This window comes from Phacochoerus africanus, chromosome 6 (genome assembly GCF_016906955.1).
Source record: "Phacochoerus africanus isolate WHEZ1 chromosome 6, ROS_Pafr_v1, whole genome shotgun sequence".
NCBI classification, from domain to species: Eukaryota; Metazoa; Chordata; class Mammalia; order Artiodactyla; family Suidae; genus Phacochoerus; species Phacochoerus africanus.
In genome coordinates, this window is record NC_062549.1 from 78,324,803 (window position 1) to 78,468,981 (window position 144,179).

A 144,179-nucleotide genomic window follows, 5' to 3' on the forward strand; every position below is an offset into this window, starting at 1 on the left:
CTAAAAAGCACATAAATAAATAAATAAATAAATAAATAAATAAATAAATAAATAAAACTAAAAATAAACAGAAAGGAGATTCTGACACATGCTACCGAATGGGTAAACCTTGAGAATATTATTATTATTTTTTTTTTGTCTTTTTGCCATTTCTTGGGCCGTTCCCGCGGCATATGGAGGTTCCCAGGCTAGGGGTCTAATCGGAACTGTAGCCACCAGTCTACACCAGAGCCACAGCAACGCGGGATCTGAGCCACGTCTGCAACCTATACCACAGCTCACAGCAACGCCGGATCCTTAACCCACTGAGCAAGGCCAGGGATTGAACCTGCAACCTCATGGTTCCTAGTCAGATTTGTTAACCACTGCGCCACAACGGGAACTCCGAGGATATTATTCTAAGTGAAACAGGTTAGTCACAAAAGGACAAATATCATGTGACTCCACTTATATGACGTACATAGAATAGTCAGATTTTTAGAGACAGAAAGTAGAATGTGGGGACCAGAGGCTGGATGAGGGAGGATGGGGAGTCAGTGTTTCGTGGGTCCAGAGGTTCAATTTAAGAAGATGAAACAGTTTGGGAGATGGATGGAAGGGACGGTTACACACAATGTGAATGTTGGTGCTTTGGAGCTATGCACTTAAACGTGGTTAAAATGGTTAATTTTATGCCATGTATATTGTACCACAATTAAAAAGTCATATGAAGGATTTCCCATTGTGGCTCAGCAGCTTAAGAACCTGACTAGCAGAGCTCTGGCTGTAGCGCAATGGGATTGGTGGTGTCTTGGAAGTGCTGGGACTTGGTTTCGATCCTGGCCCCACACAGCGGGTTAAGGATCTGGTGTTGCTGCAGCTTCAGCTTAGGTTGAGACCGTGGCTTGGATGTGACCCCTGGCCCAGGAGCTACATATGCTGCAGGTCGGCCAAAAAAGAACAGGAAAAAAAAAGAAAGAATCTGACTAGCATCCATGAGGATTCGGGTTCAATCTCAGGCCTTCCTTGGGAGGTTAAGGGTCTGGTGTTGCCACAGCTGTGCTACAGGTCACCACTCCAGCTCAGATTCAGTCCTTGGCCTGGGAACTTCCATATACCAAGTGTATGGCCATAAAAAAAAAAAAAAAAAAGAATAGTAGAGTTTTGATTTTTTTTTTTTTTTTTTGCTTTTTAGGACCATACCCGAGGCATATGGATGTTTCCAGGCTAGGGGTCTGATTGGAGCTATAGCCACCGGCCTACACCAGAGCCACAGCAACACGGGATCCGAGCCAAGTCTGCGATCTACACCACAGCTCACGGCAACACCGGGTCCTTAACCCAATGATCGAGGCCAGGGATCGGACCCGCAACCTCATAGTTCCTAGTTGGATTCATTTCTGCCGCGCTACTACGGGAACTCCTTGACATTTAAAATATACATATTTTTATGTTTTCCTTTTGCAATACTCAATTGAAAAGTATATCTTTTTTTTTCTTTTTTTTTTTTTTGTCTTTTTAGGGCCCCCCTCAGCATATGGAAGTCCCCAGACTAGGGGTCAAATTAGAGCTGCAACTGACAGCCTATACCACAGCCACGGTAATGTGGGGGATCCGAGCCAGGTCTGAGACCTACACCACAGCTCACGGCAATGCTGGATCCTTAACCCACTGAGCAAGGCCAGGGGTTGGACCCACATCCTCATGGATGTTAGTCGAGTTTGTTGCTGCTGAGCCACAACAGAACTCCCTGTAAAGTATATCTAATAAAAGGAATTAATACCTTTGCAAATAAAATAAACTAGAATGATGAGTTCCCTGGTGGCCTAATGGTTAAGGATCCAGCATTGTCCACTTCTGTGGCTTAGGATCAGTCCCTGGCCCTGGGACTTTCACATGCCACAGGTGCGGGTAACTGCCCCACCCCCACAGGCACAAGACAAAAAACTACAGTGATAAATACAGTACTTCTAGGATACAGTTTCCTTCTGGTTAAATATTTGCATAAGCCAGAAACTAAAGTAAACATTCAATGCAAAACTGGAGCTCAAGCTTTTTCTGTTCTTATCTATTTCCTCATTCCCCCAAAGAGTGACCTGGTACAAAAATTTGCAAAAAGGAAAAAAACGTGATGACATCAGTACACTTTACAGGTAACTGCATACTCTGATTGGTGAATGAAAATATGAGACACTTCATAAATAATGTCTTTCAGCAAGGAGATCATTCTGTTAATTCGTGAATTACCAGCATCCATTTTTCTAAATGTAAATCATTCTTTTCACCATCTTTAAAAATTGATAAAAATTGGAGTTCCCTTTGTGGCTCAGTGGAAACGAATCTGACTGGCATCCATGAGGACACAGGTTGAATCCCTGGCCTCGCTCAGCGGGTTAAGGATCCGGCGTTGCCTTGAGTCTGGTGTAGGTTGCAGATGCAGCTCAGGTTTGGTGTTGCTGTGGCTGTGGTGTAGGCCTGAAGCTGTAGCTCTGACTCTATCCCTAGCCTGATGTTGAGGGTGCAGAGCTAAAAAGACCCCCCCCCAAAAAAAAGCCTGATAAAAATTCATTTAAGAAGGTAGAACTAATTAGGCGAAGTGCGAACACCAAGGACAGGTGAACAGCCTCGCTGCCTCCTGCCTCTGTATGTGTGCAGGGAGCCTGCATGGTCAAAGTTCGCCTAGAAGTGAGATTTGAAAGGAACCTCAGGCACAGCAGACAGACAGAGGCAAAGACTCACTGGGGACAGGGCCCAGCCACCTCCCAGCCTTGTTACCTTGGGTATCAGCTGTGCTGCCTGGTGCTACATAGTTAAGAAAAGCCAGTTATTCTTTTTTTTTTTTCTTTTATAAATTTTATTGGAGTATAGTTGGCTTAGAGAGTTGTGTTAGTTTCAGGTGTGCAGCAAAATGAGTCAATTATACATACACATCTACCCATACCTTTTCAGATTCTTTCCCATGGGGGTTATCACACAGTATCCAGTGGATTTCCCTGAGCTATACAGTAGGTCCTTGTTACCTACCTATCTATCTATCTATCTACCATCTATTTATCTATTTAGGTATTTATTTATTTTTGTCATTTCTAGGGCTGCACACGTATGGCATATAGAGGTTCCCAGGCTAGGGGTCCAATCGGAGCTGCAGCTGCTGGCCTACGCCACAGCCGCAGCAACACAGGATGGGAGCTGTGTCTGCGACCTACACCACAGCTCACGGCATCGCCAGATCCTCAACCCACTGAGCAAGGCCAAGGATCGAACCCACAACTTCATGGTTCCTAGTTGGATGCGTTAACCACTTCGCCAGGATGGGAACTCTTACCCATCTATTTATGGTCACCAAAGGGGAAATGTGGGGGAATGGAGGCAGGGATAAATTAGAGGACTGGGACTGACCTTTGCCACAGTTATTCTTATTACACATGGGCTAAAGGGGTGAGAGAAACCACAGAGTTAACTGAGAGTGACTGGATTTTAATCTGCCATTCATTTGGCTCCAGGTAGGGGAAGCAGAATGCCCAGTCAAATCAGCTGTTCCACACCCCCCACCCCAACTCAGCTCGCTGGGATTTCTGTGATCCTGGGCTCACCTCGCTGCTGAGGACCCCACCATCTGTCCTGGGCGCCTCTGGCCCCCCCCCCCCCCCCGCCCCGCCCCAGCCCAGGGCTCCTCCTACCATGGGCTAAGCCATTTCTCCCTCAGGACATCTGTGCAGCTGTTTCCTTGGCTCAGAAGGTGCCCCCAGATGCTAACCCCACCCTGCTCAGGTCTCTGCTCAAATCCCTGCTCACTCAGGCCGCCCCCTCCAGCACAGGTAGCCCCAGCCTGCTCCCTTCACTAGGGCTCTTGCCTGTCCTGCCTGAGGCATCACAGGTTCTGACCTACTGCGAGTCCCCTTCCAGGGTAAAAGCTCCAGGGAACAGGGACTTGGTTTTGTCCCTGCTGTGTCCTCTGGATCATAGAAGATGATCAGCACACGTCTGTCGGGGGAATAAGGATGTCACTCCTGTGGGGACAGACGTCTCAGAAGAGAGTGACCACGTGGGAGCAGGAGCCCAAGCCCTTGCGAAGAAGGATCCCAGGACCCATGAGGCGTGAGGGGGCGGAGGTGGGAGGCAGGTGCGCGCAGAAAGGAGCCTGTGCTGCGGAGGCGAAGGAAATCACAACGCCGCTTGGTTCACAGAGAGGCGTTTGGTGGCGCCTAATGGGACCTGTTTATGCTCCTGTGTCCTCAAGTGGGGACATTCCAGCGCCCAGAGCAGCGGCTCCTGCTTCCCCAGAGGGCAGGCTCCCGCTCAGGCTGGGGACCTGGAGGGATGTCAGCGGACCGTTCGCGAGGGGGCACCGCGGCTTAAAGACACCAAAATGGTGACTGCCCCCCCCCCCCCCGCCCCGGGGACACTTAGCAGGTCCTAAGCCTGAACCCGGAGGGTGACCGGGCCGCTGGGGAGAGGCCTGTGTGGACTCAAAGCCCGCCCCTCACCTCTGAGCCTCAACTGACGAATCTGACCCTAGCCTAAGGTGGGCACCTGTGCCACGAGGTCCCCAGGCTCCTTGGGCCACAGAGCTGGACAGAGAGAAGACTGAGGCTCATTGAGAAGTAGGCAGCACAGGGAAACTCCCTTTGGAGGAAATGCTTCCATGAATACCTTGAGATGGACGGTGACACCCAAATTATGCCCAAGTGGCCCCCAATGCCAGCCGTTAAATACGGCCCTGGCTGCCGTGGGGGCCGGGAAGGAGCTGGAAGGAGGGCTGGGAGCCAGGCGGGCAGGGTGGGACCTCTATTGCAGTGTCCTTACCCAGGACCACAGACCTCCAGCCCCTCTGCACCTCGGGTTTGTCCGAATGGGTTTTCATGATTACTTGTGGGTCTCACCCCTGTGACACTGTGGAGTCACCCAGAGACAGTGCTCCTAGAAACAGGTGTAGAGCAGCACAGGCCCTGAAATTCCCATAAATGTTTCAGGGCTATTTGTTTTCACAGGCCACAAAATGGCCAAAGTTTGCCCAGTTCTACCTGGACCTTTCGGCTCCAAAGACTTGTAAGTTAAAATGATGAAGAAGGGAAGAATCTTTTTTTTTTCCAAGCAACATGGTTACCACATGGAGGCGTTTGTGGAGGGGCTGTCACAGAGGCCACGTGGCAGCTGGTGGGAAGAGCTTAGGCAAGGAAAACAGCGCCCTCACCCACAAGGAGGTCGAGGGGGATGCTTGAGAATCTTCTTCAGAATTTGCCTCCTACAGTCAGGCCAGGAGCACTGTCCCTCACAAAACCAGCCACCTGTCTCAGTTCTCAGGCTGTTTCGCTGAACCTGGCCTGACCCATCACTTCCTCTGTACACTTGCTGAGGTTTTTCTGTCTCCCCTCAGATTATTTTATTAATTAATTTATTTTTTTGTCTTTCTGCCTTTTCTAGGGCCGCACCCACAGCATATGAAGGTTCCCAGGCTAGGGGTCTATTTGGAGCTGCTGCTGCCGGCCTATGCCACAGCCACAGCAACATGGGATCCGAGCCGCGTCTTCGACCTACGCCACAGCTCATGGCAACGCCGGATCCTTAACCCACTGAGCAAGGCCAGGGATCGAACCCACAACCTTACGATTCCTGGTCAGATTTGTTAACCACTGCGCCACGACGGGAACTCCCCCTCAGATTATTTTAAATAAGGGTGGTAATAAGTTCTCTTTTCTTTCCCACGCAGTGTGACACTGTAGTTCCCTCTGAGCCCTCTCCTTCATCTACAAGCCTCACCATCTGTTATTTTCATGAATTAATCATTCTAACCAGGGGGAGTGGTTTCACCTCGCAAGTACAGAAGAAAATTTAAAGGCTTGGTTATGTCTCTTTGGAAAACAGATGATTTTTTTTTTTCCTTTTAACTAAAAGCATTTCTTTTCTTTAGGGAAAAAAAAATTTCAGGAAATGTTGATTTTTTTTTCATGAGTATATTCCTTCTTATTTTCAACTAAGAGAGAGCAAGGGTGCTGGGCTACAGCATGGTAGCTGTGAGCGTTTTGAAAAGGCCAGCGCATTTCACGATACTGTCAACAGAACCCAAAGTCCTTGTGTACAACCTCCTGCTGCCTCCCTGGCTTATCTGCAGAGGCACTACTTAAAAGGAATGTCGCAATTTAAAAGACCATTGTCATTAGTAGAGACAACAGCTTCCTGCAATTCAACAGTCTTGTTTCCTGTCATTTTCATCTTTGGGAAAATCATGATTCTGTGAGACGTGAAGTGTATTTATGGCACTATTTTTTTTAAGAGACTAATAATATGAGCCTTTTTTTTTTTTTGGCCTTTTCTAGGGCTGCTCCTGTGGCATGTGGAGGTTCCCAGGCTAGAGGTCGAATTGGAGTTGTAGCTGCCAGCCTACAACAGCCACAGCAAGTTGGGATCTGAGCTGGGTCTGGGACATACACCACAGGTCACAGCAATGCCGGAAGCTTAACCCACTGAGTGAGGCCATGGCTCCTAGTCAGATTTGTTAACCACTGAGCCACGGGAACTCCTAATATGAGCCATTTTTTAAATACATGAGGACAAAGTTAGAAGTTGAGCCTCCTATATATTTACCCACAAACACTTCAGCATTTATCAACTCAAAAACAAAAACAAGGAGTTCCCATTGTGGCTCAGTGGGTTACGAACCCATCTAGTATCCATGAGAACAACGCAAGTTTGATTCCTGGCCTTGATCAGTGGGGTTGGGGATCCAGCATTGCGGTGAACTGTGGTGTAGTTCGCAGATGAGGCTCAGATCTGGCGTTGCTGTGGCTGTGGTGTAGGCTGGCAGCTGTAGCTCCGATTAGACCCCTAGCCTGGGAACCTCCATGTGCCACAGGTGCAGCCCTAAAAAGAAAAAAAAAAAAAGGAAATTTAATAAGGGACTAGACTTCTGTTTCTCAAAAATGTGATCCTGGGCTAAAGGGGAAGATGGATTTGAGATGGACAAAGTGGACCTGGTCACTCAAACACCTTCTGACTGAGTACACGTGTCTCACGTGTCTTGGTAGAGGAGATTGCTATATGCCATGCTCCTTGGGAGGAGATTTCGTAAAAGTGGTAAATAGTTAAATAGTAAAACAAAACAACGAAGTCTCTCCCTTCTGGGATAGAGCATACATGACATGGGGCTTTGGAGTAAAATCTGGGGTGACCTTGAGCAGCCTGCATAACTTTGTTGTTTCTGTGGCTATAAATGAAAAAATAGTTGTTCAGTCGTTCATTCAACAAATATTTATTGGCGCTTCTGCTGTGGTGAAATTGGATCGGCGGTGTCTTGGGAGTGCTGGGTCGCTGGTTCCATCCCCAGCCCAGTGCAGTGGTTTGGGGATCCTGCATTGCGCAGCAGCTTGAATCTGATCCCTGGCCCAGGAACTCCATATGCCCTGGGGTGGCCAAAGAAACAAACAAAATATTTATTAAGCACCAACTTTGTAGGGTAAAAGGAGAAGCTACCGTAAAGAGTCCTGATAATGCACCAACTTCCAAAATAATGTGTTTTGTTTTTTTGTTCTCTTTTCCTTCTATGGCTGCACCCGCAGCGTGTGGAGATTCCCAGGCTAGGGGTTGAATGGGAGCTGCAGCTCCTGGCCTACACCACAGCCACAGCAACGCCAGGTCCGTGCTTCATCCTACCTACACCACAGCTTTCTGCTGCGATGGATCCTTTAACCCACTGTGCGAGGCCAGGGATGGAACCTGCATCCTCATCGATATCAGTCAGGTTCTTAACCCACTGAGCCACAGGGGGAACTCCTAGAATAGAGCATGTTTGCTTCTCTTCACCCAATCCTTACCTGGGAGCTGTGTGGGTGGGGAAGCTCAGCTCCATGTGTTCTTCTTACTCAGGGACAGAGCCTTTCAGCAGAGCCGCACTTTCTCCTGGGCATCCCCGCCGGGCAGCAGCAGGATCCTCCCGGGCAGGGAAATAATGCTCACTGTGTGCGCTGTGCACACACGCTGGCTGTGCTGCGACAGAAGGGCCCGTGTCCCCAGGCCCAGAGCACCTGGATCAACAGGAGGGCACCCGCCAAGCTCTGGTGTGGAGGCTGCAGGAAAACATAACTTGTCCTGAGTCAGGTGGTGGAGAGCCCACTGCACTGAACAGCCAGCAGCCTTCCCTGCACCAGGCCCTGCTGTGTGCGCCTGCGCGCACACGCCTGGGACATGGCAGAACAGAGCCGGGAGGAAAAGGGCCTGCCTGCGGGGCGCTCACCTTCCCGCCAGACTCATAAACACATCAACCGCACCATTCCCATGGGGATGAGAGCCCTGAAGGAAATATAGCAAGGGTGAGGAGGAGTAGGGAGTGACAGGGGCAGGGAGCAGGGGGAACACTGCCCTGAGAAACTGACATTTCAGATGAGAAGCAAGAGACAGCAGAGGGGACAGTAAAATGTAGACTGCACAGCATGTGCTATGCTATTTGTCCACAAGAGCTGTGGTTCTGAAGACTGGGGAGAGTGGGTACACTTAACTAGTAAAGAAAGTTTTGTAAGTTCCTTAAAACCCAAAGCAAGTGGTTTGCCCACCTTCCTGTGGAAGCAAGACATTCTTAGAGGTCCAGTGGAACTTATTAATAGCAATTGAAATTCCTCCAAATTTCAGCTGGAGCGGCAGACTGGCAGAACTGCCTGAGTTACCCTTGGAGGCTGGGCCTCATGGGAGTGGAGGGCATTTCATGCAAAATAAAAACCAGGAAGCAGGTCCATCGGACCCACAGAACCAGAGAAGGAAATCCTGCAACAGATCCATCTAGCTGGCTAAAGCCTCCACCAGTTCTAAATGAAAAAATATTCAAAGCTAATTTAGGAGAGCCACTTTAAGCACATTAATGTAATGTTATGCAAAATTTGTTGCATAAAATTACGTGTGCTTGAACTAGAAACTACACAATCCTTATTCTCCAGGCATCCTCCTCATTAAATCCTTTTTAGGGTCTATATTTATAAAGTCCCAGGTTGAAGAAGCCTTCTAATTTCATTTTAATTTTATTACAAATAATAAAAATGATAATGACCTTGAGGGGTCACAGAGACTGGAGGCTGGGAAAGGGAGAGGTGAAGAGACAGTGGGAGGGGGTGGCATGGCATACAGCGTGGAGCCAGGAACAGCAAACGGGGGCGCACAGATGGTTCTAAAGAGAGAAGCGATGAATGAATTCAAAGGAGTCATCGTCTGCAAGCAGTGGCAGCGAAGTCAGGGCACCATTTCCATGTCGGTTTTTGGAAGACGACGGTAATGCATACATGTGATAATAAATGAACAGCACTTTACATGTAATTTTATTTTATTTTTTTGATCTTTCTGTCTTTTTAGGGCCACACGCGCAGCATAAGGAGGTTCCTAGGCTAGGGGTTCGACTGGAGATGTAGCTGACGGCCTACACCACAGCTCATGGTAATGCCCAATCCTTAACCCACTGAGCAAGGCCAGGGATCAAACCTGCAACCTCATGGTTCCTAGTCAGATTCGTTAACCACTGAGCCACAACGGGAACTCCTGTTTTTCTTGTTTTTCTTTTTTGGCTGCCCCATGGCACATGGAGTTCCTGGACCAAGGATCAAATCTGAGCCACTTTGTCAACATATGCCGCAGTCAGATGCTTTAACCCACTATGCCGGGGCTGGGGAATCAAACCTGTGTCCTGGCACTGCAGAGACATCACTGATTCTATTGCCCCACAGCGAGAACTTCCAAATATTAGTTCTTTGAAAAGATCAACATTATTGACAAATGTTTAGCCACACTGACCATGGGTAAAAAAAAGAGAAAGATGCAAATAGCTGAAATCTGAAATAAAAAATAGAAATAGAAAAAAGATTCTAAGAGATTATGAACAATTATATACCAAGAAATAGATAATCTAGATGAAATGGACCATTCCTAGTAGTACACAAGTTACCAAAACCGATTCAAGAAGAAAAATCTGAAGAGACCTATAACTAGGAAAGAGATTGAATCTGTAATAAAATATCTCCCAACACAGAAAAGCACAAGACTAAATGTCTTCACTGCTGAATTCTACCAAATGTTTAAAGAAGAATTAACATGAATTCTCAACCTCTTGCAAAAAATAGAAGAGCAGGGAATTTTTGTAACTCATTTTATTATTATTATATTTTTGTCAAGGTGAAATTAATGACATAATGGAGTTCCCACTGTGGCACAGTGGATAAAAGATGATCCAGCTTATCCCTGTGGCATTGCTGGTTTGATCCCTGGCCCAGGAACTTCTGTATGCCAAGGGTGTGGCTGAAAAAGAAAAAAAAATATGGACATAAAATTACAGGAGGCTGACTCAGCAGGTTGACATGAAGCGAGACCAAGAGGAGAGGGCTCCCAAGAATTGACACTGCAGATAGATGTGGGCGGCCTTCGAAGAGGCAGCCTCAGAAGGCACTCTGGTTGCAAAAGATTAGAGAAGATTCTTTCCCCCACTTCTCCTGCTAAGTACAACTAAAAATCCATGAACTTACATATAAAATAGACATAAGAATCTGAAAGTTGGAGAGAAGCCGGGCAGATTAGGGACCTTGGGACCTAAGGAAGGTCCCAGTGGTGAGTTCCCCGGGTTTCTTGTTGTCACTACCCAGACTGGGTGCCGACAAAGTGCCAACCTCAGCCTGCTATTTCTTGTCAAAGACAGGAAAGGGACAGCATGGCATTATACAACACTTTTAGACAATGATTGCTCCACCACCAAAGTCAGCTAGGCCTCATGAATCTAGAAAAGGCCAGGGGGCAAGGGATTCTCCCAGAAAGCCCCCGGAAACAACGTCCTAATGATGCATTGATTTTAGCTCAATAAACCTCGTTTTCAGTCTTCTGACATGCAGAAATGTAAGATAACGAATGTGTTGTTTCAAGCTATTAAGATGGTACTAACATTTTAATAGCATCAATAGGAAGCTAATTATAGATTTTGGTACCAAGAGTGGGGAGCAGCTATAAAAAAATATCTGAAAGTGTGGAAGTGGCTTTCCATTTGGCTAAATCATAGAGGCTGGAAGAGTTCTGAGGAGGAGAGGAGGAAAACCTTAGGTTGTTTGAACAGACAGTTAGTTGAATGTGGTTGTTAGTAACTCTGCTGGCCTGGACTCAGGGCAGCGAGAAGCACAGCAGAGAAACAATATTGTCTTGGAGAATATGTAAATCACCAGGAACAGACTGTTCATAAAAACGAAGACATTGATACTCCCTCATACTGGTCAGATTGGCCATCATTGAAAAGTCTACAGATAACAAATGCTGGAGAGGGTGTGGAAAAAATGGAACCCTTCTACACTGGTGGTGGGAATGAAAGTTAGTGCACCCACTGTGGAGAAAAGTATGGAGGTGCCTTAAATGCCTCAAAAAAGAAATACCACATGGTGCAGCAATCCCACTCATGGGCATAATCTCAGACAAAATAATAATTTAAAAGGATTCATGCACCCCTATGTTCATGGCAGCATTATTCACAGTAGTCAAGACTCGACTAAATGTCCATCAACAGATGAGTGGATAAAGAAGTATGTTACTTATATACTATGGAATATTACTCAGCCATAAAAATGAAATAATTCCATTTGCAGCCATATGGATGCAACCAGACATATTATCATACCAAGTTAAGTAAGTCAGAAAGAGAAAAGACAAATATCGCATAATATCACTTATATGCAGAATCTAAAATATGGCAAAATGAACCTGTCTACAAAAGAGAAACAGAATCACAGACATAGAGAACAGAAATGTGGTTGCCAAGGGGAAAGGGGGAAGGAGTGGGATTAACTGGGAGTTTGGGGTTGGTAGATGCAAACTGATTACATTTAGAATGGATAAGCAGTGAGGTCCTGCTGTGCAGCGCAGGAGGGAATGTCCAATTTCCTTGGATAGAGCATGATAGAAAGGAATATTAAAAAGAATGTACGATGTGTATAACTAAGTCATTTTGCTGTACAACAGAAATTAGCACATTGTAAATTAACTGTACTTGAAAGGAAGAAAGAAAGAAAGAAAAAAGAGATCAAAGGCTCTGCTATGAGGGCCCTGAAAGAAATGAGGAAAACGTTACTGGAAATTGGAGGAAGGGATACTTGTTACCTTCTGGCAGTTTCCTATTTTTGTGTGGAAAGTAGAACTTGTAAGTGATGAACGTGGACATTGTTGTTGTTGGTTTTTTTTTTTTGTCTTTTTCGAGCCACATCCGTGGCATATGGAGGTTCCCAGGGTAGGGGTTGAATTGGAGCTGTTGCCACTGGCCTACACCACAGCCACAGCCACACCAGATCCGAGCCGTGTCTGTGACCTACACCACAGCTCACGGCAACACAAGATCCTTAACCCACTGAGTGAGGCCAGGGATCGAACCTGCAACCTCATGGTTCCTAGTCTGATCATTTCCACTGCGCCATGATAGGAACTCCTGAACATGGACATTGTTAAAGTCAAGTCTTCATGGCCCTTTCTGAAGATGGTAAGGCTGACTGCATCAAGGGAGCACCACGAGGGTTTGTAGTTGGCAATTGCAGCTCAACTCCAGGCACAAGCACAAGTATGGCCCAGGAGCAGCTAGGGTCAGTGAATGGAAACTTACTAAGAGGAGACATCAGGGGTAGGGGGATTCTGGCTAAAGTGGCCTGACAGGAATTTTGCTGAAGGCAGGTGCCCAAGGCTGAGGATGAGGAATCTGATCAGGGTGGGGATTTTCACTAAAGGGAGTCAGCAGGATTCTTACTAAAATTGAATTCAATAAGCCAAGGCTGGATCCCAAGAGCAAAACCTAGTGAGAACAACGGCTCAGTGGAGCCTGAGTTTGGTCCCAGAGAGTCCTTGTCACTAGGAAGCTGAGGAGATTTTTAAGGAATGTTGAACGAAGGGGATGTCTGCTTTCTTCTTGGAACTCCTAAGTAAAATGTGAGGGAAGAGTTACACTGAAGGAAGAACTGCTAAGCAGAAAGGAATCAGGGCTTGATGATTTGGGAAACTCTCATCCTACTCAGGTTGCAAATGATGCTAAAATTAGGAGATCCCTGTCAGAACTTTCCCTGAGAGCAAGCCAGGAGAGTGGCTGGACACTACTCATCATGCATCAGGGTCTTCAAGCACACGGAGGGCTTTTTTTTTGCCTTTTCTAGGGCCACTCCTGAGGCATATGGAGGTTCCCAGGCTAGGGGTCTAATCGGAGCTATAGCCACTGGCCTTTGCCACAGCCACAGCAACACCAGATCCGAGCCGCATCTGCGACCTACACTACAGCTCATGGCAATGCCGGATACTTAACCCACTGAGTGAGGCCAGGGATTGAACCCGCAACCTCATGGGTCCTGGTCAGATTTGTTAACCGCTGGCCCATGATGGGAACTCCCACGGAGGGCTCTTTGACAAGACAGGTACATGTTTGTGGACTTCCTCAGCCTTCTAAGCATAAACAAGGAATAGATGCGGGAGTGGGCAGAAAAGCTTTGTAGAGAAGTCTTTTGCCTAGTGAGTGAATCCCTAAGACACGCATGGGAGACCCACAAGTTTCTCGGAGAAACACTGAACTGAACTGGACACGACGGAACCAAAGGAGGATGCCAAGCTGTCAGACCGCCCCTCAAATTCTACAGGCAGGAAGCAGGCTGATAAAGCTACTCAACTATAAACCTGCTACCTTTCAGGAAAAAATGAAAGATGACTTTTAACGGTGGAGCCAGGAACCCAGAGGGCAGATTCAGGAATTCAGAGGGTGAATCTGTGAGCCCAGGTGGTTAGAGTCCCAGGCCCTCAGACCACATGGAGTTTGCCCACTTGGATTTCTAAGCTGCTTGTGACTAGTAACTCCATTCCCTCTTCCATTTTCTCCCTTTTGCAATGGGAATATCAATAATGGGTATCGCATATCTGTCCTGCCATTATATTTTGGGTGCAGATAATGTTTTCTAGCTTCACAAGTCCATCAGTGGATAGAAATTTTACCCCAGAATGGATTATACAAATTTAAAAGAAATTATACAGAATAGGTTCTTTGAGTATAAAGGAATCAAACTGGAAATCAATAACAAGAAAGAGGAAAAACCTCCAAACTTTGAAACTAAAAATATCTTTAAAAAAGTGCATAAACTAAGAAGGAAATCTCAAGAGCAATAAAAAATACATTAAACTGAATTAAAATAAAAACGAAATTTGTCAAAATTTGTAGGACACAGCTAAAGAAGCACTAGATGAAAATTCATGGCCCTAAAATGCTTATATTAGAAAAGAAGAAAGTTCCAAATAAATAGTCTAAGTCATCACCTCTAAGTATGAGAAAAAGAGCAAAATAAATCTGAAAGAAGCAGAAGTGTTTTTTGTTTTTTGACTTTTGTCTTTTTAGGGCCACACCCGTGGCATATGGAGGTTCCCGCGCTAGGGGTCCAATCAAAGCTGTACCTGCAGGCCTACACCACAGCCACAGCAATGAGGGATCCGAGCTGCACCTACAACCTACACCACGGCTCATGACGGCAATGCTGGGTCCTTAATCCACTGAGCGAGGCCAGGAATCGAACCTGCATCCTCATGGATGCTAGTGGGGTTTGTTGACTGCTGAGCCATGGGACAGGAAGTCCAAGAAGGTATTAATAAAGATAAAAGCATAAACGAATTAAATCAAAGACAAAAAATAGAGAAAAGGAATGAAACAAAAATTGATTTTTTTTTTTTTTGTAAAAATGAATAAAACTGATGGACCTCTAGCAAGACTGACAAAGAAAAAGAGAGGGAAGACACAAATTGCTAATATCAGGAATGAGACAGGGGACCTTAATACAGATCCTGGGTTCATCAAAATGATAATAAAGGGATATAAAGAAGACTACACACATAAGTTTGACAACTTAAATGAAATCACAACTGGCTTAATATGAAATAGATGAGTAGTGCTCTAATCATTATAAAAACTAGAAATAAAGTGTGTCCCTCAGAAGATGATGACTAGTTCGATTAACGGTGGCATATCTATGCCAGGGACTGAGGTATGGGGTTGTGATCTCCTGACCATGGCCATCAGACCCCTAGGCCTTTTCCCAAGATCACACTGAGGGGAGAAAAACAATAGGACCCAATGTGAAGAACTGAAAACTTGGTAAAGATGGACAAAATGTGCAAAACAGAAACATCCAGTCCAATTTACAGGTAGGTGACAAAACTATGTAGGTTATAAAGAGGTGAAAAATAGCTCAAAGACAATGAACAGGACTAGAATCTGATAACCCAAAAAGGTGTGTTGTGGTTTTCTATTGAAACATCAAATTTCTCTCTACAGTCAAAAGAAATTGCTAATTTTCTCAACAGATAATGCTAATGAAGTATTAATGTATTTGCATGAAATAATTTTTTTTCCCTCCTGATTATCAGTTAAGTTAGGGGGCTATGCATAAAGACATACACATTTATGAAGTGTGCATTTCTGTTTTACGACTTTTTTTTATTGTTAATGTTCTCAGACTAAAAGTATCTTAAATCATATCTGCGATTTTTTTCTTGTCTGCTGTTGATTCTCTTACTTGTTTAGTGATAAACAAAACTTTAAACTTTATTATCTTCTTTTTTTTTATGGCCAAACCCACAGCATAGGGAAGTTCCCAGGCTAGTGGTCCAATCGGAGCTGCAGCTGCTGGCCTATACCACAGCCACAGAACTCAGGATTGGAGCCATGTCTGTGACCTACACCACAGCTCAAGGTAACGCCAGATCTTTAACCCACTGAGTGAGGCCAGGGATGGAACTTGTGTCCTCATGGATGCTAGCTGGATTCATTTCCATTGAGCCATGAAGAGAACTCCCCCAGGGCCAGGGACTGAATCCAAGCTGCAGATGCAACCTGTACCACATGTGCAGCAGTGCTGGATTCTTAACCTGTTGCCACACAGTGGGAACTCCTAAGCCCTCTTATCTAGACTCTAAGAACTGGGACTAAGGTCTTCAGAGAGTCACTGTCACTGGAATCCTGGCTAGGTACCAAGGACGTGACAAGGAATGTAGCTGCCCACTGGAGAGTACATTTTTCAGCTTTGAAACACAACAACAAATAGCCCCCCGGCTTCTCGTTTGAATATCTAGCAGTGAGACTTCTCACGCTCATATTCTGTTCTTTTCTTCTCAGAAAATGGGAAAACTATACCCCCGCACCTTGCCAGTAGATTGAGTTCTGACCCATAAGCTGGATCATTTATTTGCTGGCTTAAGATACAAAAGAGCTCTCTTTTCCTGCCATAACAGTGGTGAAAAGCACGTTAGGACGGTGGGGTCTGGAACGCTGGGCCAATCCGTGGCAGACAGCTGCCCAGAATTCACCTGATAAGCGTGTGTAGTGGGAAAAGCCACAGCAATTTTGTCTTTTAGGGCAGCATAATCTAGCCTACACAGAGGGACAGGAGTTAACAGAGTTTTATATCAGGGAGCCCTACAGTTTATCATCCAAACCTGAACATGTGACAGTGAAAGGCACTAATTATTAATCATTATGACAGGGAGTTCCTATGGGGAAACAGGTTTTTGTTGTTTTGCTGCTCACCAGACCCAGGGCATCTGCCTGGGGAAGCCTTGGGGTTTAAATGTTGTAACAACAGCAACAAAGTCAGCAAGCAAAGTCAGCTTTCTGTCTTGCCAACAACCTCACCTCTTCAACAAGGCAAGGGACCATGTGACTTGGCTACCTGCTTAAACAGATCAAGATGAAAGGGAAGGAGGTAGAATACAAATATAAACTAGCACTGGAGAGGAATTTCATCTTTTGGCTGTTGGCCGTTTAATTAGACACCAAAGGAAGCTAAGACAACCAAAAGCCCTCCTTCTGTAACATTCAGAGGGAGTTTACTGTGGAGGCCAAATTCTCAATGATTAGAACATTGTTAGTTAATTCCCTTAAAGAATTCTTGATTTTTAAAAGAGTTGTCTGGAGTTCCCTTTGTGGCTCAGTGATAACCAATCTGACTGGTATCCATAAGGACACGGGTTCAATCCCTAGCCTCGCTCAGTGGGTTAAGGTTCTGGCATTGTCTTGGGCTGTGGTGTGGGTCACAGACCTGGTTCATATCCTGCATTGCTGTGGCTGTGGTGTCAGCTGGCAGCTCCAGCTCCAATCGACCCCTAGGCTAGGAAACTCCATGTGCTGTGGGCGTGGCCCTAGAAAGATAAACAAATAAACAAACAAACAAAATAAAGAATTGTCTAAGTAAAAATATTCCTGGAAGGAAACCTAGTTGACTCTGCATGCGAGGCACGGTGGTGTGAATCCTTGGCTCTTTCCAGCAGGTGCAGGTTCTGGGTCACTGGGATACATGGCGGAGAAGCGGAGGAAATTCAAGGTCATCAGAGCGGGTGTGTGTGTGTGTGTGTGTGTGTGTGTGTGACCACAGAGAGGCCCCTGCACAGCCTCAGGCAGCATGAGGACACCTGACACAGGAGGAGAGCTGAGGTATTGCTCCTGTCACCTGCTGATTTACAGCTGGTCCTGGCTGTGAAGGAGCGACAGGATCCAAACACCTGTGCTTTTACACTGCCTGGATCACTTAACCATGACCTTCAATTGGGCTACACTGAAGACTCTTCCAGCGTATTTGGTATGGACCAGACTCTGTAAATAGCTCCTTGAAAAAGCAAAGAATTAAATCACATTCTGATGTATCTAGCATTTTTGCAAAAAGGAATGGTGTTGACAATTATTTAGGCCAAGGCTTTGTGTTGGGATTTTTTTCATTTAAATTCTGTTCTGCCCTGAGAATGGATTTGTTGACACAACTCCTAATTTTAGTATTATTTTTAGCAAACTTTCAATTTAGTGGGATTTTTAAAAAAACACTCTATTTGAAGACCAATTGGATCTAGTCAATTCCTCCTAATTACTGTTTTAAATTATCAACCTATTTAGAGCAGGAAGAATCTATAAATCTATAAATACTAGTTATCACTTCAGTGCCCGGACTCATTATGTGATTCAGTTATCTCATCAATAAAGACAGGCTTATCGACCAGACAATTTATCATCATTTCAGAATTCAAACGCCACAGCTCAAGCACACACACAAACTGCACTTACACCATGGCTCACTGAGGCAGATGCTCAGATGGTTTGAGCTCACAGCAGTAGTTCTGTTCAGTGTAATTTTTGGTTCTGATATAAGGCAGGAGAGTCTGTAGCACATAAATAAGGCGAATGTGGCTCCTCATTGCTGCACAGCCGGTTTATCTGCCAGACCCTTTGCACTCTAAATTCTAGATAAGTGAGATTAATCTCTGCTCTTGGAAAACACATCATGAGTGGTCCATTTCAGTGTTACTCTTTACACTATTCCCTTTCCTAAATGACCATTCTCATCATCTTTGCAATGAAAAATTTGGTCTAAATTTTGGGTCTTGATTCAAGTTTGACTTCTGTCATGGAGCACTTCTGTGATGCAACACCAACTTAATTTTACACTTTTTACTATGTCATTATTACATTAGCAACTTAAAATATATAAACCTATGACGTATAGTTTTTATTAGGGCAATTTCTTCCCTAAACTGTTATTCTAATGAAAAAGAAAACTACATAATCATATTTGAGTTTTAGAAAGCAGCATGTTTTGCAAAATTTGAAACTAAGCTACAGTGTAAATATCTGTCTTGGGGAAATGATCTGAAATTCTTATACTTTTAATCTATTGAACAGGGAGGTGAAATCTGATGTGTGGAGGGAAGGCAGGTTCCAGGGCAAGAGAAAAAGTAAGCAAAGATAACCATCAAATTATTAAGCAATGATATCAGTTGTTTAAGATGAAGCAGTTAGTTATTGATCACTTCAAAAGGGTTATTGATTAAAAGATATATAGCAATACATTATCACATTCATAAACTCCTTAGACTGGTGACATAAAAACATTTAAGTACAGCATATTATACCATCATGTGCCTCAATTTTTTTTTGTCTTTTGTCCTTTTAGGGCTGCACCCGCGGCATATGGAGGTATTTAATCATGATAGAATTTTTATTACAAAGCACACCTACCCTGTTCATTAATGAGACTCACCTATGGTGTGAAGGGCTGTTGGGGGTGGAGAGGAGTAGGAGAGGCAGTGTGTTCCCCAAATTCAGTTGAGGTATAAGTTCTTTTTTTATTTTTTTTTATTTTTAGGGCTGCACCTGCAGCATATGGAAGATGCCGGGCTACGGGTCCAATTGGAGCTATAGCCACTGGTCTACACTGCAGCCACTGCAACGTGTTATCTGAGCTGTGTCTTTGACCTACATCACAGCTCATGGCAATGCCAGATCCTCAACCCACTGAGCAAGGCCAGGGATCATACCTGCAAATGGAGAAAGCTTCAGACCCTGCATTCCAGAGAAGTGATATTTATATAATTTACAAATCAAGGAAATATAAAGCTGTCTCAGAGCTGACAGAGAGAAGGGGCAACTTTTAACTTCAGGACAAACTTTGTTTGCAGCCATTAGCTATAACTAATGAACCAGATTTTGTTTAAATTTGTGGTTCTCAAAACGTGGTCTGGGACCAGAGCCATCAAACAATAAGGGAACTTACTAGAAGTGCAAATTCAAGGGGCCCCACCCCAATTTAACAAGTCCTGAGTGAGGCCAGGGATCAAACTCACAACCTCATGGTTCCTAGTCGGATTCGTTTCTGCTGTGCCACAATGGGAACTCCCTATTTTCTGAAACTTCTTAATGTATTAAAAAAAAAAAAAAAACTACGACAAAGTCTGTATAAAGTTATTTTATAATAAGAATTTTAAAAAACCAACCTGGGGGAGTTCCCATCGTGGTGCAGTGGTTAACGAATCTGACTAGGAACCATGAGACTGCAGGTTTGATCCCTGGCCTTGCTCAGTGGGTTAAGGATCTGGCACTGCCGAGAGCTGTGGTGTAGGTGGCAGACGTGGCTCGGATCCTGCTTTGCTGTGGCTCTGGCGTAGGTGAGCTGTGGTGTAGGTTGCAGACTCAGCTCCAATCTGATGTTGCTGTGGCTGTGGTGTAGGCTGGCGACTACAGCTCCGATTGGAGCCCTAGCCTGGGAACCTCCATATGCCGCAGGAGCGGCCCTAGAAAAGGCAAAAAGACCAAAAAAAACCCCAAAACGAAACAAAACAAAAAAACATAAATTTCTATTTCTTAAAATCCGTAAGGAAATGCCGATGTGTTGTTCTTGTTTTTCAAACATAGAGAAATAAGTATAGTAAAGCTAACTTTCTTTAGAGAGGAACTATTTATTTTTATTGTTTCTTTTGCCGGGAGCAGGAGGTGGTAGACTTGTAACTGTACTGAAAACAGCACAAGGAAAAACAATAGCAGAACAAAGCAGTTCCTTATTTGGTGGATTTTCCCCAGACACTGCAGGTCAAATGAAAGATATGAGGAAATTCTTTCAGGCCTCAGACCAGAATTGGCACTTCTCACATAACCAAGGCCCATAACACCACAGAGTTGACTGCAAATAACTAGATGATTTAAGGTTAATCTGGGCAATAAATGAAGATCTTCAATCATAAGGCTGAAGAAAACATGCAACAACTCTCGCCAAGACTTTGGAAAATGTCAACTCCTAGGATGGTGACAGTAGTTGTATTCTAAATTTAGCTCGACAAGCATCTGTTGAATGCTTTATGTGTGGAAATTACAACGTTCCTCTCTGCAAAGCATTCTGTAGTCACAAAGTATTCACTCCGGCTATTTTTTTGCTTAATATTAAAATCGCAGCAAGTTGGTATGAATAATAAAGTTATCAGAGCAAGTATTACTTTCCTGTTGCCAGGACCAGACTTGCTGCAACAATGCACCAAGAACTCTAGGTATAAACTATCTTGTAGGCATCTAAATTAGTCTAAATAAGTCTCTAAATAATTCCAGATGATGGAATAATTTAAAATTATCCATGAAAGGTGCTAAATGGAGGAACAATGAGAAAAGGGCTGAAGGAGGAAAACCCCAGGAAGATGCTGGGTTGCGGCTGCTTTCCTGTTGAACTACTCGCCCACAGCACTTGGTCCTGTTTATTAACCTAGTACTTACTAGCAGTCTTACTAAAAAATGACCTGTGGTCAACTTTCATGCAGTTGTGAGAAAAAATGTCTCAAGCTCTGAAAAATTCCTATAGCAGGATGGAGAGAGTAAAGAAAATACAAGAAACGAAGAGGAATAAAGAGGATAAAGAGTGCAGCAGTTGTTTAATGATTTTAGCTACTTTTCTACCCTGGCCATTTTTTCTTATTTAGCTTATGGTAAGGTTTTCATGTGCTCAAATCTCTGCCTGGGATGGCAGAAAGCGAACCCCTTATGACTGTTACTTGACTCCACCGGTTAGGGTGCCCTGAGACCACGCTGGGGGGTGGCCAAGGAACCCAAGGACCAAGGGCGACGGCCCATGGAGAAATTCTGCAGCTCAGAGTTGAACGTCCACCTGATTTGCATTCATATTCCATTTGGTGCAAATAAAATCGCTGACCTGGACCGCAGACAACCTTAGCAGTTTTGCTCTGGTTTGCAAGCTCTTCCCTGGCGATGTCAGCCCTGACCCTGCTTGCAGGTTCTTCGTGAAGAGCATGTGATTTAACCACTTCTGCACACAGTCAGCCTTGGTGGGAAACAGCGCCCCGGGCTTTCTAGCCAACGCGTTCACCGGAGGCAGCTCGCCAGCTAGGCCGCCTCACTTGAGCTCGTCTGCAAACCGCAGCCCAAGAAACCACAGGCCCAACGCTCGGACGTGCACCCGGCGCCGCAACCCAGGGCTCGGCTCCCGGGCCCGCCGCCGGTCGAGGAATGAGTGGCCCGCGCTGACCGACAGACAGGCGCCCACACGCCGGTAGAGCCGCTCAAGGCCGGGGACAGGCCTCGGCTCCGTGGCGAACGCGAACACAACAAACCACGAAGCCTATTCGATCATCCACACCCGCGGATGCGGGAGCGGCGAGCCTGCTCTCGCGGAGTCTCTCGCGGCCTCAGGACCCCGGGCCGCGTCAAGACCTCGCGTTGTTTGGGCCTGGGGGCGGGGCGCCCCGAGGGGCGGAGCCGGATGGGGCGGCCCCTGGCCTTGTTGACTTCGGCGTCCTAGCGCGCGACCCACGCACCCGCCGCCGTCCGCGCATGCCCGGTCTCCGACGGCTCCGAGGCCGCGGCGCTCGGGCTTCCTCAGCCCGCGTCCGGGCCCCGCCCCTCCCCCCGGCGGTGGCGGTGGCGGTGGCGGCGGCGGCGGCGGCGGCGGCGGCGGAGGAGGAGGACGTGTTGTTGTGGCGGCGGCGGCGCCGGCTGCGGCGGAGCCCGCCAAGTCCCAGCGCCTCACCTGCGCCCGCCGCGGAGGGCCGGCAGACCGCCTCGCCGCAGGTAACGCCGCCGCCCGCGGGTTGGGGCAGGGGCCGGGCCGAGAGGTCGGGGTCCCAGGGGCCGGAGAGGGTCGCGGGGGTCGCGGGGCTGGGGGGCCCAGAGGTCGGGCTGGACGGCTGAGGGGGTGGGGATCTGGGGGGTCCAAGGTGTCGGAGGGATCCGGGCCCGGTGTCTGAGGGGGGTTGAGGGGGCCAGAGGTCGAGGGGACTGGGGGCGTCTGGGCCTGGCGGCTGGGGGCGGGTGTCGAGGGGGTCGGGGGGAGTCTGGGAGCCGGGGGGCGGGCTCCAAGGGGTCGAGGGGACGGGGGGTTTGGGCCTGGCGGCTGGGGGGCCGGAGTCGAGGGAGTCTGGGGGCGAGGGCGTCTAAGGGGTCGAGGGGCTGGGGGTCTGGGCCAGCGGTCCAGGGGGGTAGAGGGGGCTGGGGGGTCAGGAGAACCGGGGGTCTGGAGGAAGTCGGGTCTTGGGCTGCTGGGGGTAGAGGGGCGGCGCTGGGGCTCTGGCCTGCCCTCGCCCTGTGACTTTGTTGTTGTTTGCGGCTGGAGGAGGAGCCCGGCCCACGTCGGCCCGGGAGCCTCGGCGCGGCGCCTGGCGGGGTTTCAGGGGCTGGCGCGGCGCTGGCGTTTGCTCACTTTCGGTGTTTCTGTCGGAGCGTTTCCTGCTGTTTAAGGGCGGGCGGGTCTTCTTGGGGCTTCAAACGCCGGCGTAGACAGGACCCAGGGGTGATTTTGCTAATATGAGGCTTCCCCGCCTCCGTCCAGTGCTGTGTTTTCGCCTGTTCTCTTTTTAAAATTGAGAGGTCCTGAGTATATCTTTGAAATTACATACTAGAAAAATTGGGGTATAGAGGAGAAAGTACGGTTTTACCAACAGTTTTTTTTTCCTCCCAGTTTATTTTTTATTTTTGCACAAAGTATTACATGGCTCTTTAAGAAAAAACTAAGCAGCAGCCCAGCAATGCAGTTTGCTCCCCCTCTCTCCCCGCCCCATTTCATCCCATCTTACTACCCTGGCTAACCAGTATTAAAGTGTGGTGTTAGGCCATGAAGGATATTTCTGTGCATGTTATAAGTATATTTTAAAAGCAAAATTGGGATCATGTATAGCATATAGTTTTTATTGGCCAACAATACTCACGGATTTTTGTCCGTTTTATTACGTCTCATTCTTTTTAAAAACCGCAGAGCTATATTTTATTGCTGAACATCGTCTTCAATATTTCTATGATCTTTTGACTTTTAAATAGCATTTATCTATTTATTTGTCTTTTTAGAGCCGCACCCATGGCATATGGAAGTTCCAGGCTAGGGGTAGAATCAGAGCCTCAGCTGCGCCTACCTCCACTGCCACATCCACGCTGCTTCTGGGACTACACCACAGCTCACAGTGACTCCAGATTCTTAACACACTGAACGAAGCCAGGGGTCAAACCCGTGTCCTCATGGATGGTTCCTTACCATGAGCCACAGTGGGAACTCCCTTAAATAGCTTTTAATAGGGTCTACAAACTAACATGGAAACATAACATTGGTAAAATGTTCAGAATGTCTAAGGCCAGTTGGGGATACTTACATATTAGGAAGTTGAGTAATATGTTTACACAGAGCTTCATGGTAGCTTACATGAGGCTTGGATGACTTTGTAAAGCAGATTGCTAAAATAGTTTATTATTTGTTTTTTTAAGTGCATTTTTCAGAGTAAACTTAAATTCCATATGGTCAGCTGAAAACAGATCAAGTCCCTCAAATGTGAGATGGCCTGTGCATGAAGAAGAGTTAAAGTTGAAAACAGTAGCCCACAGAATTTGTATTTCAGACAGGTAAAAAGTATTTTGATAGTAAACCATAGGAAATGAGCCATTAAGTGGTAAGATGATGCTAACTGCTTATTATCCAATAGGACAAAGCTAGGAAATCTCTGTTACATTTGATATTTTTGAGTGCAGAAGAGCTGGAGGCCTTGCTAATTTAATCATTGACTTATATTTATTAAAAATGTGCTGTGTGTTCATGTTGGTGCTAGCTTCCAGGGAAGACAGCTGAGTGAGGTAATCACAAACAATGCGGAACCTGAAATCTCAGGCCCAGTTGTGTGGCATTTTATTATTTGGGGAACTGTGTTGAGAAGAAGTCAAAAACATCCATGGCATTTTAGTTGTCGCCACTGGTAACAATGCTTTTTCTTAGGTGTTCCTCACAACATAGGTGACATGGGTTTTTAAATGGAGATTCATACCTTTTTGCATTTTTGGTGGGGGTTACCTTAGACTCAGGTGTGCTTAATCCAAGAGCCTGCTTTGTGCTCTGCCATGCTGCCCCTCGTTAATGTAAATTACTCTACAAAATTAGTAATCTTAGAATTCCCTTCTTATGAACCCGGTTATACTATTGAAAACCAAACTGATGAGAAGAATACAAAGAGGACCCTAAGAAGATTAAAAATTGCATGTTTATTTTGGTCTCCTAAAAACGCATCATGACAGATAATTTAATAGAGTATATGTCATAATATTATGGTATATTAATCCATTTTGATTTTCCAACAGATGTGACAACTGTGTGGTTTAAAGAAATACGGCAGATACTGGAATTAAAGTATGATCAATTGTAGTATGTGTTTGATAGGAATCCATGTATAGAAAAACATTTGAACTTTTATTCTTTTTTTTTTTTTGGTCTTTTTGCCTTTTCTTGGGCCGTTCCTGCGGCATATGGAGGTTCCCAGGCTAGGGGTCGAATTGGAGCTATAGCCACTGGTCTATGCCACAGCCATAGCAACACCAGATCCAAGCTGAGACTTTGACCTACACCACAGCTCATGGCAATGCCAGATCCTTAACCCCACTGATCGAAGCCAGGGATCGAACCCGCAACTTCATGGTTCCTAGTCGGATTTGTTAACCACTGCACCACAATGGGAACTCCCCCTGAACTTTTTTTCTTGGCAGTTGTTAAGGATGGTAATTAGAGTCACTTTTTTTTTTTTAATTTGCTTTTTAGGGTTGCACTCTCGGCATATGGAGGTTCCCAGGTTAGGGGTCTAATCGGAGCTACAGCTGATGGCCTACACCACAGCCACAGCAACACCAGATCCAAGCTGAGACTTTGACCTACACCACAGCTCACAGCAATGCCGGATCCTTAACCCTCTGAGCAAGGCCAGGGATTGAACCTGCCACCTCATGGTTCCTTGTTGGATTTGTTTCTGCTATGCCACAACAGGAGCTCTCATTAGATTCACATTTAAATGGCAGTATTTGTCATCATTTATCTCTTGGACAGATTAGCCTGGATACGGGTGGGTTTTATAGTTGTGGGACACAAAAAAATTCAGCACTAGAAAGATGTCTTTAGAATGTATTAAAACTTTCAGCTGTTGGAGGACAAGGTATCCAGTGCCTAGTGAGCAAATTCTCAAAAATTAGTAAGAGATGTTATGGCTGATGAGAAGGAATACAGAGTTTATTATCCAGTTAAGCCTGAAAATCCTTTTGGAGGGCATCTGTTCATGAGTAGCCAGAAACTGGTAAATATTTAGATCCTTCGAATGATAACAAAAGTATTAAGTATGATCTAGGTTTAAAATCCAGTTGGGATTTAAAAGCTAAGTATAGAACAACTTACACTTGGGCACAACTTGGGCAATTGTGGAATTGCCCAAAGGACCTGTTTCTAGGGAGAAACTAGTTAAGATGAAAGAGAAGCCAAAATGGACAATACCTGAGAGTTGGCTGTCAAGAGTGGACAGGTGAAGGGGGTCCTCAGAGTCACATATATGCATAGAGGTCAAGGAAGATGAGAATTTAAAAGATAGGGTTCCTTGAGCTTTGTGATACTGAAAAAAAAATCTAATTATAATTATTATCCTGTGTTAGCTGTGTCCTGCTGGGGGTTGAATTGGAATAATTAACACTTCAGTAATGTGCAGCCTCTCATAAACCTCTAATAACACATTATCATAAGTCAGTTCAGTTTATAATCTAAAGTACAGTGAGCATCTGAAGAGCTGTGAGGTCTTTGTCTTCTCTGTTACTCCTACAGGCCAGCACCTCAGACTCCTCACCCTGTGGCCTTTATTTTCTCATCTCACCTCTTAAAGTACAAGTATTTCCCAAGATTGAGTTCTCATCTCCCTTCCTAGAACTGACTTTTCTCCTTCCAGGTCCCCACAGGCCCCTGGTTCCTATTGTTCATTCCCTCTTTGCTGAGGCTCCAGTTCTGCATCACCTTCATTTTCTTTCTACATCTTCAGACTTCCCTTTTGTTGTTTTCCTTGATAGATTTTTTAAGTGGCTGTCATTTTTGTTATCGTCAATCAAATAGATTTAGAATTGAACTGTTTTCTTTGCAAATTTAATTCTTCTTATTTTACTTGTTTATATATTAATGACTCCAACATATTCTTAGTCGTCTAGGCTCAAAATCAAAGAAGCCTTTGATTCTTCACTCTTCCTTTTCTCAGAAATAGTTTGTCGCTTTACTGTGTGAGGTTCCTGATTCCCCTGTGTCTTCATTTTCTCAGCAGTGAGTACTTTTAATCTCTTTGCTGCAATTGCCATCAGTGGAGACATCCCTCATCTCTCCATTTTGCCATCCATCATGTATGCTGCTATCAGATTAATAAGTCCTAAATGCAGCCCTGATCATGACTTTTCCCTGCCTGCAGAAGCAAACAAAACAGAAAAGCCCCAAACTTAGTGTTTCTTCTGTCAGCCCCTGTGCTGTGTGCTTTGTCTCATCTAGTCTCTGTAATAGATTTATGTTGTAAACACTACTTTACAGATGAAGAAAGCAAGGCTTCAGGAGCCTGAAGGAGTTGCTAGTTGGTAGAAGAACTGGAGTTTGAATCCCAAGCTTGTTTTCCAGGTCTGTGTTCCTGACCTTTGTAGGTCCGCTGAGTGCTCCTGATCGACTCTGGAATAAATCCCTGGTCCTCAGTGCTACCTATCAACACTGCATTACATGGCACCGGCACCCCTTCTCAGATTTGTTTTTTGTTTATTCAGACATTTGGATTTGTATGCATTTCTGTTTTGAATTTCTTCCTTTCCCACCTCTGCCTTCTGAAGATTTGCATGTGGAACGCCAGCTGATGTGCTATATTTCCTTAGGGCCCCTCTGGCCTAGCTGGTGGTGAGGCTCCTCTCATTCATACAGGTTTTCACCCTCTTTCTTCCCTGCTTGGAGTTTGTTTCTGATACTCTCAACAGTTGTAATTGGATTATAAAGCGCTTGAAAGCAGAAACCAGGTCTTACCCCTTGAATCTCCCAATAGATGCTTAGGAAATGCTGTGAACAAATATGAAAATAATCTCTGGTGACCTTCCTTCTTAATGACAATTTAAGTAGTAAATGATTTTAGTTGGTAGAAGACATAAAATAGTTTATTGAAGTTTTTAGTTGTGTGTATGTAATAAAACCATATTCTTGTTGTAGGCTATCAAATGATTTCAGTTTTCATATTGATTGCTAGGTAATTATAAGTTTATTTTTTAAAATTTGGTTTTTGTCTGTTTCTTTCTTCTTCTTTTTTTTTGCTTTTTTGGCCAGCTGTGGTGTATGGAAGTTCTCAGGCTAGGGGTCGAAACCGAGCTATGGCTGCTGGCCTATACCACAGCCACAGCAGCTCAGGATTCCAGCTGTGTGTGCAGCCCACGCCACAGCACATGGCAATGCTGGATCCTTAACCCACTGAGTGAGGCCAGGGATCCAACCCATATCCTCATGGATACTAGTGTGATTTGTTTCCGATGAACCAAAACCGGGAACTCTGAGTTCTGTTTTTCTATATGCATATGTCTGAGTTATTGACAGATATGAACATATCTGTGTATTCTTAAGATCAACGGTTGGATCCTTTTCCATGCTTTTGACTTAGACATGTTTTCAGATACACTACAGTGTTGTTCTAAGCTCTCTGGCCTCACAGCTTTCTCTGTGCTTCTTGGCTTGGCAAGGATAAAGGTGTACCTATACTGCAGTGTTGCTTTATTCCTTTTGGTGATACCAGGAAGCTCTAACATTTTGGTCGAATGAACTGCCCTCATATAGATTATACATAACTTTTTTTTTATTTTTTTGTCTTTTTGTCTTTTTAGGGCCACACCCTCATCATATGGAGGTTCCAGGCTAAGGTTCTAATCAGAGCTGTAGCTGCCAGCCTACACCACAGCTGTAGTAACGCCAGATCCGAGCCCTCTGCAACCTACACCACAGCTCATGGCAATGCCGGATCCTTGAGCGAGGCCAGGGATTGAAACCGAAACTTCATGGTTCCTAGTTGGATTCATTTCTGCTGCACCATGATGGGAACTCCGATGATACATAACTTTTTGCTTCCTTTTTTAAATTTTATTTTTATTTTTTGTCTTTTTGTCTTTTTAGGGCTGCACCTATGGCATATGGAGGTTTCCAGGCTAGGGTTGTATAGCTTGGAGCTGCAGCTGCTGGCCTATACCACAGCCACAGCAACGTGGGATCTGAGCCATATCTGTGACCTACGCCACAGCTCATGGCAATGCTGGATCCCTAACCCACCAAATGAGGCCAGGGATCGAACCCGAAACCTCATGGTTCCTAGTCAGATTTGTTTCTGTTGCACCACAACCGGAATTTCACTTTTTGCTTCCTAAAGAATTCTTGTGAGATTTCATACTATTTCACATCTCTCAAGGTTAATGGTTACCACGCAGAGGTAAGATACAGTTTGGCTACTTAGTAGTTAATTTTTTCTTTATTAAATAAAAATACTTTCTATTAGGAGTGAGAATGGAGGCTATCTTGTGATGGTGATGGGGGAGACATTTGGGGTTTCATTTTTTGGAACAGTAAATGCATGACTCTAAAGGAGTGAGATCGATTCTCACACTAATCAATTTGTCAGTCTACTTGAAGGTATTAAAGTAGTCAGAAATAGTTCTCTGATGATAAAAGCAAGTTTTCATTTATTAAACAAATTTAAAATAATTGATTTTGAAAATAGGTACTATAGTCACATAGTTCAAAGTTTAAGTGGTATAAAAAGTTTTATAGACTGGAAATGACTCCCTGATCCTCCCGTTCTCCCCACAGAGGTAGCTAGTCATCTCTGAAATGATAGAAAAGAAACAGTTTATTTGTATACAAGTAAATTTGACTCCTTTTCTTTCCTTTTTTTTTTTTTTGGCTTTTTAGGGCTGTACCTGTGGCATGTGAAAGTTCCACGGCTAGAGGTTGAGTCAGAGCCACAGCAACAGCGGGGTCTGAGCCATGTCTGTGACCTACATTACAGCTCAGCGCAACACCATATCCTCGACCCACTGAGTGAGGCCAGGGATTGAACCTGCATCTTCATGGATCCTAGTCAGATTGGTTTCCTCTGAGCCACAACAGGAACTCTGACCACCCGTTTTTTTTTCCAGTTATGTAATGACGAGGTATATTGTAAACAGTTTCACTCAGTTTTCTTTTTTTAGGGCTGCATCTGAGGCATATGGAAGTTCCCAGGCTAGGGGTCGAATAGGAGCTGCCACTGCCGGCATACACTACAGCCACAGCAACATGGGATCCAATCCACATCTGCGACCTACACCACAGCTCATGGCAACGCTGGATCCTTAACCCATTGAGCAAGGCCAGGGATTGAACCTGCATCCTCATGGATACTAGCCAGATTCGTTTCCACTGCACCACAATGGGAACTCCTCACTTGGAGTTTTCACTCGCTGTATGTGTAATAATTCCATATTAGTAGATAAAGAGTTTCTTCATTATTTTTTTTTATTTATTTTTTTGTCTTTTTGGCATTTCTTGGGCTGCTCCCGCAGCATATAGAGGTTCCCAGGCTAGGGGTCGAATCAGAGCTGTAGCCACCAGCCTAGACCAGAGCCACAGCAACACGGGATCCGAGCCGAGTCTGCAACCTACACCACAGCTCACGGCAACGCTGGATCCTTAACCCACTGAGCAAGGCTGGGGATCGAACTTGCAACCTCATGGTTCCTAGTTGGATTTGTTAATTGCTGAGCCACGATGGGAATTTCGCGAGTTTCTTCATTCTTTAAAAAAATTTTTTTGCAGTCTCAAATTATCTGCTATATATTGCTGCATATATAGATTGTATATCATGTATTTAAGCACATCCCCTGCTGATTGATATTTAGATTGTTTCCATTTTTTTTTCTGTTAAAGCCATTGAGATAACTGAAGGGAGAGAAATAGATAGAAGATAAAAAGAATAAAAAGAAATAAGATCCTTCTCTTTAGGGAAAAATAAAGTTTGAAAGCTGAAGAGGGTATTTCCTGGTGGGGAATGCAGTGGGTTCCTTTTTCGGCTCGATGGTAATGGTGAGTGAGGGGAGGGAAGGATGGGATCACGGAAGGTGCTTCCTGGAGTCCGTGGCTGGCAGTCCACTGGCACGCATGGGGATGGTGCTGGTGGCTGGCAGCAGCTCCCGAGACCAGTGTCTGCTCTGGGGGCTCTCTGTGCGTTTGGGAGTTCTGTGCTTAGAAGTCATTCTTGATGTCTGAAAACTTGTCTCTCAGACGGTGGCCTCTAATAGTATGTTTAATGTAGGAATTCTTTTCAGGGAATGAATGAGAAGGAAATGTCATGGCCATCAATACAGTATATTTTATGAGGTTGTTAATGCTTTAAATTGTAGTAGTATTCGGAGTTCCCTTTGTGGCTCAGCGGTAACAAACCCTACTAGGATTCATGAGGACGTGGGTTCGATCCCTGGCCTTGCTCAGTGGGTTGAGGATCCAGTATTGCCATGAGCTGTAGTGCAGGATGGCAGCTGTAGCTCTGATTCTGCCCCTACCCTGGGAACCTCCATATGCCGAGGGTCTGGCCCTAAAAAGACCCCCCCCCCAAAAAAAATTGTAGTAGTATTGTATTTTCAGAGATAAGATTTAAACTACTGAAATAAATGAGGTTAAAAATTCCTCCTTCAGGAGTTCCTCTTGTGGCTCAGTGGTAACGAACCCGACTACTATCCGTGAGAATTCGGATTCGATCCCTGGCCTCGATCAGTGGGTTAAGTATCCTGAGTTGCTGTGAGCTATGGTGTAGGTCACAGACATGACTTGGATCCCGTGTTGGTGTGGTGTGTTGCTGTGGCATAGGCTGGCAGCTGCACCCCTATTCAACCACTAGCCTGTGAACTTGTGGCCCTAAAAACCAAAACAAAAAGCAAACAAAATCCTCCTTCAGCAAACCTCCCCCATCCACATCTGTTCCTCGTGGGTTGATTGGGTAAATAATAGTGGCTTTTTAACAGTGTGGTATGAATCCTTTCAGATTTTATGTATAAACAGCAATAACATTCATGCATCTTAAAAGTGTGAGTCAGAATCCTATTGAATAGCAAGTAAACAGTAAGAATAATGATAGTCAGAATTGTGTGGAATAGCAAGTGAATAAGACAATGATGGGATACAAGGTAAATGCTCTTTGACTCCTTTAGACCATTGTGCTATAAATACAGGCTATTATTGTGTAAAGTGTAACAAACAGTTGCTAAGGTTCTGTAGCTTGTCTATCTGGTTACTCTAACAAGTCAATTAAGGTTTCCCAAGCAGTGTTTTTGTTTGTTTTTTAATATAAACATAGTAGATATGGCTTAGTGAATAGTGATGAATAGTGAATTGTTATATTTCCACTCATTCTATTCTAAATACAGGATTTGAGTGTTTTTCTGATGGCATCAAATACTTAAGTCTTTAGGTGTTTGATAGATACGTCATTTCTTTTTATGCTGGAACTGTACATGCTGCCTAGGTCCACACAGTTTGTGTTTTTGGTTCATTGTGGTTCATTTGCACTGACTCTTTCCGAACACTTCTGATTCTCTTTTGGTCACCTGCACACATTTTGCTGGCCATTATAGAAATAAAAAGTAAAAAGTTTTTTGTTCATCCCAGACCCTGCCACATATAAAAGCAGTAAGAATTCATTGTAGAAAGACTAGAAAATATGGATTAAAAAGAAGCAGATATCAGAACTGTATCCTCTGTTTAATTCTGAGAGATTTCTGTATTAATGAGAACACCAACAAGGAGAGTCCAGCTTTATAAATCTGGCTGCCATATAAGGCCTATATTTGGTGATAGAAGCCTGGAAAATATGAGAGCTTGTAGTTTCTCAGATCTGGATGCTTTGCCAGGTGACCAGGGCTGTGGCAGGGCCTCGACTTAACATGCATGTTAAGTAGTTTGTGTACATGCATGGCCAGGTGTGTCAGTGATGGATGGGCTAGTATCCACCTCTACTGCTGCTCCTGAATTAATGGTCAGAACTTCTTTTCTGACTATGTGTCATTGTATTTTTGTATTCCTTCTTGAAAATACTGGATCTTAGCCATCACAAAATGACTTTTACACTGTTTAGAACCGTAGCATGTTTTCTCCCTGTGACTTCTCTACTAAGTCCTACACTCTCAGTCTCATGTTGTCATTGTAGTCTCTTGATGAGTAGATTTTTAAGTTCTTGGTCACCTTGATACTCTCAAATGTTAGATCAAATTTTGGAACACATTAAGGTAGTTACCACAATTTTAGTTTTAAGAAAAAGCCTGGCAGTGGTCTATAGTGATTTAACATGTATTGTAAATTCCATTGTGAAAGAATTACTTCAGATACTTCTAAACCATTTAATGGTTTAATGGACTTTTCCCCCTTCAAATAGTGATTTGAACCGTAATTTTTTTATGAATCAGAGAAATTAGAAATGGGAAAAAGATTGTCTTTCTACAGTGATTTATATAAATATCTGTATTGTAACTTTATGAAATTGGTTTGGTCGGGGAGGGAAATCACTGGTCTCACAGTAGTTGAGCAGCCTTATTTATTTATTGCAAGAAGGCTTTCTGTTAGCTTTTTTTTGTTAAGGACTTGTTCAGTTGTCACTGTTTATTTTAATAATTTCTGGTTTTATTGTGCCTAGCTAGTGTGTTTTATACATATATGGGTACACACCTGCATATGCACATACAGTGGATATCTGCGCAGCTCTAGGAGGTCCTGTTCACATAGAATACAGTATGATTGCCATTCCCTGTGCTGCCTCAGAAAGACACACTGCTTGTGGGAGAGATGCTTTCTGGAAGTGTACAGTATGAGACGCTAAGATCTTGGTGGTTTAACATTTTCACACTTTGGTAAATGTAATTCATCTTTACAGCAGTCTTGTGAAAGAGTATCTTGTCTGGTGAGTATCATTCGTCCCACTGTGAGGTGCCTGAACCAAGACTCAGCGTGACTGAATCTGTGCTTCTGTGAGATGATCTGCAGTCTTTCAGGACAGAGGGCTTGGTAGGAGATAGACCTAGAAGTCAAGCCTCCTAAGTAAGTTAGGAATCCTCTTCCTTGGAAGTAATACTATTTCACAGAGTTTTGTTAAGATAAAGTGAGTTTGAGTAGAAATGCCAAAGCTTTTTTTTTTTTTTTGCCCTTTTTTAGGGCTGCACCTGTAGCATTATGAAGGTTCCCAGGCTGCGGGTCCAGTCAGAGATACAGCTGCTGGCCTACACCACAGCTGCAGCAATGCCAGATCCCAGCCATGTCTGTGACCCATGCCACAGCTCACAGCAACATGGGACCTTTAACTGAGTGAGGCCAGGAATTGAACCCTCAACCTTATGGTTCCTAGTTGGATTTGTTTCTGCTGTGCCACAGTGGGAACTCTGAAATGCCAAAGCTTTTTATATGTGGTAAGTGTTCAACTAAAGACAGTTGCACTAATAATAGTAACATAGATAGTAATATTTTATGAGTCAGACACTACTTTTGAAAGATGCTGAGATCAGCCATCACTTGGTAGAGGAAGGGACTCAACAGCAGTGTGTCCATTGAAACTAGAGACCAAGAGTTCCCATTATTGCTCAGTGGAAACGAATCTGACTGGTTTCCGTGAGGACTCTGGGTTCAATCCCTGGCCTCCCTTAGTGGGTTAAGGATCTGGTGTTGCATGAGCTCTGGTATAGGTCACAGAAACAGCTCGCATCCCGCGTTGCTGTGGCTGAGGCATACGCTGGCGGCTGCAGCTCTGATTCAACCCCTAGCCTTGGGAACTTCCATAGGACTTGGATGTGGCCCTAAAAAGCAAAAAAAAAAAAAAAAAAAGGAAGCTGTAGACCATACTTGGAGAAGTTTAGCCATCAGGACTTTGTGTGTGGAGTCAGGAGTAAAAGGGAAAAAGCTTTGGAGTTGCCAGGTAGCCAGGACAGCAGTCAGATCCCACAGAATTGCATGTAAAACAAAGCATATGTGAGTCACCTCGTCAACAATAAGAAATTTAAAAAAATAAGAAATGAGGAATTAATGCAGTGGAAGGGGAAGACAGAACTCCTAAGTTATGGAGTGTTTGTACTGTACCCCTTGGCCCCTGAGGTGTTCCTGATATACCATTATCACCAGTGTTTTTCATAATGATATGGAACCATCAAGAGATGTTGAATTATACTAAGACTGTGGAACTACCACAACTGTAGGAAGACTTTCGTTAATTTATTTTAATCTTTGAAATTTAGAGATCTTTTAGTTATTTTTTAACATTCTTTGGGAGTTCCCCTGGTGGCGCAGCGGTAACAAACCCGACTAGTATCCATGAGGCTGCGGGTTTGACCCCTGGCCTTGTTCATTGGGTTAAGGATCTGGTGTTGCTGTGAGCTGTGGTGTAGGTTGAAGTTGGCTGTGGCTTTGTTGTAGGCTGACAGCTACAACTTTGATTCGACCCCTGGCCTGGAGACTTCCGTATGTCGTGGGTGTGATCTTAAAAAAAACATTCTTTTTTTTTTTTTTTATTTTAAACCCTCAGTGGTGCCAGATAAAACCAATTTTTCTAAATTTGACTGTGTACACTATTTTATCTGATTCTTAAAACTGAGGTGTAATTGATAGGTTAATGGCCAGTTGTAAGGTAAAGGCTTGGAGTTCAGACCTTCATAAATATCTTTGTTTCTAGGGCCTTTTTTCCCCGCTGTTAGCCTGAAGCTTATTTATAAAAGTCAGTGTCTGCTTGCTTCCTTTTATGTCTGTTAGTGGTTTCTGTTGTCTGGAGCATTATTAAAATCAAGTCCTGCTCCTATTGTCTTAACATTCTTTTGGTTAATGTGTCTTTCCATTTATTTTTTCTTCCTTTGGCTGCAGTGGCAGCATATGGAAGTTTCCGGGCTAGGGATGGAATCTGAGCCACAGCTGCAACCTAGGCCACAGCTGGGATCTGAGCCACAGCTGGGATCTGAGCCACAGCTGGAAGGGATCTTGATTCTAGGTCAAAACTGAAATGCAGAAAGTGCCACCTGCTGGCCAGTTTGTATTTGAAAGGATGCTCCGTCTTGAGGCCAACCTGGGATCACATACTAACATTTGGATAATTTGGCAAATATTCAGACAATTACTGGTGACTGAGAAAAGATTCTACCTCTCACGTATAGGGTCTTACTCATGCTGAACTGAATCTTTGTGAGCACTCAGGACGAATCCCTTTAGTGGCTTCCCACTGTTCTAAAAGTAAGGTCAGAAATTAAGCAGATTTGAGCCCTAAGTAGTTTTAAGCTTAGGTACAATTTCCCCCAATGGTGTAATGATTAGGAATGCTAAAGGTTTTTTGTGATACTGTTCAATGGTTAGGACTGGGCATACTCTTTTTTTTTTTTGTCTTTTCAGGGCTGCACCCGCAGCATATGAAAGTTCCCAGCCTAGGAGTCGAATTGGAGCTACAGCTGCCAGTCTACACCACAGCCACAGCAACGCAGGATCTGAGCTGCATCTGACTTACACCGCAGCTCACGGCAACGCCGGATCCTTAACCCACTAAGCAGGGTCAAGGATCAAACCCATGTCCCATGGATCCTAGTTGGGTTTGTTACTGCTGAGCTACAATGGGAACTCCCTGGGTATGCATTTTCTTTTATAAGAAAAGAATGATCACATCCCTTAAAAATAACCAAACCAAAACATTCATGGTTTTATTTGTTGCAGTGTTTCCAGATAGTACTTCAAATTGAGTTTCAGGGTCTTTAAAGTCCTTTAAAGTCTGTGGTATACTTCTTAATGTTTCAGAGGACTTTGGGTTGACTTAATGTGACCATGCATTATACACAAGAGAAAATGAATTCCATCAAATGTTTTCTGGTGGTCTTGTCTTCTTTCAATTTGGAATGTCGTTAACAAGAAAAAATAACCTTGGAGTTACCCTCATGGCTCGGTGGTTAACGAATCCGACTAGGAACCATGAGGTTTTGGGGTTTGATCCCTGGCCTCACTCAGTGGGTTGAGGATCTGGTGTTGCCATGAGCTGTGGTGTAGGTCGCAGATGCGGCTTGGATCTGACATTGCTGTGGCTGTGGTGTAGGCCGGTGGCAACAGCTCTGATTCGACCCCTAGCCTGGGAACCTCCATATGCCACTGGTGTGGCCCTGAAAAAAACAGGAAAAAAAAAAAAAAAAAGTAGCCTTTGCTTATCTCTAGCATATGTTTCAAGAATTTGGCCTTACTGTGTCCCTGTTCATTTCTTTGTGGATCTCTATTTTTAGCTGGCCTACATGAACTTTAATGAGCTTTTCATTGGTTTTATTTTGTCCTTTTCCAGGTGTGCTAATAATAATTACAAGCTGAACAGGAGAAAGAAGGGTACCAGAAAGAGGTTTCACTTCAGTTAACAAACTCAAGCTAAGCTGACGCCTAGTAGATGAGGCCACCAGGCATTCTTCTGCCTTGAAAGTTTGACTCAGTGGAAGATCTCCTGAGTAGGAACTTTAAGATGGCAAAATTGACAGCTGTCGTCCTAACAGTTGGTCATCTAACTTTCCTCTGTGATCAGGATGGAAGGCTCTCATAGCACAGAAAAGATGGTGACATGTGTTTTTGCCAAGAAACTAGGATAAAATGCATTCAGATACTTAGAAGTTTTAAAGAAAAGGGAGTGGGGGATGGTTGCGGTGGTGGGGCAGTGTTGTAGGGTATAGCAGTTTAAGTCAGATCCATGGGAGTGGATGTTTTGGCTGGCACAGTATCAGCTATTCTCAGTTCATTTTATTGGCTCTAGGTCCTTCACTCCTGGATTATCTGAATGTAGTCTTCCTGGTTTTCAGGTTTGTATCAAATAGGAAAGATAGGCAAGAAATAAGGAAAGATACAAAGGAAAGTTTGGTCTAACAGGAAAGAGAACCCACACAGTAATTTGAACAGGGAACGTTTAGTGTGAAGACTTATTAGCTCTAACAGGGTGAACTAGTGAGTAAGGAGAGCTCAAGAGGATATAGAAATGGTGGGGAGAGCAGCTACTACCCCAGGGTTATGATTGAGCTCTCAAGGGAAAGGCCTGCCCCTGGCTGAGATCCAAGCCCTGTGGAGAGGATGGGTGGCTCATTGGATGGCAGAGACGTTGCTGTGGTGCTCTCTTGATTGAATTTGCCAGAAAGCTGCTCTGGAGTAGTGGGGAAAGATGTTCACAGAGGTGTTTCACAGAGGAGCCTGGTGCTAGAGAATGGAGAACCCTCTTGCTCTGTGGCAGCCTGCTGGTAGATTCTTGGGCCATCCAAGGTCAGGAGTTTGCAAGAGGAGTGAGGCAGAAAGTTAGGATGAGTTGAGAGGAACTGGAGTCGGTGAGTGAAACCTTCCCACATGGACCTATTTGGAAAGAGAGTGGTACTGGTAGTGTCAGCAAATTAAGGCCCATGGGTTAACCCTGACCTGTGTAGCCTACAGACTAAGAACAATGTTTACATTTTCAAGTGGTTGGGGGGAAAAAAACCTAGAAGAGTAGTATTTTATGATGGGAGAATTATGTATAATTCAAGTTTCAGTGGCCATGAATAAAACTTCTGGAACACAGCCACTCTGATTTACACATTGTTCGCGCTGCTCTTGCTTTGCAAGCGCAGAGTTGAGAACTTGTGGTGGGAACTATGGTCTCCAGATCCTAAACTAACTTTCTCTCTGGCCTTTCACAGAAAAAGTTAGCTGGAGGACTGGGCGTGCTGAAGATCAAGCGTAGTAGAAGAGGGATGAGCAAATTAGATGTAAGACTTGCTCGTAGAATAAAACAAGGACCCAGAGGGGCAGTGGGTGGTGATGGTGAGGACTGGCAGCAGAGATGCCAGAGTCCCCACTGGCTATGGGGGAGTGGACGTGTTGTGTCCTGAGTGTGGGTGGGGAGACCATTGTTCATAGACAGGAGAGCAGTGAGAAATAGAAATGCACATCTGCACCTTTTCCAGTAAGAATGAAAACAGTCCTTATCAGTCTTCTCGGCCTTCAGAAACCAGGAGAAGTGTGTATGTATATTGTATATGTGTTTTCCATAGCTTGTCATTGATAAAAAATTAATCATTTGAACTTAAGGAGAGCCTCCTAGCACAGAGCCTGAGCATTATTATGATAATCTTATGATGATAATTTTCATTTTAAAGAACTTCTTAAATTGTCCCTTGGTCATAAGTAAGAATAAGGGTAGGATTATTTGTCCCACTAAATGCAGTGAAGCTATAGTAACAGTGTGGTTTGTGTGTGTGTGCGTTTCTCAAGAGTCTCAGACCTAATATTTCTGGTTGTTGTTTTCTGATAATGTATTAGCAGTAGTGCTTGACATAAAATCTATGAATAAGACTGAAATACCTGTAATTATTGGGGAGATCTGAAACAATTTACCCTTTCTCAGTTGGTTTTCTTCACTTGTATGGTGCAGGTCATACCACCTGTCTTGTGTAAATACTCTAACGTACTTATGACATTTTTATGAGTTGGTATTTATATAATGAAATATTTTGTCTTATGCAGCTTTTACTAGTATTTGACCATAGATAAAGTGACCATCATGGACTTGAGAAAGATGTCATTCTATAATGCAAAAAACTTTTAGTTAACCTGTTTATATTCTTATCTTTGTGAGTAAAGAATCTTATTTTAGACTGTTTGAAAGTTTTTAAAGTTGTCAATCACAATAATTGGATTTAGTGACTTCATCTCCCAGTTGAAAAAAAAAAAACACAAAACCAGGAAAGATAACAACTTGCTTAGACTCCTATTGTGTGATAAGGCCAAGCTTTGTGTTACATGGTATGAGAATATATAGAAAGAATATCTTTGGTGTGAACTCATAGACTTCTGGGCTGTTTTTCGGCGGTCTGGAGGGAACAGATACAGATCGTCTGAACTAACCTGTGGTACCCAAGTTGTGTGTGTAATTTTGCTTTGAAATGGTCTTTTATTTTTATACAAATAGTGTTCTGTGTGAATTCATAATTTTTCAAATAAAATAAGCCCCACTTTGAAAGCCCAACCCAAGAGGAGCTGAAAACATATTTGCTTTTCTCTCACGCCTCCCCATTGATCTCACTACACCCTGAGAATGTTGTCGCTTAGCGGACTGAAATCAAACAGCTCAGCTGCCATGTCACTGTCCCGGTTCACTTTCCTGAGTTAGAGGAGGTAAACAACTTGCAGGCTGTGGCTTCTGTGATGATTTTTTTTTAAGTGTTGAGGATTGTAGTATAGCATTTCTTGGTATTTCTTGAAAAATTGAAAGACGTTAAGCAAAAATCCTCAAACCTGAGGAGGTTACTCTCTGAGGATTGGTTTTGTTAGGTTAGAGATACATGGAACTTTGCACACGGACTAAGGGTGTTGTAGTGTATAAACAGGGTTGTGCTTGTTGAACCACTGCTTTCACCGCAGTGATAGTTTGAAGAAGTTGTATGTTCAGACTTTTAAGGAGAGGAGAGATGTTTTGGAGCTACGTGAAGTTCTGTAACTTTCAAAAGAATAACATATGAGATTGAGTTGCTTTTATCTGTCCTTTAAAAAAAATTGTCCTTCTCTATCACTTTCCATCCTATACCTTGAACTCTGGTGGAGCCGCCACCTGCTGTTTTTGTCTTTTGAGTTCATGTGTTCACATTCCCAGGTGGGGGGATGAGAGGAAGGTGCAGGGAGACATAGGCAGCAGCACTGGGGTAGAGACCATTTTGTGCACGTAGGCATCTTAAAGTTTGGCAGCTATCAACCTCTGTGATGTGGACACTTGCAGAAAAAAACTTTCTTTTGTAATAGTGAATCCAGAAGGTTACAGGAGGAGACGGTCTTGAATTATGTTTTGAGACAGCGGCTTGTCAGTTGTTGCTTTTCTTCCTGACACCTCCAACCTCAGGGTTTATATCTTCTGTCTATAACTTTGTCTTCAGGAGGTCACTAGGTGACAACTGCACTAGATTTCAGAGCTGGTGCTTTTTTGTTTTCCCTTTTTGATCTTCCGTGTTTAAAAGTGAAAGTTTCGAATGTGCCCTTTTTGTCCCAGAAGTGAAAGAAAAGCTATTTATTGGATTTGTGTATGTTAGCTTTATATGCAGCAAACTGTACAAACTGATGATGTGGTTATTGCTTTTCCTATTTTATAGATAGAGAAACTGAAGGTCACAGGCTAAGCAGTTTGCCTGAGGCTATACAGTCATTGGCAGCAGATGCTCATTTCCCTCTAATCCAGCCTTTCTTTGGAACCAAGAGTACAAAAGGGAAGAAAAAGGGGAAATGAGAGGTTGAGAGAGAGGGAAGGAGATCTGAATTGAACATATTTTTGGCGCAGAGAATGCAAGAGTTTACTTCTGAGTTGAGAGGATAGGAGCCCCTGTACCAGCTATTCCATTTCAGGAGGGTTTAGTGGCTTGACAGACAGATTTGAGTTTGGCTCAGCCCTCGCCAGCTCTGAGTGTCTCTGAGCTTGGTTCTCAGTAAAATAAGGTCAGTGCCCCTTCATAGGGATCGGGGAGGAGCAGACTCCAGGCCTGGCATGTAGGAGGGATGCAGGAAGCTGCAGGCACAGGAGTAGGGAACCTTAGCTTAGCCTTTCATAATTCAGTATTTATATTTCATTGCATCTGTTTGTCATCACTGAGAGCGGTTTTCCCCTGTGTGGTTGACTCTCTACTCAAAGCAGCCTTGGTCCATGACCCCATGACAAGGTCCTGGAGGGGTAGAAGGAGAAGGAGCCTTTGTTCATGGCCTCCAGCAAGTGATCTCCTGTGTATAGCCAGTCTCCTTCTCCCGGGGCTGGGTCAGCTTGCTCCTCACCTCTGCGGAGAAAGGAGCACTGGGGGCACTGGGCTGCTGGCCCCCGGTTGCCAGGAGGGCAGGGAAGGGGTCTGTATTCAGTGAGTTCTCTCCCACTTGGTGACATCTGCCTGCCATCTGCTTGCTTCCCACCTCCTTTGACTGGTCTCTAACCTCCGTAAACCAGCCCTAAGCTGCCTGAAAGACACCTTAATATGCAGTTCTTCCCCTCAACCAAATACTTTAAAGTCACATATCTGATTTCAAAAAAGTAGCAAGCAGCTCTCAGAACATTTGCAGATCATGTCAGGTGAACCTGCTTCTGTGAGCGTGGGCTTTGTTTCTCCACCATAAACATCATACTGGAGAGAAGGTGCCAAGGAGTGAAGTTGTTATGGAGTGAATGCCATGGCCTCCCTTTTGGACGTAAATGTTTAAGCTGTTCAGGCCTTTGTTCTGACACTTTGTCCTGTTCTGCCTTTACCCTTTCTTTTTTTCAGAGTCCTTAGTACGCTTTTATTGTTTAATGCAGGAATTGAACACCCCTACATTTTTCTGTGTTAGAGAAAATAGCGGGAGTGGGGCAGAAAAACTTGTGACTACAGTGACATAAATGCTGAGGCCCTGACAATCATTCCTAGATAACTAAAACTCAGCCATGTTCCAGTGCAAGTGTGGTGCCAAAGCAGCAGGGAAATCTGAGCTCTGGGGGACTTGGAAATCTGGTGAGGAATTGGTGTTCTGGAGAGTTGCCCCGAGCCATACAACTGAGTTATCAATGGATCAAAGCTAGACTTGTGCTTGGCATCTTTCCTTGGTTGAGATGGAATTATCTCAGAATTAACAAATGTCGAACAACTTTCCATGACCTAATGCTGTAATGTCTTTTTAATACTGTTGCTTTACTCACAAAAAAATGAATTGTATTTCGAGTTATGGGATTATTGTTGAATTATCAAAATAGTCACTACGGATTTAACTTAAAACTCCTGTGTACATTGATTATAATCAAAGTAAAGTCGCATGGTCTGGTCAGGGATGTGTTATGTCTTGGTGCATCTGTCTGGTGGGGTAGCACATCTCTGGATTTTGGAAGAATTTTTGATGGCATGAATAAATGCTTAACATATATTAGACAAAAGTCTGAAATAACATATACAGTATAATAACAATATTGTGTAACAGAATGTAAATAATAACAGTGGCTCTGGAGGTTAGGATTAACAATAATTTTATATTTATTTTACTTGGTTTTCAGATTTTCTATAAATGCGCATTACTACATTTAAATCAAGTCTGAATGTTATGGAATTAATTTATGATAAGTGTACATAGACTTTATATCATTCATTTTTCACTCTATTTCTTGGAACAGTGTGTGTGATAAAATGACGTCTTGGAAGCTCTAGTTTATATTATGATCTCTTCCTTGATTTTTCTGCTGTAAACTTAATTTATTAAATGTATATTTATTCCATAAGAAATTATTCTCCACATATCTTTTTTGTACTGCGTCTGGTCTAAATAAATACATACATCTCCTTTATTTTCCCCTTGTCAGTTTTGTTCATGTAGTGTACATACAGAGTTCAGAAAATTAAATGATACTACCAGCCTTGAAGACAAAGCATAGCAGTTCCCGGCTTCACCTCTTTCCACCCGAGGAGGCTCAGACTCCAGAGGAAACTTAAAGACATTTAGCTGTTACATAGTGAGTCCCCTCCTCATTACAGACTGAGGCTTCTTCTCTTTTGCAACCCACTAGTTTTAGGCAATTTTTCTTTGTATTACAGATGGAGTGTTGACCCCATTCCCTCGTGACCTCTCCCCCCTCTCTCCCCCAGTGTGGCCAAGTGACAATTCAAATTACATGAGCCATCACAGTTCATCCTACAGTGTGCCTCTCATGTCTAGGGTCCTTCCCTGGCTGCCACTGTCCACAGGAGGAACCGGGCTCCCGGTGCACCTAGCCTGCTAGTTACCTGGATCCTTGCTTCTTGTAGCCTTACCAGCACAGCCTTCTGTCCCTGGGCTCAGTTCTGCAGTGCCGTTTGTAGTGCCTTGAGTAGGCAAATTGCCCTTAACTTTTCTACAGCCCTCAACACCTTTGCTTCCTTCTGCCCTTGGTGCTTCCCAAGCCTTCATCTTCTCTAGGGAACTTCGGATCCTTCCATCCCACCCGTACCCCCACCGTGTCTGGGCTGGGTGTCCCGTAACACCCTTGTGTAACCCCTGTGGCTCTTTTGTGATTGTTTAGGCCAGCTGTTTTCTAGATGTGGTCTGGGGTCCTTGAGGTCTTCTAAGATTTTGTCAAGGGTATTGAAGTCAAGTACTAGGTTTATTTATTTTATTTTTTTACCCTTTGAAAAACACCTAGTATTTTGCAAAACAGCAGGGCTTGTGGAGAAAAATAGTCTTGGGGCATACCACTCAAAACCTATGCAACCAGTTTACTAGCAGAAACACTAAGAATCCTAATAACAGTTTCTAGCACAGCTGAATCTACTGGGATTTGCACCTGGCATTGCAGTCTGTCACTCCTTTGTAGCCTGAACCCCAGGCTGCATCTTCCTCTTGTGAGATTCAGGCCCTGGAGACCGTTTGCTTATGGTATTGTTTTATTTCCATATGGATATATTTTTATCAAAATTTAAGAATGTGTACCTGGGTATAGTCTTCCCTGTTAATTTGGGGAAAATTTTGTGGCATCCTTTTTTTTTTTTTTTTTTTGTCTTTTGTCTTTTGAGGGCTGTACCTGTGGCATATGGAGGTTCCCAGGCTAGGGATCTATTCGGAACTGTTGCTGCCGACCCACGCCACAGCCACACCAGATCTGAGCCTCGTCTTCGACATACACCAACAGCTCATGGCAACACGGGATCCTTAACCCACTGAGCGAGGCCAGGAATTGAACCCGCAACCTCATCGTTCCTAGTTGGATTCATTTCCGCTGTGCCATGACGGGAACTCCCGTGGCATTCTTTCATCTGCATTCACAGCTCCCAGATTACTTGAAGACACTGTGCCAGCATTGAATTATCTTACACAAAGGTACTTTCTGCTTTTAGCTTTTTGCCTCAAGTCTTCATAAGCTGCTTTGAACCTGTGGGAAGCTTGTGCTTCTTATCACTTCACAAAATGAACATGCACTGTGAGCCACCACACCTTCACTATTATCTCCAGATTGTTACCCTGTATGCTGGATGTGTGAGCTCCTTCGTGTTCAAGAAACATGCATTGCAGCAGCTGTGCCTCCTATTCCAGGAAGCCTTTCTTGACTCCCTCTCTTCTGCATAGCTTTCAGCTTTCTTTTCTGATCTGTTGTCTTTCCTACCAGACTGTAGAGAAAGGAATCTGGGAGATCTGGTTTCACAGTTGTGTGCTTCTCCTTGTTGACAAGGTGTTGTTTTTTCCAGCTTTCTGGGTGCCTGGACTCAAGTCTGTTGCAGTAGATCTGAAACAAAGCTATTGTCCTTTCTAAAGTGGAAATATACTTTGCCCTGTTAATACTTGACTGTTGCTTAGAGCAGATGTTTATAAATTAGCGTGGTCTCATGGGTCTCTCAGAACTCAGGAGCCTTATGAAATTGACCAACTTATAATTTGTTCATTTTTTTTTTTTTAATTCACTGGCCTGCAGGATCAGGTCCTACGGGGGTGAAAAAGACCCAGCTGTGTGTAGTTTCTTACAGGTAGCATCTGCTTTCTTTGTTTGGATCCAAGCTGCTTCCTCAATCTGCAATTTCCTTACCCCTTTTGCTGTGTTGCACAGTTCAGGGCCTCGAGAAAGCTTGCCGTGGTCCTGGGAACCACGTCCTCTTTGGGTGGCTTGGGCTCCTCCAGCAGCTGCCACATCTTGCTCCTGTGCCTTTACGGGGGTCTCTCCTTGAAAGCAGACCTATGGATGCCTTCCTTCTAGGTTTATTGTCTTTTGGATGAGGGAACCTAAAGGTAATAGCAAGTGGTAGTAGTTCCTGTTTGCTCAGTTCTTCCTCTTTCCTCTCTCTCCAAGAGTGTGAGCTTCTGTGTAGTACAAGTCTGTGTGTGGTTTTTTTTTGCTGTGGTCATTTTGAATAGAGTTCAGAAGGACCTGAGAAGGGACAGGTCACTCTTCAGCCCTAGAACAGAGCAGAAATAATTTTTCAAACTAGTAAATGATGCATTTCCAATAGGGCCTTTTGTTAACTGTCCACACAGTCAGAATTACTCTCATGAAATCCTTTGCAGGTGCCACAGTGGAGACAGAGGAGACTGTCTCCCAACCTCTAGTGTCTTGGGAAGATATCCACACTCTGAGTACCAGGTGCAAAGCCAACCTGTGCTCAGAGGCCATGCCATTAAAACCTCTTTACATGCTGGAATTGCACTTACTGCAGGACCTGTCCCAGGAGCAGCATCTCCCCATCCCCCCGGGGGGGTTGGGGTTGGGGGAGGCATTGGAGCCAGCATTTGTGTGAGTTTGAGTAAATCACGTAGGAATGTGTTGTGGGTTTACAGTATTTCCTCTGCTCAGAAAGTGTGAGGAGACCATAGGAAAAGACAGGAGGGGCACAGCCAGTGGGGCAGGCTCTGGCGTAGCAGTCTCCCCAGCAGTGTGGGAGCAGCTTGGGCAAGGGTCTGTGCTTCGCTCACTGCTGTCCCTCAAGTTGGGAGTGGATGTACGGCCCTGTCATAAGGACTATCACAACTCTTTGTTTTTTCTCTCCAGTTGGGAGTTGAGGTACAGCCCTGCCAGAAGGCTATCACAGCTCTTGTTTTTTTCTCTCCTTCCCTTTCACCTGATTGATTAAACCAGAAATTAATTGATCTATGGTAAATAATTGAATAAAGCTTAAATTGTATATTCAGTATTATGTATTGAAATTCTTATTGTATCAAGTTACTTATGTTTCCATTCAGAGATTCTGGATTTGACTTGTTAAAGAAGTTCATTATACTTGTATGTTCATTGTAGTTGCTTAAACTATTAAAGTTGTTAACAAAATTGGTGATCTCTTTTATCATTTCAGAATTTATGTTTTTCCATTTTGTATTCAGTGTTTAGGTAATATTCTTTACCTTTTGAATTTATATTGTCCATTTTAGAAGTTTTAGTGGATTTTTAAGTTTAGGGATATTAAGTCAAGTAACCCATGCATACTTAACTAGGCTTCCCACACTCTAAAAAAGGCCACGTGGCTTAGTGATTACGAGCATTGTCTCTGGGGTCTGGAAGACTAGGGGTCATATTCCAGCAGGTCCACTTTCTCGAGTGGTACTGTTGGTGTGGCAGCTGCTGGCCACATGGGGCTGTTAAGCACTTGCAGTGTGGCTGGTGTAACTGACTGAATTTTAAATTGTTGATAATTTTAGTTAATTTAGGTCTAGGTAGCTGTGTAATCAGTGGCTGCCATACTGGGCCTCACAGTCTGAGATGACTTAACTTTTCTGTGTCCCAAATTTCCTGTCTGTACAGATGAGATCATACTCGTTACCTTTTGTGGTAGTTATGAGAATAAACAAAATAATATATTTAGGGAGTCTAACACTGTGTCTAGAACAGAATATGTCCGTGAAAAATGGTAGTTATAATGACTATTATTTATTTAATAAGCTGGAATTACTTTCCTTTTGAGCATTAATTTAAACCTGTTTATTTTTATTCTTCCCTTTCAGGATTAATTTATTTTTGGAAATCAAGTGCAATATTAAAAGGAAAACAAACCACACTACATTATTGGAAGCCATTTCTGCTAATTATATTACATTTTAAAATTTATGGTTTGATTTGAATGCTATCATGGGAGGAGCTGTGAGTGCTGGGGAAGATAATGATGACTTAATTGATAACTTAAAAGAAGCTCAGTATATCCGCACTGAAAGAGTGGAGCAAGCCTTCAGAGCGATTGATCGCGGAGATTACTATTTGGAAGGCTACCGAGACAATGCTTACAAAGACCTAGCCTGGAAGCATGGCAACATACACTTGTCAGCACCTTGCATTTATTCTGAAGTTATGGAAGCATTGAAACTTCAACCAGGATTGTCTTTTCTTAACCTGGGAAGTGGAACCGGATATTTAAGTACAATGGTGGGCTTAATTTTAGGTAATTTTATTTTTGTAAAATTCTATTTTAAAAAGTAAGCTGAGATTATGTTACTGTTTATGATATATATATATATATATATATATATATATAATAGGGTTTGTAACTTTGTATACAGTATATGTTTGAATGTATACAGTTAAAGTAGTTACCTTCCTTCCTTAAGTGTGGAAACATGAGGTTGTAGTAGTAATCCTTTCCTGGTTTTAGCCCTGACCCTGATAGTTAGCGTCTGCATCCGATCCCAGACTTTAAAAGTTCTTGGAACTGTTTTCAACCCATCAAACAGTTGGCAGGCAGGAAACTCTGGAGTGTCATGCAATCTACTTCAGTTAAAAGCTCCGACCGCTGGGGTAGTTGATGGTTATCGGGGTCGCACTGTTTAGGGAATGGTTCTGTTTCTGTGGGGACAAAGGAGGATGTGGGACGTAGAGCAGTTGGCAGTGTTGGGGCAAAGTGGTGGGTTGGGGAAGAAAGAGGAGGTGTCTGTGTCATTAAGTTTTCAGCTTCCTTATTGAATGCCTCTCCTGTCAGGCATCCTCTCCGGTTGCCTATGATCGAAAGGGTCAAATACCTCTGCCATCACCAAGCTTAGGGGTGCTTGCTGCGAGGGCTAGGCATTGTGTAGAGCACTTGACATACAGCAACTCGTGTCGTGTTCTAATGATCCTGAGAAGTAGGTATTATCACGATTCCCGTGTATGTAGGTGAGTAAATGGAGGCACAGAGGCTGAATTAACTCGCCTGAGGCCACGTGACTAGGAGATGAGAGCCAGGAGACTGAGAATGAGGATGACAAAGCCTGCATGGAGGAGATCTCCTGTCAGACATGATGTTAGGTGGGGGACGAACAAGCATGAATTTTCCCAAGCCACTTGGAATTCACTGTTTGCTAGGCAGTGGAGCATTAGGCCTTTGTGTTCACAGACTTTGGGGTGGAGGGACATAGAAGATGAGCAGTTATTGTATGTGCTGCAATTGAGGTGTGTGCCCAGGTTAGAGGGATGTGGTTGGAAGCTCCAAGTGAAAGAGTCCTGGAAGCATTTTAGTAGCCATGTGTCCTCTAGTGGGCACCCTATGCCCCAGTGTGCTGGGATAGCCCTAGTTTTTCTTGGTCATCCTAGCATCAGTATTAATGATGTCCTTTCTTTCTCTGAGTGTCCTAGTTTAGACAGTAAGTTATGTAGTCACACTGTATGACTCGAAGCATCGTTTTTAGACCTGTAATTCCCCTTTCTACACCCTGGCTGGCTCTACACTTTCTCTTCAAGCTGTGGAACCTGTAGTCAAACAAACAAACAAAAAAAAGTGACGTTATTAATTTTTGCCAAGAGGAGTTCCCGTTGTGGCTCAGCAGTTAATGAACCCGACTAGCATCCATGAGGATGAAGGTTCGATCCCTGGCCTCACTCAGTGGGTTAAGGATCTGGCATTGCTGTGAGCTGTGGTATAGGTCGAAGACATGGCTTGGATCCCACATGGCTGTGGCTGTGGCGTAGGCTGGCAGCTGTAGCTCTGATTGGACCCCTAGCTGGTGAACCTCCGTATTGCTGCGGATGAGGCCCTAAAAAAAAAAACATAATAATAATTTTTGCCAAGAAAGAAATTTAGTGGCTCACATTTTAATTTGATGCTCTTGCACCTCCTGAGATGGGACTTTCTCAGCAGGTTGGGAATCTCAGAAATCTGTCACTTCTATCAGAGAGCCTCTTTGGAAAGGGAATCTTGGGGATTTGAGACAGTCTCCAAAGCAAAGGACCATAGCGGAGGGAGCAGGAAACACTTCTTTCCAGGCAGGAGTTGCCTTCCTTGACCCAGTGCTTTTCTCGAGCAGCTGCGTCTCCTTAAGCCTCGAGTCCAGGTCTCACACCTATCTGGTCAGACACAGATCACTTGTCCTGTTTTCACTTCTCCAGCCAGTCACCTGGCTTCTGCTGAGGGAGGTCGGTTTAGCCAGGGCCTAATGAGGGGAGGGGGCGTCGTCATTAGCAGTCTCACTGGCAGTGGGGTCACCCTCTTAAACTCCATTTCTTAGTCTCTGTCCCCATGAAATTAGATTCCTGGGCCAGGTGCGTTTGTAGGCCAGCCGACCACAGACTTGATTGTGTCTTGACTGCTTTCTTCCCCATTCTCAGCGGGAAGCTGGGGAAACAGACCTGGTGTGAATGACCTACAGTGATGACACCCTCTGTTACCAGGCTCCAGGGAGTCACGGGTCTTCAGTCACGTGTGTGACTGCAGTGACTCACGTCATTTTAGGATTTGCCTGTGTGGTCCTGCAGTTGAGGCCAAGATGTAATTTTTCTCATTTTGTTGGGAAACATTAATTTGATGAGAAGGATCAAATAAAAACATTTTTATTTTATTTTATTTTATTTTTTTATTTTTATTTATTTATTTTTTTATTTTCCCACTGTACAGCAAGGGGGTCAGGTTATCCTTACATGTATACATTATAATTACATTTTTCCCCCAGCCTTTCTTCTGTTAAATAAAAACATTTTTAAAAAGTAAAGGCAGAAAGAGCAGAGTGTGTAAAAAGCTGTGATTACAGCTAATAAATCTTGAAGCTCTCCAGCTTTTGGGGAAGCTTACTCTTTTCTCTCCTGTTCCCCTTTTTTGGTTTGTGTTTCTTGAGCATTTAATTAAGTCAAGAAGGGGAAGACGCATCCGTAAAAGTCACTTACAAGTAGGTCCAAAGAAAGAGGCTGATGTGTTCCCTTTGATTATCTGAGTGTGGTGCGTGGGGCTTTGCTCCAGTGCTTCCCAGTGACTTTTAACAGAAGCTCTCTTCCTTATCAAGGCACTCTAACCCCATGGCCCAGCCCTCCAGTCACAGTCACGGCATGGGGTGACAGGTGCTCCCCAAGGCACTGGCTTTCATCTGAGGACACACTCCATAGAAGCTGGAGGAGTCCAGGCTGAGGCAGGGAGGGTAGGATGTCTCTTGAGGACTGTGAGGAGTCCTCAGGACTGTGAGGAGTCCTCACCACTGCTGAGGAACCCCTGCCAAGGGTGGGCTGCTGCCTTGAGAACCCTTGTTCAGTAAGGGAAGTAGGTTCAGCCTCACTTCAGCAAATTTCTTGTGATTAAAGTGCACTTGAAGCTGTTTCTCTCTCTCTCTCTCTCTCTTTTTTTTTTTTTTTTTTTTGCAGCATATGGAGTTCTCAGGCTAGGGGTCAAATCTGAGCTGCAGCTGCTGGCCTACACCACAACTACAGCAAAGCCAGATCTGAGCCGTGTCTGCGAGCCGTACGCCACAGCTCACAGCAACACTGGATCCTTAACCCACTGAGTGAGGCCAGGGATTGAACTCGAAACCTCATGATTCCTAGTTGGATTCGTTTCCACTGTGCCATGATGGGAACTCCTGAAGCTGTTACTCTTAGGTGGAATTTATTTTTGCCCCAAATCTAGAAAATGGATCACTCCAGGTTCTATGTCTCATTTCAGACAGCTTGTCCAGTTTTCAATTGAAGATATTCTTCTTGTTCCACTTACTTCTGCTTAAGAGTCTTCCTAGAGCTAAGGATATTCACGGAGAATCTAGTCCTTAATTGACCCTTGTTTCAGTGCTGTCTTCTGTCCAGGGAATCTTGCTGAAAAATAGGGAGCAGGAAAAGAAGTCTCCTAGATCCTCATTAAATAGCAGAACTGTCAGAGTTCCCTTCGTGGTGCAGCAGTTAACGAACCTGACAAGGATCCATGAGGATGCAGGTTCGATCCCTGGCCTTGCTCAGTTCTCAGGCTAGGATTCTCAGTTCTCAGGTTAAGGATTCAGCAGTGAGCTGTGGTGCAGGTCTCAGATGTGGCTCTGATCTGTGTTGCTCTGGCTGTGGTGTAGTCCAGCAGTTGTAGCTTCAATTCAACCCCTAGCTAGGAATGTCCATATGCCGTGGGTGTGGCCCTAAAAAGCAAGTAAATAAATAAATAGCAGAACTGTGAAGCAAGTTATTCTGATAATGTTTCTGATTCATGTGGGGATGGTTCCCCTGCATTCTGATCCCTTTTGCTTAGGGATTCATTCCCATTTCCTTATATAACCCATACTATAAAATTTAGAGGTTTCTTACAAAATCTACAAGGTTCCTCCAGCTTAATGACTTTTAGTCTCTTGCCCTAGATCCTGAGTTGGTGGGCTTGTCTGTGGAGACACTGCTGGAATCATCCAGCACTGTGTAGGCCACTGCCTTAGCGCTGCAGCACCTGTTCCTCAGGTCAGACAGTGGAGAGGTTTGTGTGCGTCAAGGAGAACCTGCTGCCAACATCTCTAAATGCCTTCAGCTGCCCTGTGGTCCAGAGGGCTGGTCAGGTAGCGTGTGGCCATCATGTTTGGTCTCTGCTCTTTCGTGTACTTAATTAATTCAGCTCCTACTTGTATTGCATTCGACCTCGGACACTCAGGTTTCTCTCTCACTTAGCCCTCTTCCTCCCTTTGATGAGGTATAACATACTACAAAGTCCATCCATTTGAGCTGTGCAAGTCAGTTTTAGTCTGTTTTCAGAGCCGTGCGGATATTACCATGCTCCAGTTCAAGAACGCTTCCATCACCCTGGACAGCTCCCCTATGCCCAGCTGACCCACTCCCTATCCCTTCCCCAGCACCCAGCAGCTGCTTCTGTACTTTCTGTACACTTCGTATACGTGGAGTCATGCACTCTGTGACCTTTTGTGTATGGCTTCTTTCTCTGAGCATTGTGTTTTCAAGGTTCATTCACGCTGTAGAATATGTCAGTATCCCATCTCTTTTGGTGGTGAGTAGTAGTCCACTGTGTAGAGACTACATTTTGTTTGTCCTTTCACAACTTGATGGCTATTTTGAATGATGTTGATATGAGCATTCACATAAAAATCTTGGTGGAGACATCCATTTTCATTTCTCTTGGGTGGATTCCTAGGAGTGAAATTGCTGGGCTGTGTGGTAGGTTTATTTTTAAAAATTTTTTTTGGTCCCCACCTGCAGCACATGGAAGTTCCCAGGCTAGGCTAAAGGTTGAATTGGAGCTGTAGCTGCTGGCTGACACCACAGCCATAGCAATGCCAGATCTGAGCTGCGTCCTCATGGACACTAGTCAGGTTCGTTAACACTGAGCCATGACAGGAACTCCAGGTTTATAGTTAACTTTGTAAGAAATTGAGAGTTCCCTGGTGGCTCAGCAGGTTGGAGATCCAACGTTATTGCTGTGGGTCTGTTTACTGCTGTAGCATGGGTTTAATTCCTGTCCTGGAAACTTCTGCATACCACAGGTGCAGCCAAAAAGAAAGAAATTGCCACATTTTCTAGAGTGGCTGTACCATTTTCTGTTTCCACCAATAATGTATGAAGTTCTGGTTTCTTCACATCCTCACTGATGCCCCCCCCCCTTTTTTTTTAAATGGCCGTCTTAGTAAGTATGTATCTCCCCACCCTCAAATGGCTACACCCATGGCATTTTGAAGTTCCTGGGCCAGGGATTGAATCTGAGCTGCAGCTGTGGCCTGCGCCATAGCTGATGGCAGCACTGGATCCTTAACCCACTGTGCCACAGTGTCAAGTCCCATGTCTTGTTTTAACGTGCACTTGCCTAGTGACTAGCAACATGGAACATCTGTTCTTGTACTTTTTGGTCATTTTTCCATCTTTGGGGAAATGTCTATTCAGATCTTTTCTCTAGTTTTTAAATTAAGTTGTTGGTGTTCTTATTCTTGAGTTGTAAGTTTTCATTATATGGTTTAGATACAAGTCCTCTATCAGAAATGATTTTCAAGTATCTTTTCATATCCTTTAAAGACATTTCTTTTAGAAAACTCTTGGCTCACTCCAGGCCCGGAAATGAGGGAGGTTCACAGTGGCCTTCTGCCCCTCTCCAGCCTGTCTTTGGTGAGACAACAGATTGTGTAGGTTTCCAGGGCTAAGGTAGATTTTCTTCTCTGCATTAAACCAAACCTCAGTTTTCCCTCTGTCTTTCTACTTTGCCCCTGCTCCCCCCACTTTAAAAGGAATTAAAAAGGCTGTTCTTGGTATGTGCTTTATTTTGAGCTCTGAGCAAATCTGTTCTGAAAGGAACTCTTTGATTTAGTCTACTAACATTTTGGGAAATTGATAAAGCTCCTTGCTGTTACAGTTTAAACTTCTTAATCCTTGTTAGACCTTTGTGCATCTTTTCCTCTGAGCATACACCCTGTACTGAGTTGCCACTGGTATTCTCTATTTTAGGGTTTCCCCCTCTTTTTTGGTTGTGGAATGGAAATTGTTACTGATAGCCATGTCCTTCATGGCTGCTACCTTGGAAAGTCAATCCCCAGGTGATTTTGTGTTTATGGATATTACTGCTGATAATTACATGGCAACAACTAGGAAATAATAAAAAAGAAAAGTCAAATATTAGAAAACAGTACAAGTTTTAGAAAATTTACAAAGTTTTCATAGTAACTTCTGGTTATATTTCCTTATAGTCTTTGGAAGTTGAAAGGTAGTTCCCTCAGTGCTGTGAAAAGTCAGTTCTCTTCACATCTTGAGTTTTTACCTTCAGCTTAACTCTCCCCAACCTAGATATCCATGATCCAGAAACAGTTGAACCATTGCAAATGCACCTACTTGCTATAGTTTATTTTATTTTATTTTTTGCCTTTTCTAGGGCCACTCCTGCAGCATATGGAGGTTCCCAGGCTAGGGGTCTAATCGGAGCTGTAGCCGCTGGCCTATGCCACAGCCACAGCAGTGCAGGATCTGAGCCGAGTCTGTGACCTACACCACAGCTCACTGCTGAATCCTTAACCCACTGAGCAAGGCCAGGAATCGAACCAGCAACCTCATGGTTCCTAGTCAGATTCGTTAACCACTGCGCCATGACGGGAACTCCTACTTGCTATACTTTATTTGTAACCCTCATATCAGTACTCATCACTGCAGCACATGTGCGACAGGTGAATGGGGTGGGTTCCTCTGTGGCCTAGTCCCAGCTGGGGTGGGATGAGGGAGAGTTCTGCCTCCTGGTTTCAGCGTCTTAGGGTGGTGGCCAGGGCATGGAGATGGCAGTGAAGCAGCTCAAGCAGCTTGGGCTCTGGGCCCATTTGTCTCTTAACACTCAAGCTCATTTTCTCTTGTAAAATAAAGAAAATAGACTTATTATCTATTTGAGGTATGTTTATATGTACATATTTCCCCTAGTAGCAGGGGAAAACTACTTAAAAACTAAGTGTTTTCTGGACTTTATAGAACATAAACCACCACAAATAATAATTATTGACTGTATACTTCAGAAAACCACTAAACCTTTCTGAATTCGTGTCTCTGTGTAAAATTACGTGTGAGTCTCTGGCCTGCGGTGACTCACTGTGGAGCTGACGCCCTCAGACTGGGCTCTCCTCTTCGTCTTTCCTGGGCTGAGCTGGCTGCTGGACTGAGTGCCCAGGTGAGAGGCTCACCTGGTGGGCTGGTGAGCTGGGCTGCTTGGCCTGCTGCTCCTGGAAGCTGCCTCCTCGTTCTCTCTGGGGGTGCTCCTGTGAGTCAGCCTGTCAACTGCCCTACACCTTTGTTCGGCCTGTGGAGGTTCTTTCCCTGGATTTCAGTTCTCTGCCTTGGCTTTATATATACATTATCTCTCCTTTTATGTCAGCTTCTCTGGCTTTAACCTGTGGCGAAGAATGGCTGTTCCTTCTGTCTTGAGGTAACCCCCTTATGCAGAGGATTCACAGGTGTCCAGCAGCCGAGCTCTGCTGAGCTCTGGACACTCTTCATCTTCCAAGCTGGCTGACAAACTAGCTATTTAATTATGTGATGCTTATTGCATATCTCTTGATTCCAAAAGTTCAGCCTGTCTCAGCTCAGGTTATCCTTCCTTACCCCAGCCCACACAAGACAGTGGGGTCAGGTTGGCTTGTTCCTCCTGTGTTTCCATTTTAGTGAAAGCTACTCTTTTCTACAAAAACTACCCAAGGCAAAAAACCTGAACATCAGTTTCCCTTCTCTTCTCTCTCTCTATCTGTATTTTGTGCAATAGGTGCTATATTCACAGGGTTAAGAAGCCCAAAAGAATCAAAAAGCATACTTTGAAAGATTTTCTTTCCCTGCCTCTCCTGCACTTTGCTTGACTCCCCACTTGAAGAACAATGCATGGAGCGCTGGAGATGCCTCCTCCTGCGTAGTACTCATGTGGTGTTCATCTGGTTGATAGTTGCTTTGAAGTCAGAGAATATTCCTAGGTACATAAAGGAAAATACGTATTGCATTTTAGAAGATTTCTAGCAAACAGCTAAAATTAATAAGTTTATTTTGAATGGAATGTACTTACCTATAAGATTTTACTTCTTAGAATGCTTCATTCTATGATAAAATAGGTTAGACACATGATTTTTTTTTGTTGGTATACTTAAGACATGAAAAATAAACATTTTTATGCTTTGTATATATCGTTTACCTCAGTCTTCCTTGTGAACCTTTTCAGCTTGGAGTCACTGATACATTTCTGCGCTTTATCATTCTTTCAGAAAGTATTTGTTATACCCACCCAGCCTTGTGCCAGCAGCACAGAAGGCACATCCCGTACCCTTGAAACTGTGCACGTCATTTTTGAACTAGCAGTAGACGCATGGGGGCCATTTTATTGGTTGTTCTTCATTTATTTCAGCAAATATTTATTGTTTATGTGAATTGGTCATTACACTGGCCCCCATGTCAGTGAAGCATATGGAGTAGCTTCAGGTGCTTCAAAAGGAAATACACAGCACAATGAAAGAGCTGATGAAATGGCTTCTGCAAGAGACGACTGCCGTTAAAGAGTTTGGTCTAAGTTCTAAAGCTGTTTTTTTCTTTCTTTTTTTAGTGTTGCACTTGTGGCATATGAAAATTCCCAGGCTAGATGTCGAAATCAGAGTTACAGCTGCCAGCCTACACCACAGCCACAGGAACTTGGGATCCACGCTGTGTCTGCAACCTACACCACAGCTCACGACAACGCCAGATCCTTAACCCATTGAGCAAGGCCAGGGATCGAACCTGCATTCTCATGGATACTAGTCGGATTTGTTTCCACTGAACTTCCTAAAGCTGTTTAAAATAACTTTTAAACTATGGTTTCTGTTATGCTGTGGTTGAGCACATTTTTCCACCTTACTGAATTTGCTTTGGTAATTCCGGTGTAGATGTGTGAGATAGAGTTGTAAATTGCTCTGGCCACGTTAGACGTGGATTATCCACCTGCTGGGTGGAAATATAAAGGAACTGATAATGACATCTGTTCTTGATATTTTGATGTTTTAGACATATAATTTACTTAGGGCCTTGGGTCTATTCTCTGTTAATGTTTAAACCAACACTTTCAGATTTCATGTAAACATATTCCTAAAATGCAAGTGTGATAAAACAGCTCTTGTATTCATAAACTGAGAGAAGCCTGAGGGACTGGAACTTTCTGATAAATTCTAAGACTTGCTTCACAAGGCCTTTCCCAAACCTAGAGAGCAGAGAACAAGTCACCAGTCTTAGGTATGTCCAGCTAGCTAAAGAATTTTAAGCAAACATGGCAAGGTTCAGTAAATGTTTAACAGTCGTGTCTTTTGTTAACATTCTTTTTAAAGTGTAATATAATAAGATGGAGAAATCATTAGAAAGTAATTAGAGTATAAAAAGTCTAATGCATTAGATCGATTCTCTTAGTTACTGATTAGTCTTTTTTTTTCTTTCTTTTTTAAAGGGCTGCACCCAAGGCATATGGAGGATGTCAGGCTGGGGGTCCAATCAGAACTACAGCTGCCGGCCTACACCATAGCTCACGGCAACGCCAGATCCTCAACCTCCTGAGCGAGGGGAGGAATCAGACCTTCAATCTCATGGTTCCTAGTCAGTTTTGTTTCTGCTGCACCATGACGGGAACTCGAGATAATCTTTTGCTGATTCCTTTTTTTCTCCCTATTATCTGCCTTTGTACTATTTTATGTCTTTGCCTTATACCTCAGGGTGTTGAGGGAAAGAAAGAATGAAACCTATTCTTGTCTGCTTTTTACCTGTTACTCTCTCTGAATTCTTATAAAGTTACTTATGAATCTTCCAGAAATGGCTTATCTTACATAACTAAAATTAGTGATAAAATATCATAACTTATTTAAAGGTGCTTTTACGTATACAGTTGGTCCTCTGTATCCATGGGTTCTATGTCTGTGGATTCATCCAACCATGCATCATGATTTTGGGAGAAAAAAAATCGAACAGGTTCCAAAATCCAGCAAAACTTGAATTTGTCAAATGTGGCTGCTATATACATAGTGTTTACATTGTATCTGCAACTATACACACAGCATTATGTTGTACCTGTGGCTATTTACATAGCATTTACATTGTGTCCACAACTATATATGTAGTATCTATAACTACCCACATAGTACGTGCATTGTGTCTACAACTATACACACAGCATTTACATTGTGTCTACAAGTATACACAGCATTTATCTTGGATTCGGTATTAGTAGTAGTTAGGATGACCAGGGGAGGAGGTACAGATGTGCAGGATACATGCACATACTACTTCAGTTTATACAAGGGGCTGTGCATCCGTGGGGTTTGTATTTGAACCCCCACTCCCACATATTGAAGAATGACTATGTTTTAATTCTCACCAAGAAACTTTTAAGCAAGTTTCACAGAAACCCACAACTGATTCAACTACTCCCTCTTGTGGTGAATATTTAGTTTTATCCCAATGCTTTTATTTGTAGTTATTAACTTCTTTTTTTGGTCTTTTTGGGGCTGTACCCACAACATACAGAGGTTCCCAGGCTAGGGGTCGAATCAGAGCTGTGTCTGTGACCTACATCGCAGCTCACAGCAACACCGGATCCTTAACCCACTGAGCAAGGCCAGGTATGGAACCTGCATCCTCATGGTTCTTAGATTCGTTTTCCCTGAACCACAAAGGGAACTCCCATTGTTAACTCTTGATAGCATTTTACCAAGGAGGACATAGATTGGAATAGGTCAGGGAGATTTGAACCTCGATTAGGTTGGGCAGAGCAGTACTTAGGAGGGTGTGGTCAGTGGGCTCAACCCCAGCCTACAGCAGGGTCACCTGTCACCTGGGCTGCACCCTGAGGAGGTCCCTCCCTCTACTTGTGTACAGTTTCCATCAAGTTAAATTTAATCTACTTGTAAGCTTGATTTTAAAATTCCCTGGGTACTGTAATATGCAGTGAGGATAGGGAGCCCCTTAGGGGTTGTGGTTTTGCTTCTGCAATTAACCAGTTCTGTATTCAAGGAGAGGGCACTTTTATAAATTTCTAACTCTCTGTACCCATCTTGTACTTCATGGTGTGTGAAGGACTTTACATAATTTACAAGAATTTCCCACAGACCCGTTTCATACGGTAGGAGAGGGTTCACGGGTAAGTGACTGGTCTGATTATATAGCTGTTAGCATGAGCCAGGATTAGAAGCTAAGGCCCTGGCCTTAAATCCACTGTATTTGTCACCACCCTACAGTATTTTGGTCTCAGATGGATCTTGACTTAGTTTGTCCTTAGAGCTCCTCTCCTTCTGTTTTTTTATGAAGTACTTCTTGCTTGTGCTGTGTTCTGTGGTTTAGCTTTCCACACGGTATTGAAGGCACCCAGTGTCCTGGGCTCTGTGCAGCTCTCAGGCTCCCAGTCAGTACAGGCAGCCTTCCTCTGCACACCACTTGTGGTCACTTTCCTGGCGCTTCAGAGAGGGGAGAGGAGTGCTGGGTGTCACATGGGCTCAGCAGAGATGTAGATAAGAAATGTAGGTATTGATTGGCACTTGATAACCTACCTAATGATCGTTGACCTGTATGTATAAGCTCTGATTATTGACTAACTGGAAATGATAGAATCAACTACCTCTAAAGAAAAGCAAATCTCTGGATTTTATTATTATATTGGAATTTTATTTTATTTGTTATTGCTCCTAATAAATAGGCTTTTGCCAGCCTTAAAATTCATTTGTGGAGTTCCCGTTGTGGCTCAGTGGTCAACAAACCAGACTAGTTCCATCCCTGGCCCCACCTCAGTGGGTTAATAATCTGGCGTTGCCATGAGCTGTGATGTAGGTTGCAGACATGGCTGTAGTATAGGCCAGCAGCTGCAGCTCTGATTCAACTCCTAGCCTGGGAACTTCCACATGCTGTAGGCGCGGCCCTAAAAAGACAAAAAAAAAAAAAAAAACCCCGCAAAAAAACCACCTCATTTCTAATCTTACATAGGATACCTAGATTTTTCTACTAATTGTATTTGTTATAATAAACTTTTGACTTCTATATAATTTTCTGTTTTCTCGCTAATATTTAGCTGTTAAATATAATGACCATCTGTTAATAGCTTGATTTTTAAAAATCTGTATGATGAAAAGCTTTTATTATTTCATAGAATAATCTCTTCAGGCACATACAAAATAATCGGAGTCTATTTAGTAGTCACATTCAGGCTTCGTCTGTTAGATGGTGTTAGGAAGTCTCAGCTCCTTTTGGATGCCGTTTCTGGTTTTTCCAGTGACAGCTTGTGACATTTTGCTAGAATTGTCTTATGTTATTATTTATTTTTTAAAAATTCCTTTTGACTAGCTCATTTTTTGGTGAAGAAAGTTACACATGCTTATGTTAAGACACACTTTGGACAGAAAGGTTGTAATGGTGAAAATGTTTTCTTCCCACCCCAGACCTCTCAGTCTCCTTCCTTGGAAGCAGCTGTGTGTACTTTTTAAATTTTCTGTATTTTATTTTTTCTTCTATTTAATGCAGGTGTCAAATGAGTTGTAGTGAGGAGCTTCAAACTCTGTTTTTATCATATGCTTTCTGTGTTCTAGTTGTATATCATTTCCTAAATAAATGAGATGTTGGTCAAGTTGCCATTTAAGTTCTATCTTCTATTAATGCATTCTTCTTGATTATTTTCAGTATATTGATTGCTCTTCAGTTTATTAATGATAATTAAGGACATTATCTCCATGTTATTTTTTATATTTCTTTGTCTTTTTAGGGTTGCACCTGTGGCATATGGAGGTTCTCGGGCTAGGGGTCTGATTGGAGCCGTAGCTGCCAAGCCTACGCCAGAGCCACAGCAATGCCAGTTCTGAGCCGCGTCTTCAACCTACACCTCAGCTCACGGCAACACTGGATCCTTAACCCACTGAGCAAGGCCAGGGATCGAATCCACAACCTCGTGGTTCCTAGTTGAACTTGTTAACCACTGAGCCACGATGGGAATTCCCAACTGCCTTTTTATTTAGTCTTTTTATCTGAATACATTTTTCAAGTAGAATCAGTTTATTTTAAAAAATACTAATCACATGCAATAGAAATATAGTAGGTTAAAGCATTATCTTTATCTGCTTTTGGCTTGATCTTCATTTTGGTTTAATTTTTATAGTTAGGTAGTTCCTAGATTATATACAAACCAGTATTTTCATGTGTTCCCTGTACATTCAAGAACGTTGATTGAGGGCTGTGATTTTTTTGTTGTTGTTGTTAGAAAGTTTTTAGAGGTTGGTAGAACTTGGTATAAGTTGTATTTTTAATAGCATTCATGAAAAGTAGAGGGCACATCCAATTAAGTTGTTCCTAAGATATATACCAGTTATAGAAAATCTCTCTCTCTCACACACACAGACATACACACAGTTTTTCCTGGGAGACCAATCTCAAAGTAAGACAAAAATAGAAGGAAAATGTAGAGTGGAAAATCTGACTGACTCAGTTTCAGAAGTTTGAGAGGAATGAGATAACTAGATAAGGTGATGTGTTACTGTCACGTGGTCTTGGCAGGCACGACACACAGTAGCCATAGGAAACGGGAGTCCTGTTGGGCATGTACCAGTACCACGGTGGGAAAAGGAGCCGTCCCAGGATCATCTCCCCTCTTCCTCATTCCTGGAATGTTGCTCATCTTGCCTTGTGCACAGAGAATTAGAAAGTGTGAAGTTGGCTGGACAGGAGAGTAAAACCAGTTGTGCCTGGTCATCACACTCCGCTGGACAGTTGGAGCTCCAAAAGGCAGGGGAGGGCTCAGCCCTGAGGAGTTCAGCATTTTCTGGGGAGTGGGGTGCTATGAGAGATTTATATCATAACCTATGTCAGCCTATGGTTAAGACATTTTACAACTACCAAATAATACATGAAAATATAGTAGTAGATAACTTAAACTTGAGATAGAAGAGTGATTATTTCTTTGGCAGTATTGTGCTGGCAGGTAAGTTACACCCTTGGGAGAACATTTTTTTTAAAAAGCAATGTGAGTAGGTTTCCATGTAGCTTTTAAAATCTGTGGCTAGCAGATATTCATATATTTCAAGCCTTCTTTAAATGCTCCTGTGATAATTGAAAGAGCTCTGTAAAGACATACTTAATATTTTTTTTTATAAATGGTACTGCTACGATTGCAGGTCCTTTTGGAATAAATCATGGGATTGAGCTTCATTCAGATGTGGTGGAATATGCCAAGGAGAAACTGGAGAGCTTCATCAAAAATAGTGATAGCTTTGATAAGTAAGTATTCCCACCCATAGTTTTGCTTTGAAAGCTCTTGATAAGTGCATACATGTGACATGTCTGTTCCTCACTACTGTTCGTTCATTGATGCTGAATCATGCAGTTGAATACACAAATTAGTGTGGTGTACAAGTAGAGAAAAAATTGAGTAGAAAATTTATTCTCTGTTGTAATTTTTACTCTGTAAGTATATGGTAAATTAATAAATGAAGTAGCTTCTGTGTTTTAATCATGTGCTGCTGTCATTTTATTAGTGGGGCAGTGTTTGTTCATTAAACATTACTCAGGTACCTTTTCTTAAGATGGTATGTAAAGATTGGCATTAGAATACTTTTGGGGAGCTTTTTGTACCTTTGGGATAATAATTTAATAGTTTGCCCTCTTTATTTGTAGCATAAGGGTGATACCTGTTAGCATACAGAGGACTTTCTTAAAGACATTCAGTTACTTAGTAATAGATCCAGAGGAAGTTATCATAGAAATATATGGGTATGTCCTGTGAGGGCCATGCTGGAGAAGTTTGTTTATAAAACCATTGTTTGGAACTCATTCTTTCCCTTAGAAGAAATACCTGCACAGGCTTTGGTCCTTGAGCTGGCAGGGACATCCGTTGGGTGCATAATGTCTCTAAAATTCAGCAGTGATAATACTGTGGAGGAGGGGCTTCTACTAAAGGCTGTGAACTCTTGTCAAACTGTGGAAGGTTTGGAAGGCATGTTCCTTTCTCAACTAGTCTTTTCAGAGAGAGAAAAGTTTAAAAAGGGCAGTAATCAAGCTTAGAACTTAGTCACTTTATCTATTGACATTTCAGTGTTGAACCATCTGGAGTTGCGGCTCAGTTTGTTGGGTGTGGGCCTCCCTCACGCATCTCTGGCCTGGCCTCGGAGTGAGGAACAGGGTTGGGGGGTGGTTGGGAGGGATAAGGGGTGGTGGTGGGGGCATGGATTCCAGCTTTTCTTTTTCTTTCTTTTTTTTTTTTCTTTTTCTTTTTAGGGCTGCACTCGGCATGTGGAAGTCCCCAGCCTTGGGGTTGAGTAGGAGCTACAGCCACCATCCTACACCACAGCTACAGCAATGTGGGATCCAAGCTGCATCTGTGACCGACACCACAGCTCACAGCGACATCAGATCCTTAACCCACTGAGCGAGGCCAGGGTTTGAACCTAAATCCTAGTCAGGTTCGTCACCACTGCGCCCCAGCAGGAACTCTGCTGAGGCCTTTTTCTAGAGTCAGTGCCAAGAAGGAAGCAGGAAGGGCCTGGGTGCCTCTCCTCTCTCCCCCTTCTCTGCCCTTTAGCCGCTTCCCTGGCCCCTTTCTTTCCGGCCTCTCGCCGTGGCCAATATGTTTGTGTTCTCAGCAAGTGGACCTGGTGGGTGGGAGAGCAGAACACTGAGCTACAGCCGAGAGAAAGTGAAGTCCCGTGTCTGCCTGCATGTGTGTGACTGGGTGTTACAGACCTCAGCTAGGCCGGGGGAGTTGGATGTTCTCAGCTTTATTTTGTTCTAGAATCAACTCATTGGATTTGAGCAGCCCGTGTGCTGAACAGCATCCTTGGTCTTATTTGTGCTGTCCTTATAAGTCACTAACATTTATTTTTAATGATTTTTCAAATGCTTACTGTGTTGGTTCATATTGTTTTCAAGAATAACATGCTATTTGACAGAAATGAAATAATTTTAGTTAAGAGAAAATTGGGATTCAGTTGTAGTATCCTTTTGTGTCTTCATCATTTGTCTTATAGTGTGTTATGGTAAGTGCTTAAGGTGTGGGTTGAATATTTCTTATGCTGTTTATCAGAATTTTGGAGTTTTGTGGAATTTATTGAATTGCTGCTTTTAAGTATTTTGATATTGAAACAATGTACACATAAGACCTTTTACATACAATTAACTTAGAAAATTTGAAAGTAATATCGGTAAGAGCAAATGTTTAAGGTCTGCTTTAAGAACTATTATGTATTAGATAAAAATACATATCAGATTTTAACACAAAGATATAGATGATTAGTTTTGAATCATTAATCAGGCAGAACAAGTTCAAGGAAGAACTTTGAATCATTGAGCATCTCTCTTTTTTTTTTGGGGGGGGTGGGCTCCACTTGCTGCATGTGGAAGTTCCTGAGCCAGGTATCGGACCCCTGCCACAGCAGTGACCTTGGCATTTTTATGTTATTTGGTTTGGGCGATAGGAATGATAAAGTGGTTTTCTTCCTACCTTTCTTGTGTTTCATTGATTTCTTTGCCATTTTTCTAGGTGTTTGTGGATGATATATCCAGTTTTTTAAATTTTTTTTAATTTTTTTTTGCTTTTTAGGGCCACACCTGCAGCATGTGGAGATTCATTTGCAGGCTAGGAGTCACATCGGCGCTACAGCTGCCAACCTAGGCCACAGCCACAACACCACCAGATTTCCCACCTACTGGGCTAGGGCAGGGATGGAACCCGTGTCCTTATGGATACTAGTCGGATTCCTTTCAGTTGTGCCACAAAAGGAACTCCTAGTTTGAGTTTTTAAATTTGAAAAACTCGCTATGTAAAGTGATTTTTAAAAATCCATTCCTAAGCAGTTTTATTATATTTAATTGTGCACAGGTCATCAAAATGTATATTTTAATTAATAAAATACAAAGTAACTCAGGAAAATAAATTTTTGTTATTTGTGTATTCTTTAGCAGACTATCCATGATTATGTGAGGACAGCTGAAACCTAATGCTTTTCCAGTATTATTTATCTTTTGGGTTGGATCTGTTTTATCAGTTCCTTTTTCACAACTATTATCATGTCACTCGTGACTTAAACTGTATCTTTAAAGTTCCCTTGGATTTCCCATCATGGCACAGTGGAAACAAATCCGACTAGGAACCATGAGGTTTTGGGTATGATCCCTGGCCTCACTCCGTGGGTTAAGGATCTGGCGTTGCTGTGAGCTGCGGTATAGGTCACAGACGTGACTCAGATCCAGTGTTGCTATTGCTGTGGTATAGGCCTGCAGCTGTAGCTCTGATTCGACCCCTAGCCTGGGAACCTCCATATGCAGACGGTGCAGCCCAGAAAAGCAAATAAATAAATAAGTTCCCTTAAATATATACATAATATCTATTGGAGGTCATAGTGAACTCCCAGATAGGGTAGATGGGAAAAGATTTTGTAAACCACTCACTCCACATTGGAATATATAATGTAAAGTGACCTTTTAAAAACAAAACAAATGTATGTTTTTTGTGTGTACTTTATAAAGCAGGCTTGGTTCCTGAGTCCTGAAAGTACTGTTTCTCCTTTCAGAAGGAATATCCTTATTATAATGTGTGTGTTTTTAAACTTTGTTTCTATGCCTTAGTTTTATATCCGTGAATGTAAAATTTTGGAGAGGCCTCTCTGACTTTACGGTACTTGGAAATGGGCGGGAGTGGGGAGTTCTTGGGTGGGGCTCGTCCCTTTGCCTGCGGTGTTCCTGGTCACTGACATTCCCTCGTAAAACTGACACGGATTCCAAGGGCTCTTAAAACACCTGCACTCTTCTTAGGGAAAGGACCAGAGAGGAAGTGTTTCAGGCCCCTTGGGCTCAGTGGTCCCTGGTGCAGCTGCCCTGCTCTGCCTGTGAGTGCAGATGCAGCCTTGGACAGCCCTGCAGGCGCGGGCATGGGTTCCAGTGGCACTTCACTGAAAGAAGCGTATGCAGCTGCATGGGCCTACTGTCCAGTTTTCCTGCCCCGTTCTGCTCTGTGCTTCTCTCAGACCCTGCAGAACGTCTTTATCTTAGCCCACTTAGATAGAAACAAGTCTTTGAGCCTAGGGTTTAAAAAGGCCCCTGGTGTCTGGCTTTCCTGAGGGAAGAAGTGTGGGGATGGTCACGTCACATGAGTCAGTATTTGTGTGTGTATAGTGAGTAGGATCACCTCTCTGGCTGTGTTTCTTTGGAAGAGTAAGTCCGTCAGAGGAGCCTGAATTGTAAAGCTTTATCCTGTAGATACTTGGCAAGTAAGTTGGTAATTGGCATAGCAGTTAATTATGGCTTCATTTATGTTCCTCTCTCATATGTGCACATGTGCAGGCAGTGGACTTGGCTCCCTAGAGCCCCTGCTTTGGAGCTCGCCATTCCCCTGGGAGACAGTACCTCTGGCTCCTCTCCCCTTCGAGCACTTCCCTGATTTTGGAAATCCTCTGCTCTCATCTAGCCACATGAGTGCAGTGTGATCTGATTCACTGAAGATTTAATTCTGTTTGAAAGTGGCGATCATTCTGTATAGTTGTGGTATAAATGAGTCATGATGTGAGTACTGAAAACAGTAGTGAAATGATAAAAAATAATAGCAGTTAGTATGTTCTTAAGTACTCTGTACAGTCTGTGTGCCTTATCCCGTCCCCAAGGCAGTGTTGGTGCCTGAGTGTCCCACATGGGGAACTGAGGATAAGACAGGCCGTGACTTGGCTAGGCCGGTCTTTTTGTTTAGTTTTGGCCTAGCTGTGATGGTGTAGAAACTGAGTTATTCTAATGTATCTTCCCAGCAGTAAGCTGTACCAGTGAATTACAGGCTAGCAACTTAGCCTCAGATATAAAAGTTGAAGCTGCCCTTTTATTTCCATCATTTATTTTTTCACATTAGGATTTAAGGAGTGCTATTAACGTGTATTTAATCATGATAGAATTTTTATTACAAAGCACACCTACCCTGTTCATTAATGAGACTCACCTATGGTGTGAAGGGCTGTTGGGGGTGGAGAGGAGTAGGAGAGGCAGTGTGTTCCCCAAATTCAGTTGAGGTATAAGTTCTTTTTTTATTTTTTTTTTTATTTTTAGGGCTGCACCTGCAGCATATGGAAGATGCCGGGCTACGGGTCCAATTGGAGCTGTAGCCACTGGCCTACACTGCAGCCACTGCAACGTGGGATCTGAGCTGTGTCTTTGACCTACATCACAGCTCATGGCAATGCCGGATCCTTAACCCACTGAGCGAGGCCAGGGATGGAACCCGAGTCATCATGGATACTAGTCAGGTTTGTTAACTACTGAGCCATGCTGGGAACTCCAGTTATAAATTTTATTTTATTTAATTAATTAATTTATTTGTCTTTTTGCCTTTTCTAGGGCCGCTTCCTGTGGCATATGAAGGTTCCCAGGCTAGGGGTCTAATCAGAGCTGTAGCCACCAGCCTACACCACAGCCACAGGAATGCGGGATCCGAGCCGCCTCTGCAACCTACACCACAGCTCATGGCAACACCGGATCCTTAACCCACTGAGCAGGGCCAGGAATTGAACCCGCGACCTCATGGTTCCTAGTGGGATTCGTTAACCACTGTGCCACGATGGGAACTCCAGTTACAAATTTTAAATAGATTCAGAGTTAGTGTAGTTGTTTGTATTTTAGAAGATTTAATTACTTTATGCAATGTCTAGTATTCTAATTTTAATTTTAATTATAGGCTTATTTTTCACATAATTCAGTTTGTGTTGGAGAAAGTTAGATGATATTTTATAAGAAGTTTTTGTTGAAATATATGAAGGCTAACTTTTTTTTGTTGTTGTTGTTGTTATTGTTGCTATTTTTTGGGTCGCTCCCGCGGCATATGGAGGTTCCCAGGCTAGGGGTCGAATCGGAGCTGTAGCCACCGGCCTATGCCAGAGCCACAGCAACGCAGGATCCGAGCCGCGTCTGCAACCTACACCACAGCTTACGGCAATGCCGGATCGTTAACCCACTGAGCAAGGGCAGGGACCGAACCTGCAACCTCATGGTTCCTAGTCGGATTCGTTAACCACTGCGCCACGACGGGAACTCCTGAAGGCTAACTTTTATATGAGGTACTATCACATTTTCTGTAAACTGTTTAGAGATTGTTTTTGGTTCTATGGAGTTTTCTAAAGCCCTACTCAATGAAAAAAACCCTGTATTTACTCTTAACACTTTCTTTTAAATAATATTTGAATTATTCTAAGATGAGTTTGATGCAGTTGGAAGGGAAAACTTGAAAAGGTAAAGTCTTTGTTTTTTTGATTTTTAAAAATTCAGCAGCTTAATTCTTGGTTATAAGACTTTTGAATGGTATAATTTGGAGATGAAGAGATTAACGGTTCCCTGAGTTTTCTTCCCAATGGAAAGTTGTGAAGTTTTGTTTTAATGAAATTGTCATAGCTGTTATAGCTCAAAATGTATGTTTTGACAAAAGTGTTTTAAGAAAAAGGAGTTTGATTCATTTGGCAGGTGATTTTGGACGGGGTAGGTTCTTTCCTATGTCCTTGAGAACCTCTGCCTGTTGAAATAGCGGTCTGGGATGTCAGTGACATCACCCTGTGGTGCGTGAGAAACTAGGGGTGTAGGTTTTGAGCCCCAGCGTCACCGGTTTATTGAAGGGGAATGTTGTTTTTTCTACTCTCAGTCAGCTCCTAGACCTAGACTATCCGTCTAAGAGGGAAGCTGCAGGGCAAGGCTAGGTCACCCTGATCTCCCAGCAGCTTATCAAAAGAATTTTATGGGCAAGTTGGCAAAGGCCCTGCTCTGGACGAAATCATCTGTGCATCTCAAGATGAAGATAATCCAACATGCACATGAAAGAAAACCACTGCCGAGGTAAGCGATTGGAATCCTGGTGTTATTTTGGCCAGGTGTTCCTGTTTGTAAGCCAAGATATCTCTTCTCTCTATTTTCTCCCTAAGGGTTTCCAGTGTACATTTTAGTACGAGTATGTCAAATAATTTTCCCTCTCTATGTAAGACTCTAAAAGGCTATTCAATTTTCAGGTTAAATCACTAAATGATTATAAGTCTAAAGTAAATGAATTTGTAGTTATTTCAGAGCTGTTTTAATTATTATTATTATTTTTGGTATATAGATAATCTACATTGTTAGGAATGGAAAGAGTAGTTTAGTGTGGTTTAGGAGTGTGAAGCATCTCCTTATGGGGAATTTTGTTTTCAAAATTGTTTTCAAAGAATAAATTGATTGCTACTTTTCATGTTACTAACAGACATAAGATTTTAATGATTTTAATGACCTTCCCTAAATCAAGTATGAAAATTAGGGAGAGAACACCAGAACCTTATTTTTAGGAGTCAAATTATAACCACATAGGAAATATCATTTTGGTAGGCCATTTGCTTTTTCTGTTGTTGTTTTGTTTGTTTTTGATTTTTCTTTTTTCCTTTTCCCTTCTGAGGTTTCATTTGTTGATTTTTTGATGTGAAAAGGTAGAATTTGGATTTTATCTTTCACTATTTTTAAAACCTAGATTTTTATGTGTAAATGTACAAATAATGTAGCACTGTTTTATGATAAACTGAAGACTGGTTAGTTTATTACTGCAGTCTTCTGGATTACACAGAATTGTGTTTGTGGTATAAAATATGTCTTTTGCTTATGAGAGGTGCAGCTTCCAGAATGTAGTTGAAGCTGAAGGAAGAGAATGTTTTCTTTCCCTCTTTACACTGGGAGAATTAGTAGCAGTTGTAATTTACTCTGATCATGTGGTAGCCACCATCCATGTCTCAAATCATTTAGTTCTTCATACATACTTGAGCACATTCATAAACATTTGCCTGAAAAGTTTTGGTATGAATTTATTTACATGTTATGCTATTATAAAAATAAACTATAATTTCAGTATCAGAATACAAAATATCTAAGTAAGATTCTCAACTCTGCCTAGTCAGAAATACTAAAGCCCATCTCTGCATTCTTTGTTAGGAAAGAAAATCCATCACCCGTTTGTATATTGGTATTTATTTGTTTTTATTTTTGTCTTTTCAGGGCCACATCCACAGCATATGGAGGTTCCCAGGCTAGGGGTCGAATCAGAGTTACAGCTGCCAACCTACACCACAGCCACAGCAATGCAGGATCCGAGCCACGTCTGTGACCTACACCACAGCTCACAGCAATGCTGGATCCTTAACCTACTGAGTGAGGCCAGGGATCAAACCCGCAACCTCATGGTTCCTAGTTGGATTCGTTTCCACTGCACCACGACAGGAACTCCCAGTTTGTTAATTTTTAAAATAGTGTTTTAGTACAGGCATGTTTTCTTTACTGACATGAAGGATTCGTGTATCATTAGTGGAAATGTGAAGCCATAGCTATCAGGGTAATAAACAGTCCCCAGTGGAACTCATTCTCTGGTGACATATTTTTATAACTAGAAAATCAGTAGTGTTTCAGCTTTTTTTATAATGTGTTTGATATACGAGTTCTCTCCTATGTTCTAGGTATTTTAGTAACCATATTTAAAAATCTTACACTTCTCTCCCCAATACTTATGTCTTTGAAGTACTACCTTTTTATATCCAGAAATAGTCCAGTCCTTTGCAATGTTGTCTCAAGTTCAATTAAACTTTCAAATCTGAGTATTCTGGTAAAGGAAATTAATTCGGTATGTTTAAACGAAAGTATAAAGACTCTCATAAGCATTTGTTAGAAATATATGTTCCAGTGGAGGATTAAGATTGTGGAATAGAAGGACTGAAGCTCAACTCCTCTCCTAAAAACAACAAAATTCACAACTAAAAGGTGAGCAATACCACCCAAATGGACCGGAAACCTTAAAAAAGATACCCTACTCCAGAACAAAAAGAGAAGCCACATCAAGAGGTAGGAGGGGCGATTTTGCAATACAAACAACCCCATTCCTCCCAGGTGGGAAGCTCCACAGACTGAAAACTAACTGGTTCACAGAGACTCACCTACAGGAGTGAGAGTTCTGAGCCCCACATCAAACCCTCACATGCGGGGATCCGGCATTGGGAGAAAGAGCCCCTGGAGCATCTGGCATTGAAGGCCAGTGGGGTTGTGCGCAGGAGCTCCACGGGACTGGGGGAAATGGAGACCCCATTCTTAAAAGGCGCACACAGACTTTCACATGCACTGGGTCCCAGGGCAGAGCAAGGTCTCCATAGGAATCTGGGTCAAACCTGACTGCAGTTCTTGGAGGACATCCTGGGAAAGCAGGGGTGAATGTGAGGAAGAGACATTGAAGGCAAAGCTCTCGGGAATATTCAGCAGCTGCCTTTCTCTGGAGGTGGCCATTTTGGGAAAATCTGGCCCCACCCATCAGCCAGCTGCTGAGAAGCCCCAGGGCAAACAACAATCCAGGTGGGATCACAGCCCCACCCCTCAGTAAATGGTTACCTAAAGACCCCTCAGGCACACAGCTGCCTCTAATCCCATCCAGAGACTAAGCCCCACCAACAGAGGGTATAGAATTTGCTCCACCCACCAGTGGGCAGGCATCAGCCCCTCCCATCAGGAAGCCTACAGCAAGCCCCCATACAGACTCAGCCACAAGGGGGGCAGTCACCAGAAGTAAGAGAGGCTACAACCCTATTATCTGTAAAAAGGTCACCACACCAAAAACCTATGAAAATGAAGAGACAGAGAACTATAACTCAATGAGGGAGAAAGAAAACCCAGAAAATCAGCCAAGTGAGGAGATTCTCAGCATCCAGGAAAAAGACTTTAGATTGTTGATGCTGAAGATGATGCAAGACATTGGAAATAAACTGGAGGCAAAAATGGATAACTTCCAGGAAACACTGACCAAAGAGATACAAGATATAAAACTTAAGAAGCGATGCAAAATACAATAACTGAAATAAAAAATTCACTAGAAGCAGCTAACAGCAGAATACAGGAGGCAGAAGAACAAATAAGGGCGGTGGAGGACAGACTAGTGGAAATTATGGATGCAGAACAGGAAAGAGAAAAAAGATTGAAAAAATGAAGAGAGTCTCCGAGAACTCTGGGACAATGTTAAATGCACCAACATCCGTATTATAGGGGTGCCAGAAGGAGAAGAGAGAGAGAAGGCAACAGAAAAAATATTCCAAGAGATAATAGCCAAAAATTTCCCTAACATGGGAAAGGAACCACTCACTCAAATCCAGGAAGCACAATGAGTACCCATATAAAATAAACCCAAGGAGGAATACCCCGAGACACATATTAATCAAACTAACCAAAATTAAAGACAGAAAATCTTGAAGGCAGCTAGGGAAAAGAAACAAGTAACATACAAGGGAACCCCAATAAGGTTATCGGCAGATTTTTCAGCTGAAACTCTGCAGGCCAGAAGGGAGTGGCATGATATACTTAACGTGATGAAAGGAAAAAACCTCCAACCAAGATTACTTGACCCAGCAAGGCTCTCATTCAGAATTGAAGGAGAAAGCAAAACCTTCACAGATAAGCAAAAGTTGAGACTTCAGCAACACTAAACCAGCCTTACAACAAATACTAAGGGAACTTCTCTAGGCAGAAAAGCAAAGATGGCAACAGGAAACAAAAATTCTACAATGACAAGGCTCACCAGTAAAGGTATATATATAGTAAAGATACGAAATCATCCATGCACAATTATACCACCAAAGTCAGAAATCATGAGAAGAGGTGGGTGCAAACACAGGACACTGGAGATGAACTTGTAATTAAGAGAACAACAACTTAAAACAATCTCATATACATATAGAGTCTTATATCAAAACTTCAGAATAACTGCAAACCAAAAATCTACAATTGATACACAAACAAGGAGACTCTGAAGAAGAAATATATCTCATAGTAAATAAGTGCATAATCCACCATGAAGGGGGTCATTTGATATCATTCTTGGAGTGCTGAAGTCTTTTTAGATCTGATTCTGATTTCTTCTCCATCAAAGAATTTATGATAATTGTAATTAGATAATGCAACTGTACAATTAAATAATACAGTTCTACAATTGTATTATTAATAACCATTTCTCTCCATGGTACAATGTAAAGTCTATAATGTCTTGTTTATCACATCACCTAAAATGGTATAATGCCATTATTGAAGAATCACTAAGATATAACAAATTGTGAGGACATATTTGTATAGTTACACTGTTTTTTAACCAATTTATGCATTTTATATTTTACTTATTTTCAGAGGGTGTATTATTTTTGTTATTCTTACCAGTTAAATTATTCTTTTTATTATGCTATATAAAATATTTAATGGTATATATGGCTTTCTTTATAAATTTTAGTTACATAATATACACAATTTTAGTATAATGCTAATTTTTAAAGAAAAATTGAAATTTAATAGATAATACTAAATAAAGATGAAAGCCATAGGAGTTCCTGTCGTGGCACAGTGGTTAACGAATCCGACTAGGAACCATGAGGTTGCCGGTTCTGTCCCTGCCCTTGCTCAGTGGGTTAATGATCCGGCGTTGCCGTGAGCTGTGGTGTAGGTTGCAGATGAGGCTTGGATCCCACGTTGCTGTGGCTCTGTCGTAGACTGGTGGCTACGGCTCCGATTAGACCCCTAGCCTGGGAATCTCCATATGCCTCGGAAGCGGCCCAAGAAATAGCAAAAAAAAAAAAAAAAAAGATGAAAGCCATACAAAATGGGATAAAGTATAGAATAAATTTCCTATTTGTCTCAGCATATTTTCTATTCCACTTCTTCAGAGGGAGTCACTTAATCTGTTTCTTAAGATCCATGATATAATAATCTGTGTGAGTGTAATTGTGTTTAAATATATGTATTTTATTTTGTAAAAAAAATAAAATATGGGGGGGGGATTTTCCAATGTAAATACAACTCAATAATCAGTTGAAAGCAAAGGTTTCCAGGCTCATTATATCTCAAAGGAGGGAAAAAATGTATTCATCATCTGACAAATTCTAATGCAATTATTTCTTACTCGCTAGTTATATAATGTCACTTATTTTAAATTCAGTGTGTTCCCATGATTGTCAAATTTTTTGATCGATACTTATGTTGATAATTAAAAATTGGCATGCATACAATTATGTATTCCATAATGAAAATTTACTATTTTTGTAGTCAAAATAACAAATATCAATTTACAAATAAAATGTTCTTGGGAAAAAAAAAGAAATGTATGTTCCATTTGCATTAGTAGAAATTATTTATAAACTTAGAGGTCTGATTTTTCACTGTGATTCTTTGTAGTACTGTCTAAGTGGAAGCAAAATACTCATTCAGATCTGCATTAAGAAACTTTGCAGAATAAGGGTGGCTTATTTAAGACCTTGAGAAAAGCCCCCCAAAGTATCTTTCAATTAGAGGACAATTTGAGTTTTGCTTTTTTTCTTTTTTTTTGGCACTGTCGGAAAGAATTATGTATTTTGTAATGTGAACCTGTACGTATTTATAATGTTCAATTTAGTGAAACAAGAACCATTATATTGATATAGAGTGCCGTACACACATTTTTTTCTGTAACTTTCTGGGCAAGTTTCTCTTCTAGTTCTGCGATTTTTGTGATTAGCATATTTAATTTGTTAAATTTAGATTCACATTCAAAATTGGTAAGTGGAAAGTGGACTAAACAATTGTTTCTTGTGTTTTCCACTTACTGTTTTTTGAGGATTATAATAGGTGATGGAGATAAAATTAAAATTCGCAAGTGTTCAAAGAGATAGGGGGAAAGCCAGGAGAGTGTTCTGAAGAGAAGGTGATGTTAAAGGATTTGAAGCCCCTATTTACAGATGATTAAAGTAGAAGCATAGTTGTTCAGTGTTTGAATTTACATGGCTGTTGAAATACACACACATGTAAAAGAAATACTGAGATATTTTACATTTTTTACACTAAATCTTTGAGACCACATGTGATTTTTGTCCTTCCAGCACATCTCAGTTTGGACCAGCCACATTTTCAGGGTTCATATCCACCTGCAGCTCGTGGCTCCCATCCTGGTTATCATGGCTCTGATTGTCCTGACTCTCACCTTTCAGATCAGCTTATCGTTTCTCTGGAGCCTTTCTCTGGCTCTCCAGGCCTATCAGTTTCCTTGGATCCTCAGTCTTACTTATAGAGTTGTTTTCCTTTCCTTCAGAGTGTTTAATCATAGTTGTAAATTAATCTTTTACTTAGATTGTTGATGTGTGTCTGTGCAATTAGATGTAGGCGTGTTTCCTGTTGGCTTTGGCTTTACACACAACCGGTGCTCCATAACTAGTATTTGGAGTGAATTGTGCTCATCACTAGTATAAGGTCGCTTGAGCAGTGTCACACATTTGATTTTAGAATTTGTTACTAAATTCTTCGAATTCGTTTTGCTGGGGCGAGAGTATATAAAAATATCTCCAATATGAGAAATGGTTTTAATTGTACGTTGTTTGCTTATAAGGTGTTTTCCTAGTAACAGTTCTGTAAGCTATCATGTATTTTTAATGAGTAGGAAGCTTTTAAACTATAGGTATATTTTAAGTTGATTTAACAGACTCTATAAAAGAAGTTCAATAATTCAAATTCTCTTAATTTAAATTCTCTGCACATTTATTCTGAAAATTATAGGACTGGCTTAAATTATTATAAAATTATTTAAAATGAGTTTTTATAGGAATGAAGATTTTTAGATGGAAAATGGTAGGCTTTTTTTCTTTTTAAAGAGTGCTTACTGTGAGTTTGATAGGATGATTAAACCATGTGTTCCAAATATCTAATTATGTTAAAATCTGGAGTTCCCGTCATGGCTCAGTGGTTAAGGAATCCGACTAGGAACCATGAGGTTTAATCCCTGGCCTCGCTCAGTGGGTTAAGGATCAGGCGTTGCTGTGAGCTGTGGTGTAGGTCACAGACGGGGCTCAGATCAGGTGTTGCTGTGGCTGTGGCGTAGGCCGGCGGCTACAGCTCTGATTCAACCCCTAGCCTGGGAACCCCTGTATGCCGTACGGGTGCAGCCCTAGAAAAGACAAAAAACAAAAAACAAAAAACAAAAAAAAACAAGTTATATTTTGGCCACATTTTAGATAGTTTCAGTTGTATAGTCTTGAGTATAGAAGTTAAACTTGTCCATCACACAGGTAAGTTTCCATTCTTGTGTGTGTTATGCAAGTAGGAGAGTGAAATCTTATTGAAGAGTTGTGTAAGCTTTCATCTGTAGCTGATATTTGAAGGGATGCTCAGCATTTATCTGAAGGCGGGGCGGTATTTCAGTCAGAAGAACAGCACGTAACACAGGTACGGAGTTGATGATAGTTCCTCTAAGCGACTTCTAGTCAGTAATTCAATCTGTAGCCATAACACAGTGTGCGTAGTGGGATGGGGTGGGAAGCAGATCAGGAAGCGAGTCTGGAAGGACAGTGCAAAAGCAGAACCACAAGGTCCCCACATGGCCCTCTGAGGGGGGATCCATCCTGAGCAGCAGGGTGCAGGGCAGTTGGGGGGGGAGACCGGGAAAGTGTGAGACCAGAGGGGCAGTCACAGCAGGAGGGAAGGGCAGGGGTCCACACTCTTCCTCACCCCCCCCCCACCCCGGGGGAACAGGAAGTTGACAACAGAGCATCATTCTGCTAAACTCTCTTTAAATATCAGTGATTGACCATAGTGTGTCTGTATTTTAGTGAACTTTAATGGAAAAGTATTGTGTAATAAGTCTGTTAATTACCAAAGGACAAGATAACATTTTAGAAAATATAATGATTATGACTCACAGTCATTCTTCATTGCATGCTAAAACTTTTCATGTAAGATATTCCAACCTCAAATGATAGCCTGGTTTTGCTATATGATACTGTCATATTAACGTCAACAGCCTAAGGATATTCCGTGAATTAAGTTAAAAAGATTACTGTACATTTTTTTTTAAAGTGCATCAGGCTTTTAATTATGTATGGTAGGGACTTTTCAGCTCTGTCAGAATTAAAGGAATAAAGTTCTAAATAGGATAGTTTGTAAAAGCACGAGTCTAGACCATGAACCCACACTGTAACCAGGAGCAGGCTGCCCAGATAAAATGCCTTTGCTCTGAATCCTCTTTCTTCTGTTGCATAGGGAGATCCTAAGGCCCAAGCCCCTTCATTCTGCTCTCTGTTCTAATCCTCTAACACAGCTCTGCCAACATTTATTAGGAAAATCTCCCTAATCTTAGTGGTTGGCTGCAAGAGTAATATGGTCAGGGCACTGGTGTCTTCCTGACAAGCCTTGCTGCTCTGAACTACGGCAGGACGCCGAACAGAGACAGATTGAGCCAGCCTTTGCCATGGCCATGGGCCCTCCGCCTCTTCTGGAAAAGGCCGTGGAGTGTGAGGCCTTTTTGCTTCTGTCTGACCCTTGTGATTCTCATCCTTGTCACATGTCTTTTGCAGGGCGTCACAAGATGGGTGTTGTGATGGCTTTTCACTATGTTCACTTTTTAAGCCTTAAGTAACCTTTCAGTGTAGCAAAAAAATAGGTTAATATTTTGACAGAATGTACACTGTATCTTAATGATAAAACTATATTTGATCAATGTTAAACCTCATAAATAAGATATTTAAATCAGATTTCATAATGATGTTTTACCCTTATAATTAATTTTGTCAACTTCACTATATTAATTTTTTAGATCTAATCTTTTGTTAAAATGAATTAAATTTTTTTGTTTTTCCATACAGATTTGAATTTTGCGAACCTGCATTTGTGGTTGGTAATTGCCTCCAGATAGCGTCAGACAGTCATCAGTATGATCGAATTTATTGTGGAGCTGGAGTTCAGAAAGACCATGAAAACTACATGAAAATATTACTAAAAGTTGGAGGCATTCTGGTCATGCCAATAGAAGATCAGGTAGCTTCCTCTGTCCTCTTACCTAATGGCGTAGGAAATAAAACACGTAGTGCAAGGTGGAAAATGTTCCATCAGTGGAAGACACACTCTCCACAGGTCTGTCTACACAGAAGGACACTGTAGGACCCTCACTAGGGATCGCAGAGCCTGGTCTCTCTGCCCAGCTTGGCTGTACCAGCCTGGTGCCTGCCAGGCTGCACCTCTCAGTGTCCTCGCCAGAGGGGGCCCCTGAACATGGCTATCTGCCAGCTGCTCTATCCGGCCTGTTTTTGTTTTAACTATCAGAACATGTAGGAAGGACTGTTTGGGATTTGGTTTGAACTGCTTAACTCCATTGCAAATGTCTAAATCTTCATTTAGCACAATTCAGACTCATTTGAAAGTATTTTCTTAATCTGTTTGCCTGCCTTTGGTTTGTAATAATTAGATATAACAAATATATGAAATACTAATTTATTCAGAAAATACATGGCTCTTTTACTTCAAAAATTTATAAATGTACATTAAAAAATATCTTTTATATTCATATTAACCTGAATCTGAGATGTTTAAAGCACCTTGAGGTTTGTAAGTAGAAGATAGATTGTTCGAGAGGATGGGGACCTAGTGTGGTGGTTTTGGAGTTGGTTTATCTGAGGGTCTCCTGACTTCACAGTGTGTAATTTGCAGGTCAGAGGATTTCACCATCACCGTACACTGTGTTTTCCTTTAAAGATACATTTTTAAACATTTAAATGTGGTTTCCCATTGATGTTTTATTGAATATTTATTATATGCTGTATACTATGTAAAATACAGTACTGGGTTGGTTTTTATAATATAAATTAAAGACACTAATTCAACTTCATCAAACTATGTGCTGAGTTAATATTTTTTTCTAAGAACTGATGATGGGTGTTTGCTGAGTGACCAAAACTTCTTATCCCTTTGTTATATTTATTTATGAAATATCAAGCTGGGATTAGAATTAGAATCTGTGTTTTATTACCACCATGGAAGATCGCAAAGTTGACTCATTGGCGTAGTCATCAAAACATGTTTTTGCTAATATAACACTTTAATCCAACAACTAAACATGGGTGGGACATGCATTTTGGGAGCCAGTGGTAGGTATGGGTGGAAATAATACCCCTAGAAGCTGTCAGACCCCAAATATAACCTGCAGAGTCATTCCACGTGCATCGAAGTATCTTGAAGAGCAAGAATTTGTGATTCCTTTTGTACTATTCCATGGTAAATATTTAAATAAAAGTAGTTTGGCTGCATTTAAATACAAATGATTATATGGCAGTCACTGGCAATTATTCTCTTAAAACAAAATTGTAACTGTATGGTGATCACACTTCCAGGATTAAGCTATTTTATTTCTTTTTTCCCCTCTAAATAGTTAACACAAATTATGCGAACTGGACAAAACACTTGGGAAAGTAAAAACATCCTTGCTGTTTCATTTGCTCCACTTGTGCAGCCAAGTAAGAATGATAATGGCAAACCCGATTCTGTGGGACTCCGTAAGTAACTGCCTGTGCTTTGTTATGGAACCTTGCTTGGGATTTAATGGACTATATGATTATCAAGAGTTAAGCACATTTTCAGTAAGATAATCAATGGATTTATTCATATTTTTGTTTGATTTTTCTGGTGCTCCTACATTGCAACAGACACTGTTAGCTGCCTTTATGGAAACATGAAAAGAAGAGGCAGGTCAAACAAAAAATGGATTTTTACTTTTTTCATTTTTCTTTTTAGGGCCACACTGGCATATGGAAGTTCCCAGGCTAGGGGTGGAATCAGAGCTGCAGCTGCAGGCCTACGCCACAGCTCATGGCAATGCTGGATCCTTAACCCACTGAGTGAGGCCAGGGACTGAACCCGCACCCTCATGAATACTGGTTGGGTCTTCAACCCACTGAGCCACAACGGGAGCTCCAAAAAAGGAATTTATTAATTGTAGTAATTGTGATTTTATTAATTATAGTAAGTTTGTTGGCGTCATTTTCCACGTAGAGGGATAGCAAACACAAAAAGCTTTTATTTAGGCTGAAAAGAGCTTGGTCGTTCCAGGACCAGAAGCAGACCTCAGTTGCAGGGTAGCTGAGGCTTCTTGGTTAGGCTGCAGAACACAGCTAATGTAAAGTAGGAGAGTATTGGGCAGAAAAGGAGAAGAGGGGGAAGAGACTAGATTAAAAAAAACCCCTATCAATCCTGAAATTTTCACAGGTGAGCCAGTCTATTTACACTGTGCTCAGGATAATGTGGGGCGGAGATGGGCAAGGGAACAGGGCATTGATGCAGTCAGGCCAGCCTGGGCTGCGTGTTGAAGCCAGGTGTCAGGTGTCTATACCTGATCTTTTGTCTATACCACTGATCCTTGAATAATTGGGGCATGAGGGCACCAGCCCTCGGCACAGTGGAAAACCCATTCTTACTGACGGTTGTCTGTTATCCTTGGCTCCTCCACGGGTTGTGTAGTTCTTACTGCCTAGGGTTTACTGTTGAAAAACTGTGTGTAAATGGGCCACATAGTTCAGGGGTCAGCTGTACTTAAATGTTCCCATAATAAAAAGAGTCACCAGCTACCAACAGCAACGTATAAAAGTGAGTCAGCAGGTGTGAGTTTCTAAAAAATAAGAGCTTCGTATAGTAATGTTCATAGAATAACAAAAGTTCTGAAAATTATTATTTGTCAAAATGTAATAGAATGTATGGAGAGTAAGAACAAGTTTGCTCTTCTGTTAAAATAGGTTTCTGTTTCGAGAACATTATTTCATTAATTTTAGGTAAAAATATGAAAGAATATTAGCACAAAAAACCTAAAAACTATACATGGAGGAGTTTGCTGGCTGTGCAGCAGGTTAAGGATCCAGCATTGTCATTGTTGTGTGGGTTTGATCCCTGGCCTGGGAATTCCCGTATGCTGAGGGTGCAGCCAAAAAAGAAAAAACCAAATAAAAAAAACCCAAAACATGCAAATCCTTTGCCAAATGAATTTTGTAGCTGTGAAATCGCTCATATAAACCGTTATGTAAATGCATCTATAACTTTTCCTCAGGATCATTACAAATTTTTATCAACTTGAGGTCATGTTTCTTTTTCTTTGGTATAAGACATTCTAAAAATAAGAATATGCTCTTAAATTTAAGGGGAAGCTCTTCACTGGGGATAAAGGAAAAACTACACCAACTAAAGGGAAAGTCCACTTCTCTTGTCCACCCTGCATTGAGTCCTTTTGTAATCCAGACATGTGTATTTTCCGCACTGAGCAGTTCTCCAGTTCTTGGCGGGCAACTAACCAGGTGTTCTGTGATTTGACTCACACTAACCGGTGTTAGCTCAGACCCTCCAGGTTACAGGGTCATTCCCAAGACTGTTCCCCCGTGCCCCTCCCCCCTCAACCGCTGATGGTGTGTGAGGGTTCCCCTGACACCCACCAGCTTCCCGAAGGGCTTACCAAGTCACCTCCTAACTTAAACTTGGGCATAGGTGGAAGGAGCTTTTATGGACAATAGAGTCCTTTTCACCTTTACGCTCTTATCGCTTAGGAAATTCCATGTGTTTTAGGGGCTCTGTGTCAGGAAGGGGAAGCTAGATGTAATTTTTTATTATAAATCAGTATCACAAAGGACAGTTCAAAAATTTCAGAACTGTTGAGCCGTATGAAGTTGCAGTTTTTGTAGGTTTAAAAATGGCTTTCAAAAATCATTAGTTAGTGGGTTTGACCTAAATGCCCTTTTTAATCTTAAACAAATAGAAATGAAAGTGCTGACTCATGGGCCCCTGTAAAATCTACATAGGGACTACCTTTGGGAAACTGTGTGTGTGTGTGTGTGTGTGTGTGTGTGTGTGTGTGTGTGTGTGTGTGTGTTAGAAATCACCTTTGTTGTGGACCAAAAGCTTCAGTTCACACTTGGATTTCATAGTAGTCAGGACTAGTATTGTCTGGCCCATTGAACCCTTGACAGAAAATCCTGGGATTTTTGAATAAGTAGGGCTGAGAATCCTCTATGGGTTTTTATACAATTCAGAGGATGTTTAAATGGAGTCCATGTGGATGCTGTTTTAGGACTTGTGGGTGTTAGAAGCTGCTAAAGTCAGGTCAAATCCTTTTCTGCTCTGGGTCCAGCTGGTTTTTTTAGACAGGTCCCCCTTGTGATCGTGCCCTGGGGTGGCAGGCAGCCGGTGGAGGAAGATGGTGGAGGTGTTGGCAGAGAGCCACCAGCAGTGTGGGAGGGTTGAGAGCAGAGATGGCTGAAAGACGAGGTTATTTCTTGGCTTCTCCTCCATGGCTCTGTTCTCCACCTGGCCTTCCGCAGAGGCACCTCAATGTCAGGCCGCCCTCCCCGCGGGCTCTCCTGGTCTTTGCAGGTCACGTGGCCGACGAGGTCTACAGCCCTGGCCCTGCCCCCCTGACATAACTGCCTCCAGGTCCCAACTCAGGTCACTGTGGCCTCTGCAGCGCTGAGCAGGTTATGGAAACACTCCTCTTTGCTCAGTCCTTGAGGAGCTACTACATATAATAAAATGTCAGCAGGGTGACTGCAGGCAGGGCCTCTGCTAATTACCCCTGAAGCCTCCACTTCAGATCGCCTACAAACAAAACGAATCTTTTCTTCTCCTCACACCATTTCTCTCTGTCGTGTCAGTAGTCGGCATTAGCGTCTGCCTCCTGGGGCCAGAGACTCTCCCACGCCCAGTCCCTGTCCATCCTGTCTTCAGAGCAGAATCCACCTTTGTTCTCTTCTTTCTGCCTGCCCTGCCATCTCCGAATGTGGATGGCTGCATGTCCCATCCCTTTACACCCAGACTTCACAGGGGAGGCGGAGTGCTATAACCCTGAGTTTTTAAAACCTCTGAGAACAGCGTGGCCAAGGCCTGCCAGGCCATGATACAGCCTCTCCCTGCTCTGCACTGGCCTCCTGCAGCTCCTTGAAAGGCCAGCTGAGCTCCCCTGCCTCCCCTCTGCCTGGGGCACTCACGTGGCCACCTCATCATGTGCATCCTTCCACAGGGATAGCCTGCCACCAGCTGTCGAGAGCAGCCGCGTCCCTGCATTCCTCTGTGTCTGTGGTGGTTTTTTCCACATCCCCTGTTTCCTTTTCTGTAATTTTTATATGTCTTGTGTCTTCTAATAGTCACCAAGCAATGAACAGTATATAATGTTTTTCATTCTATGGGTTTTGTGTGCTTTTAGCCCCCTGTGCTGTCAGGAATCTGCAGGACTTGGCTCGTATTTATATCCGACGCACACTTAGAAATTTCATAAATGATGAGATGCAGGCCAAGGGGATTCCTCAAAGAGCTCCGCCCAAACGGAAAAGGAAGAGAGTCAAGCAGAGAATTAACACATACGTCTTTGTGAGTAATCAGCTTATTCCTCAGCCTCTAGACAGTGAGGAGGATGAGAAAATGGAAGAAGACAAAGAGGAGGAGGAGAAAGACCACGGTGAAGCCATGAAGCCGGAGGAGCCGCCCCAGAACCTGCTGAGAGAGAAGATCATGAAGCTCCCCCTGCCCGAGTCTCTAAAAGCTTACTTGACATATTTTAGGGAAAAATAGCGTAGAGCAAGAAGAAAGAATGCCTACTGATAATTCCTTTAGTCTTGAACATGTAGCATTTGGTAGGAGTTCAGAGAATTCTTTCACCAGAGTGAATTTATAGTGGAAAAAAGTATAACTCATTTGTCTTAGTAATAAAAATGATGTATCCAGTGATTTAAAAGAATCCCTTTTATAAAATATATTTTTCTTTAAATCTTGGGAGAATTGCTGTTTTAACTCAGAGCAACTTCAGGAGTGGAATGCAGTAGCAGTCAAGACTGGGTACTGCAAATCCTCGTCTGGTTCCTCCAGATTGGTGGTGGTGAGGGTTAGGGTTAATTTTATATGAAGTGAAAGAATCATTGAGCATATATGATCGGATCCGAATTGCAGCTGTTTGCATTTCCTCCGAGAGAACTTTCTTACCTAATCAGGACAGGGTGCTTTGTAGACCCAGTGACCCTCCTTTTGTCCCTGACCTGTCGCTGAGTTGCTGTAGCTCTCCGGGCAGTAATGAGTGCAATAACAATGCAGATGCTGAATAATTTAGCTTTAAAGCCACGTTCCATGGAATTCGACAGCATGGCTGCTCTTGCTTTTGAATCTGTTGCCAAAAGACATGGGGAAAATATCTGCTTCTCTCATGGAGATTTTAAGAGCACATCAGGTGAATATTCAAGTAAAACATATATACTTAATACAGTTCTTAGTTCGTATGGACCCTTTACATTTCCAGTATTTAAAAATGATGAGGTTATCTTACCTTCCTGAAGTTTTAGGAGATAGCATATTTAGGGTTGTTTTTGCTGTAGTCCACTGTATAAAGTATTTGGTTTAAGAGTCTGCTCTGTGGGACTGTTGATGGCTCAGGTGGTGAGTAGGGCCAGAGCAGACTGGTCACAGCTGCACTTTAGCAAAGGGAACTCCCAGTTCATCTGTTATTTATCTTTGACAAATTGGGCTTAAGCTGGCCTGCATTTGCTTAGAAATTCATCCTTGTAGTATAGGAGATATTCACAGATGTTATACATAGATGCCTTTTGCTTTGAAAATTCAGAATCATAGTGTAATTTTTTGGGACCTACATTGTGCTCATTTAACCTCTTCCCATTTTTTTTGTTCTTTTTTGTGGTAAAAATTATAATGATTCTTCATTTTACTTAATATCACATACTTTATTCATTATTTGAATGTCAGTGGTAATGGAGTAAATGCCATTGTTAGTTTATTTCTTTTCTTCCTACTAGAGCCTGAAGAGTCATTCCTTGTTAAGAAAGTGTACAGTGTAACGTATTTACTACATAGTGTTACATGGATATATATTTTTAAAAAGGAAAAAAATTTGAAAGTATCACTTCTTACCACCAGCATCACTGTTAACAATAATTGATCAAATATGCTTGAGGAAACCCAATCAATGTTTAGTGAAGGATTATTATCTCTTTACAAAGATTCAGTGATTAGTAACATATATATGGTTAAAAAAAATGTCAGGTCTGGTAATTGCACACATCTGACAACAGGTGTTTGAGATAGTCTAAGCATGAATTATCCCAGGTGCATGAGGATATTTTAGTCACAGGTTGAGAGACAAGTTTCATGGAAGCTGTTTATCTTATACCAGGGCCTGGGCTTGGGCCTTGGTATCGCCACAGTTTTCTTTGGCTGATGACTAAGCTAGTACTGTTAAGAATGACCCATCTCATTAATATCCAGGAAGAAATAGTTTCATGCAGTTGTCATCTGTTAGAGACATTCATTTTATTTTGAAATAAATGTTAACTGTGGAAGTTAATCTTGAGTTTCTGTTGCCCACAAATCTTTATCTGGAAACCCCCACCACACACACACACACACACACACACACTTTGTTGTTTTTGGAGCAAGATTCCAGATATGTTTTCTTAAATGGTGATTTTACTATTCTTGAGGGTGGTTTTTGTTAATGATATATTTAAAGATGGACTCTCATATTAGCTTTCATTCTGTTGACCTTGGCAAAATGTACAGTAGATTTTCATGATCATTGCCCATCTTTTCTCATGAAATGTATCTTTTGTGTTTTTAAATGCATTTATTTTATAGTTGTGACTTTATTATTGATTTAAAATAAAGAAGTAGAAATAAAAATGAAATTTTAAGTGAAAGCCCTTTTATCTATTAATGGGAATATATTAGAATGACTAAGAATATTTGGGGTGTTTATATTTTAATGAATCATGTTATATTTGTGTGTGGATAATTATGCTTTATAGGTGGAGAGGTGGCAAAGATGGAGTAAAATGAATTGCAAACGATGAGCAATATATGCATGGGATTTTACAGCAGGAAAACACGGTGGAAGTAACCTAATCTAGTCTTTTTTTTTTTTTTTTTTGTGGAGAGAAAGTAGGCCTAGGGAGGGAGTGCAGCACGCTTTTCTCTGTAAGAGGGTTGGAGACACTTGAAATAGCACCCAGAGTCTGATGAGCCCTAGACGCTGTCAGCAACAGCAGAACTGCCAGGAAGCTCATTTATACCTGTACTGCTTATGGGTCACTAGAGCTGGTTCTAGACTTAATAAAGACAACTGTCACTAAAGTAGCGTACATAGTAGTTAAAATACAGAAAATGTCAATGTTGGTTTCTAGCTGTCTAAGAGGATAAAATGAAGCAAAACCTGTTAAATTATGGGAAAACTTGGAAAATTATTTTAAATAAACAATTGCATATAATTAAGCATCATTCTCCAGTGGTCTGCTTTTTCTTTTTCCCTTCTTTTTAAATTCAGACACAGCACCCCTGGATGTCTGCTGAATTAGGGTATAGAGTTGTCTGTATTTTGACATGCGTTTCCTTTTGACTTTTGCCACCGCCGAGGGGCATAAAGTTTTTAAATAAAACATTTATTTTTATAAAACAAGTGGATATGAAGCATATTTATAAGATACACGGAGAGTATAAGGAATAATTCAGTGCACATGTAAGTACATGTGTGTATGCACCACTGGGCTTGACTGCTGGCCTTACCTTACCTGTGTGTCCCCTCCCAGTCTCCTAACCCTGCTTTGAGCTTACAGATCAATTTGTGTGAAAATTAATTTTGATGATAATGGAATCTTCCAATCCGTGAATATGGTACTTTTATTTCTTATTAAATGTATTAATAAAGCTCTACAATTTTGTCTAACATCTTTTGGTATTTGTAGATATTTTTCAATGCTGTTAATATTAAAGTTAATTGTGCTTTTTTTATTGATTTTTGTATATTAAGTTAAACATTGTAGTTCCTGTCGTGGCGCAGTGGTTAACGAATCTGACTAGAACCATGAGGTTGTGGGTTCGATCCCTGGCCTTGCTCAGTAGGTTAAGGATCCAGCGTTGCCATGAGCTGTGGTGTAGGTTGCAAATGCGGCTCAGATCTCTCATGTTGCTGTGGCTCAGGTGTAGGCTGGTGGCTGTAGCTCCAATTAGACCCCTAGCTTGGGAATCTCCATATGCAGTGGGAGCCGCCCTAGAAAAGGCAAAAACCAAAAACAAACAAACAAACAAAAAAATTGTCTATGATTCTTCTAAATTCTCTGCATAGATCACCTCTGAATAAGGACAGTTTATGTTTTCCTTTGGAAATGCTGGTTGGGGCCTCCAGTACCACGCTGAATAGAAGTGCTGAACGCCTTACTTCTTTTACTGCCTCTGTAGTCTCTGCTTTTTAGGGCCGCACCCTCTTCATATGGATGCTCCCAGGCTAGGGGTCAGATCAGAGCTATAGTTGCCAGCCTGTATAACTACAGCCACAGCATTGCGGGATTCAAGCCATGTCTGTGACCTACACCACAGCCGACAGTAATATCAGATCCCCAACCCACTAAGCAAGGCCAGGGATTGAGCCTGCATCCTCAGGGATACTAGTCTGATACATTCTGTTGAGCCACGAGGGGAACTCCTGTACAGTTGGTTTTTAACAGATGGCTAGGTGTGCTTCAAAAGAATATATACTCTGCAGTTCAGTATAGTGTTCTATAAATCTCAGTTGAACCAAGTTTTTAATTCAAATCAAATACAGGATTAAGTAAATTTTTGTGTGTGCTTACACCATCTGTAAGTTTTTGGCAGAGGCTGTCACTTTGATGATGGAATGTCAGTTCTTTATAGATCTTTTCAGTTTTTGCTTTGTCTATTTTGATGTGATATTATATGACACTGTGTCATGATTGGACCTTTAACATTGTGTAGGAACCCTCTTTATATTTTTTGTTTCAAAGTCTGGTCTGATACTCACAGAGCGGTTTTCTTTTGGTCAGTAGTCACCTAGTTTGTTTAAATGTTTATTTCCAACCTTTTCTGTATTTTTGTGTTTTAGGTGTTTGTTACTTTACAAAGCTGCATTTCTTTAAAAAATTGAGATTTACCTGAAGCATTCATCCTTGTACATTCATTTGAAGTATTAACTACAGGATATTTTGTGCTTTACATCTTTTTAAAATGTTTGATGATTGATTTTTTTTTTTTGGTTTTTTTGCTCTTTTTGACTGCTATTTTATTGCTGTTGACATTTTAATACATCACCATCACCATGCTTCTCAAAGTCTGAAGTCACTCATCTCGTTCTTAGTGACACTAGTTGCTGTAGAACGTTCACTGCTGATGTCACAGTATCAGTTACATGCAGTGTGTGTCATGTCTTCTAGGTCCAGATTGTAAACACTTGTAGAACACCATTTGTCATCTTTCTGATTGACATTTAGCTAGCTTTTCTTCCATGTTTACACTTTTTTGTTACTTCTTGACTTCTTAGAGTCATCTCAGTTTCCTTTTGCCTGAAGTATATCTTTTTAAATTTCTTTAGTTAAACTCTTAGTTTTGTCTCTCTGAAAAAAATTGTCTTTATGCTTGAAAAACATGACACACAATTTTAGGATATTTTCTCTAGGACAAAATTCTCTGCATACTGGTTTTCATTGTAGCTATTGAGAAGTCCACTGATAGCCATTCCTTTGAGGGTTATTTGGTTTATATCTCGTGTTTTTACAATTTTGCCTTGACATTGTTAATTTTTTGTAGTCTTGTATAATGTGCCTGGGTATTAGGTTTTTTCTTTTATCTTCCCTGTTGTTTGTCTTATAGGTGTATGGGCTGGTGTCTTTCGTCAGTTCTGAAAATTCTTGGCTACTTTCTTTTCTTACAGATGTTTTCTCAACCTCTTGTCTCAGCATTGGATTCTAAGTAATTTCTTCAAATATAATCATCCAATCACTAATTCTGTCTTCTCTTGCTTTAAATCTGCTGTTAAACCCTTATGGTGAGTTTTAATGTCTGGGTTTTTAAAAATTATTTTATGTTCAATTTGATAAATGTACTGAGTCTAATTACTTCATATTCCACATCTAATTCCATGATCTGGACCCTAAGGTGGCTTCTGCTCATGGTGTTTATAACAGCCAGCTATCATGACTCCCTGTTTTTTAGGCTTTGACTAAGCCTTGTGTTGTGGTGCCTTATCTATGAGACTTTGAGAGGCCTAATTTTTGTCAGAAGCACTGCTAGCTTTTGTCCTCTTTAAACGAAGTCCTGGATCTAAGGTTTTCACAGCACCAGGGAGAGTGCCCTGGACACCCATGGGACCATGATGTGGGGATATCACCTCTTCACGAGGGTTGTACTCCCCCCTCATAGAAAGTTTTGGAAGAGGCAATTTTATTTGTGTTCCTTGGGGATAGGTGGATTATTTCCAGTTCATCCTTAATGCACTTAATGGGGGCCTTCCAGTTAAGATGATCCCCCCATAGGAAAGGGCTTTTTCCTCCTTCTTGTAGTCTTGCTACCCCCAAGTCTGAAGTTCACTTGGTTAAGCAAATACTCCAGCTGAACAAGCCTCCAGTGTTAACTTAGCCTGCTGGCTTCCCATTTTCACTCTGCTCTTGTATATGTCTGTCTTACTAACTTCTTCACTCAGCACGCCCGTGTGTGTGTAAAATGTTTTTAACACGGTCTAGCACACACAGTTTTCTGCTGGAGAGCTGTCCTAAGGCCTGTGGGGAAGACCCAACAGCCAGCACGTGGCTGTGGCATTCACGGTGTGCTTCTGTGGGCCTTGCAGTTGGTAACAGTAGGGTTTTGCTTCTCTTCTCACCATCAGCTTAGTTTCTAAAGTAGAAAGTTTTTAGTCTTCTGAAAAAATACCCCACAAGTACAATGTAATATATTTTGAACTGAGACAAGTGCACAAACCTGCATGCCTCTTCTAAGCCCTCCACATTTCAGGAGCACTGTAAGTGCAGCACTGGGCCTGCGAGGAAAAAGCTGACTTCTTGGTTTACTGATGGAGACAATAAGAGATCCATCAACGATGTCAAGCGTCGTTCAAGTTTATTTTCAAACACATAATTCTTGTTCGTGGAAATGGAGTTTTTTCTTTTGATTTTTGTGTTAAAAAACCCGCACGTATTTCAAATTGGAACATTTTGCCAAAAGAGGGCAGTATTTACCTACAGTAGAATGTAAAGAGACTGAAAAATTAAGAGAAGGCCAATGAATTTGTTTTTCCTCCTAAGATTGAAAACGTTCTCCACTCACTACCTTTTTCTCCTCGACTGGTCATCTGAGATTGTTGCCTAAATTGAACATTCAAGTTTTATTTTTTACATTTTTAAAAGTTCTATTTCAGGGATGAAATTTGAAAATTACAGTCTTTAAAGATAAAACCAAAAGGCTTTCTTAAGTATTTGCTTCAGAGTGACTAAAAAGTACAAGTACACCTGCACGGGATATTGAAGAAGCCTGCCGTTTCCACCAGTGTCCCCGAAGAGACTACCCCCTGCCGCCTCAGTGCATCGCGCCCGTGCCCACGCACCAGCAGTGCGTCTGGAGGCTCCCGGATTACTCGCGTGTGCGCGCGTGTCTGTTCCACGAGCGGCCGCGTGAACTCGGCTCACACACGCAGGGCTAAACGTGCATAGTAAAGTAAGCAATCAGAAGTAGCAGGTTGCAATCTCCTACTAGAGGGCTGTGGGTTTTCAGGAGTGGAATATAGGGAAGGAAAGGAAACCACTTATTTGGCCCCGCCACCAGCAGGCGGAAGTTCCCGGGCCAGGGAACAAACTGGCGGCTGAGCAATGACCGTAAGTTGCAGCAGTGACAAATTGATCCTTTACCAACTATGTGACAAGAGAAATCTCAGGAGACCGCTTCTGAAGAGCAGTTTGGAGCGGGGAAGGCTACTGTGCGCTGGATCAGCCCATCAGAACTAGCCTGCCCTTTAGGATTTGGGAATGGTACCCGATAAAAAGAAGAAAATCTGTCCTGTGTGGATGTTATTAGTAATTAGCGTGAGCTTCCGAAGCCTGGCTGAGGCTGAGGGCTGGGCTCACGCCACGTACGCAGTACACGTACGACTTCTTGGGTTCCTCCGCGGGGAGGCTTTTGAGAGTGGATTCTTGCCCGGCAGCGCGTGCCCCCGTCCGGGCCGCGCAGGCACCTGCTGAGCTCCTGCCCCCCCTCACGCGCTCCCGGGAGCAGCAGCGGAGGGGGTTTCTCACTTTCTAGCAGCTTCGGTGCGCTGCGCTTAGACTAGGAAACAGGCGCTCTGCGGTGAAATGAGGGGCTCTGCCCCACGAGTCCTTCTCGCTAGCCTCTTTCAGAACTTGCCACGGAGAAATTTCGTCTTTATTCCTTGGGTAATTCTCCTGCCTGGAGCCCTGGTTAGTCCCTTCGTCGCCGCTCCCTCCCCATCATGCCTCCTCTTCAGGGGGCGAACGTGCATCTCTTCCGTTTGGAAACGTCTCCTTTGGCCTCGGAGCAGGACCCCAGTTCGCCGTGTGTCCCTGCGGGGCCTGGCCACCCATCGCCTCCAGGTGGGCGATGCCCTCGATGCCCGTGGTCCCCAGAGCGCCGCTCCCGCCCTTCCCCCTCCAACCAGGCCCTGAGCGCGGGGCACCGGCCTCGCCGGGCCGACTCCCTGGCCCTCCCCGCGGGCACTCCACGATGGAGAATGAACCAGAAAGTAGGGTTAGAAGGGCCTAGGTTCAGATCCTACTTCCTTGTCTTCGGTGTGGACATGAGAAATCTGTGTCATGGAGGTGGCATGTAGATTAATGTGTCTGGAGCGCAAACCTTTTATTACAATTTTCAATGCCCCAAGAGAGGAAAAGTAAGTGGGGGCTGCGGAGCCGCCGGGCCGCCTGGAGGGCCTCCCGGTGCCCGCTGGCCTGTCTGGCGTTGCTCCTCGCCTCAAAGAGAGGGAGGCCTCCCCGCTCCAGGCCCCTGGGGACAGAGGCGGCCCAGGACCTCCTTTGGACGCCGGGTAGGAAGGTCAGCGCTGTCTGGATTGTGCTCAGAGTCCTTAAAGGCGGATCTTGCTTGGTAATGAAAGTTGAAGTTGCGGTTGGTGGTCGCAACATAAAACCACATCTTCATAGCCCCTACATCTTCATATTCATTTTTATTAAGTATTTATTAATTTAGTATGCTTGTAAATACGGAACTGACCTACACCAAACTCTAACAGGACGGATTCTCGAGCCTGGGGCCCCTCTCTGTGGGGTGGTCAGAGGGCAGCGCCAGGGCCGTGGTGCTGGGTCGGCTCCTATGTCCTGTCCCTGTCAGTTCTGTCTAGTCAAAGTGCCTGGGAGGGCACTGAAGTCAGCTCGCCTAGACATCCGCCCCAGGACGCTGAGCGGAAGGGGAGGGTCATTGTCCCCGTGGTTATGCAGTCTTCCTTCCAAGACCGAGGCCTGAGCAATACAGCCAGAGGGCCCTTGGTCCTGGAGCCCGGCCCACTCACCAGCCTGGCGCCATCACAGACGATGTGTGTGTGGCCTTGGGCACGTTCCTAATTCCTTGGTGTCTCGGTTTCTCAGTCTGTAAAGGGGAAATGTTAGCAGCGCTGGCCTCCTGGGTTATCCTGAGGTACAGGCCTTAGTGCAGGTTAACACTTAGAAAAGAGTCAGGCCCTGCCCAGTGCTGGGAGATGCCCACTTTATTCCTGAGGCGCTTATAGTGGGTGCGGGGCAGAGCTGCCAGGCCAGATACCTGCCTACCTAGGGGAAGCTGGCACCTGGGGGGAAGCTGGCACCTGACTGGCAAGTAATTTGAGGGGAGTGGGGTGGATGAAAGGCCAGGTTTGGTGAGTGTGGTGGAGAAGGGCAGCAGAGGCGCTGTCTGAGGGGCAGGCAGCGGCGGAGGGAGCGCTGCCCTGGGATGGGGGCTGCTGTTAGTGAGCTGACTGTATTTTTTGGGAAAATATGGAAGTCACAAATGAAATTCCCTCACTTTTAGGAGTTCCTGTCGTGGCACAGTGGTTAACGAATCCAACTAGGAACCATGAGGTTGTGGGTTCAATCCCTGGCCTTACCCAGTGGGTTAAGGATCTGGCGTTGCTGTGAGCTGTGGTGTAGGTTGCAGACGTGGCTCAGATCCCACATTGCTGTGGCTCTGGCGTAGGCCGGCAGTACAGCTCCAATTCGACTCCTAGCCTGGGAACCTCCATATGCCGCAGAAGCGGCCCTAGAAAAGGCAAAAAAAAAAAAAAAATTCCCTCACTTTTAAATATTAGCAGCTAATTACATCTTTTCAAAGGAAAAGGCCCGACCATGCCTGTCTGTAGTTTAGAGTTAGCCCCAGAACCCTCAGCTTGAGATCCCTCTTGGAGAAATGCTGTACAGGCTGAGAAATACATGCCAAGTCTATACAGACTGGCCTCTACCGCAAAATCTGGGCCGAAAAACCTTGACATAGGATTACATTTTCATGCAAGCAAACAATATTGTGAAAGACCATAACCAACCGATTAAGATAAAAATTCTAAAAAAAGAAAAGGTCGTTCAGCCTTGAAAGCTAAGGTGTACAGTGCCTTGGGCTTTGATTTATGGTGCGTGGGAAGGGGAGGGGGCTGTTCTAATTCTAATTACATAGACCCTGTGTCCCGATGAGAAACTGCGGACCTGTGGACAAAAGACAGTCTCATTTCTCTAAATCTGACTGCATTGTTATCCTTTCACTACCCACCTCTCTTATTATTGTTAATTTATTGTAAAATTTTTGTTTTCAGTTATCAGTGGATGTGACCTTTTAGAGTCATATCAGAGCCAGGTCTGGGTGATGCCCCTGAAATGGAAATAAAGTCGAGATTCAGGGAAAACTTGTCACCAGCATGGAAGTTCTTCCTGGCTTGTCAAGTCTCAGACCCATAAATAACAAAACTCACTGTGTTCTTTAGAAAGTAAAAGAGCATAATTTTGGGAACAAATACTTGCAAAAACTGAATCATAAATCAAATACAGCTTCTGGCAGGAATTGGGATGCCAAAAAGAAGACATAAGAGGTTGTTTTAGGAATTATCCCAATCTTTTCTTTGAAAGTGAAGGTGTGGGAGGCCACGCAGCAGGAAAGGAGCTGGGTTGTTTTGAGCTGGATCCTGGCTCTGCTGAGTCCACCTGGATCTTCGGGGAGGGGAACACTGTCTCCTGGAGCCTATCTCTTTCTCTGCAGTAATGATAATATGTAACTTGAAAAGTTGTGGGTCTGGAACAAATAACGAGCAGAAAGTGCGCAGAGGGCCCTGATCCATGGGAACCACGCCCTGGGCAAATAGTGTGCTTTTTGCAGTGAGGTGGGTATGGACAGAGTGCCTAGCTTCCTGGGGAGCAGAGCCTGGTGGGGAGCACCCTCCTTCCACCCTGCCCCCCCCGCCGCCAGAGGCTGCACAGGAGTGAGGGTGGGAGTCGGGTTGGACAGTGTCGGTCATCGGGTCTGTGGACGTGCTCATCTCTGTGCCCTTTGCGTTTCCAGCACACACACCGGAGAATCCGTTCACTGCACCCCAGCTCCCCTCACGCAGCCTGTGCGCTTGGCACAAACCAGAATGTGGGTGAAAAGGGTGTTATCAGGAACTGGAGACCTGAGCATGAAAGTGGACAGTCCATGAAGTTTGACCCCCTTCTTCTGTTGCAGATTGGTGGTTAGTTATCTGGCACCACAGACCCCGTGGCAGCCATGGAGTGGCTTCTCCTTTTGGTGATTTTGGCAGCTGGCATTTATGGAGGATTATAGCTTTCCAAGCCCCTTCCCAAGCCCCTTCCCAAGCCTCTGATGTGTTTTGACACTAATGCTCATGGCCACCCTCTGCGGTAGGTGACAGTGATATTCCTGCTTCAGAAATGTGGGAACAGGTTCCAAGGGGCCAGGTCATGCCGTCAGTCGCCCTCCTAGGCAAGTGGGGGGAAGTCAGTGTTTTCCTGCCCTGATGACTGATGACGGGGTTCCAGGCTGTTCTGTCGTGTAAACACCCGGGACACGATAATGCGTCTTACTTACATATTTACTTTACTTTAACTTCAGAGCAAAACCCATAAAGCCAGAATCAGGACTTGGGTAAGCCCACGGCGAAGGATCAGGACTCGGGTAAACCTGTGGCAAAGGACACAGCGGCTAAGGGTGGTGGGGACGGCAGGTGCTGGGGGCTTTATGCCCATATTTGTCGTGGGCTGGTATTCAAACTAGAACAAGATGGGGGGGACAAAAGGACAAATTGTGACACTGGAGCTCAGGAAGGTGTCTTGTCATTTAGGAGCCACAGCAGGTGGGAGGCCCCCTGGGCTATGGGGACTGGGGTCCACTCTGAACATGGGCTGGAGGTCATGGCAGGATGAGTGGACGATGGCTGAGGGCAGACGTGGGGGTGTCCTCCTGGGGGCAGGCGTGGGGGGTGTGCAAGGCTGGGGCCTGGGGAGAATAGGGCTCAGGGAGGCCTGGGCATCATTCCTTCTGGTCAAGGAGAGTCCTGGTCAGGTGACATGGGGGGTCCTGTGAAGAATCAGGAAGGCGTGCATGGCCGTGGCCGGGGCAGTGGGCTGAGCTGGCACTGGTGTTTTTCTTGATTGATTAATTTCATGATAAAGTTAATAAGTATTAGAGCCATTGATTTTCTACCTTTTCTCCACGTAACTTTTTCTCTATCGAGGATACAAAATTTCTCTAGCTCTGTTCTTACCCTTAAACTGCTGAGTTCTGTTTTTTCAGTAATTAGATCAGCCTGTAAATTTTCACTAAAGGCCTTTGTGGAGGGAAAGATATTAATTAGTAAGCCAGCTACCTATGTAAATAACTATTGTATAAACATACATTCAACATAATTTGTGGGAGAATAAGCCCCATAAAAGCTACGTTATTCTTATGTACATATTTAATTTTGGAAGAAAATAAATCACTCTGAAACCTTAGAATTTCAGAGGCCCTTCCTGGAATGAATTTCATGGAAAATTCAATTTCATGTAGAATTTTTTTTTAGGGCTGCACCGGTGGCATATGGAGGTTCCCAGGCTAGGGGTCGAATTGGAGCTGCAGCTGTCAGCTTACAGGTGTGGCCCTAAAAGACAGAAGACAAAAAAAATAAAATAATAAAAATAAAAATGACAATTAGGGCAGAGCCTCCTTGCCTGCCTGCTTGCATCTCTCACAAGCGTCCTATCTTAATAAATCTATTTCTTGCCTAAAAAAATGTCAGTAAAACATTTCTAACAATTAATTAATGAGTACCACTGGAAGTTATGTTGCTTTTAATCTTTTGAGGTTTGACATTATTGCTGTTAAGTGGGGAGAAAAATTCTGATATTTTTCCAAAACAAAATAGTGGTTAGGTAAGACACAGACCTCACTTTGAAAATTCACTTCAAGTTCTGAATATTATGAAGTGTTTCAGTTACCATTAAACTATAAAAATTAGAGTTTTTAAATGACTTCCTATACATTATACTTTAATAGATTAAGAAAAACATTCATTTCAAAGTATTGTATTGAAATTACACTACAATTAGTATTTGATGCTCTTTTTAAAATCGTCTTCTACATAGTAACCATCTTTTCTAGTATCAGTTTACATGTTGCTTAAGATTTTTTGGGCTATTATGTTCAGAAGCAATGCTCATTTTTAAGTGAGTGTTTCATAAAAAAGGCAAGGACTGCAAACCACTTTTTCATGTTGGACATAAGGATTCAGTTCAGTGGAGTAGCCTTGAATAACTACTCATATCAAATGGACCGCTGCTAGAAATGGCCTAAATCATATATGCCTAGTGGAAGGACTTTTGAATGTGAATGTTTCAAGATACCCTTTTTCTTAGAGAATGTTGAATGTGATAAATGGGAAATAAAGGTAACTTATCTGGTAAAACTGTAGCAAAGTGATCTGTTACACCTGACCTCCCAGAGGGATCCCAGTGCAGAAAGCTGGCTGGAAGGGAATGTGGAGGGTGGTGACCTTCTCTCCCCCCCCAGGGCGGGGTCTGGGGTCCCCCGAGGGTCCCACCTCCACCACGTCCCTTCATAGTCCTGGGTTAGGCAATGGAGCCTTGGACATGGCACCAAAAGCACAGAGACAGAAGGAACAAATAGATAAATTGTTCTTCATCAAAATTAATGACTTTTTTTTTTTTTTTTGCTTTTTAGGGCCACACATGTGTAATATGGAGGGTCCCAGGCTAGGGGTCGAATCAGAGCTACAGCTGGCTGGCCTGCACCACAATCACAGCAATGCCAGATCCAAGGTGTGTCTGCGACCCACACCACAGCTCACAGCAATGCCGATCCTTAACCCACTGAACGAGGCCAGGGATGGAACCTGCATCCTCCTGGATGCTAGTCGGGTTTGGTACTGCTGAGCCACAGTGGGAACTCTCAAAATGAACAACTTTTGCACCTCAAGGGACATCATCAAAAAGCGATGAGACAATGGGAGACATTTTTCAAATCCTGTATCTGACGAGTCTTTAGTAAACACAATACAGAGCTCTTCCACCTCAACAATAAAAACAGTAGATAACCCCATCAGAATTGAGCAACATATTTGAAGAGCTGTTTTTTGAAAGAAGATATACAGATGGCCAGTAAAGCCCATCAGGAGACGCTCAGCTTCCTGGGTCATTAAGGAAATGCAGATCAAAGCCAGAAGAAGCTACAGCTTAACCCACGAAGGACAGGGGCTGACACGTGCGAGCAAGGCCCTGGTGGGATGCAGTGTGTTGGAGAACAGCATGCTGGTTGCTTGAAGTGTTGAACGTGAAATCACTGTATGAGCCTGTGGTCCCAGTCCTGGGCAAATAACCAAGAAAAACAGCAACATCGTTCCACACAAAAGTTGGTACAGGGGTGTTCGTCGTAGTTTTATTTATCAGGATACGTTCCGGATGCCCTTCAGCAGATAAGCGGATAAAGAAAATGTGTTCTTTCCATGTGGTGGAATGTTACCTGGCAGTGAAAGGGAGTTTTACTGGCTGATTCCTGCTTCGGTGTGGATGGCGCTGGAAAACAGTTTGCTAAGTATAAGGAGCTTAGCCTGTATCAGGTAAGAGGTATGTCAGGTTCTTAACCTGCTGAGCCACAACGGGAACGGGAACGCCTCAGATTTCTTAATACACCGGCCTGGATGATCTGGTTTTATTTATATATATGTCCGGAATAGACACATCCATAGAGACAGGAATGTTGGCTCTTGATTGTCAGGGGTGGGGTGGGGAGTGAGGGTGTGGGAGTGCCACTGCTAAGGAGTTGTGTGATGACGTGAATGTGGGGTTTGATGGGTTGGCATGGCCTTTTGGGTGATGAAAATATTCTAAAATCAGGAAATGGAGATTGCTGCACAACTCTGCCAGTACACTAAAAACCACTCAGCTCTACGCATTGAATGGCTGAGACTTTAGGTGTGCAAATTACATCTCAGTGTGGTTGTGACAGACGTTTCCCCTTGGCCTTCATTCTCTCATTTGTGAAATGAGAAAGTTGGGGTGGATTTGTGCTTCTTCTATCTCATTTTACTCAAAAGATGTGTGCCCAGGAAGATGCATGGAAATTGAACATTTTAAAGCAGAACCCCATTCATTGTTTTACTCTCAGAGATGCTTTACTTTTATTTCCTGTATTCTTTTTTTTATATTACTCAATGAATTTATTACATTTGTAGTTATACAATGATCATCACAATCCAATTTTATAGGATTTCCATCCCACAACCCCAGCACATCCCCCCACCCCCCAAACTGTCTACTTTGGAGACCATAAGTTTGTCAAAGTCTGTGAGTCAGTATCTGTTCTTCAAGGAAGTTCATTCTGTGCTTTTTTCAGATTCCACATGTCAGTGAAAGCGTTTGATGTTGGTGTCTCATTGTTTGGCTGACTTCACTTAGCATGATAATTTCTAGGTCCATCCAGGTTGCTAAAAATGCCAGTATTTCGTTCCTTTTAATGGCAGAGTAATATTCCATTGTGTATATGTACCACATCTTCTTGATCCACTCCTCTGTTGATGGACATTTAGGTTGTTTCCATGTCTTGGCTATTGCAAATAGTGCTGCAATGAACATTGGAGTACATGGATCTTTTTGAGTCATGGTTTTCTCTGGATAGATACCCAGGAGTGGGATTGCTAGATCAAATAGTAGTTCTATGTTTAGTTTTCTGAGGCATCTCCATACTGTTTTCCACAGTGGTTGGACCAATTTACAGTCCCACCAACAGTGTACTAGGGTTCCTTTTTCTCCACACCCTCTCCAGCACTTATTGTTTGTAGACTTTTGGATGATGGCCATTCTGGCTGGTATAAGGTGGTACCTCATAGTGGTTTTGATTTGCATTTCTCTAATACTGAGTGATGTTGAACATCTTTTCATGTGTTTTTTGGCCATCTGTATGTCTTCTTTGGAGAACTGTCTGTTTAGATCTTCTGCCCATTTTTTGATGGGGTTGTTTGTTTTTTTTTTTTGGTATGGAGCTGCAGAAGGTGTTTATAAATTTTGGAGCTTAATCCCTTGTCAGTTGATTCATTTGCAAAGATTTTCTCTCATTCTGTGGGTTGTCTTTTCGTTTTTTTGAGGGTTTCCTTTGCTGTGCAGAAACTTTTAAGTTTGATCAGGTCCCATTTGTTTATTTTTGTTTTTACTGTCATTGCTCTAAGAGGTGGATCTGAGAAGATGTTGCTGTTGTTTATGTCAGAGAGTGTTTGGCCTATGTTTTCCTCTAAGAGTTTTATGGTGTCTGGTCTTATATCTAGGTCTTTAATCCATTTTGAGTTTATTTTTGTGTATGGTGTTAGGGATATTTCCTGTATTCTTTGTTAACCTTATATACTAAAATTCCCCGGCCCCAGTTGCTCTGAGCAGATATTTCAAGGCTTCCCCAGAAGGCATATTTTTAAAACCATGAATGTGTTGGTGTGTGTATGCAATACATTATGAGTATTAAGTGTGCAGGAAACCATTTTAATCTGAAAGAAGTCATTTTAAATTAAGCGAAATTTTCTGCAGTATATTTTTTTTCAGCGAGCATTTTTGGAATATGTTTTATCAAATTCTAAACTTTGGAGGCACTGGGGTGGATAAAAATATTTTAGATAGGAGTTCCCGTCATGGCGCAGTGGTTAACGAATCCGACTAGGAACCATGAGGTTGTGGGTTCGGTCCCTGCCCTTGCTCAGTGGGTTAACGATCCGGCGTTGCCGTGAGCTGTGGTGTAGATTGCAGACGCGGCTTGGATCCTGCGTTGCTGTGGCTCTGGCGTGGGCCAGTGGCTACAGCTCTGATTCGACCCCTAGCCTGGGAACCTCCATATGCCGCGGGAATGGCCCAAGAAATAGCAAAAAGACAAAAAAAATATTTTAGATAAAGTAGGTACAGTCATTGCATGTGGTAGCGAGAGCCTTAAAGAAGGAACTCCAGAAAAAGGGAGTTTTAATTTTAATTCTGACATGGGCAAGTCTTTTGAGAACTTTCAACCTTAGCCTTTTATTTTAAACTATATATAATAAATAAACATACATGTAAATTTAAAAATATAACTACTGTGTAGCCTACCCTGACTCTTTGTCCGAGTTGATAATAAAGTCATGGCTGACACTACTTGACTGGAGATGAGCAAAGTGAAGAATCCCTTTGATGGGGATTTTTCCTCACTCCACGTTCCAGGTGCATGAGACCAAAGTCATCAGGTTCGTGGCAGAAATAGGTCCTCACAACAGCAGGTGTCCTGGGGCGTCTGTGAACCTGGCACTTGGAAATAGCACAAAGCCTGGCAGTGTGGCTCGCATAGAGTGACAAGCTGCTGAATAGTATGACGACCACTGGGGAAGCTGCCTGGGGATGGGGCTTCTCTGTGAACTAAGGCCCACAGGCATTGCTGTTCTAGAAGGCAGCCTCCCTGGGACCTAGAGGCTGGCTTTGAGCCCAGCACACCCATTGCTGGTGCCCGGCCAGCACGCACACTGCACGGTGTGGATGTTCGTGCTGGCCTTTCAGATGCCCCAGGTCCACTTCACTGACAAGCTGCTTTGTGAACAATGTGCTTCCGAATCCCATGTGTCCTAAACCTCATGACAGGGCATGCACGTTACAGTTCGCGCACTTCATCCTGTCACAACAACCTCATTTGAGTCCATGGCAGGGTAGATGTTTGTCTCACACCCAGTGACAGATTCTTAAAGGATTCATTCTATTTCTGTACTCAGAAGTGTGAGTTAAACAGTATTTATATTTAGAACAAAAGGCTGTTTATTGCATTGCATAAGGAGTGTGTGTGTGTGTGTGTGTGTGTGTGTGTGTGTGTATGCGTGTGTGTTTAACAGCTCAGTAAACCATACTAACTTTATGAGCTGGGGTGACTTCATTAAGTGTCTTGTTCTCTCCTGCTGGTCTGTAATCTTGTTAAACTAAACCACCAGGGGAAGTTGGGGCTAAGGGATCCAATTTTAAAATTAACTTTCCTGATACTTGTAAAGGATGAGAGATTTCCTAATTAATTGTGACAAGGAGTCAGTTTTGATGGAGTTTTTAATTTTAGGAACATATTCACTTACGTATTTATAAAATATGTATAATGACAAGAGTAGCTTGAGTTGCAAACTAATTGTTAAGAAATTTGAGGCGTTCCCATTGTGGCGCAGCGGGTTAAGAACCTGACATAGTATCTGTGAGGATGCAGGTTCGATCCCTGGCCTTGATCAGTGGGTTAAGGATCCTCTGGCTTCGGTGTAGGTTGCAGATGCAGCTTGGATCTGGCATTGCCCTGGCATATGTCACAGGTGTGGCCGTGAAAAGGAAAGAAAAAAAAATTTGAGCTTTTTTCCTTTTCCTGGAGAAAATTAGCCCAAGAGATAGGAGAGAAGTTTGAGCTCTGTTGGAATCTTAAAGGAGCCTCCAGGGCAGCAGTTGGGGTGCTGAGGGGTAAAAGTAGGGATTTGCTGAGGGCTGGCAGCCCCGCCAGGCTTGGTGTAGGCCTGCCTCCAGGCGGCTGCTCCCCGGTGCATCCACACGGAGACCAGAAAGACACCTGGCTGGGAAGCAGAAGAGCGTGTGAACTTGACTCTTCTGACGTTCAGTCTGTGGAAAGAACAGCATGGTTTTGTGGTGCATTATTGATGACCTATTCTCAGTTTTAGTTTTCTGCAGCAGAGCTATTAAAACATGATGGGCTAATGACCAATCATCTCTAGAAGTATTTTTAAGTGGAGAATTGATCCGTAAATAATTCCTACCTCTGGAGAATTTTCCAGTCTCTTTCCCCTTCTCCCTCCCACACATATTCATGGAGTTCCTATTTTGTGCTAATAGCTTAAAGTAAAAAAAGAAGCTATTTTTTGCTTCTTGGTCCTTTCCCATGGCTCTGATATCCAACATATAAGATATAGATAATAAAGAAAAACCCTTAACCCTCCCTAAATACATAGAGTGCAAGTTCTGAGATGTCCTGTGTAGAGAACTGTGCAGTAATGCAGCGCTGAGGTGGGGGAGGGGAGAGCTTATGGCGCAAGGTCAGGACCAGCTGCCCAGGAAGCGGGTGTTTGAGTTGAAACCCACAGAATGAGGCAGCAGCCATTTGAGGTGTTTCCAGGTCGAGATGAGGACTCTGGGACAGGAAAGAGTTGACGCTTAGAGAAGCTGAAAGAAGGGCGAGGGCTGGGAGGAGAGCACCTCAAGACAGTGGGTCAGGAGGTGAGAGAGGGGACCCCCCCTTCTGCTGAGTCTGGGGAGACCAGCAGCCCACTTGGCCTTTTTCCCTGGGACCTAGGGTTCCATGCCACCAAAACCCAAACACCTGCTCTCGTAGCCAGTGCCTTGGGCTCCCAGAAGATGCTTCTCCACATCTCCTGCCCTAATACCTCAAAACAGAAGGTGATGTGACCTCTGCAGATGCTGCTGAGAGCTGTGGGTTGTTCCAGGGCTGATCCTGGAGCACATGGAAGAGGTGAGCTGGCAGATATGTGGAGAGGAGGAGACAAGGGCACCACTGCCTTGAACCCTCCATTCACACCTCTGTGAAAACCATCCTCATTCCTGCATCGTCAGAGGTTGTTTCCCAGCCTCAATGATCATCAGGTTCCTGGACATCGTCTTCAGGAGCCTGCCCACGGGCTGGAAGTACTCTTAATGAGCAGGGTTTTTACAATAGCTGCATGTAGTGACTAAGGAAAATCAGATGATCCATCCTATTCTTTTTTTTTTTTTTGTCTTTTTGCCTTTTCTAGGGCCACTCCCGCGGCATATGGAGGTTCCCAGGCTAGGGGTCGAATCGGAGCTGTAGCCACCGGCCTACACCAGAGCCACAGCAAGTCGAGATCTGAGCCGCGTCTTCAGCCTACACCACAGCTCACGGCAGCGCCGGATCCTTAACCCATTGAGCAAGGCCAGGGGTCAAACCTGCAACCTCATGGTTCCTAGTCGGATTTGTTAACCACTGTGCCACGACGGGAACTCCCTGATCCATCTTATTCTTGAATAATAGCACTGTAAATTTATACATTTGTGTGTCTGGACAATATTTGTAAAGATACAGACTCTTTGCACTGGTAACTGTATAGGTCTGAAATGCTTAATTACAAACAGGGTTACATTGATAAAACTACTTAATGAGATTCAATTACATTTTTATAAGTAAAGATTTAATTTTCATAAATTTGATTTAAATTGATAGTATGATTTGTATTTGCACTTAGTTTAGATTATTTAATTTTTACTTTTTTCCAGTTTTATTGAGGTTGACATAATTCTACCTATCTATATATTACTTTTTTGGAAGTTCCAGGGCTAAAGATTGAATCTGAGCTGCAGCTGTAACTTATACCACCTGTGGCAACACCAGATCCTTTAACCCACTGTGCCAGGCAAGGGATCAAACCTGAGCCTCCACAGTGACCTGAGCCACTGCGGTTGAATTCTTAACCTGCTGAACCACAGCAGGAACTCTGAAAATTATGTATATTTGAAATGTACAATATGATGATTTGATCTATGTTTACATTGTGGGATGATGACCACAGTCAAGTTAATTAACACATCCATCACTTCAGTTACCTTTTTGTTTTCTTTTTTGAGAATGCTTTAACTCCACTATCTTAGCATATTTCTATTCCTGTGAAAAATGCCACTGAGTTTTAATACAGATTGTGTGGCATCTGTATATTGCTTCGGATAATATGGTTATTTTAACAATATTAATTCTTCTCATCCGTGAACATGGGCTATCTTTTCATTTGTTGGTGTCTCCTTCAGTTTTTTTTTATCAGTGTCTCATAGTTTTCAGTCTTTTTACTCCCTCATTAAGTTTATTCCTAAGTATTTTATTGTTTTTGATGTAGTTGTAAATGGTATTGGTTTCCTAATTTCTCTTTCAGTTATCTTGGTATTAGTGTAGAGAAAAGCCACTGATTTTTATAGGTTGATATTGTATACTGCAGCTATCCAGAATTTGTTTATTTTAAAAGTTTTTTGGTGGCATCTTAGGGTTTTCTATATATAAGATTATGTCATCTGCAGACAGTTTTACTTTACCCTTTCTGAGTTGGATACCTTTTATTTATTTTTCTTGCCTAATTGCTATGGGAGCTGTGGGAAGTCTGCAGCTGTTGTCGGGCTGTTGAGGTCCTTGGTGGTAAAGGCCACAGGGACCACAGTGGCACCTGCTGTGTGGCTGCTACTCTCCATCCCCCTTCTTTTTCCTTCTCGCTGCCCCCAATGACTCTGCTGACCTGATCTCCCAGCAGTCCTTTCTGTGCAGGACTTTTTGCTCCCGTGTGTTGCTATTGGTTTTTAATTGGGTTCTTCAGACCTCCTAAGGCTATTTGCACTTGCAAATAATTTTATAATTGTTATTATTTTTTTAATGGGGAAGGATGAAGGCTAGTATCTCCTACTGTGACATCTTGCTCAGTTTAGATTATTTCAGAAAAATAACTTTTGTCAAAATATGTATGAAAAAATAATTTATTCAGTTTTCTGTATTTGATTTGAATTTTTAGGAATATATATTCAAATAACCTTTGGATACAATTATGTTTTAGAAATTCTTTATATCATTGAGAAAAAGTATATTCTAAGATATGACTGCAAAGGAAGACAAAAAGTAGAGCTTAGAAACGGGGAAAAAAAGGAGTTCCTGGCGTGGCACAGTGGAAACGAATCCAACTAGGAACCATGAGGTTTCAGGTTCAATCCCTGGCCTTGCTCAGTGGGTTAAGGTTCCAGAGTTGCCATGAGCTGTGATGTAGGTCAAAGACGCAGCTCAGATCTGGTGTTGCTGTGGCTGTGGTGTGTGCTGGCAGCTGTAGCTCAGATTGGACCCCTAGCCTGGGAACCTTCATATGATGCAGGTGTGGCCCTAAAAAGCAAAAAAAAAGTGGGGGGGACAGAAAAGTAGAAGATTTTAGAAGCAATCTACTTAAATCTGTAAAATGCTAAGATAATGAAAAACAAAGCTTCTGTTAAGCATTACCCATATAAAATCTGCAGAGTTCATTACACATTTTTCAGATTTAATTACTGATCAAAATAAAACAAGCCAATTGGACATTGCAAATTGTTTAGATTGTTATTACTGATAAAAAAAAAGAGCAAGAAAATTATTCTCATCAAATCTCTGATTTTTATCAGGTTGTATAAAATTTATGAAACTACAGTCTTTACTAAATGAAGCTTGAATTACTGATCAAAATAATGAGAATAAATGACAAAAGTATTCACATCAAATTCTAACCCAGAAGTGCAAATGCTATTCTGTCCAGTGTGAGATGATGAAGAAAATGCCTTCCCAGAATCAACAGATCGGGGGAGAAAGTCAGGGTGGGGCTCCGCTAGAGAACGACCTTCTTTCCAGAAAATAAGCTGGTCAGGTTCATTATGCGACTTACAGAGAAATGAATATGGAGAAAAGAGCGCTTTTTTTTTTTTAGCTTTTTAGGGCCACATCTGCAGCATATGGAGGTTTCCAGGCTAGGGGTCTAATTGGAGCTACAGCTGCCAGCCTACATCACAGCCACAGCAACGCCAGATCTGAGCCACATCTGTGACCCACAGCAGATCATGGCAATGCCAGATCCTTAACTCACTGAGCAACACCAGGGATCGAACCCGCAACCTCATGGTTCCTAGTCAGATTTGTTTCGCTGTACTACAACAGAAACTCCAGAAATCAGCCTTTTTAAAAAAAGTCCACAGATAATGTATACTTTGTTATTATCAACCTATATTTTATAGCTAATCTTTAGGAGCACCTTTTGTCAGTGATGGGAGCATTTGGGTTCTTTATAAAGAGAATATTAAAAATCACTGTTACAGAGAAAATCACGTACAATGCAATTGCTAGAAATGAAAAAATTCTGAAGAAATAGTAAAAAATTAGTAGTATCTAACAAAGAGAAGTGATAGCATAAAACATTGGCATGATGTTCTAAAAATACTTAGCCAAACATATTTAGGCAAAAATATGATGCTTTACTTTTCTGGAAATTGGTGTCCAATATTTACTGAAAACCATGGATAGAATCTAAATATAGAAGAAATAATTTTGGAATTTGAGACTAGAATGTCTGAATATGGTAGATGAATATAAAAGTAATAAAACAAAACTATCTAGAATGATAAAATCAAATGAAATTATTAATATAATGGGAATATTGTAAGGATCCAGATTTTTTATTTTTTATTTTTTAATTATTTATTTATTTATTTGCTTTTTATTTATTTTTTTTGTCTTTTTGCCTTTTCTAGGGCCACTCCCTCAGCATATGGAGGTTCCCAGGCTAGGGGTCGAATCGGAGCTGTAGCCGCCGGCCTACACCACAGCCACAGCAACGCGGGATCCGAGCCGCGTCTACAACCTACACCACAGCTCACGGCAACGCCGGATCCTTTAACCCACTAAGCAAGGGCAGGGACCCAACCTGCAACCTCATTGTTCCTAGTCGGATTCGTTAACCACTTCACCACGACGGGAACTCCAGGATCCAGAGTTTTAAAAAAGAGATGTTGAGATCTGTAGTAGCAATTCATATAAAGAAATTTAGACTATTTCATGGTAATTTTCATGGTAATGATAATTTTTCATGTTCAATCTTTCTTTACAATTGTATATGTAAAAGTGAACTCTTGAGTTTAAATTTCATATCGCAACTGTTAGGGCTCAGGGCAGGCCATCCCCAAAGAGGCCACAGTGGCGTGTTGCTTGTTTTGAAACGAAGTTACCTAAGAAATGGCCAGTGCAAGAGGGCCACCCTGAGCCTACTCTCGGTCTCCCTGAAGCAGGAAATAAAAACCTCTGGCTGCACCTGGAGGGAGCAGGACACACCTGTCACCAGAGACAGGGAATTCGGGCAGAGAAGGCTGTAGAACCAAACCTGGGGACTCTTTAATTGACACACACCCCCAGCCCAAATTCTGTTTAGGTTCCTCACTGGTTGGGCACCAGAACCAGAGCACCTGTGTCCTGCTCCTTACTCACCAGCGTGTGGTTTCTTTGTCTAAAAAGTATAAAAGCTGCCTGCTGTGGGCACGTCTTAGGTCCCATTTCTATTGTGTACGAATTAACATTTGTTTCTTTTTCTCTTGCTCATCTGTTTTGTGTAAGTTTTATTATTGACATAGTCCAGCCACAGGAACTCAAGAGGGGTGGACGGGAGAGCTTCCTTCTCCCCAACCGGGGTCTTCCAGTGGACAGATACCAAGTTTTCAGAACCCTCGAATTGAGCCAAATGGGAGAGAACCCACCGTGGTCACTAGTTAGACTCTCATGTCTGCATAAAACTGAGGAGTCAACCAATTAACCAAACCTAATGTTCTCGTGCTCAGAGAAACATGAAGATAAAGGCTAAACCACCAGCAGTGGTTCAGAAAGTTCAAGCGTGTGACGGGCCGGTGGTTTCCTCAGGTCCCTATTGACTCAGACATGAAGGATTTGTGAAGCAGAAGAAACTGGCCAAAAACACTTGACAGTATGCAGAAGAGTGAACGTGCCCACTCGTCCCTTGTTAATAGGCTAAAAATTTTGCATTTGAGCTAGACTGGATGCTTCTGTGTTCCCGATGTTGCTAAAGTCTGTGATTGGGGAACACCTGGGGGAGTCCTCAGGTGTCACGTGTCCCCCCCATTAGCTGGGAGACTCCAGACTAAGCTCCTCAAGGATTCAGTTACTTTGTTCACAACGTTAGAAAACCAACAAACACATAAACAAACAAACGAGCATCAAGCCTCCTTAGGCCTCCTCCTGTGGTCCCTTCTCTTCTGTATCCTCCGTGAATGTGTGAGGGGCCAGCCCCTCTCTGTCACCAACAAACGCCACATTTCAAGACCATTCAAGATTAAAAGCATATCTTTTTTTTGGCCACACCCAAGGCATGGGGAAGTGCCTGGGATCAAACTCACCCGAGCCACGGCAGTGACAATGCCAAGTCCTTAACTATGAGGCCACCAAGGGGTTTCCCAATTAAAAGCATATTTTTATTTATAGTTTTCATGATGACACCAGAACCCTGATTGTATAATTTCATAGATGACAGAGTGAGGGGCATCCGAGAGTAAGACACAGTAACCAAGTCAGACAATTTGAAAAAGAGTTTGTCAAAAAAAGATGGTGAGGAGTCCCTGTTGTGGCTCAGCAGGTTAAGAACCCTACTAAGATCCATGAGGATTCAAGTTTGATCCCTGGCCTTACTCAGTGGGCTAAGGATCCAGTGTTGCCATGAGCTTCAGTGTAGGTCACAGGTACAGCTTGGATCCCGTGCTGCTGTGGCTGTGGCGTAGGCTGGTAGCTGCAGCTCTGATTCAACCCCTAGCCTGAGAACTTTTACATGCTGCAGGTGCAGGCCTGAAAAGAAAAAAAAAAAAAAGGCGATGGTGTGGAAGAAATAAAGGTGAGTGATGTAAGGAGAGGAAAGTGGACCACAGAGCTGAGCTCGAGTGCTGGCCGGGAGAGCAGAGGCAGGGAAGGTTGGGGGCCAGGGAGGCCAAGACCCCCACTGAGCTCACAAAACAGCCTTGCCTCTATTGACCTCTTGTGTTATAGGATGTAAAAACCTGGAAGGGAAACCTTCCTCTCCCGTCCGTGTCTGTGAGCTTTGTCCACACTTGGTGTTCATCTTGAAGAAGGAATGGAAGCCCCAGGAAGAGTGGAGGAAAATGGCGAGGGCAGGGGCAGGTGACATCTGAGTAGAGGGACTAGGCAAGGGTTTCCCGTTAGCCCCAGAGAGTTGGCAGGGCTTTATGGCTCCTACGCTTTCTTCCTTCACAGAGGGAGAGTATCACACCTTCTTGGCATTTTCTCTGTTTCCTTGAAAAAGAAAACTGAACATTTGGGTTTGTAGGTTGAGTGGGAAAACAGCAGGTGATGCAAAGAAATAGAAGTGTCTGGAGAGAGACCTCATTTGTTCATTCTGGGGATTCACTTTAGTTTTCAGTACGGTGCCCTGGAGCAGGTGCTTTCCGCTGTCATTTCCCCCCTTCTTGTCAGTGACTTTCCCCTCTGGACCGTCTTCTCTGGATGTGCTCTTTTGAGTCATTCTGTGAAAACTAGCATCCTATTTCTTCTAGATTTTCAGAATCGGATCACTGTGGTGATGGGATTCTGTATTTAACAATCTCAATATTTAACCTTGGGTATTTCCCTGAATATTATACTCAGAAAAGCTTTTTCTGTTCCCTTGAGCGGGTAAGAGAAAGTGCAGACAGCTTTCCAGACTGTCTGAAGTATGTGTTCGAGAGAGATGTGGATGGCTGACAGTCTAGTGATGACGGAGACTGTGTGTGACCTCCTTGTGCCCAACACCGGTGGTGCTGGTGACAGCTCTGCAGTATTACTGCATACCTCAGCTAAATGCTGTCCTGGACTCATAAGCAGTGTGATGTAGTCAGTGATTAGCAGTCACTCTGGGCAGCAGAGGAGGTTCTGGGGGCACGGAGGAAGTGCAGATATATTTGTTAAATCAAAAATATGGGAGTTCCCGTCGTGGTGCAGTGGTTAACAAATCCAACTAGGAGCCATGAGGTTGCAGGTTTGATCCCTGGCTTTGCTCAGTGGGTTAAGGATCCAGCATTGCTGTGAGCTGTGGTGTAGGTTGCAGACGTGGCTCGGATCCCGCGTTGCTGTGGCTCTGGTGTAGGCTGGTGGCTACAGCTCCGTTTAGACCCCTAGACTGGGAACCTCCATATGCCATGGGAACGGCCCTAGAAAAGGCAATAAGACAAAAAAAAAAAAATGAAGCATAGAGGAAAACATTCTATAAAATATGCCTGGCTCTGCAGTGGTCATTAGGGATGTGACTTAATTTCACACATTACAATGTTCTAATCTTAACAAAGGGTGGAAATCAATGTACTGTCTATTTTGAGTAGCTTTAATAGGCATTTTGGAGTGATTATTGAATCTTGTTATTTTTATAATTTCCTTCATTGAAAGCCCTGAGAAACAATTTACATTTTTATTGTCTGGATTTAGCAAACATAATCGTGTAGAGAATTAGAGTAGTAAGAGACAAGGCAAGTTTTTTTTTTTTTTAATAATAGTCAGTTTTATTTTAATAAGGCTGGTGACTGTCTCTCTCAGATCTGACACTGAATATACTCTGGGAATGCATTTTGGCCCAAATTGAGAGAAATGGCCCATGATGGTAAATTCAGATTTTTTTAATCAGCTTTTCTTATAGTACCAGTGATTTCTCTGAAAAATGTCTGTCTGTCCTTGACAAGCACTTTATTTTCTCATGGCATATTTTTTCGACTTTGATGAAAAAAGGTAAAGCCCATTTTAGTAAATAGGTCTTTCATGGTTAGTTTCTACCTGTGGAGTCTCAGGGTGTGAAATGACTACAGAGGGGGCACCAGTTGGTGTCTTTCTTCTTTGACAGCCAGGCTGACCAGAGGCTACTGTCTTTTCCACCCTCAGCTGTCTCCATCTGAATGTCAGGTTACACCATGCCTTTTTTTTTTTTTTTTTTGGCTTTTTTAGGGCTGCGCCTGCGGCATATGGAAGTTCCCAGGCTAAGGGTCGAATCAGAGCTGCAGCTGCCGGCCTACACCATAGCCACAGCAACGCCGGATCTTTAACCCACTGAGTGAGGCCAGGGATTGAACCTGCATCCTCATGGATACTAGTAGGGTTCATTACCTGAGCCACAGGAGAACTCCCCTGGGTAAAGTTTAAATAAATCTAACAAGATTTTCTTTTCAATTTAATTTTTGTATTATACTGAGGTATACTTGATTTACAGTATAGTATTCCTTTTAGTTGTACAGCAATGATTCAGTTATACATAAATACATATCTATTCTTTTTCAAATTCTTTTCCCACATAGGTAATTACACAGTAATGAGCAGATTATCCTGTGCTATACAGGAGGACCTTGTCAGTTATCTATTTTATATACGGTCATGTGCATCTGTTAATCCCAAACTCCTAATTTATCCCCCACTCTTTGCTCTTTGGTAACCATAAGTTGGTTTTTTTTTTTTTATTAGCCTGTTTTGTTCTTTATTTTTTTTTATATATTTTTTTATTTTCCCACTGTACAGCAAGGGGGTCAGGTTATCCTTACATGTATACATTACATTTTTTTCCCCACCCTTTGTTCTGTTGCAACATGAGTATCTAGACAAAGTTCTCAATGCTATTCAGCAGGATCTCCTTGTAAATCTATTCTAAGTTGTGTCTGATAAACCCAAGCTCCCGATCCCTCCCACTCCCTCCCCCTCCCATCAGGCAGCCACAAGTCTCTTCTCCAAGTCCATGAGTTTCTTTTCTGAGGAGATGTTCATTTGTGCTAGATATTAGATTCCAGTTATAAGTGATATCATATGGTATTTGTCTTTGTCTTTCTGGCTCATTTCACTCAGTGTGAGATTCTCTAGCTCCATCCATGTTGCTGCAAATGGCATTATGTCATTCTTTTTATGGCTGAGTAGTATTCCATTGTGTATATATACCACTTCTTCCGAATCCAATCCTCTGTCGATGGACATTTGGGTTGTTTCCATGTCTTGGCTATTGTGAATAGTGCTGCAATGAACATGCGGGTGCACGTGTCTCTTTTAAGGAGAGTTTTGTCTGGATAGATGCCCAAGAGTGGGATTGCGGGGTCATATGGAAGTTCTATGTATAGATTTCTAAGGTATCTCCAAACTGTTCTCCATAGTGGCTGTACCAGTTTACATTCCCACCAACAGTGTAGGAGGGTTCCCTTTTCTCCACAGCCCCTCCAGCACTTGTTATTTGTGGACTTATGAATGATGGCCATTCTGACTGGTGTGAGGTGGTATCTCATGGTAGTTTTGATTTGCATTTCTCTCATAACCAGCGATGTTGAGCATTTTTTCATGTGTTTGTTGGCCATCTGTATATCTTCTTTGGAGAAATGTCTATTCAGGTCTTTTCTCCATTTTTCCATTGGTTGATTGGCTTTTTTGCTGCTGGGTTGTGTAAGTTGTTTATATATTCTAGAGATTAAGCCCTTGTCGGTTGCATCATTTGAAACTATTTTCTCCCATTCTGTAAGTTGTCTTTTTGTTTTCTTTTGGGTTTCCTTTGCTGTGCAAAAGCTTTTCAGTTTGATGAGGTACCATGGATTTATTTTTGCTCTAATTTCTATTGCTTTGGGAGACTGACCTGAGAAGATATTCATGATGTTGATGTCAGAGAGTGTTTTGCCTATGTTTTCTTCTAGGAGTTTGATGGTGTCTTGTCGTATATTTAAGTCTTTCAGCCATTTTGAGTTTATTTTTGTGCATGGTGTGAGGGTGTGTTCTTGTTTCATTGCTTTGCATGCAGCTGTCCAGGTTTCCCAGCAATGCTTGCTGAATAGACTTTCTTTGTCCCATTTGATGTTCTTGCCTCCCTTGTCAAAGATTAACTGACCATAGGTGTCAGGGTTTATTTTTGGGTTCTCTATTCTGTTCCATTGGTCTGTCTGTCTGTTTTGATACCAGTACCACACTGTTTTGATGACTGTGGCTTTGTAGTATTTCTTGAAGTCTAGGAGAGTTATGCCTCCTGCTTGGTTTTTGTTTCTCAGGATTGCTTTGGCGATTCTGGGCCTTTTGTGGTTCCATATAAATGTTTGGATTGTTTGTTCTAGTTCTGTGAAAAATGTCATGGGTAATTTGATAGGGATTGCATTGAATCTGTAGATTGCTTTGGGTAGTATGGCCATTTTTACAATATTGATTTTCCCAATCCAGGAACATGGAATCTCTTTCCATTTCTTTACATCTTCTTTGACTTCTTTGATTAAAGTTTTATAGTTCTCGGCATATAGGTCCTTTACCTCCTTGGTCAGGTGTATTCTGAGGTATTTGATTTTGTGAGGTGCAATTTTAAAAGGTATCGTATTTTTGTATTCCTTTTCTAATATTTCATTGCTGGTATACAGAAATGCCACTGCCTTCTGAATGTTAATCTTATATCCTGCTACCTTGCTGAATTTATTAATCAGTTCAAGTAGTTTTGGGGTTGAGTCCTTAGGGTTTTCTATGTATAGTATCATGTCATCTGCATACAGTGACAGTTTTATCTCTTCCTATATGGATGCCTTTTATTTCTTTTGTTTGTCTAATTGCTGTGGCTAGGACTTCCAAAACTATGTTGAAGAGCAGTGGTGAGAGTGGGCATCCCTGTCTTGTTCCAGATTTGAGTGAGAAGGCTTTCCGTTTTTCCCCATTGAGGATTATATTTGCTGTGGGTTTCTCATAAATGGCTTTGATTATATTCAGGCATGTTCCCTCTATACCCACTTTGGCGAGGGTCTTGATCATGAATGGATGTTGGACTTTGTCAAATGCTTTTTCTGTGTCTATTGAGATGATCATATGATTTTTGACCTTTTTTTTTGTTAATGTGGTGTATGATGCTGATTGATTTGCGTATGTTGAACCATCCTTGTGAACCTGGGATGAACTCAACCTGGTCATGGTGAATAATTTTTTTGATATGTTGTTGGATTCGGTTGGCTAAGATTTTGTTGAGAATTTTTGCATCTATATTCATCAATGATATTAGCTGATAGTTTTCTTTTTTGGTGGTATCTCTGTCTGGTTTTGGAATGAGGGTGATGGTGGCATCATAGAATGTCTTTGGGAGTATTCCTTCTTCTTCAACCTTTTGAAAGAGTTTCAGGAGGATGGGCACCAATTCCTCTTTATATGTTTGATAGAATTCACCTGTGAAGCCATCTGGTCCTGGACTTTTCTTTGTAGGGAGTGATTTTATGACCTCTTCAATTTCATTTCTAGTGATCGGTCTGTTCAGTTGGTCTGTTTCTACTTGATTCAGTTTTGGCAGGCTGTAAGATTCTAGAAAATTGTCCATTTCTTCCAGATTGTCAAACTTGTTGCCATATAGTTGTTCATAGTATTCTCTTACGGTTTTTTGTATTTCTGCAGTATCCGTTGTGATTTCTCCTTTTTCATTTCTAATTTTGGTTATTTGGGTTCTTTCTCTCCTCTTTTGAGTGAGTCTGGCCAGGGGGTTGTCAATTTTGTTGACCTTTTCAAAGAACCAGCTCTTGGTTTTATTAATTTTCTCTATTGTTTTTTGAGTCTCTATTTTATTGATTTCTTCTTTGATCTTTATAATTTCCTTCCTTCTGCTGACTTTAGGCCTTTTTTGTTCTTCTTTTTCTAATTCATTTAGGTGGAGGGTTAAGTTGTCAATTTGGGATCTTTCTTCTTTTTAGAGAAAGGCCTGTATTGCTATAAATTTCCCTCTGAGCACTGCTTTCGCAGCATCCCATAGATTTTGAGTGGTTGTGTCTTCATTATCATTTGTTTCAAGGTAGTTTTTAATTTCCTTTTTGATTTCCTCATTGACCCATTGGTTTTTTAGTAGCATGTTGTTTAGTCTCCATGTAGTAGGTTTTTTCTCTTTCCTTTTCCCATGGTTGATTTCTAATTTCATGGCATTGTGGTCAGAGAAGATACTTGAGATAATTTCTATGCTCCTAAATTTATTGAGATTCGCTTTGTGTCCCAATATGTGGTCGATTCTTGAGAATGTTCCATGAGCATTTGAGAAGAATGTGTATTCTGCTTTTTTTGGATGTAGGGTCCTGAAGATATCAATTAAGTCTAACTTTTCTATTGTTTCCCTTAGGATCTCTGTTGCTTTATTGGTTTTCTGTCTAGAGGATCTGTCCATTGATGTGAGGGGGTTATTAAGGTCTCCTACTATGATTGTATTCTCATCAATATCTCCCTTTATGTCTGTTAATATTTGATGTATGTATCTGGGTGCTCCTGTATTTGGGGCATATATGTTGATGATAGTAACATCCTCTCCTTGGATGGATCCCTTAATCATTAAGTAGTGTCCTTCTTTGTCTTTCTTTATGTCTTTTGTTTTAAAGTCTATTTTGTCTGATATGAGTGTTGCGACTCCTGCTTTTCTGTCATGTCTATTGGCGTGAAATATTTTCCCCCACCCTTTCACTTTCAATCTATATGTATCTTTTGTCCTAAGGTGAGTTTCTTGTAGGCAGCATATTGAAGGTTTTTGCCTTTTTATCCACCCAGCCACTCTGTGTCTTTTGATTGGGACATTCAGTCCATTGACATTTAAGGTGATAATTGATAGATGATTATTTATTGCCATTTTGAACCTCGTGTTGCAGTTGATTCTATGGTTCTCCATTCTTTCTTTCTTTTTTTTTTTTGGTTGGATGGTCTCCTGTTATTATCTGCTTGAGTGTATTTTTTTTTTCATTTTTTGCAAATGCAATATTTGGTTTTGGCTTGTCGTTGCCCTGTTTTTTAAGTATGCTAACCCCTTCCCATAATTGTGTGTTTTAGCCTGATGGTCCTGAAAGTTCAAACACTTCATTACTATATTAAAATTAAGAAGAGAAACATACAAACAAACAAACAAAAAGTGTTATTTATTTCCTAACATCCCTTGCCCACATTTTATGGTTTTGATGACTCTTTTTTCTTTTTTTCTTTTTAATTTTATTTTGTTTGAAGCATGGTCATGATTAAATCTGTATGCTGGCTTATTTGAGTGACTGCTCTCTGATTGCGGTTTCCTCAGTCCTAGTTCTTCGTCGTCTTCTTTTTTTTTTCTTTTCTTTTTTCTTCCCTTTCCTTTCTTTTTGGTTTAGAGAAGCCCTTTCAACATTTCCTTTAACCTGGGTTTTGTGTTGCTGTATTCTTTAAGTTTTTGTTTGTTGGAAAAAATTTTTATTTCCCCTTCTATTTGAAATGATATTCTTGCTGGATAGAGTATTCTAGGTTGCATATTTTTTCCTTTGAGCACTTTAAATATCTCTTGCCATTCCCTCCTGGCCTGTAGTGTTTCTGTAGAGAAATCAGCTGATAATCTTATGGGGGTTCCCTTGTAGGTAACATTCTGCTTTTCTCTTGCTGCCTTTAGGATCCTCTCTTTATCACTACCTTTTGCCATTTTTATTATGATGTGTCTTGGTGTGGGTCTATTTGGGTTCAGTTTGTTTGGGGCCCTCTGTGCTTCTTGTATCTTGAACCCAATATCCTTTAGATTTGGGAAGTTTCCATCGATAATTTCTTCAAATATATTTTCCATCCCCTTATCTTTTTCTACTCCTTCTGGAATTCCTATTATGCGTAGATTGGCCCGCTTTATATTATCCCATAGGTCTTTTATATTGCTTTCCAGTTTTTTGATTCGGTTTTCTGTCTGTTGACCGGATTGAGTGATTTCCATTATTCTGTCTTCCATATCACTGATTCGTTCTTCTGCATTATTCATTCTGGTTTTTCCTGCCCTTAGTTCCGTTTGCATCTCTGCAAATGAATGTTCTAGTTTTTCTTGGCTCCTCCTTATATTTTCTAGTTCCTTTCTGAGGGTATCTGCATTACTGTTCATATCTTCTCTTAATTCCTTCAGTATTTTCACTATTTCTCTTTTGAACTCCAGGTCTGTCAGACTGCAGAGATCTGTTTCATTGTTGACTGTTTTAGGTGAGTTCTCCTGTTGGTTTGACTGGGGGTGGTTTCTCTGCTTCTTCATCTTGCTTGTTGTTTTCTTTCTCCTGAGGGAGTTGTACTCTCCGTTATGGGGCAGTGTTTGCCTTGTCACTGCCGTGGAATATTTCCTGAGGGCTGGTGTTGTTGGTCAATCTTTTTTGAGGCAGTGTGGCTTTTCTGGAGTGTTGATGGGGCTAACAGTGTTTCTTTGAAGCAAAGGAGGGCTTCCTGAGGGCAGACAGGACTGGGAGGTCCACACCACGATGGTAGCAGATTTCACTCGGTCATGCAGAGCTTGCTCTGGTGTTTTTAGGCTGTGGGGTTCTTGCAGGGGGTTGGTGGTGTTGGGCAGCTGTTTCTCAGGAGTGCAGCACCCCCTGGGGGCTGGAGAAGCTATCTGGGTCACTGAGAACCTAAGAGGCTCTTCCCTAGGGCAGCCCAAGTCAGAAGGACGGCCTGAGAATGTAGGCCGATCTTTTCCCAGTCTGGCCAAACTTGTTGCAGGTTTCTGGGCTGCAGGGGCTCCTCCAGGGTGCTGGTGGTGCTGAGCAGCTATTCCTCGGGAGTGGGGCACCCCCTAGGGGCTTGGGCGGGTAGCAGGGCTGCTGGAAACCCAGGAGGCTCCTCCCCAGGGCAGCCCGACTCAGAAAAACCATCCGAGAATTAGGCAGATCTATTCACAGCCTGGCTAGGCTTGTTCTAGCTTTTCTGGGCTGCAGGCCTTTTCTCGGGGGCTGGTGGTGTTTGGTGCTACTCTGCGGAAGTGTAGCCCCTCCAAAGGGCAAGCAGGCCTGTGCAGGGATAGCCCCTGCGGTGGTAGGCTTCAGGCAATTGTTGAGGCCAGCCCTCCTGGATGGCAGGCAGCCCCAGGTTCGGCGACAGCGCAGGGGGTGGTGGGGGTGGGGGGAGGGGATGCACTGGGAAGCACAGCTTTCTGCTCGTTAGTGGGCCTGTAAGCTTGCTGTGGCGTGGGGGGTATTCTATGGGGACCCACCCCTTCTTCTCTCCCCTCCCCAGCTCAGGCGCAGACCAGGCTCTTTTCCCTGGTTCCCTCTGATGCAGCTTTCCACTTCCCCACCCCTAGAGTATTGCTCCCTTCCTCTGCGACAGCTTTGTTTTCTAGTCTCCCAGGCAGTCTCTGCCCCGTCAAATGGTTTCTAGACCTCCCAAGCAGTTTCCGCTCTGCCCCGCCCCCAGCCCGGGGACTATCCTTTGGAGCCTAGGTCTCGGTGCCCGGCCCCCACCCAGGCGTCCCCCGGCCCTTTCTCGGCCACCAACTTTCGGAGGCGAGGTCTCGGTGCCCCGCCCCCACCCGGGCGTCTCAATTTTTGGTGACTGTGCCCGTAGTTCAGATGGTCCGTTTGGTTCTTGATCAGCTTTTCAGTACTCCAGCTTACTGCTATACTCTTCTCTGCATCTGGAGATTCCTCTGGTTCGTTTGATCTTTCCCCCGAGTAGGTGACTTTCCAGGGTGCGGGATCCCTTTCTCCTCCTCAGTTCCCTTTTGGGAGCGCCCGTCCCACTTGGATTCACCTTCTCTCACTCTCCTCTTTTCTCCCGATTTGCCCCTTAATGTCACGAACTTCTTGCCGTTATTGGAGTTTAGGTTCCTCTGCCAGCGATTGGTTGCTGTTCTGTGCGAGTCATTTATTCTGTAGATGTGCTTTTTTTTGTTGTGTTTGTGGGAGAGGGCGTGCGTGTCCCCCTACTCCTCTGCCATCTTGTCCTCCTCCCTCCATAAGTTGGTTTTTGAAGTCTGTGAGTATGTTTCTGCTTTATAAATAGGTTCATTTGTATAATTTTTCTTAGATTCCACATATAACCGTTGACTAAAAAATATATGCATAACCTAAAAGTTGAGAGTTATGTTTTATTTGATGGACAAACTGAAGCCTTAAGCCTGGGAGACAGCGTCTCAAGAAGCCTTGGGAAAATTGCTCCAAGGAGGCCAGGGGGAGATGGGATAGAAAGGAGTTTTGCAACGAAGGGAAAGTAGTAGGAACAAAAGGTTGCTACTCATAACAGAAAATTAGGTTCCTCAAGTTAAGGAATTTAGCGCTTTTCTATGAATGGGAAAATGCACATGTCTAGGCTTACCAAAATCATTCCTTTGATGTGCACCTCAGCTCTCTGCGGCCATTGTCCTGTTCTAGCCCATCCTGAGTTCCCTCAGGGCTCACCGTCAGAAGTGGCTGCCATCTGCTTGCTGGTAGCTGGCAGGTGTTCTTTGTTTCCTTCCAGAGTTTCTTTAGGGCTCACGAGGTCACCCTTGGAGGCTGCAATCACTGATGACTGTGACAGTCTTTGTTTACCAAAATGGCAGGCAATATTTTATACCTCATAAGTCATATTGTGTATGATATTTGTCTTTCTCTGCCTGACTGACTTCACTCAGTATGATAATCTCTAAATCTGTCCATGTTGCTGCAAATGGCATCATTTCATTCTTTTGTATGGCTGAGTAATATTCCATTGTATATATGTAGCACATCTTCTTTTTCCATTCCTCAGTTGATGCACATTTAGGTTGCTTCCATAATAAGATTTTCTAAATATAAGGAATGTGAACCAGTTTGAGGCAGTGTTTTCCATATCAGGTTATTCAGAAAAATCCAGATATTAGTTAATCAGAATTTTTACTCACTCATATTTTAGGAGAAAGATAAAAATGACCCTTAAAATTAGTTCACATGAAAGATTTAATTGTGGTCAGTACTCTTTCAGTTCAGTCTTCCATACTTTTTCTCCTGTGGTTTATTGTGCATAATATGAAATAATATTTAGACTTAATGCTCTGAGACACTGCAAAATTGTGGATAAAGAAATGTTATATTTTATTACCCATCAATCATAAGATATTTATTTTCCAAAATAGGTTTGAAAGGAATATTTTAGCAGTTAGCTAGAATTCAGCAAACCAAATCTTACAATCTCCCGAGCATGGTATATAATCTAGATTTGTCTGTATGGAACATGTGTCTAATCTCCAAAATTTGTCATACAAGGCAGATTTTTTTTTCTTCTGTTATAAAGGCTAAAGTCATTATGTGTTTCTTATACTAGAAGAGCTAAAGTCATGATTTTGTTTTTATTAACTTTGATACACATGATCAATGTCCAAACACTTATTCAACAAATGTCTCACTGTTAAGGGATTACTATGTGCTGAGACAGATGAGTGACCTAAACAGAACCAGGCCTTGTGCGCTTACATTTTAGGAGAGGGATGGAGGAAATAAGTGAGAAACACTGTAAATAAACGTTCCTTACATGGTAGTAAATGGGACATAAACAGGAAAATTAGAGCAGGCTAAAGAAGGTCAGGTGTGCTAAGGAAAAGTAGATATAGACATAGTGTGTTTTGTCAAAACGTTGTCAAATCAGCTCTGTGCCATCAAGGCATGTGCTACACTTTTGGAAATGTCCAGGCTTGCACCTCAATTTGGAAATTGAGGAAGATCCCTTAACAAACTTAAAAGTAAATTGACAAAAGTGGTTGAAATCTAGAAGTCATAGCTCTCCTGTTCCCAGCTAGGTACTGTTTCTTCTTCATAGTTCTGGAGCTTCTTGGTAAACTCTCAACTGTATTAGCTCTTTGAATTTTTTTTCATCAGAGAACAGGCCATGTGTACAACTCTAAAACCAAACACCACAGAGTCTGTCTGTGGTCAAGAGACGCTTTTACCTTCACTCGAAATGGAAGGAGAACGTTGCTTCTGCACCAATTTTATTGATATGGAATGTGATCAGCTTTGTATTGTTTACTTGGAATTTCAGCAGAGGCCTGGACAGACATTATAAAAAAATATCCGTGTCTCACTGTAGAAAATTAAAATGGAAAAAAAAAGTGTGTTGTCTGCCATCAAATTTTTTGTTGTTGTTGTTGTTGTTGTTGTTGTTGTTGCTATTTCTTGGGCCGCTCCCGCGGCATATAGAGGTTCCCAGGCTAGGGGTTGAATCGGAGCTGCAGCCACCGGCCTACGCCAGAGCCACAGCAACGCGGGATCTGAGCCGCGTCTGCAACCTACACCACAGCTCACGGCAACGCCAGATTGTCAACCCACTGAGCAAGGGCAGGGACCGAACCTGCAACCTCATGGTTCCTAGTCGGATTCGTTAACCACTGCGCCACGACGGGAACTCCCCAGTTTTTTTTTTTTTCCTTATTTTCAGTGCTGGTGATCTTTGTGTTAGGGTCTTTTTTTGGGGGGGGTCTGTTTTTAACAATGATATATAGAGACAGACAGACAGCTAGAGAAATACAGAAATAAGAAATATAGAAATACAGAGAGAAAGAAAACCTCTCCAATTTTCCACATGACTCTACTCAGGCGCTATTTCAGCACCAGCCAGACCACGAACAGCTCCTCCTCGGCCTTACTCCGTTTATGTTGAGCCTAAAATCAGCCAGACGTGCAAACTTAGGGTCTTTGTGGGTCTTTTCCGAGCTTGCATCCTGCTCTTCTCATGGCTTGCTAAACTCTGCCATGTACCAGGACACTTTTGAGTGTCTTCATCCCCCAAAGGAATCCTCCCCTAGCTTTCTGCCCAGGCTCTTGGTACTCAGCCCCCACTATAATCTTTAACTCTGGTGGTTGTGGGTTGCTCTTTTGCTTTGGGATGGTTTGCAGGAATGCCTGTCTCTTTTCTGCCCTGAGTTCTGAGTTGTGCAAAACCAGGCGAGCACACGATGGGTTAGTCCTTCAGGAAGACCTCAGGGGGCAGGACAGCACTGCGAGAATAAGGCCGTTTGGCTCCCTCGGAATCGGGGTCCAGGGGCCCACTCTGGGAATGCGGGTTTCTGTCTTGAGGGCCACCATGATGCCCGAGGGAGGGTGGATAAGGGCAAGGAAAAATGCCACCGTGCTCTGGTATTACTTATCGGTGGTCTTTTTTGATTCAGCATTCCCTTTGTTTTTGTAAACCTTTGACCATTTTCCAGAGTTCTGACGAAGCTGGCTCTGACAGTTCCTGCTTGATTTTTTGATGTGTTTCTGAAGGGCTGGCTCTTAGGGCCTGTTCTTCTATATTCACTGATGTCATCTATTCTCATTGTACTATTTATAACTGATATTTTAATTTATTTACTATGTCTTTCCTGTTTATAATGTACGTGTAATGTAATAAAAGATAATGTTTGCATCTAGTACACACTTAGTATTCCATGAATCTTCCTTAACCACAAATGTAATTAGCTAATGGAAATAGCTTGAGATTTTTAAAACTACCAATAAATAAATTGGATGTTTATACACAAATAATTAAAAATAGCCAGTTTCTTGGAGTTCTAGTCGTGGCTCAGCAGAAGCGAATCTGACTAGGAACCATGAGGTTATGTGTTCGATCTCTGGCCTCACTCAGTGGGTTAAGGATCAGCATTGCCATGAGCTGTGGTGTAGGTCGCAAACGTGGCTCAGATCTGGCATTGCTGTGGCTGTGGCGTAGGCTGGCAGCTGTAGCTCCAATAGGATCCCTAGCCTGGGAACCTCCTTATGCCATGGGTGTGGCCCTAAAAAGCAAAAAAAAAAAAAAAAGATTTCTTTTTAAAACTCATGTATTAATTTTTCCAAACGTTTTAATTTTATTTTTTGGAGGCTCTTTTCTGTAATTTATCACTTTGACTTAGTAACCACTGGTAACCTGCTAATATTTAAATTTATCCAGAATTGAAATTCTCTGGTGGCATAGCAGGTTACGTATCCAGCATGGTGACTGCTGTGGCTCGGGTCGCTGCTGTGGCACAAGTTTGATCCCTGGCCCAGAAACTTCTGCATGCCATGGGCATGGCCAAAAAATTTTTTTACCCAGAATCATAAGTAAAGTCATGAAGAAATGTAGAATTTGAAAATTCCTACATGTACAGTTGGCTTACAGTTGTAGATATGATTCATGGTTAATTTTTTCATGGTTATAAAATAAACTATATCTGGGAGTTCCCGTCGTGGCTCAGGGGTTAAGGAATCTGACTAGGAACCATGAAGTTGTGGGTTCAATCCCTGGCCTTGCTCAGTGGGTTAAGGATCCGGCATTGCTGTGAGCTGTGGTGTAGGTTGCAGACGTGGCTCGGATCCTGAGTTGCTGTGGCTCTGGCCTAGGCTGGCGGCTACAGCTCCGATTCGACCCCTAGCCTGGGAACCTCCATATGCCGCAGAAACAGCCCTAGAAAAAGACAAATATATATGTATGTATATATATGTATGTATCTACCTAAGTAAATACATTTTCTTGAATAGGAAGACTCAGCAACATAAAGATATATATTATTTTTAGGGCCACACCTGGTGCATATGCATATGGAAGTTCCTAGGCTGGGGGTCAAATTGGAGTTGTAGCTGCTGGCCTACACCACAGCCACAGCAACACCTGATCCTTAACCCGATGAGCAAGGCCAGGGATTGAACCTGTGTCCTCATGGATGCTAGTCAGGTTTGGTACTGCTGAGCCATTACAGGGACTCCAAGATGTTTTTTAAAAAGTTAGTTTATATATTTAAAACACCATCAGACTCCTCTCCCCCAAAACCCCCCAAAGCTAGATAAGTTGATTATGAGGTCCACTTGGGGAAAAAACAAGTAAGAATTGCTTGGAAAACTAAGAAGAGCGTGGTGGTGGTGGGGTTAGACACACCAGATATAAAGCACATTACACAGCTTCTCAATAAACCAACCAATCGGAGGAAATTAGGAAAATCTAGGAAGGTTAGCAGCTGAGACTAAGGATGCCCTGAGGCTTAACGGTTATGAATTTATGAAGAAACTGCTCTTCGGGGTCTATGCTTTTCTCCAGCAAAGGGCTGCAGCTTGAGAAGACAGTAAGTCTGTGAATACTTGGTCTCATCCATTTGTCCCAGGTTAGACCACTTACAGAGTGAGAAGCAAGAGAGCTGAATGAATATGCAAAGAAAAAGTCGCTAATCTGGACGATTTCATTTAAACTGTGCTGGGTGGATAGGAGATGGGGGACGTGCATAGGAAGGGGGGGGGGGTGAGTGTTCGTAGGAGTTGCATGTTCTAAGCTTCGATGGAGTTTAGTTTATGGATTTGAGGAGCTGCAGAGCATAGTTCCTCTCTGTCCTCAAGAGGCGTAAAAGTTTTTAGGCAGTAAAACAACAGATATACAGACACACACACACCTGGGCACACAAGACCAAAATGCAGCAATGCAGAAGGTACTCTGAGAATCTTCCTTTATGTAATTGGAATATATTTATATATGCTTTAATCAATAAACATCAGTTGCTGATATAATTAAATGTGGTTTTGTAAATTTGCTAGCTCTATTATGGGAAAATAAGGATTCAGTATAAATGTGGCAGAAGAACTTCACAACAGCAGAGAATTGTGAACAGAAAGCATAGGATTGTTTGCTTAGAGACAGCCTGGGTGCTGACGGCTTTAATTCTTTCTGCCGTTGCGCACCCTTTAAATTTCTGAGAACAAAAACAGCCGTTCTGGTTCATAATGGCAAACTGATTGGCTTGTGTACTTACTTCCATTTTGCTAAGTTTACTGCTGTGAGTGTTAAAATTGACTGTTAAAACACACACTGCCTCTGTTTCCCAATGACACATTGATGGGCTTTTGGAAGTGGTTCCACCTACACTTTACAGGACCTACTGTTCTAAATGTCAACATGAGTGAATCCACCTTTGACACTTGCTCTTAAGCAAAAACCAGGAAGAGCAGGCTTGACAGTGTGTTTGATGGTTCTCAACACAGCCTGCATGTCCTGAGAAAGTTCTCCTCTTCTCTGGAGCAGAGGTGTATGAAGGATGCATGGAAAAGAGGAAAGGAAGACGGGCTGCAGGTCAGCCACACTGGGCCTCTCAGCTGCTGGGCTCAGAGCACCTGCGTTATCGCGTGAGGTTGCAGAAGATGGAATGAGCGGGTCTGTTTATGACAGCAGGACTATAGCTTTCATATCTGACCATCAGAGAGATGAAATGTTGATGAAGTCTTGGCTTACATATTCCTACAGATAGACAGGTAGATGGGTAGATCTAGGTAGGTTGCTAATTATCTGAACAGTGGCTGGTGCTTAGTAAGTATGTATATTATTTTGGGTTATTTTCTTTGATAAAATCCTTCTTGTTGTTGTCTCCTCATTCATTCAGGTATTGGAGGGTGGCTATTCCTTCAGTTTTAGCCTACAAGATAAAATTGGGTTTTAAAATTGCATTTTTTTGTTGGGTCTTCAGAGGTATTGCTTCATGACAGACATTTGGCTGTAAAAGACCTGAACTTGAGCTTGACACATGAAATTCTAATTTGCGCATTACTTTAGGAAGGCTCAAAGACTGCAGGGTATTCAAAGAAAACCCTCACGTCCTTGAGCGGCTGTCTGGTGTGTCTGGTGATGAAGACGAGGACAATAGAACTCCAGATCCCCGTCTTCCCTGAACTTAAAAAAAAAAATCAATTTAAATAAATGTTTACAAGACAGGTTTAAATTGGGCTTAAGCCAGGAAATCATCGCAATGCTGAGTTTTCCTTTTTCATTTTCTTCTCTTATTCCATGGTGACCATAACTTGCTATTCTCTTTCCAGCTTTTCACCTTAGTCTTTACCTGTACGTAATCCTGACTGTGTTCTTGTCAAAGGTCATCCCTCTGTTTCCTGCCGTCCCTCCAGACCGCTACATCCAACTTGGACCCTCCTAACGTTTTGCAAGAAAAATGGATTTTCCCCTATCAGGAAGAAATCTTTATGTTTAATATTTTATACCCGTTTTCAATTTAAGTGAATCTTAAGGCGTCTACATAGATGGTTGTAAAATGACAGAAGTACTCAGTGTGATGTGACCTACTTGAGATTAGCTTGAAGATGAATCTGTTTACTAATATTTGTCTTTATAAATATTTGATGGCGATGGTGTTTAGCAGTCACATGAGTGTTACATAATTTATGAGTAATATTTTAAAGTCCTTTGTCACTTTTTTCTCCCTGTGGATGAAAGTCATATTGTTTTCAGTCTTTAGTATCCTAAGGATTCTAACAAAGTTTCTTGATAAACAGTTGTTCCCTCTGGAAACAGTAACGTTGCATCACGGTGTGAGCTTGATAACCAGGGCCCTGTCACTCTGACTCCAAGTTCAATGTTCTTTCTCCTGTGTGTAGCCCCTTTTCGGGTGCCTTTAGCAGTCTTTCAGATTTTTCTATATTTTATTATCTTTATATCTCCCAGGACTTCAGAATATGTCTTAAACATGGTGGATAACTTTTCATAAGAATTATTTAAAAGTTTTATTTTATTTTATTTGAAATTTTTTTTAAAAAAATTAGAGCTCATTTAAATTATTTACTTCTTACCATTTAAATTTTTGACTATTTAAAAAGTTATTATTGAAATAGATACACAGTAATGGATGAGTACTGGTCATCATTAAGTGTAAATGAATGTTTTATCCTGATGGATTGCAGATTCATGTTCAAAAGGACTTTCAGCCTGGGATTCCCTGAGCCTTTGGCTATATCATCTTCCCTGGGTGGGATTTGATTTTAATAATATTGAGTCTGCATTGAGAAGAAGACATATGTATCAGAAAGACCCGGTGACATAGAATAGCCTCTGATTATCCTCTTCTCGTTTGATTTTTTTTTTGTCTTTTTGCCTTTTCTAGGGCTGCTTCCTGCAGCATATGGAGGTTCCCAAGCTAGGGGTTGAATCGGAGCTGTAGCCGCCGGCCTACACCACAGCGGGATCTGAGCCGCGTCCGCGACCTACACCACAGCTCACAGCAATGCCGGATGCTTAACTCACTGAGCGAGGCCAGGGATGGAACCCGAAACTTCATGGTTCCTAGTCGGATTCGCTAACCACTGTGCTATGATGGGAACTCCATCATTTGATTTTTTTATTTTCGTTGCTGGCAATCATCTTTGTGTTAGGGTTTGTGTGTGTGTGTGTGTTTTTAGAAATATTATTTCTCTTCAATAGGCTGAAAACAATACTGTTAGTAGTAGTAACGTGAAAATGTGAAATTCAAAGCCAGTATTCCAAAAACAACCTCAGGAATAAGTACTCCTGTCACGGCCACTGTTGGGGGAAAGTCATGTGACAACATGGGGTGTCTTCTGCCTCCAAGACAGAGGCAGCTGTGCTGTGGGGGCCTGGCCCTGGGACACCTGCTTGGAGGGGTCAGCCCCATGGGGCCACAGGGGCTGGACCCTGAGCTGCTCCGAGGGGTCCACCGGTGTCAGAGACACTGCTGGCTTACCCGATGCTCCGAGGCCAACAGGAATCTGGCAGAGGGAAGGGACCTTTACCTGGTAGTTCTCTTAATCGTGCTGTCAGATCTGTCAGCAGCCTGTAGATCCTTCTCTCAATGTGGCAAGAGTAGAAACAGTGTGAGGGAAGGAAAAGTAATTTGGGGGCACGTCTGTACCCAAAGGTGTGCCATGGATCATCTTAGTGCTTGATCTTCCCACCAGCAACCCGGGGAGCTTCCACCAGGTTGCTCGTGGATGGTCCCTGATAGGCTGATCTTCCTAAAAATACACTGTGACACAAAAAAGACACAAACACTTCATTAGTTCACTACTGTGAAAGCCAAGTCAAATAAAGACATTCCAGGTTAAATGATTTTTAGGGTTTCTTTAGGTCTGACACTGATGCCGCTCTACACTGCACGATCATGCCCGGCCATCACAGGTCCGGGTAGCTTAACGAGAGGCCTTCCTTGTTTGCTAAACGTCGAATTCCAATCATGTAGCATTTGGTGCCATTTTTTTTTTTTTTTAAAGAGAAGCATCTAATCGTCTTTTTTCTTTTATTCAACATTTAAAAAATTATATGATTTGCTCTTAAACTTACACGTTTAAGAGCCTCATCTTTCTTAATTTTAATTTTTGTTTTTTGGTCTTTTTTATTGGACTTTTTGCCTTTTCTAGGGCCACTCCCTCGGCATATGGAGGTTCCCAGGCTAGGGGTTGAATCAGAGCTGTAGCCTCCGGCCTACGCCAGAGCCACACCAACGTGGGATCCGAGCCAAGTCTATGACCTACACCACAGCTCATGGCAACGCTGGATCCTTAACCCACTGAGCAAGGCTGGGGATCAATCCTGCAACCTCATGGATACTAGTTAACTACTGTGCCACAGCGGGAACTCCTCTTAATTTTAATTTTTAAATTGAGGTATAACTGATATGTAACATTATATTTGGGTCAGGTGTACAACATAATGATTCGTTATTTGAGTATTTTGTGAAATGGTCACCGCAATAAGTCTAGTTAACATCTGTCACCACGTATAGTTACCTAAACTTTTAAAATTTGTGATGAGGACTTTTAACATTTACTCTCTTAGATACTTTCAGATATGCAATACAGCATCTCTCATCTTGCATTTTAAATGAATCTAGCAAATTAACATTATCCTGTACACATGGCCTTGGGATTCTATTTTATTTTTTTAATTTTTTAAATTAAAAGAATTTTTTGGCCATGTCTGCAGCATGTGGAAGTTTCCAGGCCAGGGACTGAATCTGCTTCACAGAAGTGACAACACCAGACCCTTAACCTGCTGTGCCACCAGGGAACTCTGAGGGATTTTAATAGTTTCCGTAATGGCTATATATGTATGTATTGTATTTTATTTTGTATTTTTAAGTTTGCAGATGAAGATTTTATTAATTTTCCTAGGAAAAGTTGGGTATCATTCCTAAAACATGACGTTATATATAATATGTGTAAAATAACATTTTTCCTTTTTTTTCTTTTGAGGGCTGCACCCACAGCATATGGAAGTTCCCAGGCTAGGGGTTGAATTGGAGCTGCTGGCCTACACCACAGCCACAGCAATGCAGGATCTGAGCCGTGTCTGTAACCTATACTGCAGCTCATGGCAACGCCGTGTTCCTGACCCCACTGATTGAGGCCAGGGAGTGAACCTTCATCCTCATGGATACTAGTTGGATTCTTAACCCACTGAGCCACAACAGGTATTCCTCTCCTGTGTTTTTCTTCATAATTTTATAATATTGGTGTGGCAGGGTTTTCTTGACTATTTTCCTCACACAGCTTGTCTTCGCATAAATCTCTGATTACTTGGCTTTCGCTGAAGAGGACCGCCTTTCAGGGCATGTCTGCTGAGAGCTCTGGATTCTGACAGGAGAGGGAGGAAATATTAGTGAGAAATACGTTTGGGTTTCTTTGTTGGTTTTGCATTTGAATGATTTTTTTCCCCAAGTTTGAAAGTATAAACTCAAAAAGCCTTATGTTATGTATCGATGCAACATTTGCTCTTGTTATTGTTCGCTTTCACTTCTGCTCAGCTTTAACTTCTCAGCTTATACAAGAAAAGCTGTAGATGAGAAATGTTATTTAGTGATACAATATAGCCAGTCTCAGGTTATCACTTCAGCTCCCAAACACTGTTTATTGTGTGATGCAGGCAACTCTGCCCCCCAGAATATGCTTCTTCTCTATTATTTCTTTCAAAGATACAGTTGCTGGAATGGATGTAATTAGAATACAAAATAGAAAACATCGCAGTATAGGAGCAGATATTGTATGTATTTTACATTATTGAATTCAGATTCTTTATCTTTTTTTGCATTACATAAAGCATTATGACCATAACCCATTGGCCAAGAAATAGTCAAACAGCCAGAGCTGGATAAGAAGACGGGAAGCCTGGAAAGTAGTGTCCAGTCTCACCTATTTTACATGTCAACATATCTATAAAATTCTCCTAGCAATTTGATGACTTCAGATTTCACAACATGACTCCTCCAAAAGAGATGAGTTTTGTTATCTATTTGTGCATCACTGATGAGAGAAAATTATTGCCTCTCACTTAGTTTATGTCCTTGCAGCTGCATTAATCACGTTGTAAGAAGAGAATTTGTATTCAATAGTGTAGCACAAGAATAGAAGAAAACACCACTCTGACCTTGGGCAACTGACAGACATTGTCATTACATCTAAAGTTTGGGGGATACTTACTAAAGTTAAGTTTTTAAGTAGTGGTCTTTTTAGTTTCCTTATGTATATCTGTATTTTCTAAATTTTCTACCATTAACATGGATTATCTGTGTAGCATTATGGTTCTTTTAAAGTGGAACTCAGTGGAACTAAACATGGGGTTGGTATGTTACTAGTACTACCTGAGCTCAGCAGAGGAGGCATTTGCTCTGTGTGTTGTAAGATGACACCGCAGCTGTTGTATGGATGATTGTAGGAACTGATACATGCCTGTGTATCTATGCATGTGTAGTATAGTTAGACTTAGAAAGGAAAAAATGCTGAAACTAATAGTGTTATCCAGTGCTAGTAAGTAGGAGAAAGAAATGGCTTATAATTGGGGGAAGGAAAAGGCAAAAATATCCTAGTCAGTGTGTGATGTGTTTGTATAAAGAAACACACGTACACTCAACTGAAAGGAGAAAACTTCTAACATGTAGTGGGCTGCAAAAGATGATTTAGATAACTGGCAATCATGTTCTTATATAGGTAGAGTCAGTATGGAAAGATTTGAATGTTAATTAAAATATCGAGAGAGGTATTTTTTAGGGAATTTGAAGAGTCTTCTTCCTCTTCTTCTTCTTTTTGGCTGCACTTGCAGCATATGGAAGTTCCTGGGCCCGGGATTCTGAGCCACAGCTGTATCAACTCCAGATCCTTAACCCACTGTGGCAGCCCAGGGCTTGAACCCAGACCTGAGCCAGATCTGCACAATGTCAGATCCTTAACCCACAGCTCCCTAGCGGGAAGTCCTGAAGAATGTTCTTAAAGTACATTCAGAAAAAAAAAATCTGTGAAAGCAAGCATTAAGGCAGTAAAGAAGAAGAGGGTTAGAAGTTCCTTACATGGAAGATAAGGCATTAGACAACAACAGTATTTGAAATATTTCCCTTGTCATGTGTCTAGAAATAGACCCAGATGATGTCAGATGATTATGTGAACATTGTACGTCACAGGGAACAGATGAGCATGAGCATGTCAGTCAATAGTAATGACAGTATATTAATAGTTTAAAATAAAATTAATTCCAGATGAGTCAAAGATTTAAGCATTAAAATTAAAACACAATAGCTTAAGAAAAAATAAGGATTTTATGTAATTTTAGATTCAGGGATGTCTAAGCATGATTCAAAATCCAAAAGTTAAAATGAAAAAGAAATTATCAATAAACTTCATTACATAAAAATTTAAAACATCTGCATGATACAAATAATAAAGAACAAACTATGAATTTTGAAAAACTATTTCTAACATATGTTATGAGCAAAAATTTAATTTTTTGCATGCATAGAGTTCCTAAATCAATAAGGAAAACAAAAACAACCAGGTGGGAATATGGAGAAAGAAGGTATTTAGTTACTTTATAGGAAAAACCCCAAATGGCCATTAACATACATTTTCAAAATACCTCTATCTTCCTTTCACTTCAAAACATTTGAATTTTGAAGTCTTAGAATTTCTAAAGGTAGAAAATATGGTTAATCTGTGAATTTGTGAAAGATTTTGTCACCCATAAAGAGATTTCACATATAAATCTGCCTTTTCCTTGGAGAAATATACACGAAGGGGAGAGTTCCTTGGAGAAATATACACGAAGGGGAGAGTCGATGTAGTTGATAATGAATTTGTGTTCCTTAATCAACTGATTTTTTTTCCTTTGTTTCCTTTTCCACTGCCCCCCACCCCACCCTGTTTTGTTTTGAACTACAAATGATTTATGTGGTGCTGATAATAATGTATGTTTTTCATGGTATTGATGATGACAGATTTTCAAAGGATAGTCACTATGGACTTTGGCCACAAATCTCTTCCTTGGTGACTCTGCAGAAATCCCGCTTTGTGCTTGAGCAGGTTTCGTCCTCTGTTTACTGCAGTAATCGTGGAAATGGTGTGTCAGTCCTGCCGTGCTGAGGGTAGCGGAACCTATTTCTGGAGAGTGCTTGAATAACATGTAACTGTAATCTTCATCAGCAGAAACAGACCACCATTATTGCCCCTTCAAAAATAAGAATAATTGTCATATTTGTGTTTAGTGTAGATATAATGATTCACTTTCAGTGTAAATCTCAGCATTACTTCGAATGGAAATTTTACCTGATACCCAAGAAAGCTGTTTTGCTTCTTCCCACTTTGATGCTTATGTAACTATGCAAAAACGTTTATCTTTCCCAATCACTACTTACTGCTTTTTAACAAAATATTTCCATACACAGCACACATTTGTATATCAAAAGCACAAGTATGGGTGTGCACAGTGTGTGAGACACTGTTTCTGCAACAAAAGATGCAGCTAATAAAACAGGCCTGTTGGTCTAGTGCTGATTCCTCTTTTCCTCCAAGGTTTCGATCATCAAGATAAACAGCTCTCTTGTCTTTAGGAATTACTTTATTTCACCAATAAAGCATACCATTTTTTCCTTGGGAGTTTTATTTGCCTCATTCTCCCCTCCATGGCTTCATAGGCAACACTGGTGTTTAGAGAACAAGCCCAGATCTTCTTGAGCTTGCACTGATTTTTGATGAAAGGGTGATAAGTATTGTTTTATACCCTAAGTTTTAGAATCTCTCATAAGTTTGAATACATATCCTTTATGAAAAATAAGACAAAAATAGTGTAAATAACAGGATCTATAACCACTTAACCAAAACACCGTCAGGAAAATATTCTATCCATTAAAATTATAACAAAGCTATTTTGATGGAAAACATCCTGCTTTGAATAAACCTTGACAAGAAATATGTACTTGATTGGAAAACACATTCAACTGTGAACCATTTTAATGGATTTGTCTCTTGTTGGCAATAAAAACATTTCCAAGCAAACCTGAGTTAAATATTATATCTCATACTCTAGAGTATTCACATTCATATTGAATTACAATGTTAAAAATTTTTTTTTTTTCCTTTTTAGGGCCACACCTGCAGCACACAGAAATTCCCAAGCTAGGGGTCAAATCGGAGCTAGGCACCCTAAGAATTTTTAAAGTAACGCTTAAGAGTGGCCTCCCTGGGAGTTCCCGTCGTGGCGCAGCAGAATGAATCTGACTAGTATCCATGAGGGTGCAGGTTCGATCCCTGGCCTCACTCAGTGGTTAAGGATCCAGCATTGCCATGAACTGTGGTGTAGGTCATAGACGCGGTTCGGATCCTGCATTGCTGTGGCTGTGGTGTAGGCCAGAGCTGCAGCTCCTATTCTACCCCTTGCCTGGGAACTTCCATGTGCTTCAGGTGCTGCCCTAAAAGGAAAAAAAAAGGTGAAAAGTTAAAAACAACTTCAGTGCAATTTTTAGAAATTACACATTCTTTTTACCAAAATTTAGATAACTATATAAGAATATCCGGAAACATAGATAGACTTCAAGCAAACTTACATACTGAAGCAATAGGAATTATGATATGTAGTATCTTTTCCTTTCCCAACTACAGTATTGAAAGAGAATTAGCACTAAGGCATATTCTTTGTATTAAATGGATCAACTTCTCTCTGGGGCCCCATCCTTGGGAGAATTATAAAAATAGTCAAATTGTTTCCTGTGGTGTGTGTTTCAGATGTGATTGAGACTACAGTGTGTCCAGCAAGGAATACTTATGCATGCATCACGTGGGCAGACCAGGACTCATGTTACACATGAGTGTGCAAACACACGCACATGTATGTGTACTTATGTGCATGGACACGTGTGTAAATATACAAATATGCATACGTATACTTTTTGTGCATGCGTTGGTACATGTCTTTATGCAATATGAGGGCAGAATTGTCATTCTCTAGTTAAAAATACTGGTGTGGTGGTAGTTTGGGACCTAAAGGAGGCCGTAGTCATTCTTGAACTTTAAAAGAAGAGAATGTACAGAGAAGGTAACTAAGTGAGAGTTGGCTCAGGACAAAGTTGGTGTCTGGTATTAACAAGATATTGACTAGCCATGTGGCTTTCTGCCAGCTTAATAAGAGTTCCTTGACCACAAGGAGGACTATAATGTTCATTGAGTCACTGACTGAAGCTGAGCATTGTCCATAAAATTGGACATGATCTGTGTAGGGCATCAGCTCTAGTGCAGACTGTAGATTAATTGTCTGGCCCCGGCCCCAGTGGCTGAGACACCTGGCAGTCCTGAGTGCCGAGTGGCCGAGGTGTATGTGGGGTGGGTGTGTGTAGGTGGAGTGTCTGGGGCTTCAGATGCTGCTGGGAGGTCATGGCTAAGCCTTTAGTGGTGAGCAGGTGCAAACATCGGCGTCCAGGATGCCTAGGCTGCCTGTGTAATTGTGTATAACGACTAAAAGCAAGACATGCTCCATTAGCCAGAGCACTTCTGTTTTCCTAATCATTCATAAAAAAGCACAAAATTAATATTTTTATAATACACTAAAAATAAATCTTCTAATATTTGATGGCAGTAGATTTTAAAAGTTTTGCCTTTTGCAGCTGTTCTAGGATATTCAGAAACATATATGCCAGTCTAATTAGCTGACTTTCCCTATACATTTAGACATGCTGTAATCATTTAAATTTGAAAGAAATTTTGTGTATTATCTGAAAGAATCTGTACTTTTCATTTGCCAGAAGCCTTTTCCCAAAGCTTTCCAAGTTGCTCAAAGGGGATTTTTTTTTTTTTTTTGGTAACTTGTTTACCTGTTCAAATACAATTTATTTCTGCCACCTGTTATTTTTCTCCCTGGATTTTTGAGAAGTCGTTTTTGCGATCTACACCACGGCTCATGGCAATGCCGGATCTTAACCTGCTGAGCGAGGCCAGGGACCAAACCCACATCTTCACGGATGCTAGCCAGGTTTGTTACCGCTGCACCACGCAGGGAACTCCCTGGTGTGATTTTTGACCCTCGCATGCATGTGCATCCATCTTATGTTCTCTTTCCTTTTATATTTGATGTCCTTTCATTTCTCCAGATACAGTAAGTGCTGCCCCGCCACAACCTTCATGTGTGACTTTTTGGTCTTTCCTTGGTGATTTTTTCCTGTCTCGTCCCGCCTTTAATGTCCTTTCCTTTTTTCTCCATCATGGGGCCTGTTTCATTTATTATGGACACCATGAAAGTGAATGTTTTTCCCTCATATTTTTTCGCTTTTTTGTTTTCTGATTTCCCCACTGGGTTCTGTGAAGGCCAGTGACCATCTCCTCTTATTGACCACGTGTCCCAGCATCGAGAGCCCGGTTATCGCTCATTAAGTATGTAGGGAATCAATAAGAAAACAGAAGGTTCTCAATAAGTGCTCGACATGTGATTAGTGAACAGTCTTAGTTATGTTGAGGTCATGATTTTCTGAGGAGGTGGCAAGGCCATTCAGTCCTCAGCTTTTTCAGTGACGTGTGTGTCAGTCACTGACATACGTGGTGACCTTTCCCAAGGATTTCGGGTGTGGACACAAAGCAGTTCCAGAGTGTGTGTGTCAGGAGGCCGCTTCTCATTAGACCAGACACACCACAGAGCTGCAGGTTTGTCCTGACAAACACAAAGGAAACCGCAGATTCTTCTCTGAAACAAAAACATTTCTGAACTCTTCTGAAATTCTAACATGTTTTGTTCCAAAAGGTACCATTGATTCCCCGGGGGCAAAAACAGATTGAAATGTCTTAGGACACATTTTTTTCCAGACTAACAAGGAAAAGTACAGTTGTTTGAAGCTGTCTGGGAACTGTGGTTCATTTAAGGTTAGTGGAATTTGAGACCTGAGATCATTGAAAAACTGAGAGCGAAATGTTCCTTCTCTTAGCAGGCTGGCAACTAAGCACCACGTTCCTATATACACTGCTGTTAACCGAGTTGGAATTAATCCAATAAAAAACTCCAAAATAGCATTTATTTTTTCAGAAACATCTTGGCATCTTTGAAGCAATAATGATCTTATCACTTAGGAACACTGGGCAATTAAAAAACACCTACCGGGCAGAAGCTGTTGCATCCATGTGTGTGTGTCTGAGATAAACTGAGCATCATTGGTGGTATTTAAGGAGGAAATTCATTCCACATTCAAATCCATGGGTCTCTTTCTTGTGTGGTTCCTGTTTCCTAAGCTTAGCTTCTCTGAATTACAGCTTCTTCCTCCTGCTGGCCCAGTTCTAGCATTGCCCTTTCTCAAGCTCTTGCTCCTGAGCTGTGCACCCTCTGCACATTCACCTTGTTGGGTCATCAGCTGAGCATGTCTTTGGAGGCTGTGAGTGGAGCATCAACTGCCCTTTGCTGTCACTCTCCAGCCTCCAGACTTACCTGGTGTTGGCCCTGTTCCTTATGCAACCTAGAGGTGAAAGGTCTTCTTGTGGTAATATTGGTCAAGTGAGGGCCCCTGGAAAGAGTGACCTTTCATAGTTGACCTTGAAGGATACAACCTTTACCACTTCCGCCACCCCTACCCCTGAGTTTCAAGGGTGATCTAACCAAGTGAGTGCAGTTTCCATGGGGTTGCTGGTTCACTCTGTGCGTGAGCTTTTGTTGTGTAAGAAACATGCCAGAACTCGGTGACTTAAAACAATAGTCACTCTTTCTCATGACTGCCTTTGGGGTCGACCAGCAGCTCTTCTGGTCTAGGATGGGTCAGCTGGGGTGGGAAGGTCATTCGCATTTCTGGCAGATGCCCAGGACCAGCTGGGATGGGGTCCCCTCTCTGTGGTCTCTCTTTCTCCAGATTGTGCTTATTTACACCGCAGTTTGGTCCCTGCTGCCATCAGGGATGAGTTTTTCATGCATCGCTGTGTCACCTTTGCTAGCATCCCATTTCCCAAGTCGAGCCTCATGGCCAAGATAAGATTCAGGCGTTGGGAAATGGATTCCGCCTCTTGGTAGCAAAGCAGCAAAATTCCCTTGCACAGGGGTATGGATGTGGGGAGGGGAGGAACCTATGGCCATCTTTGCCACCTGCCACATTCACTTATGGTCTGGGGGCTCCAAGAGTGAGGCCAGGTGGTGGTCACCATCAGTCACATCCTGGGTCAGTCCTGGGGATGATCTGGAGAAAGATATCCTTAACTTATCTGGAGAAAGAGAGACCATAGAGAGGGGACCCCCATCTCAGCTGGTCCTGGGGATGGATGGAGGTAAGGTGTCCACACAGGGGAGGAGGCCATGTCTACGTGGGAGACATGATGGAAGGAGCAGCACTTCAGATTAAACTTGAAAGGAGGGTATGTGAGGATGGCTGGTACCTTGGGGTGATGGCCAGTATCTTTTGATGACTTTGGGTTTGAACAGAACGTGGTGAGAGTTAAGGCCAATCAGTTGGACAAGGGCCAAATGATGGGGCTGTTTGTATGCCAAGCCCTCTGTCTCCACTAGTTTATGTCTTACCTGCTTCCACCCACTCCAAACCAGGCTCTGCTCCTACACCTCACTACAAGTCTCTGACAAAGGCTGCTCATGTTGTTAGATATTTTAGAACCTTCTAGGACACCGTGGTTTCCTCGGTTGAACACTCACCTCAAGCATCTCCTTGGTGCGGGTGGCACCTCAGCTATGGTCTGCCCTTTGCTGCTTTGCCTGCCCTGCTCCCTCTCCCAACCCCGCCTCCCTCCCTGCCCCTGTCCCCGGCTTCTGTGCCAGGCTTTGTTCTTTCCCGTACTCTGCACCTCTTCCTGGCTGTGCCTCTGCTTCATGGCTTCAGTTCTTATCTAGAAGCTGCTGGCTCACACGTCTTTACATCTAGCCCTAAATGCTTTTATGTTTTCAAATCTATACCCATATTTGCTTCTCATGGTGATAATTTTTTTTTGCTTTTTTTTTGGCCACACCTGTGGCAAATGGAAGTTCCCAGGCCAGGGGTCTGATCACAGCTCTTGCTGCCTACGCATGCCACAGCCACAGCCACAGCAACACCAGACCCTATGCCATAGCTTGCGGCAGTGCTGGATTTGACTCACTGAGTGAGGCCAGAGATCAAACCTGCATCCTCACAGACACATTTGGAGTTCTCTGGTGGCTTGGCAGTTAAGAATCTGGCATTATCACTGCTGTGGCTTGCGTCATTGCTGTGTTTCAGGTTGGATCCCTGGCCTGGGAACTTCTCATGCTGCAGGCGAGGCCGCCCCCTCCCCCCCAAAAAAAATGGAAATCCCACTGTGGCTCAGTAGGTTAAGAACCTGACATGGTGCCTGTGAAGATGCAGGTTTGACCCCTGGCCTCACTCAGTGGGTTAAGTATCTGGTGTTGCTGTGGCTGTGGCTATGGTGTGGGCTGGTAGCTGTAGCCCAGATTGACCCCTAGCCTGGGAACCTCCATATGCCACAGGTGCGGCCATAAAAAGGAAAAAAGTATAACGAATGGTACTAAGCTTAATCGCTAAGTTTCTTAAGTAAGGAGAAAGTTTGTCTTTGTAGAAACACAATAATTGTCATATTTGCTTAAAAATGTGTGTAACTCTGTCTGCCTCATAAAATACCTGAAAGGACTAAAGTGTGTGTGTAATTTTATGCCATAAGCATCCTAATTAAAAAAAATGCTCTCAGAACTTGAATTTGAAAATTTTAAGTAATTGAGCACTTATATACCCTCAAGATTAATTGAAAATGTCAACACTTTGTATATTTTTATACATAATAATTTTTTTACTAAACCATATGAAAATAAGTTGTACACATATTATACCTCATCTTTCAATACCAAACTGCTATTTATTTCAGTTCCTATTACTTGGTACATCATGTAACAAATAAGAAAGTAGTTACATCTGTGGTAGATATTAATGCACTATATCAATAATTCTGTATGTGAATGGTCTAATACAGCAATTAAAAGAAAAATACTGTTTGAATGGATTTTTTAAAAAAGAACTGACTGTATGTTATCTACAAGAAACCCACTTTAAATATAATATAATTTAGATTAAAAGTAAAGTGATGGGGAAAGATATATCATGCTAACATGTATTAAAAAAACTAGAGTAACTATATTAATTTCAGAACAAGGAAAATGATAAGGGATAGAAAAGGCCATTGCATAATGATAAGGAGGTTAATTCTCCAAGATGAGGTAACAATTCTTAATGTCTATAACCTAGCAGTAGAGCATCATATTTTGAGGGAGAAGCTGAGAGAACTGAAAGGAGAAATAGACTAATACACTATCGTGTTTGGAGACTTCAATACCCCTTTGTCAATAATTGACAGAAGAACCATCAGGCAGAAAAATCAGTAAGGACATAGTTGAACTGAATAGCACCACTGATCAACTGTATCTAATCATGTTTGTAGAAGACTCCATCCAACAGCCCAAGAATAAATATTCATCTCAAGCTCCATTGTCTTCATAAAGGCACAATAACTATCATATTTTCTTAAAAATATGTATATGTGTACAAGGTAAACTACATAGTAGGCCACAAAACACACCTCAACAAATTTAAAGAAATCCTTCAAAGTCTATTCTCAAAACAACAATGATTTAAACTAGAAGTCAATAACAGAAAGATAGCTAGAATAGCCCCCAAATATTTAGATGTTAAACAAAAACCTTTTTCTTTTTAGGGCTGTACTCATGGCATATGGAATTTCCCAGGCTAGGGGTTGAATAGGAGCTACAGCTGCCAACCTACAAGACAGCCACAGCAACGTGGGGTCAGAGCTGCATCTGTGACCTACAGCACAGCTCATGGCAACACCAGATCCTTAACCCACTGAGTGAGGCCAGGGATCGAACCCGAATCTTCATGGATCCTAGTTGTGTTCATTAGCCACTGAGACTTGAAGGGAATGCCACAAAAAAAACTTCTAAATAAGATATAGTTCAAAGAACTCTCAAGAGAATTAAAAAATATCTTGAACTGAATGAAAATGAAAATACAAATGATCAAACTTTGTGGAAAGCAGTGCTTAGAGGAAAATTTATAGTATTGAATGAATATTTTAGAAGAGAAGAAAGATCCAAAGTAAAAAAACTATGCTTTCACCTTGGAAAACTAAAAAAAAAAAAAAAAAAAAAAAGAAAAGAAAACTTGAAGCAAGTAGAAGAGAAGAAGTAATAAAAATTAGAGCAGAAATCAATGAAATTGAAAACAGGAAAACAGTAGAAAAAGTCAATGAAACTAAATGCTGATTCTATGCAAAAATCAATAAAATTGATAAACTTTTGGCCAGGAAAACCAAGAAAAAAAGAAGATGCAAATTACTAATATCGTTAAGTGAAAGTGGGACCATCCCTATTGATCCTAAGGGCATTAGAAGGATAATAAAGGAATATTGTGAACAACTGTATGTCAAAAAATTTGATAATTTACATAAAATAGGTCAATCCCTTGAAAGATACAATCTACCAAAACTCACACAGGAGAAATCGTTGGTTAAACCAAACATTTAAAGAAGATACGATACCAATTTTCTACAATTTCTCCCAGAAAACGGAAGCTGCGGGAAAACTTCCTAACTCATTCTATAGGGCCAACATTGCCCTAAATAGCAAAGCCAGCTGAAGATATTATGAGAAAAAGAAACTACAGACCAGTATCCTTCACAAACTTAAGTGCAAAAATCTTGAACAAAATATGAGCTAAGCAAATCCAACAAAGTATGCCACAACCACATGAGATCAGTCCCAAGTATTCAAGGCTGGTTCAACGTTTGAAAATCAGTCAATGTAGTGAAATCAGTCAATTGTAAATTGGTGAAACCACTGTAGAAAACAGTATGGAGATGCCTCAGAAAACTAAATGTAGAATGACCATTTGATCCAGCAATCCCACTCCTGGGCATCTATCCAGAGAAAACCATGACTCAAAACACATGTACTCCGATGTTCATTGCAGCACTATTTGCAATAGCCAAGACGTGGAAACAACCTAAATACCCATTGACAGAGGAGTGGATCAAGAAGATGTTGTAAATGTATACAATGGAATATTACTCAGCCATTAAAAGGAATGAAATACCGGCATTTTCAGCACCGTGGATGGACCTAGAAATTATCATGCTAAGTGAAGTCAGCCATGCAATGAGACACCAATATCAAATGCTTTCACTGACATGTGGAATCTGAAAAATGGACAGACTGAACTTCCTTGCAGAACAGATACTGACTCACAGTTTGGGAGGTGGGGGGATGTGCTGGGGTTGTGGGATGGAAATCCTATGAAGTTGGATTGTGATGATCATTGTACAACTACAAATGTAATAAATTCATTGAGTAATAAAAGAATTAAATAAGCATAAAGGAAAAGAAAAAAATCAGTCAATGTAATCTATCACATCAACAGGCTAGAGAAGAAAAATTATATCATCATCTCAATGCATTTGACAAAATTCAACACCTATGACAAAAAATTGACAGTCATGACAAAAACTCTGAGCAAACAAGAATAAAGGAAACTCTCTACAGCTACCCTGGTATATTTAAGGATGAGAAACTAGGTCTTTTCTCCCGAGACTGAGAATAAGGCAAGGCTGTCTTCTCCCACTGCTCCTTATCATCACCCTAGAAGTTCCACTGCTCCTTACCATCATCCTGGAAGTCCTAGCTGATGTCACTAAAAAAGAAAAGGAAACAGAGTTGAGAAGGAAGAAATAAATGCCTTTGTTCGAAGATGCCACAATTATCTGTGTAGAAAATCCCAGAGAATCAACAAAAAGCTCCCAGAACTAATAAGCAATTATAGCCAGGTTGCAAGAGTCAAGGTTAATACACACAAGTCAATTGCTTTCCTATGTAACCAGCCAGTGGGAGCCCTTCAGGCTGCCTCCTCTGTCTTTGGGCGTGATCCCATTAAACTCTGAATGCTGCGTTTACTGCTTCCTGTCAAGCACGGTGTGTGGTATACTTTCACTGCCAGAGCTGGAAGCAGCTATTTCTTCAAAGAGCCTGGTTTGTTCTAGTGGAAAATAGCATTTTACAAGCAAGATCTGAATATTAGTTGCCCTTATAAGTAGGAAGTAATTAGCCACGGAGTCCTTCAGGGGGCCAGAACTAAGAAATGTTTTTCTATTGTGATTTTCTGTTTATATATATGTATATATATGTGCGTGTATGTATATGTGTATATATATGTGTGTATACATATATGTTTATATGTGTGTGTGTATATATATATACACACACACACGCACATATATATATATATTTTTTAGGGCTGCCCCTGTGCCATATGGAGGTTCTCAGGCTAGGAGTTGAATCAGAGCTGTAGCTGCTGGCCTATGCCACTGCCACAGCAACATCAGAGCCAGGCTGTGACCTACACCACAGCTCATGGCAATGCCGGATCCTTAACCCACTGAGTGAGGCCAGGGATTGAACCTGAGTCCTCATGGAAGCTAGTCAGTTTCTCTTCCACTGAGCCATGATGGGAACTCCAAGTATTTATATTTTTAATTCAAACCTAGTATCAACAAACTGGTACAACTGCTGAGGAAGACAGTGTGAAAATTCTTCAAAAAATTAAAAATAGAACTGCCATGTCATTCAGCAGTCCTGTTTCTGGTGCATATCCACAGGAACCGAGATCAGAATCCCAAAGACAGATTTTTCTTAGTATCTCTTTTCAACGTTTGTGTTAGTTTTCTTGGAGTGATTATCTTAGTACATAATCTTGGCACTTCAGAATCTTGGTGCTGATTTGTTTTATCTCACAGCAAGTATTATTTCAATTGAAATATCATATAGCTGCTAGAATTAAACATACCAAGCTTAAGATTTCTTTTTATTTCCATTTTTTGCCATCGCAAATATTCCATTGAGAGTGTAAAATTGGAGCACTTTGGCCAAACTTAACTTGAAATAAATATTCTCTCTGTATTTCTTTTATCATTTTGTATATGGCAAGGTCCACTGTCATTATTATCATTATTATTAGGCCACACTCAGCATATGGAAGCTCCTGGGGCCAGGGATCAAACCTGTGCCTCACCATCGACCTAAGCATTCGGATCCTTAAGCCACTGTGCCACAGCAGGAACTCCTCCATTATTTTTCTATTTTTATTCCATTTTAGCTTTGCTGTTTTATTCTTTATTTAATCATATTTTTGGATATTTTAATTGTTAGCACAGGTAAAAAGTTAAATTACATTAAAAAATATTCCCCCAGAAGACTTGTTTACATCCTTTTTTTTCCTCCATCCATTTTCTACCCACCCCCTTATATAATGGTTTCTGGTTTATCATGCTTTTTTTTACTTTTGCAAAAATAAACATATGTATGTATGCATACATATATATACACATACATATATATATATAGCTGTTCTTTTTATTTCTTATACATAAAATAATAAAATATATACAATATGTGGATGGATTTGGTCTTTTGTTTTCACTTGATAAATGTTATCAATCACTGTATAAAATTGTATGGAGATCTCATTTTCATGGCCTCATGATCTCTATGTGTGACTGTGTTTTAATAGTTTTTATTCAGCTCCTACCAATAAACAGTTGAGTAGGTTTCAGTAATTTGCTATTTAAAAAATTATGAAATAATCTGGTGCATATGTTGTTTTATTATAGATGACTAGCTTTAGTCTTAGAAGTGGGCTTACAGTGTCAAATGGTAGATGTATATTTAATTTTTTGTATATGATGAATCCCGTTCTCTAAAAGCAGTGTCCCCAATAGAAACGCACGGGGGCGCTGTTTCCATTCAGCGTCCACAACGGATTGCGTTGAAAGGATTTTCCCTCAGGCTGGCAGGTTAGAAAGCATATTAATGTGCATCGTTTTTCTTATGAGTATAGTTTAATATCTTTTTGTGTGTTTGAGTTATTTAAATCTTTTAAATATGTGCCCTCTGGTCCAGGCTTTTGCCCATTTTACAATTGAAGTTTTGTTTTCCTTCTCAAATTTTAATCCCCTTTCAGTATTAGTTTTAGAAACTCTCTTTTTTTTTTAGGGCCGCACCCATGGCTTATGGAGGTTCCCAGACTAGGGGTCTGATTGGAGCTGCAGCTGCCGGCCTACACCACAGCCACAGCAACATGGGATCTGAGCCTCGTCTGCGACCACAGCTCACGACAACGCCAGATCCTTAACCCACTGAGCAAGGCCAGGGACCAAACCCCGTGTCCTCATGGATGCTAGTCAAGTTCGTTAACTACTGAGCTACGGCAGGAACTCTGAAACTTTTTTCTCTTTATCTGGACTTAGATATGTAATTTTTTTGTCATGTAAAGTTTTATTGTTTTAAAAAATTTATTGTTTTTGTATTGTTTCTGGATTTTGAGTCCTAGTTAGAAAGGCTTCTACTTTTGCCATGAAATACATTCATATTGTTTTGTCATCATAAATTATTTGAAAGTGAATTTGTATAATACACGAAATTTACATCTGCAGTTAGTTCTACTGCCGGGCCTTCTATTTTTTGCTCCTGTTGGACTGTTAATGTGCTAACACTGCACTGGTTTGGTTATTTATCACGTGTTTCAAGGACAAGTGATGGCCTGTCTCTTTCTCTAGGGCATATCCAGCTCTTTTTGTTTATTTATGTTTCTCTGTGAACCTTAGAATCAGCTTATAAACCTCTAGAAAAATGTGTTGGTATGTTTATTGGGATCACATTAAATGTATGTGTTAACCAGGGAAAATGGCATATTTTGGTTTGGAGATGCCTGATCTAAGGTCTTTTCTTTCCTATCATGCACGTTTGCGAGTTTTCAGTTGTTTTCTTTTTTCTGTTACTATTATATATGGGGTATTTACTACTTATTTTTTGTGCAAAGGTAACCGATATTCTATGCTAATTTTATATTTTGTAATAGTATTAACGTCTCTTGTTTGTAATAATTCTGACATTGATTCTTTTGCAGTTTCCAGCATCTGGAATTGTAATATCAGTGCACTTTGTTTCTTGTATTTAAGAAGATAGGCATGGAGTTTCCTAATGGCTCAGTGGGTTAAGGATCCAGCATTCACTACTGTGACATGGTTGGATCCTTGGCCAGGGAACTTCCATGTGCTGTGGGAAGTTCCACAACCAAAAAAAAAAAAAAATAATAATAAGGTAATTAGGATATTACTCCTGAGAACTATTAAATGGTGCATTCAGTTTGCTAATATTTTTGTTAATTTTTGTGTGATATTCATAGGTAAGGTTAGTTTATTGCT

At 42.4% G+C, this 144,179-nt stretch overlaps 2 protein-coding genes and 1 long non-coding RNA gene across 3 annotated transcripts; 1 reads left to right on the plus strand and 2 right to left on the minus strand.

Annotated features, from left to right (window-relative positions):
- Positions 1 to 7,348: 7,348 nt before the first annotated feature.
- LOC125129332 (uncharacterized) lies at positions 7,349 to 22,149 on the minus strand. The gene is made up of 3 exons (XR_007135454.1): positions 21,444 to 22,149; positions 7,791 to 8,042; positions 7,349 to 7,379 (listed from the first exon to the last, which is right to left on the minus strand). It is a non-coding gene; the product is annotated as an uncharacterized LOC125129332 (long non-coding RNA).
- A 45-nt stretch (positions 22,150 to 22,194) lies between these two features.
- Positions 22,195 to 85,701, plus strand: PCMTD1 (protein-L-isoaspartate (D-aspartate) O-methyltransferase domain containing 1). Its single transcript, XM_047783934.1, has 6 exons — positions 22,195 to 22,318; positions 46,995 to 47,425; positions 61,794 to 61,896; positions 77,268 to 77,439; positions 78,827 to 78,950; positions 82,631 to 85,701. The coding sequence occupies exons 2-6, from the start codon at positions 47,119 to 47,121 to the stop codon at positions 82,993 to 82,995; spliced, it is 1,071 nt and encodes a 356-aa protein (XP_047639890.1). The 5' UTR covers positions 22,195 to 22,318; positions 46,995 to 47,118; the 3' UTR covers positions 82,996 to 85,701.
- LOC125128687 (extensin-like) lies at positions 22,274 to 30,808 on the minus strand. The gene is made up of 3 exons (XM_047782869.1): positions 30,669 to 30,808; positions 22,876 to 23,005; positions 22,274 to 22,735 (listed from the first exon to the last, which is right to left on the minus strand). Exons 1-3 carry the CDS (start codon positions 30,806 to 30,808, stop codon positions 22,274 to 22,276), a joined length of 732 nt encoding a protein of 243 aa, XP_047638825.1.
- Positions 85,702 to 144,179: the final 58,478 nt, after the last annotated feature.

Coding starts and splice junctions, on each gene's coding strand:
- LOC125128687 (XM_047782869.1), bottom strand. CDS start 30,808: ATGACTTCTAAGCACAGAACTCCCAAACGCACAGAGAGCCCCCAGAGC. Junction 23,006..30,668: donor GACTCCAGGAAGCACCTTCC/GTGATCCCATCC, acceptor CGGCGTTTGAAG/CCCCAAGAAGACCCGCCCGC. Junction 22,736..22,875: donor GCCGAGGCTCCCGGGCCGAC/GTGGGCCGGGCT, acceptor CTGACCCCCCAG/CCCCCTCTACCCCCCTGGAC.
- PCMTD1 (XM_047783934.1), top strand. CDS start 47,119: ATGGGAGGAGCTGTGAGTGCTGGGGAAGATAATGATGACTTAATTGAT. Junction 77,440..78,826: donor TCATGCCAATAGAAGATCAG/GTAGCTTCCTCT, acceptor CCCTCTAAATAG/TTAACACAAATTATGCGAAC. Junction 78,951..82,630: donor ACCCGATTCTGTGGGACTCC/GTAAGTAACTGC, acceptor GTGTGCTTTTAG/CCCCCTGTGCTGTCAGGAAT.